The 144,179-nt window shown below is 35.5% G+C and overlaps 1 protein-coding gene and 1 non-coding gene across 3 annotated transcripts; one reads left to right on the plus strand and one right to left on the minus strand.

The window, feature by feature from the left end:
* Positions 1-33,653: 33,653 nt before the first annotated feature.
* On the minus strand, positions 33,654-33,726 carry Trnak-cuu (transfer RNA lysine (anticodon CUU)). The gene has a single exon. It is a non-coding gene; the product is annotated as a tRNA-Lys (tRNA).
* Positions 33,727-44,957: 11,231 nt separating this feature from the next.
* On the plus strand, positions 44,958-116,452 carry LOC129227453 (uncharacterized). Of its 2 annotated transcripts, XM_054862015.1 has the most exons (6): positions 44,958-45,090; positions 55,562-55,675; positions 66,262-66,375; positions 101,362-101,466; positions 112,110-112,220; positions 116,343-116,452. In XM_054862015.1, the coding sequence occupies exons 1-6, from the start codon at positions 45,046-45,048 to the stop codon at positions 116,382-116,384; spliced, it is 531 nt and encodes a 176-aa protein (XP_054717990.1). In that variant the 5' UTR covers positions 44,958-45,045; the 3' UTR covers positions 116,385-116,452. The 2 variants fall into 2 exon arrangements, 1 of the variants encoding a protein (XP_054717990.1); XR_008580840.1 differs by lacking the exons at positions 44,958-45,090; positions 55,562-55,675; positions 66,262-66,375 and adding an exon at positions 97,705-97,750.
* Positions 116,453-144,179: the final 27,727 nt, after the last annotated feature.

Genomic DNA, 144,179 nt, shown 5'->3' on the forward strand with positions numbered 1-144,179 from the left:
TGCGTAGGGGGTATGTGTATGTGTGGGTAGGCATGTGTGTTTGTGTCTGTGTGCAGGCATGAATGTGTGGGTGTTTGTGTGTATGTGTGTATGTGTTTGTGTGTATATGTGTAGGTGTCTGTATGTATGCGTGTGTGTATGTGTTTGTGTATGTGTCAGTGTGTGTCTAGCTGTGTATGTATTCGCGTGTGTGTAGGATATAGATGCAACGTAGAGACGGTTTTCGCAAGAGGAGCAGCATCGGTGATGCTGCAGAGGGTGGCGGTGAGAAAATAAAATCATAGGACATCAAAACAGTCAAATGAAAGCAATAAACAATCGTGATTGCTCAAAAAAAAAAAAAAAAAAAAAAAGAAAACTCCAAAAAAATAGTCCCTTCACAGTATAAGTATGCGCCAATGACCCTTCCCCCCTCCAATCAGCTCTAGGGTGGTGCACATTTTTTTTTTTCGTTTTGGTTTTGCCCTAAGTTTCGGGAAAAACAGAAATATTTTCCGCTTCTATAATGCAGGTGTGGCAGTTAGGGCATTCCATGTCAAATCAACCAAAAACATGTTTTTTCCTGAACGATACCATCTCTGATTCTCATGAAACTTTCCGAAATCTAACTCTTTGCAGGGATGCCCACAGGGGCGGGGGGGGGGGGGGGCGATTATGACGCAAGTTGCGCCATCAAAATTTTTTGTGTGGGGGCGGGATTTTCAATTTTTTCAATTTATTTATTTGAATTTATTTGTTTATTTGACTTTAAATTATTTATTTTATTTTATTTTATTCTGTTTATATTTTATTTCATTTATTTATTTAGTTTGTGTGTGTGTGTGTGTGTTTGTCATAGGCGTAGCACAGAACCTTTCTAATACAATAATACTAATAATAATGATAATGAAAATGAATAAATGAATAAAAATATTTAAAAAAAAATAAATGAAATAAAAAAGAGAGCTAACAAAATAAAAAATAAAAAAAAGAAAGATGATTGAAGCAAATTTTGGAAGGGAATTTGCGCCATTGTACTTGCGGGGGGGGGGGGCACCCCTGACTCTTTGACCTGCTAAATTGATACATATCTTTGCCGAGTAAGGGCAACTTTTGGGTGGTCACAGTATGTTACCATCTCTGGGTACCCTTGCTAACGGATAACCAAAATGGCTGGGCATTCTCAGACCTGCATTAATCGGATTATCAGATAAATCAGAGCTGTGTGGAAACTTCGGATGACGCAGTCTTTGCTCTGTAGTTTCTGGCGCAACTGTAAAGTTAAAGAAGCGACAGAATTCAAAAGAGTTCTTCTTTTTGAAAGAATATATAGTTTTCATTTTTTTTCTCCATAAATTGACTTTGAACTTGCTCCAACGATATAATGGTACAGATCCGGATCTAGGGGGGAGCAAACCGGGGCCCTCGCTCCGAGCGGCAAATTCTGAGTAGGGGGGGGGGGGAATTCATCCAATTTCTGTTTTTATTATTATTATTATTATTATTTTTATTATTATTATTATTATTTTTATCATTATCATTATTATTATTATTTTTATTATTATTGTTACTAGGGCTCGACCGATGGCATTTTTTGGCCGATGGGCCGATGCCAATTGTTGGCCGATTGTTCAAAGATGGCCGATGGCCGATGGCCGATTGTTTTCCTCCAAATGGCCGATTGCCGATGGCCGATGGCCGATGCCGTTGGCCGATGGCAAAAAAAAAAAAAAAAAATCAAACAGAAATAAATTGATGAGATTGTCAGGGATTTAAAGTATCATTGATTCATTTCACTTTACTTCCTTTTTACGAATAAGGAATTGTAAACACAAAAAAGAATTAGATTTCGAGTTAAATTTCTATTTTACGATTACCATATTTATACATATACTCTTGTGATGTCTTCATGCGCGTAAACTTGCGTCCCTCAAAAACGTTATGAAATAGTAAGTTGAAAACTCATACGTATGTAGGTAGTATGATCTAAAAGTTCGAGGACAAATTCTATAAAACCTTACCCTGAATAGTTCACCTTGCTGAAGCACATCTATCTACAAAATAGTCACCTTGAACGACTATGCACTTCTGCCAACGTTCGTATAGCTTTTAGAAGCACTCCTGGAAGACATTTTTCGTAACCTCCTGTAAGGCCTCTTGCGCTGCTGCTTTTAACTTCATCGTGGGGAAGAAGGCGACTTTCATGTTGAGGATGCACGTTTCGATTGGTCAATACTCTGATATGATAAACAAATAACATAACGTTTCGTCGGACTTAGTTCCGTGTGATTTTTACCTGTTCCCAGCAAAAAAAAAAAAAAAAAAAATGCGCGCCGCTTTCTTCCGTGAGGAGAAGATAAAGATGCATCATAGAAGGTAGCGAAAAATGTTTCCAGGAGTGTTTCCAAAAGTTATATGAACACTGGCAGAAGTACACAGTCACAAGACGACCTTTTGAAGGTGGATGTGCTTCGTTAATGTGAACTATTCTGGGTAAAGTTTTATACAGCTGGTCCTCGAACTTTTGGATCGTACTACGTACAATCTGTATAGGGTGTAGTTGTGCTTCTCCTTTTTTGACTGCTGTGATTAAAAAGAAAGAACAACAGCAAAAAAAAAAAAAAAAAAAAAAAAAAAAGAGACTGTTTAATAACCAATTGATTTGTCTTTTTTTTAAATTGAACATATAGCTAAGATTTCAGTAATATTGTAATAATGTATGGATTTAGGTACATTAAACATAATTAAAAAACATTAAATTATGTTGTTTAATCATTCAAAAAAAAACTAAGAATAAAACTATGAAACAGGAATATTTTTATACTTATTTAAAATTTATGAATAGAAAAGTTTGCATTTTTCAAAAAGACCTATAACAGTGACATAAATTTTGCTGGAAAAAGAAGTAGCCATGAAAAGAGCGAGATTCTTAAAATGCAACTACAATAAAAAAAAACTCAATATTTACACCAAGTTAATAACTGAATACATATACTACGTGATCTGATGTTTGCACAATATTGAGCAGTTGGATTGCTTAATCTTTTATGAAGCTTTACAAACAAGTTCAAATTAATTTTTTCAATTTAACAATAATTTTCTGAAATTTAAAAAAATTGCATAATAGAAAATCCTTGAAACTTTTAATAAAAAAACTAAAATAACTTATTCATTGATTTTATATAAATACATAAAAATAGTTACAACAGAAAAAAATCGATTGCTATTAATGATGCAAAAAAGACGGCGCATTACGAAATATAAGTGAAACAAGTATGAGAAATACGCAAAATGACACTTCTTGACCAAAATATATAATCGCTAAATATTTAAAAAATGCTTGAAACGACGAGGTAGGGTTAGGGGATCACCCTCTGATTTTAGAGTAACTCACACTTCGGCCCCAACCTCGGCCTCATTTTTTCAGTACAGAACCGCTACCCCCAACGCCTCGGAAGAGTTTCTGAATTTACTTCAGCACTTCCGAAGAAAAAATTCAGAAGTCCCTTTGATTTCCGAATTATGTCACCTTTGAAAACGTCTTTAATCAATTTCTTACATTAATGCTTTAAATTCTTTCTAAACAATAGATAAAGTTTGAAGAAAAAAAAATCTTTAATTTTATGAACGGTGTTAGTTTTAAATAACTCAGAAGTACAACTAGAGTTTAATTTCAGAAATATAGGGAGTGGAAGGAGGGGCACGCAAATGTTCTCGGAAATTCAAAAAATAGTCGTAAAAAATAGATTTCATAATAATCATAAACATTCAGCAGAAAAACCCTTTCAAAACTTGCACCCGAGTTTGTTTTGACGTGCAGTGGCGGAATTGAAATATAGCAAATGTTGCAATTGCGCGAGAGGCCCCATAACCATAGGGGCACCGTAGGAGTTACAAAAATGCTTATGATAAATGTTTTACCACTTCTGCGATAGAGAAATAGGGCCCCAAAATGTATTTCGACGGGCCCCAAACTTGTAACTCCGCCGAAGCGATACAGAAAAGACTGCATAACTGTCATTCATATAACAAATACCGAAAAATTACAAATTGCCGTCGGTTCAAAAGGACTCTAATAAAATGACACAAAAACCGGTTTCGCCATCTCATATTTGTTTCAGTGATCTGAGATGCTATATTAGTTTTGCATTGAAATAAGTAATAAATAGCCACAAAAAATGAGTAAACAGGCTTTTCAGAACACCCGAGCGAAAACAAAAAGGGAAGTGCACAACTGGAACGTACGCACACCCCACATGCGAAAATTTATCCTTCTACAGCTTACCATTTTTGAGTCATGACTTAGGAGAGATGCATACGTACATCCAGCTGCAAGAAACAACGCAATAATTAACTTGTTTGGTACCTGAATGCAGTACTAAAAACTCTTTTAGGGGTGACTAAAATAGAAATTCATACTGAAATTTAAGTAAACAATTTTATATAATAACAATAACTCCCTTTACTTTGTACTAAAAAATAAAACAGCAAAGGTCCTTTCTTTTTCAAAAACATCGGCCAATTCCATCGGCTTTTCGATGTTTTTTAAGGCCGATGGGCCGATGTTTCCTGCAAGTTAGCATCGGCCGCCGATGCCGATGCCGATGGCTAAATTGTTGAACCATCGGCGCCGATGCATCGGTCGAGTCCTAATTGTTACTATAATAATAATAATAATAATAATAATAATTATTATTATTTTTGCTATAATAATAATAATAATAATTATTATTATTATTACTATAATAATAATAATAATAATTATTATTATTATTACTATAATAATAATAATAATAATAATAATTATTATTATTATTACTATTATTATTGTTTTTATTATTATTATTATTTTTAACTTGATATAGAAACTTGAATGATGATGAGTTAGAGCGGCAGTTTCAAGTTTTTGCCCCAGCTCTGAAAAATTGGAGATCCGTCACTGTAATGGCATTAGGTGAGGCAAAATGAAATATTATTGGAACTATTTGCTGCAAACTATTGTAAGGTTTTAGCTATTAGAAATGAAATTCAGTTGACGTTGGGTGCAACTTTTGAAAGTGATAATTAACTCTCAATCATAAAAAGTGAATAATTCACTCATTTTCAAGTGATAATTCGTTCATCATAAATTTATTGTATATCAATGCATTTCATGAGATTTATGAAAATACGTAGGCATCAAGTAGAGAAACATAAGGCTATTTTAAAGTGACCCGAAAAATATGCAAGCATAGTAAATAGAATTGAAAAAAAAAAAGCTTCTTTTCTCAGGATATTTAAAAAAAAAAAAAAAAAAAAATGCTGGAATGAAAAATAAAATTCGGAAATTAAGTGTCTCAGTTACGCTCTTTTAAGGGGGAAAAAAAAGGAAATGAAAAAATTTCGAATCTGACTGTTCCTTAAAATGTTATTAAAATATACAGGGTGTTCCGATTTAACCTGCAAGACCTTTAATTTCGGAACCGTTAGCCCTAGATGTATACTTCCAATTGCAAAAATGTTGCAAAATCAGATGCGGAGTGAATATGTTTAAAGTTTGAAGCAAAAATAAAAATGAATCAAAAAATAAAAAATGTAACTTTTTATACGGGCCCTAGGTCCCCTAACTGATATTTCGAGAAATAATCTCCATTGAAAACTATTACTGACGCAAAAAACTTGACATTTGTGCGACCAAAACTCAACGAGATAGTTCAATGTTTTAAGGGACCATACAGAAGATGAGATTGAAACTTATCGCCCTTTCTGATTCATTTCTATTTTCGCTTCAAACTTTCAATGTCTTAACTCTGCATCTGATTTTGAACATTTTTGCAAACCTATAGGAAACGAGATATTTGCAAAAAAACTGATTTTTGTGACCTTTGACCTTGAACATCTAAAGACACGGACACGAAATTTTATGAGACTTTTGAGACAGCATTTAGAATGTCAAAATCAAGATATATATACGAATTTTCAGCTTCTTATCTCGCATTCCGAGGTTGAACCATTTTTTTTTGGCTAAAATGACTGGGCTAAATTGGAAGTATAGTAAAACCTGTGTAAGTTGACCACTTGCGGTGCAGCACTTGGTGGTCAACTTATAGAGGGTAGTTTTGATTTTTTTTTTTTTGTTATTTCTTGTCCTATGCATTCATTTTTAACTAATTGGAATACTTTAAACTCATACTTTCATTGTTTAACGTTACTTTAAAACAATAAGAAAAAATGTTCTTTAAATATTTTTAGAGATTATTTACCAGAATGACTCGTAAAGTATCACACAAATTTAAAATTTCTGTGAATCGATTAAAAAAAAAAAAAAAAAGCCTCATTACGAATGAAAAACAACGTACTTGATATTAACAATTCCTAAAAATTCATAAGTCAAAAGTGACTCAAATTCTCCATTTGATTTTTTCTTGAACATTTGTAACCATGGTAATCTATTTTTCAACAAAATAACTCCTTATTGAAGTTTGGCGCATTTTCTGGGACCTAACATCAGCCCAGTGTCTGTCGAAGGAAACATAAACATTCATAGGATTTTCTAAAATGTCTGGTTATTTGTTTGAGGCATAACTGATGAAACCTTTAGTACAATCTAATGCTTTTGCCTAGTGGTCAACTTACAAAGGGTTTTTTACAATACTCCAAACCAAAGCTGGTGTATATTAGTGGTCAAGATAGAGAGGTGGTCAAGTTACAGAGGTTTTCCTTCATTATATAAGATAGGACTAATTCCGTTCCTGACAAAAGCGGTCAACTTAGACAAGTGGTCAACTTACAAAGTTGGTCAACTTTACAGGTTTTACCGTATACATCTAGGACTAATGGTTGCGAAAATAAAGGTCTTGCAGATTAAAACAGAACACCCTGTAATATTAACACCCTAGTTGTAGCTTCATAAATGTTAGCCCACTTCAAAACTTCAGTTTTACGAAATTTCAAGGAATAAGAATGGCATTGGATTATTGAATGTTAGTGATGTTTTAGATTATAGCCTCTTGTCTGAAAGAATATTTTTTGCTTGGAGAAGCTTCTTAGAACGTCTGCAGATGTGATTGGCGAATATTTTAAGACAACTTGTCGTACTTAGTGACAAGTCTTCTTCAAAAGTTGGCTGCCATTTCTCCTGTCATAATCAGACGCGTTTTTCTCATTGTTTGGAACCATATTTCTCCTCTAAAACCTTTTCTAACTTTGTGACTAAGCTCTGCTATTTTTTTTTCCATCTTAGCACATGAACAAAAAATCACTAGGACACAAAACTTTGACACAAAGCATTAAAAATAATAATAATAATGTTTTAAGAAAAAAAATTAATTTGAATTTTGACATCTTGAATTCAAATTAGGTTTTTCGCAATCACGAGTGTATGTGTGTGCACATGTGTGATTAGGCGTGTATGTATGTGTGTGTGTGTTTGTGTGGGTATGTATGTGTGCATATGTGTGTATAGGCGTGTGTGTATGTATGTGTAGGTTGGCAAGTTTCTGCCGAGGTGGTTAAAACCACTGGTAGAAACTGGTTAAAACCGGCATGGCAAAAACCACTTTCTGCCACATTTGCGCCAGAAACTGGCAAAAACTCACAAAATGAAAAAAAAAAAAAAAATATTGACACGCAATAGGAAGTGCGCGGGAAAAATAATTATTAACCAAAGCACAATTTAATTACGATATTACCACAATTTAAAATCAAATACTACATTGTTTGGACCCTGCAGTTGCTTCTTAGAAAAGGTGGTTTCTAAAACCTAAGCAGTTTCTCAATCTAATATGTACAAATGAGAAACTTTAGAATATTCCTGAAACAGAAGAGCTCGCAGGCAATGCATGAAGGAACAAGCAATCTTCGTGAAACTTTCATCTATTGTTTTTTTTTTTTTTTAAACTAGTCCACCATGTAGTAACTGGGGTAGTGGGAGAAACTCAACTGGAAAAATAAGTTTCAAGAAATAGGGCCAATTTGTTTTGCAAAGCTGTGACATTAGGTACAAAATCTATGTTAATATTGGCAAGTGAAATTTTGGCACTTTCTTCTTGAAGCACATGATAATTTCGATCATAAACAATTTAGATGAATCATATAAGTGAGCAAATTAAAGTCAGAAATGCCTTTTAATTCTGTATGTCACTCCTCTTTCCTGATTTTTTTGCCCTTTGTTAGATTAATCCAAACATTACGAGCATCTGCAGTTGAAAAGTTCCTTTCTCGAACTAAATCAAGGGCATTAGCATAGGATTTTATTTTTTTAAATGATGAAATGAAGTTTAATTTTTTAGTTTACGTAAACGATTATTACTTAGCAATCACTTTAAAGTATAGTACGATAATTAAAGATGCTTTTAAGTTTTTGCCAGTTTCTGCCACTGGCACGGCAAGAACTAGTTTCTGCCGGCAGAAAGCCAACTCTGGTTTGTGGGGTATGTGTGTGTGCATATGTGTGTGTAGGCACGTGGGTATGTATGTGTAGGCGTATGTGTATGTATGTGTGTGGGCGTGTGTTTGTATGTGTGTGTGGGGTGGTGTGTATGTATGTGTGTGCAAGTGTGTGTGTATGTATGAGTGTAGGCGTGTGTGTATGTGTGTGTAGGCGTGTGTGTATTTATATGTGTGTAGGCGCGTGTGTTTGTGTCTGTGTGCAGGCATGAGTGTGTTGGTATGTGTGTAGGTGTGTATGTATGCGTGTGCATTCAGGACATCGACGCAACCTGGAGACGGGTTTCGTTCGCTAGAGGAGCAGCAATGGGACGGGCCGGTCGACGGTGGTGCTGAGAGGGAGGCGGGGGAAAATAAAATCATAGGAACGCCAAAACAGTCAAGTGAGAACAATAAGCAAAAATGATTGCTCAAAAATAAAAAAAAAAGCAAAATCAAAGTAAAAAAGAGAAAATAACCCAACATTTTTTATAAAAGAAAAATAAGAAAGAATGGAATAAGAAAAGAAAGTACAGAAACGATCCAAAAAGTTAAAAACATGTGTATTTTTAACTTTTGTTCAAAAATGCAATTGGGATAGAAATTTCAGGGATTTGATTTACAGTAAACTCCCGATTATCTGCGAGCGGATAATCCGCGATTCAATCAATCAACAATCAGGAACATACTAGCTGTGTCGTCCGGCTTTGCACGGTCTACCTCGAAAATAAAAGTTAGGTCAAGTGACGCATGTTCAACAATCACGCTTGAACAATTAAAAAAAAAAAAAATAAGTAACATTTTGCTGCAGATTCTGGAAAAGTAACCTAAAAGGAAACATTTTAAATCGCCCGATTTCAGAAAAAGCCTCAAAACAAAACTCAGAATTTTATTTGTTCATATTCGAGAAAAAAAAATGGGACCAGATCTTTCTTCTAAATGATTTTCTTCATGTTACAAATTTCAATAAAAGCAGTGTTAAGCTCAAAGAGAAGCAGGTACGTCAAGGGTGCCCACCTAGGGGGGGGGGGGCATAGCGCAGAGTGCGCTATTAAAATTTTTTAGGGGATTGTTTTGAGGGGTATTTTTTTCATTTTGGGACGGGGGTCTTGCTTTTGGGGGTCTGCGCGATATTAAGGAGGCTGCGCCCTTGCATTAGGGGGGGTGAGCATCCCTGGGTACGCGAACGACGTCACATGAACTAGAATAGCCATGCGAGTAGAGGGGATTCTGTAAGTGACTAGCTGTCTTTTGAGAGTACGCGATATCTGGGAAATGATTGGACTTAGGGAAAAAAATCATAAGGGCCATTTTTATAGAAAATTCTCAGATCTACTACTTTGGTCTGAGGTACTTCTCGATAAAACTTACCGTTTTTGAGAAAAATCCAAAAAACCTAAAATTTGGCAATTTGACTTCGGATAACTTTTTTAGCTCACATGGGAGCGATGGGGATTTTTGGCATTTTTTTTTTGTGTTGGTAAAACCTAGGTCTCTACAAAAATTTGACTTTGTCGGATTTTTTGTTTCCATTGTCTAAATTGACCAAACTATTTTAAGTAAAAGTTCATTCCCTAAACAGTATCAATTATAATTTTAAAATAAATATTCAAAGTTTGCACAAAATTATGAACAAAGTTTAAGTATCGTTAAACTGACAAATTACCAGCACTGTATTGTAATGGAAAAATTTATGCACCCTTTTTTAACTGAAGAAAAAGACATTGTTAGTAACTCTAGGCTCAATGGAATTTAGTAGTGGATATTCTCTATAGATAGTTTAGAAATTCTCTACTAGATCTAGCAGGTTAGAATCAAATCAGGGTCAAAAGACGCTACATCTAATGGACAAGTTAGGAAGATTACTTCACGTTTTATTTCGGCGGCACAGTTGCAGTTGTCCTATTCCTTCCGCCCTCTCAATTGGCTCCTACCTCCTTTTTGCATCTCACTGTTAACAAAGCAAAGATGCTACTAGAATCGATTATTTCAGAAAGGGGCATAAGTCCAACTAATGCAACTTTTCAGGAATCAATAAAAAGTGATTATTTCATTCAGAAATGAACTAAATTCTACGAAAGTTTTTATGACTAATCTAGCCACAAGTAGGATCATTACCTCACCTTAAATTACGTTTCATTTCGTCACTGAAACAAATTAAATTTTTTTGAGCAATCACGATTGCTTATTGTTCTCACTTGACGGTTTTGAATTTCTATGATTTTATTTTCCCACCACCTCCCTCTGCCAGCACCACCGTCGACGGGCTCCTCACGATGCGGCTCCTCTTGCGAAAACCGTCTACAGGTTGCATCCATATCCTACACACACGCGCATACATACACGCACCTACATACACGCACCTACATACATGCACCTACACACACACACACATACACCCACACACACACCCACACACACACACATAACCCACACACACCTACAAATACACACACACATACACCCACAAACACACACAAGCATACATACAGAGACCTACACACACACGAAATTACCCAAACACTCATGCCTGCACACATACACAAACACACATACCTACACACACATACCCCCCTCCCCTCACACAAGCACACATACACACAACTACCCACACAAACACACATTCCAGCACACTCTTACACATACCCCCACACACAAATAGACATAACCCCTCCCCCCACACACAAACTCAATCGCCTACATACACACACATACTCGTGGTTGCGAAAAACGTAATTTGAATTCAAGATGTCAAAGTTCTAATTATTTTTTTTTCTTTTTAATTTGAACTTATGCCCTTTCTGCAATAAATATCCCGAAAGACTAGTTTAGAGTGATGAAAATGAAAATCAAATGAAACAGATTTGTTTCAAACTGATTTATGATAATAAAAAATAATATTTCAAAATGACAAAAATAATTAGTGAAGTCCGTATTCATAAATTTATTATCTTAAGAAAATACATCGTGTATTTTCCCCTTTCTCTCATCTTGTTTAAGTGAAATAATAAAGCCTAGCGTAAATTCATAAAATACATCCTTCATGGAAATCTTTTTTTTCTAACCTTCTCTTGTCTAGTTTTGTGTACCAAGTTCGAAGTACATATTAGTATGACTATGTTCAAAATTGCACTGAATAATCATCTTGATATTTGTTATTTCTTTTAACAATATGGAAATTTTCCCTTTATACTCAATATTGGCAAAGGTAGTTCAGCCGACAAACGTTACTTTGCAATATTCTCTCGAAAACCGTCTGTAAAATAGTTAGCTCACACCGTTCCTTTGATGCTCTTTCGAATATTTAAGCATCATGAATGTTGATAATTGAAAACATTTGTCGCCCAGTAGAATCTTTTTCCAAAACCTCAATTTGGGATATAAGTGCTTTTAAAAAATGAAGGGCACCTCTTTCAGTAGTTACAGATTTCATTGTTTTCAACAGATTTGACGGTGAGGTGAATCTTGATGTAATTTCAGGATTTCACTTATGAGAGACTGGATTTCACATGGTTATAATCAGTCATATCTGTTGAATATTTGCTTTGCTGTCCCAAGATCACGGTCGCAAAGGACAAACGAATGTCCTCTCAGAGGAAAGTCATCAGCAATCTTATTAAATTTCTTCAGTGTTATTTCTAGAAAAAAATCTCCTGCAGTGTTGTTTTTATTTCGACCAGCGTGCATCTCACTGAAAGCATACAGTTTTTTCGTAGTTCCTAGAGTGATGTTAATAAAACCGCTGAGAACTTAGCGAATTTCATTCGTATTCCGTGATTTTGAATCCCCCCTAACCCCCCGAAGCCCGAACTGACGAACCTACCATTACCGAAATTATGTTACATCAAAGGAGTTATTTGTTTTTACTTCATTGCGCGAAAAAATCTAGTTCTCCTATGATCTTGCCATTGCGTCTTATTCTTCCTTTACGTTTAGTGCAGCAAGGGCATAAGTTCGGGACTTACGCCCTTTCTGCACTAAACGGAAAATGTGACCCCTTATAAAAATGCTTTGTTGGACAAGAATTAACTTCCCTGCTACACTAGTCGATGTCTCTACATAAAAGCATGGTTGGTAAAAACCACACAGCTAACTGTATTAAAAAAAAAAAAAAAACTTATGCCCTTTCTGCAATAATGGATTCACTTGTGGAAAAAGGGGAAAATCATTTTCAAACTTAGCTTTCTGCGTCTTGTATTTTTGACAAATCCATTTTTGTGAAAAAAAGAAAAAAGAGTGGAGGGGTGGCAGGGGAAGGTGTCTTTCTGTTGAAAACTGAAACAAAGTTTTGAAACGTATTAAAAAATCGAGTTTTTAGTATTTTGTCGTTTCCGATTTTTTGATAAAAAATTCTTTTTTTTTTTTTTTTTGTTTCGGTTAATCCCGCAAAAGGATAACTTGTTTACGCCTAAAAATGTCATTCCAGCATATATAAAATTGCCTAAACTGTAAGTGCCAGTAAAAAAATCAATATTGAACGTGATGAAAACGTAGTTGAATTGGTTGGAAACAATAGAAAATCTGTAATGGGGACGTCCCCCCCCCCCCTTCACCCTCTCTAAACTTGATTTTTATGTATTTCTTCTCACTATTGAACTGAAAATTTCATTATGTAACAAGTTGAAACGGAAGTGCTCAATGGTGTTAAAACTGCACTTAACTAAACCAGACGATTGATATACGTATTAATGAAACAATAAAAGAACAGTTCACTTCCGTTCGATTGCGAGCTCGATGGGGGGAAAAAAGAACGTAAAGAGCTTATAAAAAATGGAAGATAGGCGAAAAAGGTCAAAAGATGAGACGTTGACCTAACGAAGTTACCTATTTCAAAAAAACCTATTACTTGAAATCTCGGTGGCATCGTGTTAAAACAGACGATAAATGATGAGGCAGCATGATATAAAGTGCTTACCATTTACTCGGGCTTAACTGTAACTGCAATTGTTTTCTTACGACGAGAACTTGTTTCCGGAAGCGGAAATGAGATTTCGCGGATTTTGCGCAAAATTAGTTGGGCAATCAAGTTGAAATGGGGGATTGCAAGGATATTTCTGGTGATAATAGAATGCTCCATCATCAAAAGTCATAAAGACCATGAAAAGCGACTGCAAGATTTACTTTTAAGGGATCACAGTACCTTTCAAACTTTTTTTTTTAAATTTAAGTAAATTTTATATTTTTTTGAAACCATAATATGCATACTTATTTCTTAATCAATAATTTTTTTTCAAAATTTAAAAATATTGCCTACTTTTTTACAAATTGAAAAAATTGAAGAAAATTTCAATTTTTTGAAATCCCTAAGGCTTTTTTATTTTTGCACTAATTTAAAAAAAATTTTTTTTTTTGCTAAACGATCACTATAATTATGTCTAACAATCTGTGCATTCATTTGCTTATGAGTTTATTAGAAAATTTTCTGTGATTAATTTTGTAAAAAATCAAAGTTTTTTTGTTTTTTTTTTAATTTGGTTTTTACAGGTTTAACATGCTCTAAACATTTGAGTAATTTATAAAATGTTTATCCAATGCACAGTTTTGTCAAATATGTTATCCCAATTGCAAAAAGTATTACTTTAAAGCTGTATCTTTAATAGAAAAAAATCCTTAGGGATTCTAATGACATGAAAACACAAAAATACCATCATCGAGAAAAAGCAGTTTCAAGTTTTTCTTTTGCATAAGAACACATAGCGAGCATGGCCTAAAACCACTAATAACTTTTTAAATATTTGAACTAAAGCAATGAAACTTTTTCCCTGTGTTCAGAATAGTTTTTCGTTTTGAAATAAGCAATAAAATTTTTTTTGATCATTTCATCATTTTTGAGGTACTGTAACCCCAGTTTCAATAGAATTCTTAACGACGGCGGCAATGTGGTTGCTTCAGAAATTTTAAAAGTATTTTGTTCTGAAAGAGCATGCTTAAAAACATTGGATTTAACCATTTTTCAAATAATTTGACAAAGTTTAATATTTTTTAACAATTATTTTAATTGGTGCGCAGATTGAAATTCATTTTTACGCTTCTGCACATGACATCACAAGTGATGAAATGACATTCACTGATGCCATTAGCGTACAACGCAAATTAACATAGCCTGGCAAAGCGGTTGACAGCAAAGCGTAAACGTTTAGCGCGGAAATGGAGTAGCGAGCCAAAGTACATCAATTTTGACGTCACAATGACTACACCCAATTTCCAATATCAGACATTTGAAAAACGTAATTAAAAAATAACTGTTGGGAAAATAAAGATTTTTAAGGCTCCATATAATTGTTTTTTTTTTTTTTTTTGCTTATTCTATCTATTTCAGTCACTAAAAGTAGTACTTTTGACTGAAGGAAAAAACCCCATAGTAAATATTATTTCAAAAAGGTGTTGTTTTTTTGGGTTCTCAATATATTTTATGAAATTTCATAATTGAAGAATCATTTCAAAGTTTTTTTTAACCGCTATCGGTGAAAATTAAAGAGACATTTTACATTTTGGTTATTTTGTCGTAAAAATCGATTTATTCTGTTTTTTTTTTTTTTTTTTTTTTTTTTTTTGAGCAATCACATTGCTTATTGTTCTCACATGACTGTCCTTGGCGTTAAGCTGATTTTATTTTCCCCCCGCCTCCCTCTGCAGCACCACCGTCGATCGGCTCCTCACGATGCTGCTCCTCTAGCGAAAACAGTCTCCAGGTTGCGTCCATATCCTACACACACAAGCATGCAAACACACACCTACACACACACATACCCACACAAACACACACGCCTACATATACACACAAACACACACCCACACATTCATGCCTGTACCCAGACACAAACGCCTACACACACATACACACACGTATGCAAACACACACCTACACACACACACACACGCCTACATATACACACATACATACACACCCACACATTCATGCCTGTACACAGACACAAACGCCTACACACACACATACACACACGTATGCAAACACACACCTACACACACACGCCTACATAATACATACATACACACACCCACACACTCATGCCTCTACACAGACACAAACACACACGCCTACACACTGATCACACACCCACACACTCATGCCTGTACACAGACACAAACACACACGCCTACACACATACACACACACATACCCACACAAACACACACGCCGACATATACACACTCGTGATTGCGAAAAACATAATTTGAATTCAAAATATCAAAATTCAAATTATTATTATTATTATTTTTTTGCGCATAACTTTAATGGGGAAGATTTCGATAATTGGGAATCTGGCGTTCTTTCTTCATTGGCGCCAATATTTGGCTCCAGCGCCTGCGCGAGAGGTATTTTTCTTTGCAAATCTAAACAAAAAGAGATCAGAAACATCTATTCACATAGGGTTACTATAAACCAGCAGGGTTACCAAAATAAAATTATTTACGCCAAAAATAAGACGAACCCTCCAGATTCCCAATTATCGAAATGTCCCCCTTTAATGCATAACATCCCCAATTGAAGCAGCTAGAAGCAAAGGAATGTTAGTGCCAAAATTAAAAATTTTGAGATGAAATGTACAAACGGTCAAACGGTAGGAGACTGCGTTGGTGCAAGGGGTGGTGCTGGTATAGCTCTGATAAGATCTGCTATACAGCAAGATTTAGAAAAGAGCCTCATGTAAGTCTATTGGATCTGAACTTCAAATGCGTTTCTCTTGAAACTCAAAAAATTCCGGCGGAATTCTCTTCGCTCGGTAATTGGGTGGACTACTGTAGCGTGGTCGCCTGGCGAGTTTGGCGATAAACAATATATTTGCGGGATCATTCACATTTGAAACCTTCTGTTAATGTGATTTTATACTTTTCTTGTTTGTTTGGAGAAACATTTATTATTGTCAAAGAAAAAATATCCGCTTCACTTGCAAAAGGGCTGGCTGGGTTCCGGTAGCGTGGTCGCTTGGCGCGTTAGGCATTGAGCAGTTCAGTCTAGGATTATTGTTTTAAAGCCATCGTAAATGTAATTCAATGTTTTGGCGATTTGTTTTGAAAGAAAAGAACTTTTTGATTTGTTTTTATCCGAGTGAAATGTACGACGTTTTCTTTTCTTTTCTTTTTTTTTCTGACGATGATTTTCAAATATCGCACGGGATTTTTTTTTCTTTTGTTAGACGGAAGGGATTTCTAATTAATCGGAGTTCGTTTCGTACGCTAAAAACTGGGTTACGGTGGAGTGGTTGCTGAGTGAGCCTGGCTATAAACAATAGACTTGCGGAATTATTTTACATTTGAGGGATACTATTTGATGTCTTTTCTGTTTATTTGGCGAAGCATTTTAAATTGCAGAAGAAACCGCTGCTTCACTCGCTAAAGCGTTTTAAAGCAACTAAATCTAATTTAGTGTTTTGGCGAATAGTTTAAATTCCAAAGGAAAATAGTTTTTTTTTTTTTTTTGAAAAGGGGTGAAAGGATTTTTGTCTGTGTGTTTGGTTAAATTAACTGTACGCATTTAAGTTGAATAGCAGCTATGATTTTCTTTTTCGTTTTGTTGCATTTGCAACTTTTAATTTAGTTGAAAGTTAAGGTTTCGGAACGGTCATTTTACGTAAATTCTGTTGTGTGTTTAGCATTAGTATAACATTCTTTTTCTTTTGGGGCAGGAGAGAGCATAGTTTTCCTTTTGTTAATATAATGTGTTTTTTAATTTCGCTCTATTTTTCTGGAAGCGGGGAACGAGCGATATTTTCGTTCAAACTTTTTCGGGAAAAAATCAGATCACTAATCCATAGGAGTTTGTTTCTCTCGCTAAATCGGCTGAGTCACGATAACGTGGTCGCTTAGCGAGTTAGGCGATAAACAATTAAGTTGGTGGATTTATTTGGCGAAATATTTTTAAATGCAAATAACTTTCATATGCATTTTAGTCTTAAAAAATGATTATTTTACATCGAAGGGCAGAGGGATGGGAGATTTTCATTTATTCAAGAGTTAAGGGATTTCTTTAAATTCGTAGCACGTACTCACGTGCATCACCGAAAAGATACTGCTAATCAGCGTGTGGAATTACAAAGGTATAAGAAGAAAATGTCTCATTCATTAGAACTCTCTCCTTCTAGCTGTGTACTTGTGTGTATGAATGCGCAAAATCGTCATTAAAATAAGTTTTAAAAACTAAAAAAACACGCTTTCGTAGCAAAATGAACAAAAAAGTGAAAAATAATCTTTGGATGATAGTAGTTGACCAATCACTTAATTTTAATGCAATACAAAAAAGCGTGGGGTGCTGTCTATTTACATTTTTGCTTGGACAACAAATGGAAGAAATCCAAGACAACTGATAAGAAGCCCCCCACGCTTTTTTGTATTACATTAAAATTAAGTGATTGGTCAACTACTATCATCCAAAGATTATTTTTCACTTTTTAGTTCATTTTGCTACGAAAGCGTGTTTTTTTTAGTTTTTTTAAACTATTATTTTATTTTTCTGTTTTTTAGTCTTATGTTGGAGAATTATCAGGCGACGAAATTATTTATAAAACGAGTGCGAGGTAATATCTCAAAGTTAAGACAAGGGCACCCCGATGGGAAGCTACTGTGAGTCATCGATGTATGTTTGGGGAAATCATATTTATATTACTTTGAAAATTTGAGATGCATTTGAATAAAAGTTTTGTTCAAAAATGGTCTGATCAGCAATGAATTTCCAATTGAAGGCTCACCTAAATTTTGGCATGAAATTAGCTAAAAACAATTATATTTCATGTTCTAATTACCTTGGAACATTGGAACAAATTTTGTCTGATGCAGAAAAATAAAAGGTTTTTGTTGATATTTTTAAATAATTTTTGCGAGCATTTTTTAATGTATTTTTTAAAATTTTTCTTTTTTCACATTGTTGGATTTATGCCGAAATATTGATTAAAATTGGAGGAAACCAACAATTAAAAGAGTTAATTAATTAATTTGATTATAGAATATTGCATTGTCATCGGGTCTGAGGTCGTGTGCCAAATTTCAAAAGAAACCGATCGCAGGAAGTGGCCGAAATTTGAGCTGCAAGATTCCGTTACGAGATACATACATACATACATACATACAGGTGAAGCTAATAAAAGCATGTTAATAATTAATAATAGACCAGTATTTCCAAAACTCTTGCTCACAAGAAAATGTCTCATTCATTAGAACTCTCTCCTTCTAGCTGTGTACTTTATGAATGTGCAAAATCGTCATTAAATAGACCAGTATTTCCAAAACTCTTGCTCACAAGAAAATGTCTCATTCATTAGAACTCTCTCCTTCTAGCTGTGAACTTTATGAATGTGCAAAATCGTCATTAAATAGACCAGTATTTCCAAAACTCTTGCTCACAAGAAAATGTTTTGTTGGAAGGGGGGGAAGAGGTCGCTAATTGGCTAACTCATGGTTTGTTTCATCCTAAACATAAAATGATTGTCTTAACGAACGACCTTTTTCAAATTTTAAAGTTTTTTTTCCTTGAATTCTTCATCTTCTGACTCGTTAAAACTTAAAAATAAGTTTCAGCCATAGAAATAGAGTTAGTGAAGTGTTCAACATGAGTAATGTTAAAACAAATGTGAAATTTGTAAAAATATTTTGAAAAAAAAATTATCATCATCATCATTATAATTTTTTCCCCCTTTAATTGGGAATGAGGAATCCAGTAAAAATTTCACGTATTAAAAAAAAGAGGTTAGGGGAGGGGGGAGGATAAGAGAGAGCTGGTGATGGAAAAAAAAAAAAAAACCGCAAGTCTTACACAAAAAAAAATTGACGCAAGGACAGAAGTCAAGCAAATAAAGAAATGAAAAGAAAGAAAAATGAATGCAAAAAAAAAAAAAAAATCTGACCCAGTGTCTTGGAAGAAAAAAAAAAGGATGCGAAAAATTTTACAAAAAGGTACTTTTTCTCTCCTTTCTCATACTTTCTAATTCTGCTCGTGCTGCCATCTATCGGCAAATATAAGTCCTAAATTAAATATCTTTTAAGGAAATATGTAGTAAAAATTAAAACAAACTTTAAACTTCTGAAATATTTTCTTAAATTTGTGCTTCAAATAGTTTCTACAATTTTTATATGTCAACGGTATTGAATCTATTTTTCAGACATCGAGGTCAAGCAACGATAATCAAATTCAAGCTCTCAAGAAGGAATTTCACTATTTTCGATTTCGAAATACATTTATCATTACGGGTAAAATAACTGGGGAGAAACTGCGAATTATATTCCAGCTAAGCTGCCACAAGCCATGAAATCCTGGATATTTTCACTGGTAAATCAAGATTACATTTTTTCTGAGAGTCAGGTGTTCTCAACTTTTTCGACTCGCAGCATCCTTTTTGAAGAATGGGGTCGTTTCCAAAATTTTAAAAGTATTTTTTTCTGAAAGAGCATGCTTAAAAACATAGAATCTGACCATTTAAAAAATAATTTGACTGAGTTTAAAATAAAAAAATATATTGCGCTGTCATTGTTAACGCTTCTGCCGATGACATCACGAATGATAAAATGCCATTCACAGAACTTAATAATTATTTCGCATCTTTACTTACGTGTATTGGCAACGATATGGTTGATAGCAAGCGTAGAGGGCAAAATCTAATTCGTTTCGTGATTATCATTAAGTGGAAACGCGGTAGACCCGACGCATCAGATTAAGTTTAGCCATTTTGGATCGGATTTTTTATTGTTGCGGAGCTTGGGTTACCAGAGCAAAGTTTCGGGTTTTGCTAAATTGGCCAAAAATATTATTGCATTTAACAAACAATTCACGTGCCGCTAAATTGCTCGCAGTGATAATCACCAAACGCAATAACTTGCCAGAAAAACAACTACCCAAACACGCGCTCCGATCTAATCTAGGGGCGGATACAGAAAAAACTTTTTGAGGGTGCACGGGAAATTAAATCCCCCCCCCCCCCCCCCCCCCCCCCGCCGCTGCCTTCGATGTTTCATAAAAAAGTTTTAATGACTTTATTTTTAAATGTGCGTGGTTTTATTTTTTATTGAGCAATCACGATTGCTTATTGCTTTCATTTGACTGTTTTGATGTGCTATCATTTTATTTTAACGACAGCACCCTCTGCCAACACCACCGTCGACCGGCTCCTCACGATGCTCCTATAACGAAAACCGTCTCCAGGTTGCGTTCATATCCTACACACACGCGCATATATACACACACACACACAAACACATACACACACACAAACACATACACACATATACACAAACACATACACACATATACACAAACACATACACAAACACATACACACATACACAAACACATACACAAACACATACACAAACACATACACACACACAAACACATACACACACGCATACATACAGACACCTACACATACACACACACCAACACATACACACACCAACACATACACACACACCAACACATACACACACGCATACATACAGACACCTACACATACACACAACTACCCACATATTCATGCATGCACACAGACACAAACACATATACCCACACACACATACACATACCCCGCCCCCACGCACACAAACACTCATACACACAACTACCCGCACACTCATGCCCCCTACACACAAACACACATACCCCTCACACACAAGCACACACGCCTACATACACACACACACACACACTCGTGATTGCGAAAAACATAATTTGAACTCAAAATGTCACAATTCAAATTAATTTTTTTTTTAAATTTTTTTTAGGGATTCCTTCAGGTCAATGAATCTACTTTTAAGTACATGAATATTATGTACAAATATACTTTGAATGTGCGCGGAAAACATCTTTAACGTTTCAAGCCATTTAAATACTAAACCCAATAAAAAGTCACCGAGATGCTAGACAATGAGTGGCTTTACTTAGGAACATAATCATAATGCTTATAACACGAGGTCAAGGTTATTAAATAAACCCATACCTCACTTGAGTTTCTTTAAATTAATTTATAAGGAAAATCATAACTTCATTATATATAAGTTTTACTGAAGAATTCAGAAACTATTTCTGTGTGAATTTCAAAACAGTTGCTGATTTGTTCTTAAAGCCATGATACGACAGTTGAGATAACATATTGATACTACTTGCTGTTTCCATTAAAATCATGGTTTTTCGAAGAAACTACCATACGATTTCTTTCACTTTGCTTTTTTTATAAACTGAAAAAGAAATCTATTATTTCGCAAATAGGTTCCTGGATCAAAATGACTCTTTTAAGTGCGGCTACTCATTAAAAAAGAAAAAGTTAATTATTTATTCCATCAAAGAAGAATTATTTTACGAATCGTGATAATACGTTCCCTTGAATTCGAAACCAGTGAGTTAAATGTATTCTGCAACTCTGGTCCTCTGACTCCAGTTATATTCTTTAGCAAAAAAAAAAAAAAAATATCTTTTATTCAAAATATGCTGTGTGTGTTTTGTGTTCTTTTTAATTAACTACGTAAAAAAAAATTGCAAAAGAAAGGTCAATTAAAAAATAATAAATAAAATAGTGAAAATATCTCATCCTTTATTTGGGCGGGGGAGGGGGGGGGGGCACGGGCCTCCTGGGCCCTCCTAAAATCCGCTTTTGCTCCGATCCAAAATGGCTGAGCTTGAGCTGATGCGTTGGCTTGTGTATATCTTAGACAGATGCTCCAATGTACATCATTTTTGACGTCATTAAGATCACGCATTATTTTCAAAATCGGACATTTAAAAATATTAATTAACAATTAAGCGTTGGGAAAAGGAAAATTTTTTCTCGCTCCATGTTATTTTTCTTGCTTATTCTATCAATTTCAGTGACTAAAAGTGGTACTTTTGACTGAAGGAAACGACCCCATTAGAATTTTCACGCGGCACCCTAGTCCACCTCTATCAATTTAGGTAACTGCGTAAGAGCGCCAAATAAGGCTACCCAAGGTTTCAAAACCTAAAATCTTTCTCCTTTACGATGGAATTACTCCAGCTTTTGCATATTCATCAATTGACTCATAAAAACTAAAGAAACGAGCTGATGTGTGAATCACATGACTTCCTTTTAGTCCAAATTAATGTCATTTCCCCATTATTGGCAATTTTTAACCGACTTCAAAAAGGAGGCGGTTATCAATTCATACCGTATGTATGTTTTTTTTTTGTTTGTCCACTCATAGCGTCTCACCTAGTGAACCGATTTTGATGATTCTTTTTTTAATAGATAGGGGATGGCTCAACTTAGGTCCCATTACTTTGTTTGACCATATTTGTTCTTTAGAAAAAAAGTTATGGGCAAAAAACAGTAAATTTTATGCAATTTCCCTATTAAATGATTTTGTAGCGAAGTTCGCACGTTTCTTCCGTGGATAACGGTGGCTCAGTGGTAGAATTCTCGCCTCCCACACGAGCGACCCGAGTTCAAATCCAGACTAGGAAAAAGTGAATTTTACTAAAATTTCGTTTCTACTGTTTCCAGTATTTTCTCGAATTTTCTATTAATTTCTGTATCTTTCCAAGTCTGGAAAGTTCCAGCACTTTCTCAAGTTGTATATAAGGAGATGTAACGTTCATTCGTGGTTCTGAATAAAGATCTCGAGTTGAGACTAACGAGTATTCGCTTCATTTGGCTTTCACATTGTCTTCGCTATCTTCATCTACGCGACAATAGGAAACTCATTGTTATAAAAGTTTGGTGCCATATAACAGTAACATTAATAGTAATTGTAATGATAATTTTGAATGAAGGCTTCTCTGAAGCAAGCATCAAATTTCTTCAAGGGATATTTCGATAATGGGGAATCTGGTGCTGTCGTCTCATTTTTGGCGTAAATAATTTTATTTTAGTAACTTTGCTGATTTGTAGTAACCCTATGTGAATTATCAAAATCTTCCTTTCTTCAGTGCTATTGCTCCATAGTAGGGGTAAACCTAACCTGGAAGCGAGGTGATGCAGTGATTAGGATCTGCTTAGCCTTCACAATGCTACCATTAGGTTTGACTCAACTACTCTGTAGTATTTTTATCATTATCATCTATGCCGATAACAGATGATCGGGACTAAGTAAGAAAATACAGGATTGCATCATGAGCAACTTAGATGCTGTGGAATGTAAATTAGTTAGGAAAAACGTAATACTTAAATGGTTATAATTAAATTAACTACGCATGATTTCCAGAGAGGAACAAAGATAAGTTTTTAGTGCCAATCGCTTAAAGTTTACCGCGTGTCAATAGTTTTTTTTTTTTTTAGTATGGAGCATTTTTAAGAAAAAAATGTGAAGTTTCGTGATGGTAACTTCTTATTATTTCTGAAATACCTACATTTACACTAAAAAGAATGAAATAAAAAAATTTTGAAAAAAAAATAGAACCGACTTCAAAATTGCTCTAAAAAGTGAAAAATAATTTTATTCTTTAAACACCATCGATAATGCTTTTAAACATAATTTTTGAAGTTGGCGCAAAAACGATAGATAAAATCATTCACAGCCATAACTCAAATACAACTATAAATTTAACCAGGACCAGTTTCTTCACTATCACATACATTATGCATTGATGACGGCATATTTGAATAGCGATATAAATGTTTCGTTCGTAACTTTGGATGCTTTTCTGATAAAAAATATGAACGAAGCATGGTTACACTGGATTTTACGTTTTGTTTTTGCGCCAACTTCAAAAATTATGTTTAAAAGCATTATCGATGGTGTTTAAAGAATAAAATTATTTTTCACTTTTTAGAGCAATTTTGAAGTCGGTTCTATTTTTTTTTCAAAATTTTTTTATAATGCGATTCAATTGCTTTCTCTCTAAATATCACCAGTAGTGTCCGAATTGAAACTAAAGTAAAATTAAAAATTAATTTGAATTTTGTCATCTTGAATTCAAATTATGTTTTTCGCAATCACGAGTGTGTGTTTGTATGTGTGTGTGGGGGGGGGGGGGTATGTGTATGTGTGTGTGTGTGTAAGCATATGTGTTTGTGTCTGTGTGCAGGCATGAATGTGTGGGCAGTTGTGTGTATTTGTGTGTATGTGTAGGTGTCTGTAGGCATGCGTGTGTGTATGTGTTTGTGTATGTGTGTAGGGGTATGTGTGTGTATGGTGGTGTTTGTGTATGTGTGTGTATGTGTTTGTGTGTGCGTGTGTGTTGGTGCGTTTGTGTGTAGGATATGGACGCAACCTGGAGACGGTTTTCGCTAGAGGAGCAGCATCGTGAGGCCGGCCGCCGCGACGGGTGGTGCTGGCAGAGGGTGGCGCCGCGCCGGTGGGAAAAATGATAGCACGCCAAAAACAGTCAAATGAAAGCAATAAGCAATCGTGATTGCTCAAAAAAAAAAAAGAAAAAAATTGCCAAATTTGTCGCCAAGTTGGCGAAAAACTTGGCGACCAAAAGACTGGCGATAGATCGCCAAGTGTCCGACAAATTATAACACCACTTGAGATTACATCGAAATTAACAATGATTTCCCCCCAAAAAGGGGCAAAAGACCCCCTTAGGAATATCCGAATGCAACCAAAAGAGAAGGTGCACAACTAGGCCCCACTAGGAGTCTACGTACCAAATTTCAACTGTCTAGGACATACTGTTTTTGAGTTATGCGAGATACATACACACATACGCACATACGCACACGTACATACGGACGTCACGAGAAAATTCGTTGCAATTAACTCGGGGGTCGTCAAAAAGGATATTTTGGGTGTCTGTAGGTTCCTAGGCATATATCCACGTGTGGTAGGGTCGAAAAAAAAACTCAACATTCATTCGGGGGTGAGAAAAATGGAAATTAAGGCCGATTTTTGAGTGAAAACATTTTTGCGAATACAATACTTCCTTTTCTGTAAAATGAAGTAAAAATAAAACCAAGTGAAAATTTAAGCCTTAATTGTGTTTCTTCGCAGTTTTAGCTAAGAAAGGCGATTTAGTCTTCATAGAAACATGGGCATATAAAGAAGACTCTGAGAAAAAATAACTCAGTTTGAGAAACCTTGCTGGAAAGAGCAGATTCAAATATTTTACATTGTTAAATCAAACAGAAGACAATAAGAAATTCTGAGCTCTTGGAATTTATTGGAGAACTGGTTTTTATTTTATCCAGAATTCTTGGAAAGGAGGTTAATAATAATAATAAAAAAATTAATTTGAATTTTGACATCTTGAATTTAAATTATGTTTTTCGCAATCACGAGTGTGTGTATGTAGGCGTGTGAGTTTGTGTGTGGGGTATGTGTTTGTGTGTAGGGGGTATGTGTATGTGTGTGTAGGCATGTGTGTTTGTGTCTGTGTGCTTTCATAAGTGTGGGGGTAGTTGTGTATATGAATGTGTGTGTGTAGGCATATGTGTTTGTGTCTTTGTGCAGGCATGAATGTGTGAATAGTTGTGTGTTATGTGTTGGTGTCTGTATGTATGTATGCGTGTGTGTTTGTGTGTGTGTGTGTGTGTGTGTGTGTAGGTGTATGTGTGTGTATGAGCGTGCGTGTGTGCATAGGCGGATTTAGGCCGAAATATTTGGGGGTGCAACAATAACAGGGATCTGGGAAGGGGGGGGGGGTATTCCCGAAATAACAAGGCTGTGGCGAAATCAGAAAATAATTTTAGGGCGGGACACACTTTTAAGTCTAAACAAGAAGTTCTGTCTAGGACTAAACGAGCCTACTTTCCCGTATACCAATATCGACTTTCTAGTATCTGATAAGTATTCTCAAAATTAGCTAAAATCGTAAATTATTTCAAACATATTTTTTTAATAATTTAAGCTGATTTCGAGAAATAAAGTATGCCTCACTCATATGAAGAAGTAGATACGTAAAAAATAAATAAAAGAACAAATAAAATAGCAGCACCTTTTAAACAAAGCAGCTAAACACATTTTTTCCATCAAAAAAAAAAAATCTTCAACCGCTTTCAAAAAGGAAAAAAAAAAGAATTCAAATTAAAAGCTCATTAAAATAATCATATCAATAAAAAAAATCGTTTGTTTTTCCCCCTGTTGCCAAAAAAATTTTTAAGAATGAATTAATGTACTTTCAAAAATAAGTAAAAGCAATAAACTGTCAACTTAAAGAAATAATTTTCATTGTCAAAAAAAAAAAAAAAAAAAAAAAAAAAAAATCGTCTGTGCATATCTTTATGTAGAAACATAAAGGACTCCAAATTTCTCCGACAAAAACTGAATACATAAATTAAAATTTTAGCTTGAAAATAAAATCAAAACATATATTAAAAACAATTATTTCACAGTAAAAACCATGGCTGTGGAGTCAGAGTCGGAGTCCATCTGATTTTAGAAGTTTTAATTTGAAAGTTTTAAATTCAAAGATTCGGAGTTGAAATCGGTCATTTCCCCAAAAAGTCCGCAAGTCTGCCAATATTTGCAGAGACGGAGTAGGACTTATTATTTGATACAGGAGTTGGAGTCAGAGTCGAATATCCAAGAGTCGGAGTCAGCCATTTTTCCTCCGTGCATAAATTTTTGCCAAAGCTACGAAGTCAGATTCAAAGTCGGAGTCCGAGTAATTTTCGGGCACAGGAGTCGGAGTCAGGAGCGCCCAAATTGTCAGAGTCAGGAGTAGGTCGTCAACAGTTATTTCCAACAAAGTTTGTTTGAAGTAAATTCCGCCTTTAAGTTCGAAATCTATATTGACTTTCAGTTTCCCCTTAGGCGCTAATGTTAAGAGATTTGGAACTGTTCAAAATTGAACGAAAACTTGTTCAAATCAAAAAGATATTTTCGATACATGTTTTTCATCAAAAGCTTTTCCCTACAAAGTTTGTTTGGAGCCACTTCGCTTCTAAGTTCAAGATTTATTTTTGATTTGAATTTCCCCGTAGGCGCTAATGTTAAGATTTTTTGAACTGTTCAAAATTGAACGAAAAATTGTTCAAATCAAAAAATGAATTATGGGAATGAGATGTCCTCGCCAAGATCTTTCTAACAAAAAAAAAAAAAAATTTGTTCGAATCGGACTAGTCATTCAAAAGTTATTAGGGGGGGACAGACAAACATTTTTCCCCACCTCAATACCCTACTTTCCAATTTTTAATTTTTCAATATTTATCAAACTATCTTATTTATTTTTGACTTTTTTTTGTTTTTCGGGATATTTCTAAGATGTATTAAGCCTTCTTTCATGCTTTTTTTCTTCTTTCTCTGACTTTTACTGGGAAAGTAGGCTATAAACGCGATGTAAACCATATTTAGTAAGATTAGGGGATGGGCAATTCTTAACATTTGAAACTGCAGAAAAAGTCTTAAACGAAAGTCGATATAAAGAAGCAATGGGTGAATCCAATTGGTTTGGAATGGGATTCAAGCCCCAGAAAAAATTTGAAATAGTAGTTTTGAAAACGCAGTTTTACAGTTCTTGGTGATATTTTAGGGGCAAGAAAGGTGCGTGTGGCTCCAAGACTATTTTTAGAAATTTTATTCTTATAAATGTGATTATAGTCCATATTTATAGTTTGGGTTACGAATGAGACTCATAGACTGTCTCCAATCAATTTTTTGAAAAGCAGCTAGAAATACGTACCCCTCTCCCCTCCCCCACGCTACCTCTTTAACTTTTCATAATTGAAGTTTCAAAAATACTATGGAGGACAATTTTTAACGCTGTTACCGGACGGGGTGTTCTGGAGCTCTCCCCTGGAAAATTTTCGAAATTGTAGTCCTAAAAATGAAGTTCTTCTGCAATACTCCATGGTATTTAAAAAAAAAGGATTCTCCCACTTAAATATTTCGAAATAGTAGTTTTCAAGACCAAAATATTAACACTCTTTGATGATATTAGAGAAAGGGGGTCGGAGGCCCTTGTTCGAACTTTTTCCAAAATTAAAATCTTAAACATATGAGTGTAAGACCATATTTGGTAACGTTAGGAACACTGCAGTTTTTCAAAACTGAAGCTCCAAAAACGCAATTTTAAAGGATTTTCGATGTATGATCTTCCTTTGAAATTTTGCGAAAGTGAAGCCCAAGAAACGAAATTTGAGGTACTTTGTAATAACTTTGGCGGGAGAAAGGGCTTTGGAGAAGAAAAATTTTGAGGACTAATAGAAAAAATTAAATAGAAAATATAAAATATGAAGAAAAAAAAATAATAAGAAGAATAATGGAATGATAGAAAATATGAAAAAAAAAAGAGGCGGAGATATGAAAGAAAGAGGATTGTGCGAGGAGGGGGGAGGAGGCACACAATTCGCCGCCAATAATCTGAAGCTGCTGAAAAATTTAAATATCAATATTTCTTTTTGAAAGAGAAATGAAGATTTTTTCCCAACATTCTTTTTTTTTTCTTCGTAAAATAACTGCGTTTTCCCAAACTAAGATATTTTCTTCTCTTCAATAATAAAGAATATTTTTTTTAAAGCATCTACTCAGCATTTTGTGGGGAGGGTCACCAGTCTTATGCCCCCTCCCCCTGGATGCACCACTGCAGCAAAATGTCCGGGAGTCCTCCTTCAAAAATTTTTGAAAATTTACTTTAAAAATGTTGGTTTTCGGTTGATTTCGGTGCTGATTTTATTGATTAACTTTCTTGCAATAGCCATGTTTTTTTTTTTTTTTGGATTTTATTAGCCATTGTTGTTTTAAAATAGAAGAATTGGTATTGATATACGAATAAATACCCAATTACAGAACATGCAATTATTGCATACAATAACACAGCACTGAACAATAAATTGTTTGAGAAGTTTCTTCATTTGCATGAAATTATTTATTTGGGTTTTTTTTTCAAAGGGATAAAATTACTTTAATTCTCAATATGAGCACAGTTACGTTTTTCTTGCACTAGCGACGTGTGGTGATACACTGGATTCAAGTAAATTTACTAGTATAGCAGCTATGATTTTTTTCCCCCAACTGCGTTTCTGAGTGAAATATACTAAACTAATTTTTTTTTCAAAACCCAACCAAAAGTTTTAGGGGTGCGGCGCACCCCCTGGCACCCCCGTAAATCCGCCTATGCGTGTGTGTGTGTAGTTGTGTATGTATGCGCGTGTGTGTAGGCGTCTGTGTGCAGGCATGAATGTGTGGGTAGTTGTGTGTATGTTTTTGTGTGTGTATGTGTAGGTGTCTGTATGTATGTATGTATGCGTGTGTATGTGTTTGTGTGTGTGTGTGTATGTGTATGTGTGTGTGTGAGTGTGCGTGTGTGTGTAGGCATGAATGTGTGGGTAGTTGTGTATATGTTTTTGTGTGTATATGTGTAGGTGTCTGTATGTATGCGTGTGTGTATGTGTTTGTGTGTGTGTGTGTATGTGTATGTGTGTGTATGAGCGTGCGTGTGTGTGTGTAGTTGTGTATGTATGCGCGTGTGTGTAGGCATATGTGTTTGTGTCTGTGTGCAGGCATGAATGTGTGGGTAGTTGTGTGTATGTTTTTGTGTGTATGTGTAGGTGTCTGTATGTGTTTGTGTGTGTGTGTGTATGTGTATGCGTTTGTGTGTGTATGTGTGCGTGCGTGCGTAGTTGTGTATGTATGCGCGTGTGTGTGTAGGACATGGATGCAACCTGGAGACGGCTTTCGCTAGAGGAGCAGCATCGTGAGGAGCCGATCGACGGTGATGGTGCGGAGGGTGCTGGTGGGCAGGGACGTAACTAGGTCATTTTCAAGCAGGGGCAAGACCTCGTTTCGGCGCCCCCCCCATCCCCCATATAAAATAAATATCAAAAAACATATTATTTTTTAAATATAAATTTAAATTAGGCAGTGATAAGGAGACCGCGTGTGTTGATAAGCCTATAAATGGCGACTTTCATGTAGTTTTAAGTTTTTATGCAGTTTTATCACTGGATTGTATTTTGTAAAATTTCGATAGTGGGTAAAAAAATTAAATATTCTATTTATTATTTTACATACGAAGTTTTTCAAGTAAAACTATTTTGTATTTCCACTGGGGAGTAATTAACAACTTGTTGCATTATTTTGTTTATCAAGTGACTCTGCTCCCTGCTCGCTAACGCATACCAACCCCCGAAGATTGCTTCGCAACCTTATTTGATTCGCGAAGATTTAAATCGTCTGTCAGAAAGAAGCAGATTGAAAAACACGTTACGAGTTCCGTTTCGAACAAAGTGAAAATTCCCCTTTCCCACCCATAGAAAATAGAGTTTAAGCGAGGAGATAATTTTTTGAACACAATCCCACTCATTCCCGAAAATATAAAAATAATTTGATAGAAATATGCATAAATATAAATGAGATCATATTTCAAAAAAAAAAAAAAAAAACTTTGAACAGCATTTTCCCTTGTTCCAAACTAACTTGCACAGCTATAGGTGCTGGTACTAAAGGGGCTCCTGAGCCTTTGGTACCAAACGGCAGTTTTGTACGTTTGAAAAACTGCTTTTAAGTTCGTGGTCGGTGGTAATACATTTTGCTCTTTAGCTCTGGACTGGGCATAGGACTTTTTGCTTAAATAGAAATCCTTATACCTGCTGTTCTAATTTATTGATAAAATTGTTACAAGCTTTATTTGATGCAGAAAAAATCTTTTTGGAACAACATGAAATATTAAGGGATGTGAGAAATCTTTCATCCCTTTAAAGGCAATTTATGTGAAATTTTAGCTTAAAAAAATACAATAAAAAAAACTAATTAGAAATTTAAAGTAAACTACCCCAGGTTGAAATCCTTGGGGAACGAAGTAATTTTGTACAAAATTTTAAGATTGTAGGTGCTCTGAGGTCTCCTGGACGCAGGCCCATCACAGGCATCTTTTCAGAATTTCTTTGACGTTACTTTTTTAATAAATGTATCGAGATGCGACTTTAAAATTACCACTTCAAATAAAAACAATAAAACAGAAATGTTTTCAATTATTTATTTTTAAGTATTTATATTATACTACTATGATGAAATTTGTAAGAAAAACAACAATATTCAACAATATGTCGCAAAAACGTGTGAAATAATTTTAACTCCGATGAAAAATTTAGTGGGCTATTTGTTTTTGTTTCTCACATGAAATTAATTGAATATTGCTACTACTTAGTACATAAACTTTAATCCTACAACTTGCAATAGCTCTAATCGAACAGTTTATATTATTTAAACATTATCTTGAAAATTTTATGTTCAACACATTTTAAATTGTCGCAATCTGTATAGTTAGAAATAATTAGTAAAAAAGCTAATTTTTATCAAGGACGCACGTTCCCCAACTCTGGTATTTAGTATACATCTGAAAAACATTTTTTAGAAAAACAGATACCTAATGTGCTTGAAATCAAAACTCTTTCTACTAACCTCTTTTAAAAAACACAAATCTTAAACATATTTACATTACACGTTTTCACACACAGTATGTTTCTTTTCAGGTTATTTCCATTTAAAGTACAACCTTACTTATCTGGACTAACTTGGACCGAAGGCAATTTAAATAAACAGAAATCCGGATAGTACGGATAATAAATAAATATAATATATAATAAATATAATAATTCAGTAATAAATATAATAATGCAGTAGGATAATAAATATAATAATGCAGTAATTAATTCGCAATCTTTTATTAGCAACGAAAAACGATCTTTTGCAGCAAAATTACATAGGATTCTTATTCTATTCTCAGCTGAACTATTAACGACAAATATTTGGTCATTAATAGTTCAGCTGCAGTGGTGTCATGCTGACACTCCAAATACGTCACGTAATTCATTAGATGCTTATAATTTATTGCACGACTTATAGCAGTTGTGTATTTAATCAAAATAAGCGAATATTTGGCACATTTATAGTTTTGTTCTTACTGCAATCAGTTTAGAATTATCCTTTTAGTGAATACATTTTTTAACTCTGCAAATTTGATCCGGATAAGCCGGAGGTCTGGATAAACGGGAGCCAGATAAACAAGCTTCTACTGTAAATATAAATATGCATCAAAAGTACCAAAGCAAAATTTGAGAGGTGTAAAAAATAGTTGATTTCTAACACATTAATTAAAGTAGATGATTCAAGCATATTTTAAAATATTGTGTGGGTGGCAAAAACATGTCGAAACTAAGTCTAAAATTTCTCATTTTAACTAAATTTATCTCTAAATACCGTAGTATTTTCTAAAGAAAAATGAGCAGTCTCTCGCACTTTAATTTGAATCTCAATTATTATAGTACGAGATTTTTCACCAAGAATGAGGAAAATTGTAAATTAAACTAGGCCAATGGAACAGTGTAACGATTTTCCCTTAGGGCCAGTGAGGTAGACAAGCTTTCGTCATTGTAAATGAGAGGAAGACATCATGTTGGCAGCTTTATGACGTTTAATTGTAGAAAAATGACATTTGAGCATTTCCGCTGTTTTGTACTTCGCATAGCTTTGTTCCTATATTCCTCCTCCGAGAGGCAGGTTCTTTAAATAAGATATAACCAAAGAACAGGTACTAGTCACTCTAAGAAAATACTTTCATGCTGTTTACTGCGCCCTCCTCACTCTTTTTTGATCTATCTTTACCACTCTTTATCCACATTAAACCATGCAAGCTTTCTGCCTGCGCCCGCACTGAGTTTTTTTTTTGGACTTCTAATAATTTCTTTCTTTTTAAAAAAAAAAATTAATCTGAGCATTTACTTTGTCAGTTTAGCGCCCCTAAAATCTGGCGCCCGGGGCACAAGCCCCGTCTGCCCCCCTCTAGTTACGTCCCTGCTGGTGGGAAAATAAAATGATAGCACGCCAAAAACAGTCAAATGAAAGCAATAAGCAATTGTGATTGCTCAATAATAATGATAAAATGCTTTATTCTTTCTAGAATGCAATCAGAATGATACGTTTACAAGGGGATAGAGGAGCCGCCACATAAAAGTACTTTTGTCTTCCTGAATTTCAAATGTGGATTCTTCTTCAAAGAATACGCGAAATTAGCGAAGTATAATATTTTATTCTTAAAAAAATAGTGAAATGGAATTAGAATGCATAGATGCCGCTCACTTATTTTATTTCCGTATTAAAATATTCTAATAGGAGGGGGGGGGGATGGTATACAAGGAATGCCTTGTATTGATTAACTGTAGGCATAGGAATCTCTTATCAGTCCTGGATTTGGAACAAGTAGAATCTCTCGTAGGGTTGGAATCCTGTGATTAAGTTGCACGAATTTTAGTACTATTGAAACTAAAATTACTCTTGTTTCTAAAAATGCACAGATTCAAAACTAGAAAAGAAACTGATTGACATAAAATAAAATTGCATCTTTGAAGCATTGGAGAAATGATAGCATCTTCCTAGTGTCTATAAAAGTAAATTGACAGCCCGCTGTGCATAGTGGGAGAAAAATATTACGGCCAACGTGGGGCTCGAACCCACGACCCCGAGATTAAGAGTCTCGTGCTCTACCGACTGAGCTAGCCGGGCGGCGAATGAGGTGAGTTAGTTGTAGTACACAAGCCCGGCCACTAAGAGCGAATCTTCATATTAGCGCCACCTAGTGAATCCCATAAGTGGATATTTTTGGGAAAAGTCTTTTCTCAATGTGAAAAAGTTTTGAGCTTCGTGCTTGAGATATAGTCCAGTCAATGAAGACATTGTAGCGTGCATGGAATATGCGATAATTTTTGACTTCAGAATATTGTTAGGGGTCGTTAGTAAGTAAACATACTAAAAGTCCCCGATCCTTGGGGGTTAGCTAAAGGCTAAAGGTGGGAGGGAGGGGGGAAGAAAATTTTGGGTTTTTCGAGAAAATGTCGGAAACAGTGGAAAAAAAGCGTTTAAAATAAAAATTCAAGCTAAATAAACGAACTATGAAACCCAAAATTTTCTCCCCCCTCCCTCCCACCTTTAGCTCACGCTCCAGGGTCGGGGACTTTTAGTATGTTTACTTACTAACTGTCCCTAACAATATTCTGAAGTAAAAAATTATTGCATATTCCATGCACGCTACACCCCTGTTCTGCGCACTCATTGACTGGACTAATACTGCTACTGCAACAACAAAAGCAAGAATAGATTTTTTCAGCATGAAGTTATATTTTTCTCATGCATTACCGAATCCAGGATTTAACTATGGGGGTGGGACTGAGGTGATAAAATTTTTATAGTCTTTGTGTATCCAAATTTCATGTTTTCAACAAGGTCGTCGCGACGCAGTGGCGCAACAAGAAAAATTTTTGGGAAGAGTTTTCAAAAATGAAAATTCTTTTTTTTTCATACATTTTTAGCATGACTTTCATCATTCAATTTTGAGTAAACAATTTATTTTGCTTAATAACTATGCATTTATATCATTAGTAGCGGATTTTAGGGGGGGGGGGGGGCAGGGGGCCGTGCCCCTCCCCAAAAGGAAGAACTTATTTGACTAATTAATTCATTATTTTTTAATTGACTTCTTCAAAACACACAGAGCATATCTTACTACTATTATATAGGCGAAAGTTTGTCTGGATGTATGGATGTTTGTTACTCTTTCACGCAAAAACTACTGAACGGATTTTGATGAAACTTGACAATAATATAGCTTATGCATCAGAATAACACATAGGGTAGTTTTCGTCCCGTTATGGGGGGCAAATCCCTTTAGGGGGGCAATAAAATACAATTTTCGTGTAAATTCTCTAATATAGGGGTGAAAAAATACTTGCACATATTTACATTATATGTCCATCGAAAGCTCTGATTTTTCTGCTGAAGATGGCACCTGTTCGAAATTTCTAAGTAGAATGAAAAACGAGTTATGAGCTTTTTAGTTCCATTTTCGAAGGCTTTCCTCAACTCAATACAGTATTTAGTGTATTATCTCAACTCCCTGTCGATAGCGACAATTGTTGTATTGTGACTTTCTTTGCTTTTCGTGATTGTTCAAGGCTTTTCTCAAGTCAAATCTTGAAGTAAGATTTTTGCACAAGATTGGCAAATAATACGTGATTTGGCTGATGATTTTCCATTTAAACGGAACTTTAATGTAATTAATGGTTTTTATTATTATTTATGCTGATTGAACACTTACTCATTATCCAATCATCCAGCAGATTGCCAAAATTTTTGCTGTTTTTGAAGCCGAAGACTACGTCATAATGTTTCTCAGCTTTCACCATGTAAACAAAATATCGCCAATCAAAGAATCTTTAAAAAACTTTTTTACTGTGTTAAATAATCCAGCAACTAAATTAGGCAAATCCATAAACAGCACAAAAACTTCCATTAATTTTCCTTTTTGCACAATTTCAAACAATCTCCAAATTTTACTACTTATTTTGGAAACATTTCGGATGAAACTCTTTAGCGGCATTTTATGGTGACCAAAAGTATCTCAGCATCTGGCGATAATATCTCCCCCCAGTAACGAAAATTAATATCATATCCTTTTACAAAGTAAGGAAAGAAGGGGGGGGGGGGAGCATCATCAAAGGTATCCCAAAACGATTCCCGCAAATTCGGTAAAATCGCACCAAGAGCTCACAATGATTGAAATTTCCCAAAATAACTAAAGCAAGTATAAGGGGAGTACGAGCGCGGCTACATTTTTTTTTTTAAACTTCGTACTTCAATAACCATACAGAGAAGGTTTTAGACTCCATATTAAAAAAAAAAAGTATCAACAGATTAATCTTTTTAAACATGAGAAGATTAATTTCATGTTTTGGAAATTTATTTATGCTTAAATATAGTGCTTTCGTTTCTAAATCAATACTATTTTGTTCTTTAAACTTATTGCTATTTTAGTTTTATGGGAAAGGAAGAAACTCGATTTTTAATCACGTCAAAAAGATGTGTTTTAAATTCTTTCACTTAAAACAGAAAACAAAAGCAAGTAACGATTTTTTCTCATAATTATTACTGACCCAGGCAACACCGGGTATTTTTGCTAGTTTTAAATAAAAGCATTTTTGTTTGCTAAAGAAGTAATACTGGAGTCAGAGGCCCAGAACCGCAGAATAATACATTTAACTCGCTTGTTTCGAACTCAAGGGAACGCAATATCACGATTCCTTCATTAATTCTTCTTTGATGGAATCAATATTTAACATTCTTCAAAAAATGTGTAGGCGTACATAAGAGTTATTTCAGGAAACTATTTGCTAAGTAATAGATTTATTTTTCAGCTTATAAAAAATGCAAATTGAAAGAAATCATATTGTAGTTTTTTCGGAAAACCATGATATTAATGGAAACGGCATGCAGTATCACTATGTTTTCTCAACTGTATCATGGCTTTAAGAACAAATCAGCAACTGTTTTGAAATTCACATAGAAATAGTTTCTGAATTCTTCAGTAAAACTTATACGTTTAATAGCTATGATTTTCTTAATTAAATAATATTTTATAGTTAAAATATAAAATAGTTTATAAAAACTGAAGTGAGATATGGGTTTATTGAATAACCTTGCCCTTGTGTTGTAATCATTATGACAATGTTCCTAATGGGGTCGTTTCCAAAATTTTAAAAGTATTTTTTTTTCTGAAAGAGCATGCTTAAAAATATAGAATCTGACCATTTTTAAAATAATTTCTTTAAGTTTAATATTTTTAAAAACTTACTTAAATCGGTGCTCTTTCATCGTTTAACGCTTCTGCCGATGACATCACAAAGTGTTGCCATTCACGGTCCAAAATATTTAATTCGCATCTTTACTCACGTGTATTGGCAACGATATGGTTGATAGCAAGCGTAGAGCGCAATGGGGTCGTTTCCAAAATTTTAAAAGTATCTTTTTCTGAAAGAGTATACTTAAAAACATAGGATCTGACCATTTTTAAATAATTTGTTTAAGTTTAATATTTAAAAAAAATATTTAAATCGGCGCGCTTTCATTGTTTATGCTTCTGTCGTGTGACATCACAAACGATGAAATGTCATTCTGTGTTGCCATTTACAGAGCAAAATATTTATTTCGCGTCTTTACTCACGTGTATTGGCAACGATATGGTTGATAGCAAGCGTAGAGCGCAATTTTAAGTCGCTTCTTGATTATCATAACGTGGAATCGCGGTAGAAAGATGCGGCAAAGTGCATCATTTGTGACTTCATCAAGTCCACGCCTTGTTTCAAAAATCGGATATTTTAAAAAATTAATTAAAAAATAACTGTTGGGAAAATGAAAGTATTTTCTGGGTCCATGTTATTTCTTTTGCTTATTATATCAATTTCAGTGACAAAAAGTACTACTTTTGACTGAAGGAAACAACCCCATTGTAATTCGCTTCTTGATTATCATAACTTGGAAATGCGGTAGAAAGATGTGCCATTGTGCATCATTTGTGACGTCATAAAGATCGCACCTTGTTTGAAGAATCGGACATTAAAAAAAAAAAAACTGTTGCTGAAAATGAAAGTATTTTCTGAGTCCATGTTATTTTTTTTGCTTATTCTATCAATTTCAGTGACAAAAAGTACTACTTTTGACTGAAGGAAACAACCCCATTAAAACGGCTCACTGTATAGCATCTCGGTGACATTATATTGGGTTTAGTATTTAATTGGCTTGAAAAGTTAAAGATGTTTTCCGTCCACATTGAAAATATATTAGTGCATAATATTTATGTGCTTAGAAGTAGATCACTAGCCTGAAAAGATCCTGAAAAAAAAAATAAAAAAATAAATAAATAAATAAAAAAAAAGAAAAAAAATAAATAAAAGAAAAAAAAAAGAAAAAAAAAACCATTTAAAAATAAAGTAATGAAAACTTTGTTATGAAACATCGAATGTGGCGGGGGGGGGGGGGGGGGCGGGGTAGCGCTATTTGCTTTCCCGGTCCCCTCAAAAAGATTTTTCTGTATCCGCCCCTCTATATCATTTGTTTAAAAAATAAGGAATTATTCCTACAACAATATGACTTTAAAAGGAAGAAAAGAGGGGGAGGGGAAATAAAAATCACATTTTATTTCATTACCCTTATCTTAATTTTATATCTATTTTTCGTGGGGGTTGGGGAGGGGGGGGGTATATTGTTATGAATATACATAAAAGCTTAAACATTTCATTCGACAACGGCGAATTCAGGGGGGAGGTTATGAGGCTGCAGCCGCCTCCATACCAGAATTAAATTCCTTTTTCAGCCTTTGTCTATGTATCTTAATGTAAAAAAAAAAATATATAATTCCCTACATCCATTCTATCTTTGTCAATTAATTTCTTTTCGCTTTTTTTAAGGTTGATCCACAAATTTACGATAGTAACAAGGATGCTAGTTTTCCGAAATTTCTAAGGAAATTTCGGAAACTTTGTCTTACCTATTGCAAAAATCAATTCATTTACTCTCTGAAATCAGAAAAGGAGAGAAAAAAAGTGCAGATATCAAAACTACCTGTTTTTTCTTTCTCTTTCACTCTCTTTAATTGTCTTGTCTAGTATCAATTCTTAAAATTTTGTCTCCTTTCTCGCTGTTTTTAACTGTTAGTTTACGAATTTTCAGCTTCACTTTCCTCTATTTCGTTTGCATCACCTTGTCATGCGTAATTTTTTTGCATCCTTAGCAGGAATTGAAATTTTTGCCTTCAAACTGCTTAGCAAATGTGTCTAAACGAAGGAAAAATTTTCAAATATACATTTCAATCATAAAGTTTTAACACTGAATACCAAATTTTAGATGATTTTAGTGTAACCCAGAAAGTTTCATTTGTCTTTGACATCCCTAGCAGGGTTGCCAGATTTAAGAACAGTAAATATGGGACAGGCTTCTAGAAGTGAAAAGGGGGGGGGGGGATATTTTTGAGACTTCTGTTCATAATAAATCTGAAAAATTCAATCGCAACAAAGCATTAAACCTTACTAAATATCGCCTATCTATGTATAAATATCGTTTTCATTGCGATTGACGACGCATGCGCAGAGATATGTTTATTATTATTTTTTTATTTATATTTATTTTGAAGTTAAACAGTTTCACATACATAGAGGACTGCGTACCAAGCGCTTTGCCTCCGGACACACACAGGAAAGATTTGCAACACGAGAAGGAAATAACACCCAGGACACCGGCGGGAATCGAACCCACGACCTCCGGCATAGAAGACGAAGCTTCTACTACAGAGCCGCGGAGGCCCCGGATATATTTCCAACATTAGTAAACGAGCAAAGAAGAAGCAACTATTCGACCTCTCATGGTCTGCCGCCAAAACAAAAAATGCAAACTCAATCAAAACGAAAACAATTTTGGCATTTGCTGCCACGTAATTTTCTTATTGCTCATTATTTCACATTTTCTGTTTTACTTTATTTTGTTCCTTTAAAATGATGTCTCGTTCTGTAAAATATTGTTATCAGCTAGAATACGGGACTTTAGCCGTCCCGTATGGAAGTTCCCCGGGACGCAGGACACTTTTTCAAAATACGGGACTGTCTTTTGAAATCCTGGACGTCTGGCAACCCTGATCCCTAGAGTCCTTGATAGAAGAGGATGATAAGAAAACTTTCGTTTAACATGAATGAACTTTAGTGATGACAAGGAGACATAAAACTTCAATGACCTCAGCCACCTCCAGAAAAAAATCAAGAAAAAGAACGATCTTTAAGTTTGGTTGAAAACTTCACCAATATTTTGCAAAAAAAAAAAAAAAATAAATAAATAAAAATTGAATTTTGACCTCTAGAATTCAAGTTATGCTTTTCGCAATCACGAATGTGTATGTGTGTGTGTGTGTATGTAGGCATGTGTGTTTATGTGTGTGTGGGGGTATGTGTGTTTGTGTGTAGGGGGGTATGTGTATGAGTGTATGTGTATGAAGGCGTTTGTGTTTGTGTCTGTGTGCAGGCATGAGTGTGTGGGTATTTGTGTGTAGGTGTCTGTATGTATGTGTAGATGTCTGTGCGTGTGTGTGTGTATGTATGTGTTTTAGTCTGTGTATGTTTTGTGTATGTGTGTGTAGGTGTATGTGTGTGTATGTTTGTGTGTGTGAGTGTAGTTGTGTATGTATGCGCCTGTGTGTAGTTGTGTGTGTATGCGCCTGTAGCATATGGATGCAACCTGGAGACGGTTTTCGCTATAGGAGCAGCATCGTGAGGAGCCGATCGACGGTGATGGTGCGGAGCGTGCTGGCGGGAAAATAAAATGATAGCACATCAAAACAGTTAAGTGAGAACAATAAGCAATCATGATTGCTCAAAAAAAAAAAAAAAAAAAAATTAAAATTAAAAAAAAAATAAATAAAAATAAAAGGAAGTTTCTTTGGATCAAAGCTGACTCAGATCTTTAAAATACAAGATGAATGAGAGAATAAGTAAGTTATTTGAAGAACTGCCCTGAACACCTCTTGATTCCCTTGGAAGTTTGTGACAAAGACATGTAATATAACATAGTTTTTCCTTGATTAAAAATCCCCCCTTACTTGAAGCTCACCCTCAAGAGGAATGGCACCCCCTATATGCTACAAATAATCCCTCAGAATAAGAGCCCCCCTCTTAAATAAAAGAAAAAAAAAATCCCACACTAAGAATGTCATAGGAACAAGCAGACAAAGCCCTTACCCCCCCCCCCCCCTCTTATGTACCCCTGTATAAACCTTAGATCATTAGTTAAAATTGTTTAGTTTTATTATAGTAGAATGTCACGAAAAGTCTGCTTTTACCCATTTCTTCGTTTTTCTTTCTTTCTTTTTTCGGTAAATCTTTCCCATTTTTGGAAAGAGAAGTTGGCAATGGCAGGCATTACAGACTAGCGTCAGGTACATACTTAGAGAAAGGAAATTTTAAAGAAGATGATACGGCAATGGTATAGTAAGAAGGAGCAGAAACTGAAGCTGCAGTTATGAGATTCATCCGCCTGGAAATGGGAGGGGTTATGATAACGTGGTTGCTTCGGGAGACTGATTGACCGTAATCTCGCAATGCAACCGAAAAGAAGCAGAGGGATCGGTTCACGTTTCAATGCGATTTCAAAACGTGGTTACCAGCTAGCGTTGAGCCCAATATTTAATTTGCTTCTTAATTATCATGTACTGGCAACACGGTTCACAGCAAAGCGCAAACATTCAGCGCGCCGAAGTGCATCACTTGTGACGTCATGAAGACCACCCCTTACTTCTAAAATCGGGCATAAAAAATTAAATAAATAAATAATAATAATAAAAAAAAAAGTTGAGAAAATAGAAATTTTTTCTGACTCCATGTCACTTTTTTTTTGAGCAATCACAGTTGCTTATTGTTCTCACTTGACAGTTTTTGGCGTGCTATCATTTTATTTTCCCACCGCCACCCTCCGCACCATCACCGTCGACCGGCTCCTCACGATGCTGCTCCTATAGCGAAAGCCGTCTCCAGGTTGCATCCATGTCCTACACACACGCGCATACATACACAATTACACACACACGCATACATACGCACACAAACACATACACACACGCATACAGACACCTACTCATGCACACACACACAAACAACTACCCACACATTCATGCCTGCACAGACACAAACACATATGCCTACACACACATACACATACCCCTACACACAACACACATACCCCCACACACACGCCTACATACACACACTCGTGATTGCGAAAAACATAATTTGAATTCAAGATGTCAAAATTCAAATTATTATTATTATTATTATTATTATTATTGCGCTTTCTGTCAATTTCAGTGACTAAGAGTAGTACTTTTTATTTTAGAAAACCACTCCATCGAGATTCAATAATGCAATGTTTTGAATCAATGTATCCCAAGATCTGTAGCGTGAGGTTTATGATTTTGGGATACATCGCTTAAAACTTCCGGTTTCAATTTCCTAGTATAGCGTGTCTTTTCTCTTACTCTATGAGTGCATAGCCATGATACACAACAAATAAATTACAAACGAGATTGCAGTACAGTCTTCAAATTTATCAAATATCCAGTAAAAATTTACAAAATGAGGGAACCTTTTGGGTGACTGCAAGCTGCACGGCATTACGACCCTCAGCATTTATCAAAGCTTCGTGAACGTTAATTTTAGCTAGTGGCGGATGTACACTGTACAGGTGTGGGGCCCGTCGCAATTCATTTTTAGAGTCCTTTTTGAGCTGAAAACTGAAAACAACATTATAATATATTGTTACAAATTCTGTAAATAGTAATTATTTTTGTGATTAATTTATCGTAATCTAGCTAAATTTGGCGTTTATTAAATTATCTGTCATCTAAAATTATTGTAGTAACGTAACCTGTAAATAGTTTCCTGTAATGAATATACAGCCCCTATACATTCGGCTGAAGTATACGGGCCCCTCATTTCTGAATGATAAAATTTGTGAATGGAAAGAAATAAGATAACGGTCTACGATTTTCGAGAAGCATTTCGAATGTTGTGGAAACTTTTCGATGTTTATAAATAGTCGCCGCATGATAAAAAAAGTCGGTCTTGTCTGAACCGCAGGGCTAAGAGCATTTATTTTGCTCTGCGTATTAGCTCTGTTTATTACTAGGCATTTCACCGTTTTGTTTTGCGTATTTGAATGTGACTACGTGTGTAACCGTCGAGTTTACGGTGATGATTGATATTTGCTTAATTGCTGATGATTAATTTAGCAGTTGTTAACGATCTTTCCTGTACATAGTGTAAATAAATTTCCTGTGTTTTTCTCAAGAACTGTGTCGTCCGTTCAAGAAAGTTGGAAGTCTCGCCGGATCCGTTACAATATTTTCCACGAACCTTTTTGGGGCCAATATGTCGTTTGGCTCCTTGCAGGGCCGGCTCTAGTAGTTTTGCCGTCCTAGGCAATATTGACAAGAGTCCTCCCCCCATTTAATAATAATGATAATAATAATAATATATTAAGTAAATACAGTAAAAACTGTCTACAACGATACTGTTGGGACCTAAAAAATATCGTAATAGACAGGTTATCGCTATAGACAGTTTGATTATTCATGCTGACATTTTGCTGGGGCCAAAAAAAAAAAAAAAAGTTATAGACAGGTTATCGTTATAGACAGTATCGTAATACGCAGGTTTCACTGTATAATAAAATAAAAATAATAGTAAAGTATTTGAAATTAAAGTGAGTTTCTAGTTAAATTCAAAACTGGGTTTTGAATATCCAAGCTCTGGTACACACTTGAAATTATCTCTTTTAGCATTAAGGTAGTGCATCTTAAGGCACTGAAACATACAGGGTGATCATAATTAAAGTTCCACTTTCAAAACGCTATAAAAATACAACCACTGGTCAGAATGACGTCAAACTTCAACGGAATATTATCGAAGAAGGGGGGGGGGAACTTGATGGCAGAAGAAAAAAAATAGTTGGAATTTTTAGCAATAGATGGCGCTGTAAGCATCATATTTAATAGTGGTCGACTACAAATGACAAATAAATCAAAATATATTACCTAAGGTGTAAACTATACGTTAAAACACCGTACTACTCAGCGTGCACGAGGGTATTGGTGTGATACTGTTAGTTAAGTAAGCCCATTCAACACGGAAAGGTCATATCACATCGGATGGGAAAAATTGGTTTTTAATTGTTCTGAGGCGGAAAATCACATAAAAAGCATCAGTAAAAATCAAATCGGTCTTTAATTTTCGTGAGACTGGCGCAAAAGATGTTCAATATAATGTACCCCCGTTTTTTGTAATAATTGAAATCGAGAACAGCATGTTCCACGACTGATTGAAGTGTTTCCGGGGTCACGTTTAGAATGTGTTGCGCAATGCATACCTTCAACTCAGCAAAGTTTGCAATCGGAGCACTGAATACAACAGCTTTCAGATAGCCACATATCCAGAAGTCACACGGGTTAAGATCAGGTGATCGAGACGGCCAGGTCTTTCAGACAGTCATAGTGAACTTCTCAGATGCGAAATGAGGGAAAAAACGTGTATTTAGCGTTTTTATAACAACTTCAATGAGTCGGGCGCATGACAGGTGTTTTGATTTACATATTCTGACACTTGCAGCGCCATCTATTGCTAAAAATTCCAACTATTTATTTTTCTTTTGCCATACGTTTTCCCCCTTCTTCGATAATATTCCGTTGAAATTTGAGGTCATTCTGACCAGTGGTTTTATTTTTACAGCGTTTTGAAAGTGGAACTTTAATTATAATCACCCTATATATTAATATTTCGAAAGATTTTTAAATCGCGCAATTTGCCGCCTCTAAATTTAAGCTGATTTCTAGTTAAATACCGAACTATGTCTTGCATATCCAAGCAGTGGTACACACTCTAAATTATTGTTTTTTAGCATTAAAGCTGTGAATCCTGTAGCGCTGAAACAGATAAGTATTCATACTTTAAAAAGGATAATAATAATGTTTCAACATCGAAATTTGCAGCCCCTAAAATCTGCCGCCCTAAGCGGCCACCTAGATCGCCTACCCCAGTAGCCGGGCCTGGCTCCTCGCAATTGCAACATAGAAAATCCAACACCACAAAAATGACCAACAAATGGAAAAAAGTTTTTGCACGTAATTGCGATCTACTTATTTTCTTTAAAGAATGCATACAATTTTACGTAACATGCAAACAAAGATTATGATGTTTTCCACAGCAAGGACAGTTATGTAAGTTAAGAAAAATGTTCTAATTGATACTTATTTCGAAAATTCTGTCATAGTTACTTTGGTTCGCTCATTAGTTGCCCCCGCAGAACGGTAAACATTCTTCTTCTGCACCTGCTTTATAAAAGCATCTTGGGAAAATATCTGCTGTATTAATAGAGAAGGGAACAATGGAGTTATTTAAGAACGAAAACCAATGAATATATTGCCATCAAGAAAAATCACCATTGCACGTTACTTCAGTCGCAATGAATTGCTCAGTCATCCAAGCTCTGCTGGTTCTCACTTGTGGGGTAAGTCTGCAGATTTTTCAATTTCCTATGGAGTCAATGTTTTAAGAAATGAGCCTTAGTTTTCCATACTTGCCAACCTTCGAAAGAAAAAAAACAGGAGATTTTACTAGAGGTATATAGGTGATTCACCATCGACATATCCTCGCTACAGAATTATTAAATTATGCTTTTAAATAACATGAATTCTAAATTTAAAATGAAATGGGGATTTTTTGCAGATGTAAGCAAATTGGTAGCAGCAAGAAAAAGATACTGCAAAGGAAAAACTAAATAATAAGGAGCGAATTTGCTTAAAGTTTCGTACATTTTTCAGTCTCTACCAGAAAAGTAGCTACAAAAATCTAATTACTAAAATCCGAAAAAAAAGGAAACCAATATATAATGAAAATATAATATAAAATAAGTAGGTATAGGGTAGCACATGTTAAAATAACTTTAAACATTCAAAATAATTGAAATAATTTCAAGATGCAAAAGGATTGAAATCTGCTGCAATTTTCGGCAAAGCACGTGCTTCGTTGAACATGCAATGTGGAAAGCTTGTAAAAAATTAATTTTTACTAAATGAGTTATTAATTGAAAAAATTCTTATTCCCTAACATGGTACTATAGAAAAGGGCGCCATCTATTGAGAAGAAAGTGAAACTTTTTGATGATTGACTGGAAAAATGGCAAAAACAGGAGAAAATTGTAAAAAACGGGAAATCGGGAGATGGAGGCAAAAAACGGGACTCTCCCGTTAAAAACAGTAGAGTTGCCAAGTATGGTTTTCTATTTCTATCAGCCATTATGGCTATTTGGCACGACGTCAGTCTCTCAAAATCCATATCATCATCAACAATTCTCAAACAACGTCGGCAAATCTAAAAGTCGCGATTAGATTATTAAATAGTAAAAGTTTCCGTTAATGCTACTGAAATCTTTGATTATCTTCAACTGGCAGCACAAAAAATTTAGTAAATCGCGGTAATATAACAAAAAGGGGAAAACGATTTTAGATCTTATGATTACAGGAAAAGACTCAAAGTAAAAGCAAGAATTTTGTTTCTTCACACTCGAGAAAGAAGAAGTTTCGTCCAGAACTAAACGAGCCTACATTCCGGTATACGAACGTCGACTTTCTAGTATCTAATCAATGTTCTCTAAATTAGCTGAGACTGCAAAGTGTGTCAGACGTAACTTTTTAACATTTTGAGCTGATTTCTAGAAACAAAATATGCCTCGTTCATCTAAAAAAATAGATAAATAAAACATAAATAAACGAACAAATAAAGTAATGGCATCTTTTAAACAAAGCAGCTATTAACCCCTGACAACGTGTATTTTAAATTTCATGATGATCGTTTGGGTACTTAAGCCGTGAAAATGTAATAAACAAACAAGCAAAGTCACTTTCGAATTTATAATACAGGGTGTTTCAAAATGAATAGCGGGGTTTTAACATGTTATAATATTTATTAAACCAAATTTACAGCCACAAGTGATGTATCAAATGAAAGAGAAACTCAAACAGTTTTACATAATAGCCTACAAGTACGTGAAATACACCGCCAGCTAAGTCATTTCCAGCCGAGGACTGCAGTTTCGTGCTTATTAGCACTCATCAGCCCGGCATAGGAAAGTGACTGAGCTGGAGATGGAAAACCTCTTAAGGAAGCCAAATTTACTGAATATACCTTGCCTCGCGTTCAATCTTCGGGTTGAACCGAACCATTGCTTCGCTCTTTCGTCTGGTCTGCTAATTCTATATTAGCTACCAGTTTGTTTCGCCCTCTTGGCTTCCTTAAGAGGTTTTCCATCTCCAGCTCAGTCACTTTCCTATGCCGGGCTGATGAGTGCTAATAAGCACGAAACTGCAGTCCTCGGCTGGAAATGACTGAGCTGGCGGTGTATTTCACGTACGTTCGGTAATTTACTGAATATAGCCTACAAGTGTTCAATGTGAGCACCATTCGTCACTCGGCACACGTCAAGACGATATGCGAGTTCTTCCCAAACTTTGATGAGTGTCTCAATAGTCATTGCTGCAAACAGCTGTTTCAATCCTGTTCTTTAATTCGGGAAGGTCGGCTGGCAGTGGAGGCACATACACCCGGTCCTTAATAAACCCCCAAAGATAGAAATCACACGGCGTTAGGTCGGGTGACCGTGGAGGCCATGGGAAACAAGCCCTGTCATTAGGCCCCTTACGGCCAATCCAGCGGTCGGGTACAGTTAGGTTAAGCCAATCGCGTATCTCATTATGCCAGTGAGGCGGCGCACCATCTAGCTGAAAGATTAAACACAAAACGCTTTCTGTTCTTTAGTCGCCATCTTTGCTACAAGCGCTTTCTAGCGGATTGCAGCAGAAACATTCCACGCGCATGCGCACTGATGCCAACAAACAAAACTGTTTGAGTTTCTCTTTCATTTGATATATCACTTTTGGCTGTAAGTTTGGTGTAATAAATATTATAACATGTTAAAACCCCGCTATTCATTTTGAAACACCCTGTATTAGTAAGAATTAGCTGTGTCGCCCGGCTTTGCACAGTCAAGTTATGTCAAGTAAGACGTGTTCCACAATTAGCCTTAAATAATAGAAAATACTACTGCAAAATGTCCCTTCAAAATAATAACCCCTGTCCCTGAAAATCTCCATTAAAGCTTAGACATTTGTCCCCAAAAATCTCCGACAGAATAAGGGCATAGTTTTTCCAATAACGTCAAGTCTAAAAATATTTATCTGCATAGGTGAAATAGCTCCAAACATCCTTTTCAGAATGATAAAAAAAAAATCCAAATTCCATCCTTATTCTTTTTGGATGGAAATTTTTTCTTCTAAATTGGATGGGATTTTACCCATCCAATTTAGAAGAATAGCATCGAAAAAGTCTCTTTTATAAAAAAAATGGAACGCAACCCTCCATTAATACAACCAAAAACCTTGGTTCTGGGCAGTTCAAAAAACGAAAAGAAAAGAAAAGAAAAAAGGATAAATAGCAATAAAATAATCAAAAGGTTAAAATTTTAAATCCTCCGAGAATCAAAAACACATCAAAACAAAAGCGCGAATTTTATTTGTTTCCAGTCGACAAAAAAAAAAAAAAAAAAAAAAAAAAAAGAAGAAGAAGGCAACATTTTTCTTTTCAGTGATCTTATTTTTGCTGATTAAAACTGATCTCGCGGCAAAAGATAAAATTCAGATAAAAAATTGATATTACCAAACTTTAAAAAGTTTATAACTTTTCTCCTGGTGATTTTACAGCCTTGGTGGTTTTAAAATCCGGATGAAGTAAATGTACTTCACGGTTATTTTTCACGGGCTTTCGAACGAGACTGAAATCAAAACACTCGGAAAATTATTTTGAGTAGAAAGAGATATTTAATGCCATTTTTTGGATCCTAAAATTAAAATTTGAACGGTTCGGTATTTTTTTGGCTTTCGAACCCCCCCCCCCCCCCCCCCCCACGTTCCTTCTCTGCCAAATTTGGTCGAGATCCGACGTAAACTGTGGATTTGTATAGGGATCACACACGCACATATATTTTTAGTTTTGTTTATATAGATTTAAGTGCCTTAATTTTTTTCGTTGTCGAGCCTCAACTTTTACAAATAGTAAAAAAAAAAACTGCATGACAAAAAAAAAATAATGGGCCGTGGTAGCCTGATCGGTAGGGCATTGGACTCGGGGCCGGAGGGGCTCGGGTTCGATCCCCGCTGGTCGAAGACCCACCGTCGTCATTAAAGGGGACTGGGCGACGTTAAATATGCTCGTGGTCTCAATGTCCTCCAAGTGAAACGATACCTCTGGGGGTGCTAGTACCAGGTAGCTATTAGCTCTTGGACTAGTTCTAAATTCACATTAACTGTTCGATCCGGTGATGGTGCTGCCATCTATCGGTATATAAAATAATGGAGGCAAGGCACTAGTATGCAGACCTCGACATAAAATACAGTTGAAGTCAGTTGTGACTCTTGAATAGAAATAGAAATAGAAAAAAAATAATCTTGTATTTTCACACAATTATTAATAGAAAATCGCCCGTCAAGATACAACGGATGAAAATTGCTTCTACATTAGAACGAAGCAATTGCTTGTTTGGTGGTATTTTGATTGTTGACATTTTAACTCTAACTCCAGTGGATGAACCCTAAACTCCAGCAGGTAGCATTCATTGTTGACCACTTTTTCGTTTCTTTGTTCTCCTGAAATGACACAATTTTAACCAGTAAAGCAGTTAATTTACCGGATCCAGTTCAGTGAAGCAGCGCACCCCAAATTGCCAGTCTGGCTGGCACACGACAACAACAACAACACATGTATTTTCTGCAAACCAAACTTTATTCTTTTCATTTCAAACCAACAAAAAACTCCCGTCTAATTTTTCCTACCTAGCAAAAAAATGATTTAAAAATGCTTCAAAAAGATTTTGGTGCATATCATAGTCGGTATTACAAAGACATGACTTATTTAATCCTTGAATCATAAAAGCATAAAAACTGACTTAGATAAGGAGTGGAACACCCAACTATTCACAGAATACTTTCTGTTGTTTACACTGAAAGAGAAAAGAACTACTAGCTTGAAATCGATACCAAATTCAGCTTGATTGTTTTATAAATAAGGAAATTAGAGAGATTTTTCTAAATTTATGCCAAAACGGTGACTCCAAGAAATGATTAAAAAAAAAAATGAATGAGAAAATTTTCCAAAGCGCAATTTTTATTCAAAAAACCTAAAAAAAACTAGTATGTTGTGGCCATCACGAAACTTTCTTCTATATCTTTCCTATAATTCTGATCCCTCCCCGTCCCCATGCCTAACGAGGAAGCAATATTCCCAACGAAAACAAAATTACACATGCCAAAACTTGTTGACCATCCCAAATCCTGATTTATCTCAAAAGCAAAGCAAAGAATGAAAATTGAAAATTATTTTTAAAGCCTTGCTGAAAATAATTACAAACATTTATCTGTTAGCAGACTCAAGATGGCAACAGTTAAAAATTTTAAATCATTGAGATAATATTTCGGATCATTTCCATGCAATTAAAGGCACGAGCTGAACGCAGACGACAGTCTGTTACGATTTATCTTTCTTATTGTTGCAATTAAAAAGCTATTTTTATTCACACAAATAAAAAAAAAATCAGCCCCCCCCCCTGGAGCGATTGGCGCCAAAATTAAACCAACGCCTGTTTACATATGGATTCATATTTATTCCAAATTTCATCCAGAACGTAGCATTACTTCTTGAGATATGGCACTCACAATGGAAAAAAAAGAACGTTCGATTGCGCCACCCCCTTTTTAGCTGTTGACATCAAAATAGAATCATTTCTTATACCCTCTAAGGGCTACTTGTCGATAAATTTTTGTTAGATTACGTTCATTATTTATTGAGATACAGCAGTCACAATTGACGGCAAAAAACGTTCTATAGCTCAACCCCCGTTTGAGCTATTGACACCAAAATTGAATCAGGATCTGTACCTGTTAGGGACAACATATGGACCAAATTTTGTCTGATTCCGCCAGTTACTTCCTGGGGAATAGCAATCGAGCAAAACTCAAAAAACGTCCCATTGCTCCACCCCCCTTGGAGGAATTCGCGCCAAAAACCAATGGGCACAAGTTCACATAGGGACACATATGTGTACCAAATTTCGTTCGATTTCATGCGGTAGTTTTTGCTGCAGAGCGGCCACAAAAAACTGGTCACACACAGACGTGACACACATACACACACACATACACACAGACAGACAGACATTTTCCAAAAATAGTCGAAATGGACTCAGCACACCTCAAAACGTTCGAATCCGTCAACATTCGAAATTCGAAAATTTGCACGAATCCAATACTTTCTTCTATATATTAGGTATAGAAGAAAGTAAAAATTAATTTAAGCTTATCTCATTCTGAGCATCTATTCGTAACAAAATAACGGTCAAAATTGAAGACATGACAGCACTGCCGATAATTCAATGTAGGCGATTTGACGTGGAATGATCCAGATTTGATTCATTTTTAAATTTTTTGTTTACGTTTTAACATGAAATATTATTTGTCTCAGCAGAGCTTCATCAGTACAACCTTTTTTAGTTACAGTATTTGCTTTACAGTATTTTAGTTACAGTAGTTTTGCAACTTGATTGCATAAATTAAACAAAAATATTAGGTATGTCTCATGCACCAACTGTGCATTTTCTATTACAAAAAAACCTGGTTTTAAGCTAAGTTAAATTATACCTTTAAATGTAACTTAAGATTGATAATTATTTTGTAAACTCAAATTTCACGTAACTGACCCTCCAAGTTTGAAGAATAAAAACAATCTGAGGTAAATGCTTTCCAAGATATATCTGCAGGCGTTGTAGTGATTAGTTAATTATTCTTGGAACACAGTATTTATATAAGACAATATATATCAATTCGTCGCAACAATATATTATCATACGCATAAAAATCACTTTTAATCTTGTAATGCAAATTCGTCAGAAATCAATTTGTCGTGATCTTAATTCATCATTTTCTCCCCTTCTTACTATGTTCAACATCTGTGAGTTTTTGAATATGTTTTAAGTTTTCCTTTCTGGTTCATGAAAATGAGTGCCAATTTAGAAAACCCTTAAATCCCAAACCAAATTAAAATGAAAGGGAAGTACTTTACATTTATTGTAAAAATTATGACGAAGAATTTGTGCAATAAACTGAAGATTCAAAGAGTTGATGCGAACGGATTTGTTGCCACGTAAATTACGTGATGAATTCGTGCGGCACCCACGCGACCATTCAAGACCCATTTTATAAAAAAATAAATGAATAAGCAAAAAAATGAAAGAAAGAAAGAAACAAATAAAAAAAAATTGAATAAACAAGAAATAAATAAATAAACAACAAAAGAATCGTCACATATTCATGAGCACATTTTTCTAACTATTAGGGGGTTCCGCCCTCTGCTCAGTGACGCTTACCAACCCCCCGAAGATTGCTTCTTAAAATTATTTGATTCGCTAAGATTTAAATCTTCTCTTAAGAAGAATCTGATTAAAAGAACAAAATAAAAATCTCCGACCCCCTCCAGTAGAAAATAGAATTTAAGTAAAGAGCTCACTACAATTTAAACAATATTAAAATCTCACTCCCATCTGAAGACAAAACGAACTTGATGGAAATGCTGCTAAAACCGAGTCAAACAGTTAACAGAAAAAAAAGAAAGAAAGACCGAAAGAAAGAAAAAAAATTGATTTGAATTTTGCCGTCTTGAATTCAAATTGTTTTTCGCAATCATGAGTGTGTGTGTAGGCATGTGTGTATATATGAATGTGGGTGTGTGTTTATGTGTGTGTGGGGGTGTGTGTGTGTTTGTGTGTAGGGGGTATCTGTATGTGTGTGTAGGCACGTGTGTTTGTGTCTGTGTGCAGGTATGAGTGTGTGGGTAGTTGTGTGTATGTGTGTGTAGGCATATGTGTTTGTGTCTGTGTGTAGGCATGAGTGTGTGGGTAGTTGTGTGTAGGTGTGTGTGCATGTGCAGGTGTCTGTATGTATGTGTAGGTGTCTGTATGTATGCGTATGTGTATATGTATGTGTTTGAGTGTGTGTTTGTGTTTGTGTATGTGTTTGTGTATGTGTGTGTAGCTGTATGTATTTGTGTAGGCATGAGTGTGATGAGTGTGTGGGTAGTTGTGTGTAGGTGTGTGTGTATGTGTAGTGTCTGTATGTATGCGTGTGTGTGTATGTATGTGTTTGAGTGTGTGTTTGTGTATATGTGTGTAGGTGTATGCATTTGTGTGTGCGCGTGTGTGTGTGTGTGTAGTTGTGTATGTATGCGCGTGTGTGTAGCATATGGATGCAACCTGGAGACGGCTTTCGCTATGTGTATGTGTGTGTCTGTGTGCAGGCATGAGTGTTTGGGTAATTGTGTGTATGTGTGTACGTCTGTGTATGTATTTGTGTGTGTATGTGTATGTATGCGTGTACGTGTACGCAAGTAAGTGACGCAAACTGGAGACGGTTTTCGCTAGAGGAGCAGTATCGTGAGGCGGCCGGCCGACGGTGGTGCTGGCAGAGGGTGCTGGCGGGAAAATAAAATCATAGGAACGCCAAAACAGTGAAGTGAGAACAATAAGCAATCGTGATTGCTCAAAAACCGTTTTGAAGAACATCTTTTTCTCGGATTCCAAACTAACTTGTTATTGTGCTGAAAAGTAAAGTAAGAAACAACAACGTCAAAAGCACAAATTGCAGACACAATTTCGGCACTTTTTGCATTGATAAAGGCGTTCCTTGTAGAGCCGCTATTTAGACAGGCCGACGCATCAGCTTAAGTTTAGCCATTTTGGATCGAATTTTTCATTGTTGCACTGTTAGGGTTACCACAGCAGTTTCGGATTTCGCCAGATTTGCCAAAAATAATATTTTATTTTATAAGCAATTCACGTGCCGCTAATAATTGCTCACAGTGAACAATCACCAAAAGCGATAACTCGCCAGAAAGACAGCCACTCAAACACGCGCTCCGATCCAAAATGGCTAATCTTAAGCTGATGCGTCGGCTCGTATATATATAGGCTCCTTAAATAGTTCCTTGTAACGCCGAAACACGTGTCTGCAGTAATCTGCAATTTGTGCTTTTTGACGTTGTTATTCCTTACTTTAAGGGGTTACAGTACCTCAAAAATGATCAAACGAGCAAAAAATATTTTATTGTTTATTTCAAAACTACAAATTATTCCAAACACAGGGGAAAAGTTTCATCGCTTTAGTTCAAATATTTAAAAAGTTATGAGTAGTTTTAGGTCATGCTCGCTATGTGTTCTTATGCAAAAGAAAAATTTTAAATTGCTTTTTCTCGGTCATCGTTTTTTTGAGTTTTCATGTCATTAGAATCCCTAAGGATTTTTTTCTATTAAAGATACAGCTTTAAAGTAATACTTTTTGTGCAGTCAGGATAATATATTTAACAAAACTGTGCATTGGATAAGCATTTTATAAATTACTCAAATGTTTAGAGCATGTTATACCTTTGAAAACAAAATTAAAAAAAAAAAAAAAAAATACGATTTGCTGCATAATTAATCACAGAAAATGTTCCAATATATATATATAAACAAATAAATGCACAGATTTTAGAGATGAATATTGTGATTGCTTTACAAAAAACTTTTTTTAAATAAGTGCAAAAACAAAAAAGTCTTAGGGATTTTAAAAAATTGAAATTTTCCTAAATTTTTTGAATTTTTAAAAAATGTGGGCAATATTTTAAGATTTTGAAAATAAATTATTGGTTGCAAAATGAGTATGTATGTTATGGTTTCAAAGAAAAACACAATATTCAATAAAAAAAAATGTTCAAAAGGTACTATAGGTGCGCCTGAACACTATGAAAAAAGGTTATGTACGTTTGATAAGTAAATTTATGGACTCTAGTAACATTTTACGCTTTAGTTCTGTCCTTGAATTGAATTTAGCTCCGGACTTTCGTTGAAATAGAAACCTTTACGGCTGCTGTTCTAATCAAGTGAGAATATTGGGGTAAAAGCTTAATCTCTAATGAAAGCAAAAAGCTCTTCCTAGCAACGTAGAATGTAAAGGTATATGAGAAATCTTTCTCCCCTTAGTAGGCTAATTATGTGAAGTTTTAGCTTAATTAATTAGAAAAAAATCAAATTTGAAGTTAGGGGAGGAAAAAAAAAAAAAATTTGAACTTTGACATCTTGAATTCAAATTATGTTTTTCGCAATCACGAGTGTGTGTGTGTGTTTTTGTGTATGTGTGTGGGGGGGGGGGTATGTGTATGTGTGTGGGTAGTTGTGTGTATGTGTGTTTGTGTGTGGGGGGAGGGTATGTGTATGTGTGTGTCTGTGTGCAGGCATGAGTGTTTGGGTAATTGTGTGTATGTGTGTACGTCTGTGTATGTATTCGTGTGTGTGTGTGTGTATGTGTATGTATGCGTGTATGTGTACGCAAGTAAGTGACGCAACTTGGAGACGGTTTTCGCTAGAGGAGGAGCATCGTGAGGCGGCCGGCCGACGGTGGTGCTGGCAGAGGGTGCTGGTGGGAAAATAAAAGGATAGGAATTTAAAACCGTCAAGTGAGAAAAAAAAAAGCAATCGTGATTGCTCAAAAAAAAAAAAAAAAAAAAAAAAAAAAAAAAAACCGCGTCAAGGTGCAAACGTTTGGGCTCGAAGTCCTTGTGTGCCAAATTTCAAGCTGTAGGTGCTATGGCTTTACTCTGAACCCAGGCCCGCCACTAACATCCTTTTACGCTTTCTTTGACGTTACTTTTTTAATGCATTGAGAAAATTGATTTTCTGACTGAAATTTTGATATTGCTCTTTTTAACCGAAAGCACACAGCTTCTTCTTTTCAATTCACTTCTTTACGCACTGTGAGATTTTAAAGTCTTTTTCTGTCGCATTCATTTTGTAGAAGTTAATTAGTTTTATTTTCTTTCGTTACTTATTTATTCATTTTTTTTAATAGTTGTGTATTTTGGCGGTTGATAAAAATGAGCTGAGTGGTGTTCTGCCGACCGACGGAGAACGCGAGGTCTGCGAAAGAAACGCAGGAGAAAGAGCAGTGGAAGACGTCAAAAAGGTAACCCTAACCTCTGCACATTTTACAACTCATGACACTAACATGGGTCATTTTCGCGAAAATAGTACCAGCATGTCCGGCACTTAGAAATTGTTTTAAAACAAATTCAATAATTTCCACCACTTAATCGTATTTTTACTTCCTTTTCCATAGTAACAGAAGTATTGTACTGTCTGACCACGGATTGTATGGAAGGACAGACATCCGTTTTACAGCCGGAAATGGACGAATCTATTATTTTTTACCGATATCAGCTTTTGCAGAAGCAGAGTCTCATTCAAATAAGCGGAATACGCGCATCAAATTTTATTCCCCCCCCCCCCCCTTATTCACATAGATTCGTCTTATCTGGACCCATGCAATCCGTGGTTGGACAGTACTCTTATTCCTATTCAGAGTCACTACTGACTACAACTGTATTTATGTCGAGGACTGCATACTAAGTGCCTTGCCTCCATTATTTTATATACCGATAGATGGCAGCAGAATCACCGGATCGAACAGTTAATGAGAATTTAGAACTAGTCCAAGAGCTAATAGCTACCTGGTGCTAGCACCCCCAGAGGTATCGTTTCACTTGGAGGACATTGAGACCACGAGCATATTTAACGTCGCCCAGTCCCCTTTAATGACGACGGTGGGTCTTCGACCAGCGAGGATCGAACCCGAGACCCTCCGGCCCCGAGTCCAATGCCTTACCGATCAGGCTACCACGGCCTTGGTTGGACAGTAATAGCGAACATTTTTCCTCTCAGATTTCGGCCTAAATTTCCATGAAGAATGTTGAGTTCCTTTTTTCGACCAGTCCTCTCGTGCATATGTACCTAAAAACGCGTGGACAGCCAAAATATTCATTTTGACGATCTTCGAGTCCTTATTAAGGTAGTGTTCGATGAGCGACTGGCAGCTTACCGGTCTGTTGATCACATGACAAATAATGACGTCATCTCTAATGCTTCACCGTTGGCTGACGTCATTAGCTGTAAAGTGATTAATCGACTGGTCGCTACCGGTTGAGCTCGTCGAACGCAAGCTGTTTTCTCGAGACGTCTGTACGTTTGTACCTCGCATTATTCTTAAACGGTAGGCTGTAGAAGGGTGAAATTTCGTATGTAGACCCTGAGTGGGGGCTAGTTATGCGCCTGCTAATTTGGTTGCATTCGAATACTCCAAAAGGGGTATTTTAAACGTTTTTTAGGGCAAATCGGTGTTAATCTCAATGCAGACTGAATTAATGGTAAAATTTGGCGACCACTTGGCGATATATCGCGTAGGTTATGGTCGCCAGGTTTTATCGCCATCGCTTGGCCGGCAAGGGAATAACGATTGGCGATGTTCCCTTTACGAAATATCATAATCAGATTCTTAATCCACGAGGTCTTAATCCAGGGGTTCATCTAAGTTCCATCGAGCATGAATGGAACTTTCTAGGGAGACGCTTGGTAACAGTTAAATTGAGACTAGGAACGATTTCCGAGCTGCGATTGGCGTTACAAGAGGAATAAGCAGCAATGGCGCAACATTTTATTGACATTTTACCGTATTACCCCGCATTATTCGGCATACCGGAAAACAGCGAGGTTGACCAGCATGCCGGGAAATTCGAATTTTCCGGCATGCCGGGAAATTCGAATTTTCCGGCATGCCGGATAATTCGAGTATTATTTTGCAACAAAACAAAAGTAATGTAACGGATTCGGTGCGACTTCCACTTTCTTGAAATGAAGACACAGTTCTTGATAAAAACACAGGAGCTTTATTTACACTATGTACAGGAGAAATCGTTAACAACTGCTAAAATAATCATCAGCAATTAAGCAAATATCACTCAACACCGTAAACTCAACGGTTACACACGTATTTACTTCCAAATACGAAAACAACACAGCAAAATGCCTCGCTATAAACAGAGCTAATACACACTCTCAGTACAAATTCTCAATCGAAACTCCCCTCTTTATCACGCGGGACCCTTTTATAAACATCGAAAGAAATCTCTCAAATATTCCAAACGCTTCTGGAAAATAGTAGACCGTTATCAAATTTTATCAATGAACAAAAAAAGAAATAGGGGGATGGTATACTTTAGCCATATGTTAAGGGGTTGTATATTCATTACGGGAAACTATTTACAGGTTACGTTACTACAATAATTACTATTTACAGGATTTGTAACATTGCTCCCTTCCTAAGGACTGCACGTCCCGGGCAGTACAATCCCCAGAAAGGGTGCAAAACTTCTATCACAAGTTTACAAATATACACATTAATTAATAACTATCAGATACAGAAAACACAATAAATAACAAGAAATATTACTAAACATTAAAAGCAAAAATTATCTACAACTTTTATGTTATCAACCATGGTTGTTTACGTAATACTCATGAACTATGGCCATAGTATGGGGCTAACCGATCATAATGTACAACCCTAGGTTTTGCATTAGGTGATTTTTGGATCCTCACTACGACGTCATTCAGTCGGTTAAGGACTTGGTAGGGTCCATCCCAATGCGACTGCAATTTGGGTGAAAGACCTTTCCGTCGGATGGGATTCCATAACCAAACCTTGTCGCCTTCGTTGAATTCATGTCCAGTAGACCTTGTGTCGTATCGGGTCTTCATCTTCTCCGCCGCGATGTTGATTCGCTCTCGTGCGAAGTTATGAACGTCTTCCAACCGGGCCTGGAGATCCTGGATGTACTCCTCAGGCGATGAAGGCGCATCTGGAGGACGACCGAAGACGAGATCACAAGGTAGCCCAAACTCTCGACCGAAGAGCATCTGATATGGGGCAAATCCGGTAGTCTCGTGGACAGCACTGCGGTAAGCCAGCAGGAATAAAGGTAGCTTCTTTTCCCAATCCTGTTGATTTCTGGATACCATAAGCGAGAGATTATTCAGGATTGTGTGGTTAAATCTCTCCACCATGCCGTCCGATTGTGGGTGTAGTGGTGTTGTCCTAGTTTTCTCAATTCCGAAAATTTGACATAGGCCCTTAAACACAGCAGAGATGAAATTCCTCCCTTGATCGGAATGAATCTGCAAAGGTGTTCCGTATCTCGAGATCCAGTGTTGGACTAGAGTCTCTGCTACGGTGGTAGCCTCTTGATCTGGAATGGGATATGCTTCCGGCCATTTGGTGAAGTAGTCGATGGAAACAAGAATGTATTTGTTCCCATCAGCAGTTCTTGGTAGAGGACCCAGGATGTCGATCCCAATTCGTTCGAAAGGAGCTCCAACGTTGTACAGATGTAGCTTCCCTCTGCTTCTCTTCTTTGGTCCTTTACGAGCAGCACAGGCGTCACAAGAATGGCACCACTTCTCCACGTCATCCTTCGCCTTGCTCCAGAAGAAGCGCTCCTGAACTTTATTGAGGGTTTTCAAGACACCAATATGTCCTCCAGTCGCACTACTATGTATTTCTTTCAGAACATCTGAAATCCTTGATCGGGGAAGTAGTAACTGCCACCTAGATGTTTTGCCGTCATCAGATTCCCATTTTCGGTACAGTACGCCGTTCCGTAAATGGAGTGAGTTCTATAAAGGCCCAGTATCTTTTTGTTGCGGGGCTGAAGATGGAAACGTCCTGCCAGCTAGGGCGCCGACTGTCACTTTCCATGAACTCCAAAATTGGTTTTATCTCGGGGTGTTCAAAGTTGATCTTTTCGAACTTGGTCATCACTCCATGGATCAGGTTCTGATGATATTGGAGTCGCTGTCACCTGATAGGCGGTAGGGCTAGTCGTTCCATACTGTTTCTCGATTCGGGAACAATAATTGCAGTTCTCAGGACAGGGTCTCCTTGATAAAGCGTCTGCATTACCGTGAGACAACCCTTTTCGGTGCTTGATCTCCATGTCATATTCCTGGAGCCGCTGTATCCACCTGGCTATCTGGCCTTCTGGATTCTTGAAGTTCAAAAGCCAAGTTAACGAGGCATGATCTGTCCGAAGCAGAAATTTTCGGCCGTAGAGGTAACGATGGAAGTGTTCTACAGCTTTCACTATGGCCAGTAACTCCTTTCTGGTGACGCAGTAATTTCGCTCTGACTTTGATAAGCATTTGCTCCAGTAAGCGATGACATGTTCATTTCCGTCAATTTCATGGGATGAAACAGCTCCGATGCCCTCGTTGCTCGCATCAGTGTCCAGGATGAAGGATTTTTGAGGCTGAGGATAGGCGAGGATAGGCGTTAATGGAATTTAATAGGAATTAATGTTAAAGCCTTCTTCAGTCGTAGAAATGCATCTTCGCATTCTTTGGACCATTCAAACTTTTGCTTGCTCTCCGTCAGCTTATGCAAAGGTCGTGCAATGTTGGAAAAACCCTTTACAAACTTCCTGTAGTACGTGCAGAGCCCCAGGAAACTTCGCAGCTGATGGATGTTTTCGGGACGACTCCAACTCTTGACAGCAGATACCTTTTCTGGATCGGTTTGTACACCTTCAGAAGAGATGATGTGACCAAGGTAGTTCACTTCCCGGCGGAACAAATTACATTTGGTCGGGCTTAACTTCAGATTGGCTTCCTTAAGCTTTTGCAGCACCTTCCTAAGATTTGCCAGATGTTCTTCGAAACTGCGTCCCACGATGATGATATCGTCTAAGTAGACCAGACAGGATTCGTAGGAAAGTCCTCTTAACACTGTCTCCATAAGACGCTCGAACGTAGCTGGTGCATTGCAGAGGCCGAAGGGCATCACTTTAAACTGCCATAAGCCTTGTCCAGTTGTAAGCGCTGTCTTCTCTCGGTCATCAGGGTGTATCTCAACCTGCCAGTAGCCGCTCTTCAAGTCCAGGGTCGAAAACCACTTGTGTCCGGAAAGAGTGTCCAAGGTGTCGTCTATCCGTGGAAGAGGGTAACTGTCTTTCCTTGGTGATTTCATTCAGTCGTCGGTAATCGACACAAAATCTGGTGGAGCCATCTTTCTTTCGGACCAAGACGATGGGAGAGGCCCAAGGACTGGATGACGGTTCGATTACATCATTCTCCTTCATCTCTTTCAGGAGGGTCTCAACCTCTTCCTTCTTGGCGAACGGTAGTCGTCTTGGATGCTGTTTAATAGGGGGGTGTTCTCCAGTGTAGATCCTATGCTGCGTTAAATTCGTCCGGCCCACATCCTCCGATGTAGATGAAAACAGATGCTTGAAGTCGTCCACCAATTGTTCCGCAGCAGTTCTTTGATCTTTCGTTAATGGTGCACTCCCAATTAACTTCGATGTCAAGGACTCAGAAGACACAGTCTCGGGGGAATTGATTCTTCTAATGATGCAGTTTACTGGAGTACAAGTTGCTAACACTTCACCTTTCCGGATATTCCTTGGCCTTTCACTCACGTTGGCGACTCTCACAGGGTTACATCCTTAGAAAGGTCCACAAGCGTAGATGCTACCAGCACTCCTTTTAGGTTATTGCTTAGGTTAGGGTATTCAATGAGTCCAAATCGAAAACTATTGCTTTCTTCAAGGGAGCCAGGTATTAATGATTCTGACCTTGAGGGAATCGATAAATCTGTTTGGGCTATTATTTGATGGGCGGATTTTACATCATTTTCTGCGGGGAAAAGGGCTATGTCTTCTCTCATCGAGTGCAGCTCATTAGTCTTGAAGTCGAGGTTGAAGTCATACTTCTTTAAAAAGTCCAATCCGAGAATGAAGGGGTCCGTGATATCAGCAACGAATGCCGTATGATGGTAGGTGGCATTCCCAAACACTATTTCCAAGTCTACTTTACCCTCAATCTCAATTTTGTCACCTGTCACAGTCTGGAGACTTACGCGTGGAGATGTCCATAACAGTTTCAATCCAAATTCACGAGCCACATCTGTCCTAACGATTGTCACATTGGCTCCAGTGTCGACAATCAGTTTGCAAGGATTCCCATTTACATGTGCGTAAATGAAAAGTCCATCACTGCCACTACTAGTAGAGGAAATCTGCAGAGCTCTGGTGGAGGTGATTTCTTTCCCTCGCGTAGCTTGGCGAGCCGGACAACTCCTTCGCAGGTGTCCTTCACTACCGCATTTCCAGCTTTTCTGCTCTTGTTTCTTTTGGGCTGTTATGCTGCTCAGATGTCTTGCCAAGTCACCGAGTTGTCTCTCAAGTTCAGCGAGGTGGGACGACCTGGAATCAGACTCATCAGCTTCCTGCGTCCGGATTAGATGGCGATCCACACGGGTTGCTTCTTGGGCGGCCTCGTATCTCATCGCATACACAACAGCAGAATTCAGGTCTTTGACATCCGCCATCCGTAGAGCTTTCTGGATTTCCGGATCTCGAACCCCGTCGATGTAGTAGTTGAGTGCCAGGTTGTCTCGAACATCCGCAGGGCAGTCGCAAAAAGCAAGATGAGACAGTCTCTCGACGTCAGCCGCTAGCTCTTGCAGGGTTTCCCCGGTTTTCTGGAAACGGGACTTCAACTGGAGTCGGCTGAAATCTTTCTGGCACTTCTCACCGAAGCGAAGCTCCAACGCAGATGTGAGGGCGGCGAAATCCAGGCGCTGGCTGTCCGGAAGGGTCTGAAGAATGTCCGCTGCGTCACCTCTCAGGGATGCTGCAAGATGGCAGGCCTTGGTAGCAGAGTCCCATCCGTTCGCTTCCGCCACTATCATGAATTGGGTCTTATACACCTGCCACGAACTTTTCCCATCAAATGTGGCCAGTTTAATGGACGGTCGAGCAACAGATGTGGGAGCGCAAAACTGCACAGAGCTGCTTTCCGCGGTCGCCAATCTCCTTTCCATATCTTTAAAGATCTCTTCTTTGAGCAGATGAAATTTTCTAAATTCTTCTTCAAATTTATTTTCTACAGCATTAAATCGGCTTTCAACGGTATCAAATTTTTCTTCAATAGCATCAACTTGATGCTCTATGTCATTAAATTTATTTTCCATCAGTCTTTACCGAAATAAGGTCGTTTTTAATTTCTTCTTGGTTAGACGTTAAGTCCTTTTTCAGCACCGTTAAATCGCTTTTTAACTGGTCTTGATTAGCCGCCATATCATTCTTCACAGAGTTGATTGCATCAAGCAATTGTTTTAATTGTTCATCCATTACGCGAGTAATCACCATAAAAATAAAGTCCAAATTTAAAAAGTCTTTATGAAAAAATGTCCAAAGTCACACTTACTGCAAGAAAGTCCTGAAGTAGCCCCACGTTGGGCGCCAATTGTAACGGATTCGGTGCGACTTCCACTTTCTTGAAATGAAGACACAGTTCTTGATAAAAACACAGGAGCTTTATTTACACTATGTACAAGAGAAATCGTTAACAACTGCTAAAATAATCATCAGCAATTAAGCAAATATCACTCAACACCGTAAACTCAACGGTTACACACGTATTTACTTCCAAATACGAAAACAACACAGCAAAATGCCTCGCTATAAACAGAGCTAATACACTCTCAGTACAAATTCTCAATCGAAACTCCCCTCTTTATCACGCGGGACCCTTTTATAAACATCGAAAGAAATCTCTCAAATATTCCAAACGCTTCTAGAAAATAGTAGACCGTTATCAAATTTTATCAATGAACAAAAAAAGAAATAGGGGGCTCGTATACTTTAGCCATATGTTAAGGGGTTGTATATTCATTACGGGAAACTATTTACAGGTTACGTTACTACAATAATTACTATTTACAGGATTTGTAACAGTAAATTTCCCCATTCAGTTCCAATCAGAAAGCGAACTATTGTTCGCAAAAAATAAATAAATCCGAAGGTAACCTTCTTTCAACAAATATTTGTATTGAATATAATATGTATATGTGCTTGATATTTATGTAAGGTCATTATTAATGGATTTAATTATAAGCCAATAAAGTAATCAGTTCAAAAGCAATAATCGTTACAGCGATTTTTTCATATATTTTTTTAAATAAATTATTTTATATTCCTTTTAGAGAGGTAAATTTAATTTTTATTTATTGAATAGCTACACTGTTATAACCAGGGGTTCCAGACGAGGGAAAATATTCCCTCTACGGTGAAAGCATAGTGCCTGAAGGTGCAATGCAAGCTAGAAAATAGAGCAGAGGAGCCGAAACAGCATGCAATCACAAAAAAGACTCATTGCGCATGCGCTTTTGCCTTAGACATACATTCAACCACCTCAATATGGCGGACAAATGATGATTGCGTTTGTGTGTCTTTCACATTGAATGAAGTACACTATTGGATTTAAACACAATTTTTCTTGGATTAATTATCCGAAATTACAAGTAAGTACAGCTTTTGATCACTTTGTAGCTTTTAGGGCTTTCAAACATAGTTAAGTGGTTAAAAGTGCATTTATTGCTTTTCAGTTACTGTTACCTACTGTCTTTTAATTTCCGTTAACCGTTACTATCGTGAAATTTCCATCATTAAAAACGCTACTAAAAATATCTGTCATTATTTTCTTGAGTACTCGATAAGCAGCTTTTATTAATCACCGAAAAAAAAAAAAAATATATAAGATATCAATAATCAACAAGTGAGAATCTTATTAAAAATGATTCTTGTGCTACGTAGATTATAACAGAAAGCTAGCGAAAAAAAAAAATCTCTCTCAGTCTAGCTTTTTTTTTTTTTTTTTGGCTTTTTCATTCAAATGTTAGAATCATTTCCTGTTAGCGGTTAATGTGTGGATAGCGTTATAAATTTCTTTTGGTTTTTTAACTATCGAAAAACTTCATGTGCATTTTATTTTGTTACTCTTGATTAACGTTTATGAAACGATTTTGTTTTTCCGTAACTGTAATATCCCTGAATATTTTTGGCTCTACATGTAAATAATCCATAAGTACAGCTATGCTTCATTTTCGGAATGCGTTAAGGTTTTAGTAAATGTATAATTTCTCACATTATTTAAATAATTACTCGTGCTTAAATTATAACAATTTGTGACAGATCTTTGATACCAAGTAAAGGGGTAGATATTTATTGTTTTATTAATTCTTAACATTACTTTTTGTAAAAAAAAAAAAACTCGTCAGAACTCTGAATTTTTCACATGTTTTTAACGGCCCCAGAGTTATTATTAATATTATTAATTTTATGAATTTTTAAGAAAACGATAAAGATTTCACTGGTTCGCAAAGTTTTTCATTTGCTTTTACCGCGCCCCGTGAGTCAAAAGAGGTTGAGAAACACTGAGTTAGAGCAATGAGCACTTCTTAACTATGTTGAAAACTCTGAAATATGATCAAATGCTGTAATTACATGTTTTAATCATTTCCAGCATCGAGTTCAATGTGAAAAATGTCCAAAACGAAGAATATCATAAATCAAAACAAAACTTTAAAAAAAACCACAGCTGTATTCAAAAACGCACACAATACGGGGGAGGGGGGGGAGGAGGATCTATAGTAAGGGGTGCCATTTCTCTCTCCGAAGGTTCCTTTTTTTCACTCCGGCTGTCTATTTTTTTAAAAGGTGCCTGTTTTTCACCCTATTTAGAGGTGCGATTTCGGCTCCGTATTGGGTGTCGCTGGTGAACAAGCGTTTCTCCCCTGAAAGGTGCCGAATGCATCCTGTAGTTTTAACAGTGTATGGTAAATTCTTTAACACTGGTTTAGGGGCGGTAACTTTATTGCTTACATGTTTGTTTACTTAGTTTTAATTTAATTTTTATAAAAATTTTCGTTATTAAACAATATTTTTCGTAGTAAATAACAAATGACATTATTAGTAAATATTTTTACAAAATTAAACTGTTTATTAATGCTAATAAGATATGTATAGAACTTATACTCGTTTTTAAACTGACTAAGTTGCTATTTCATTGCTTACGCTTCTGCCGATGACATCACAAATGATGAAATGCCATTCACAGAGCACAATACTTAATTCGCTTCTTTACTCACATGTGTTGGCAACGATATGGTTCATAGCTAGTGTAGAGCACAATATTTAATTCGTTTCTTGATTATCATAACGTGGAAACCGGGAGGCATGTAAACAACTTTTACTTTGCAAGAGACCATGTAAAAATTTGAAGACTGCTGATTGGCTACCACGAAAAAACGTCATCCATATTCTTTAATGCTTACTTTGCGTTGTCTAATTCTAATTCGAGGGAAGAGAGGTATCAAAAACATTCAAACTTGTGTGAATTCAGAATTTCTGAGGAACGAAATTTGTTCACGTGCGCTGGATGTGGGGAAAAAAACATGGCCGGCGCATCTTCGTCTGCTGGCCAATCAGGAGTACCCAAAACATTACAAGGTCCCTAGCTAAGTAAATGTTGTTTATATGCAACCGGGAGACAGATGTGCCTAAGTACATCATTTTTGACGTCATAAAAAAAGACCACGCCTTATTTTTAAAATCTGACATTTTAAAAAATGAATTAAAATCAAGCGTCGGAAAAAATACAGGTTGTTTCTCGCTCCATGGTATTTTTTTTGCTTATTCTATCAATTTCAGTGACTTAAAGTAGTACTTTTGACTGAAGGAAACAACCCCATTGTGTTACTTCCCTTGCCGGAGTGCGAAATGGTCAATTTAGTTAACATAAACTTGAGCCCACTTTTAGGTATGTGAATAATCAGTTTAAGACCGCTAAAAATAACGCCAATATCATCATTTCTACTAGGACAGACCACGTTCCTGTCATGTCGTCTGCAGTTATGAAGATGGATCAGAAAACACGTACGCCTCTCCCAACGGACAGCTGTGTTGTGACATGGTCGGCGTGGGACCCACCGGGGTAAGGAAATAACAGTGTCTCAAGTTTTGTAAATAGATTATTGAGCAATCACGATTGCTTATTGTTCTCACTTGACTGTTTTGAATTCCTATCATTTTATTTTCCCGCCAGCACCACCGTCGCGCAGTGTGGCATAGTAGGCAAAAATCCACCGAACTCGCGGGTTTTGAGCTAGGATCTTCTATTATCGCTTAAAATGCGGCAAAATTCTTCGACTATTTCGTAGTGGTGCTACAATTTTGAATTTCTTAACCCCCTAAGCCCCGCAGAGCTCAGAATGGACCCAAGTCGCGATTTTGAAAACTAAAAAGTATGACCATATTTTTTTCCTGATATGTTGCTCAATGCTTAGTAAAACTCGAGGAATCGGATGATAAAACACAACTTTTTATCGCTGCCGGGTGTTTAGAAATGCTTTTTTCCACCGTATAAGTCATTAAAAACATTATTTTTCAGGTTTTTCCGTTGAAAAAATGGGTTTTAACGGTCTTCACACATTTCCCGCGCAAGAACAAATATATTTTAATTCCAATCTACAAGTTTTCAATCATTTTCCAAAGTTCAAAAGGCAAAAACCTCCCTAAAACACCGAAAAATTGCCCAAAGTCCGAATTTCAGCGCGAGATCCTACCGTTGTCCACGGGAATGCATCTGTGCAATAGCGGCAAACAGCTTATTTTATATGTATACATTTATATGTATACATTTTGAGAATAAATCGTCTGCGTTCGAATAAATATACATTTAAAATTTCCGAATGCTTTTGATGTTTTTAAGAAAATTTAATATATTAAAGTAACAGTTGAGCAAATGTGTAGACGCAAAATTAGTATGTTTGTCTGTTTCCTCGGAATAATCGTATTGAATTGTAACTCTATGTTCACTCTTTTATGTAAGCGTTTTTGTTAGAATTCTAACTTTAAATGTAAAAACACATGTTAAAATTTTAATGTGTTTTAAACTAAACAATTAATGCTCAGATGAACCCTTTTAGCCCAGTTTTGTTCCTAACAACATCATTTATAGGTTATAATACAGCTAAATTTAAGGTAGGGATGAAAGGATTAATGAACTTATATGATTTTACTGCACTCTATTTAATTTAAAAAACAAATTTTCACAAATATATGTCCATTAGCTTTCACTTTCTGTATGAAAAACAGTAAAGACATGTTATTTTAACTTTATTGTAAAGTTTTATTGAATTTATATTAAAATTTATGTTGTTTTGTTGGTCTTACACGCTGAAACTAATTTAAAAAAAATGTAATTTACATAATTTGTTTAAATACTTATTTATGTAACAGAGTACAAAGTTTTCTATTTTGTGTACTTATGTAAAATAGTGAACATACCTGTTACAATTCAAATATTACGATTAATCCAAGGAAATAGACAAACATACTAATATTGCGTCTACACATTTGCTCAACTGTTACTTAAATACATTAAATTTTCTTAAAAACATCAAAAGCATTAGGAAATTTTAAATGTAAAGGTCTTTATTCGAACGCAGACAATTTATTCTCAAAATGTATACATATAAATGTATACATATAAAATAAGCTGTTTGCCGCTATTGCACAGATGTATTTCCGTGGACTGGTAGAATCTGGAGCTGAAATTCGGACTTTGAGCAATTTTTCGGTGTTTTAGGGAGGTTTTTGCCTTTTGAACTTTGGAAAATGATTGAAAACTTGTAGATTAGAATTAAAATATACATTTGTTCTTGCGCGGGAGATGTGTGAAAACCGTTAAAACCCATTTTTTCAACGGAAAAACCTGAAAAATAATGTTTTTAATGACTTATACGATGGAAAAAAGTATTTCTAAACACCCGGCCGCGACCAAAAGTTGTGTTTTATCATCCGATTCCTCGATTTATACTAAGCATTGAATCACATATCAGGGAAAAAATATGGTCATACTTTTTAGTTTTCAAAATCGCGACTTGGGTCCATTCTGAGCTCTGCGGGGCTTAGGGGGTTAAGAAATTCAAAATTGTAGCACCACTACAAAATAGTCGAAGAATTTTGCCGCATTTTGAGCCATAATAGAAAATCCTAGCTCAAAACCCGCGAGTTCGGTGGATTTTTGCCCACTATGCCACACTGTGCGTCGCGTCGACCGGCCTCCCGACGCTGCTCCTCTTGCGAAAACCGTCTCCAGGTTGCGTCCATATTCCCCCCCCCCCCCCACACACACGCACGCATACACACATACACACACTCGTGCCTGCACACAGACACAAACACATATGCCTACATACACACACACACGAACGCCTACACAGACGCGCGCGCGTACACACACAGCACTGCATACACAACACGCAAACACATGCGTACATACACACGCACCCACATGCGCCTACACAAACACACACATGCGCCTATAAAAACACACACGCGCATTCATACACACACACGCTCGTGATTGCGAAAAACATGATTTGAATTCAAGATGCCAAAAATTCAAATTAATATTTTTATTTTCATGTGCTCAGTTTGCTGTCATCTTACTAAGTTTGGAGCTTATTTCATCAATTTTCGCTCAAAATTACCTTAATTCTCGAAAATTTACCTTCACGTTGACTTTGCCTGCTGTGCACGATTTAACATTGCGATTTGCATCTCGAAATTAAATATCTACTCATCTCTTACAGCTAAACTAGAAATAAAATCACCTTTTTAAGGGTAATTTTATGCTTTTTAAATTTACTAATGCATGATTTTACTACAGGGCGGGCTCTAATAGTTCTGCCGCCCTACGCGATATTGTCAAGTGCCCCCCCTCCATTGAATAATAATAATAACATATTAACACATATAATAATAACACATAAATAAAATAAAAATGTTAAGTATTGTATCATGATTTTATTACCAACAATTCTGAGCAGTACAATTTTAAAATTAATCATTTCCAATATCAAGTTACGTGGTTTGTTTTCTCGATGTTGCCAATCTGTTAAAACTTAAAACATAAATACTTGACTTGCCCTTTTTAAGGGAAATAAAAAGGATTAAAATATTTTCTACAGAAATAAATAAATAATTAAATTCAGTCCAAATGTATCCATATCGCTGAGGCTTGACAATAGTTCTTGATGATCTTCTTACCGGGTTTTCCGCGGATGCTTGCTGGACATTTGTTTTGTGAACCATTTGTTCTGGCATGCTTGAATGTTCTTTATTTATTTCTTGATTTGATTCCTTAGACAAAGTCGAGGGATAAAAATCTGCCACTGATCTTGTTTGTGAAGAACTATATTGTTCTGATTTGTCTGGACGAGTTTAAAATTTATTTCTGCGATAAACTCCACCATCCTTCCCTTTAATAACATAAGACCAAAGAGTTCTATAATAGGGTAGAGGAACGACTCGTATACTGCTTCCATTGGCCGCCATGACCAAGCACGGAGACCGGTAGGAGAGAGATTAGAGTGGCAAGAACGGTAGTTTCGTTATGAAACGAAAAAAATATGCATGCGTTTTATAAGATAAGAATTCTAAAAAACAGTCTTTTTTTCAGTCCTTGATCAGTTTTATTAAAATATTTAAAATACAAGAAGCATAAGGTTTCCTTTTTTTCTTCGTCCATTTTATTTCAGGTGTTAGTTATTTTCCCAAAAAGGAAAAAAAAAAAGGAAAATAATTCACTGTTCTACGCTGTTTTTATTCTTTCAACAGTTTATGTAATTCCATATTATTTCCTTTTTTTTCCTTAGAAAAAATTCAAGCGGCGAGATAAATGTTTTTTACTGCGTCAAATTGCTGATATTTTTTCTCAAATGCAATTTCAAATGGAAATAACATTGGAATCTGCTGGGAATTTTTGTCAAATAATTTGAGGTTAAACTGTATAAAAAGTTTTAATGAATGATGTATAAAAACATAATACGCTGACAAAATACAGTGATTTTCAACAGATAAATCGGGAAATTTTTAATCAGTACTCAAGAACAACAAGAAACTCTACATATTTTGTTAAACAGATTATGAAATATTGTTTAAAGTGTTGGATCTTACTTCATAACAGGGTTGATAAAAATAAGGATTTTTAAATATATATATATAAACGCGGATTTTTTTTTATTTAAATCGGATTTTTTTGATTTAAATAGAATTTTTAAAATTTAAATTTATTTAAATATAGTATTTGATATTAACAAGTTAAAATGCGCAAGTTAGATGATAAATTAGATAATTCTTTTCCTATATATGGTTAAAAATTCATAAAATCTAAGTTTGAGTTATTCAGAAATCAGTAAAAAAATAATTACACATCAGAGCTTGATAAAATCTTGCTACAATACAAAGTCCCATATCCATATGGGTGTATTTCCCAGACATTTTTTAACAATCAAAATAAATAACACCTTTCTTTTTTCTAAGGAAAAAAAAGGAAATAATATGGAATTACATAAACTGAGAAAGAATAAAAATAGCGTAGAACATTGAATTATTTTCCTTTTTTTTTCCTTTTTGGGAAAATAACTAACACCTGAAATAAAATGGACGAAGAAAAAAAGGAAACCTTATGCTTCTTGTATTTTAAATATTTTAATAAAACTCATCAAGGACTGAAAAGAAGACTGTTTTTTAGAATTCTTATCTTATGAAACGCATGCATATATATATATATTTTTTTTTTCACTGTTTTGACTTACTGTAAGTTGAGGAGGATTGTATGTTTATTTTTTAGTGAATAAGTAAATAGTTTAACTAGGGTGGTTCAAAAATACATGTAAAAAAAAAAAGTTTCTTCTAGATAACAGGACACCCCTCAATATTTTTAGACTTGTGCATAGTAATATACCGGAAGAATTTTAACTTCTTATTTCAACTGAAAGAGGGTGCTCAACTCCCTCCCCCAAACATCGTAAATATGGGGAGAGGCGTTCAAAATTACATTGAACTGAAATAACAATGTTACATATTATAATATACAAATAATATGCATATACATAATATGCATATACATTGCAAAAAAAATTTATTTACAAAAACACAGCTGGGGAAATTTAATGTTTTCAAACTTGTGACATTTTCCATGCTACGACTAATGTTGAATTGAGCACTCTCTTAAAATTTGAGTAAGAAACTAAAACTTTTACAGCATATTACTATTAGTAAGTCTAAAAAATAAATTAAAACTAGTATGTTGTGGCCATCACGAAACTTTCTTCTATATTTTTCTTTTTTTTTTCTGATCCCTCCCCATGCTTGACGAGGAAGCAATATTCCCAACAAAAACAAAATGACACATGCAAAAACTTGACGACCATCCCAATGTCTGAATTATTGCAAAAGCAAAGCAAAGAGCGAAAATTGAAAGTTATTTTAAAAGCCTTGCTTGAATGAATTACAAATATTTTATTTGTTAACAAACATAAGATGGCAACAGTTCAAAATTTTAAATCATTGAGATAATATTTCCTATCATTTCCATACAATTAAAATCACGAGAAATACGCAGACGACAATCTATTACGATTTATCTTTCTTATTGTTGCATTAATAAAAATATTTTTATTCGCAAAAAAAAAAAAAAAAAAAAAATCAACACCTCTTGGAGTGATCGGCGTCAAAATAGAACCAAAGCCTGTTTACATATGGATTCACATATATTCCAAATTTCAACCGGAACGTAGCATTACTTCTTGAGATAGGGCACTCAAAATGGAAAAAAAGAACGGGTGATTGCGCTACCCCCCTTTTAGCTGTTGACACAAAAATAAAATCAGTTCTTATACCCACTAAGGGCTACTTGCCGATAAATTTTTCTTTCATTCCGTTCATTATTTCTTGAGATACAGCAGTCACAATTGACGACAAAAAACGTTCTACAGCTCAACCCCCGTTTGAGTTATTGACACCAAAATTGAATCAGCACCTGTTCCTGTTAATACCAACATATGGACCAAATTTTGTTTGATTCCGCCAGTAACTTCCTGAGGAATAGCAAGCACGCGTAACTCGAAAAACGTCCCATTGCTCCACCCCCCTTGGAGGAATTCGCGCCAAAAACTAATGGGCACAAGTTCACATAGTGGCACATACGTGTACTAAATTTCGTTCGATTTCATGCGGTAGTTTTTGTTGTAGAGCGGCCACAAAAAACTGGTCACACACAGACGTGACACACATACACACACACATACACACACACATACACACACACATACACACACACATACAGACAGACAGACATTTTCCAAAAATGGTCGAAATGGACTCAGCACACCTCAAAACGTTCGAATCCGTCAAAATTCGAAATTCGAAAATTTGCACGAATCCAATACTTTCTTCTATATATTAGATATAGAAGAAAGTAAAAAAAGGGTGTGTCCTGGACTCCAGCTAAAAAAAGGTTTTTTTTTTTTTTTGAACCACTCTAAGCTTAACTCTTAATAGGTACATATCCAATTTAATTTATTACTTTTAATTTCATTGAAAGGTAATCTCGTTTCATATATATATATACTTTGCAAGTTCTTTCTCTTTTAATGTTAATTGCTACTATGATTTTTTTTTATATTTTTCTTCGATTTCAATTAAATTTATTTAATAACAATTTTTTTGTTTCTTTTAGTAAGATTACTTATAAGTAATACTTGTTCGTTCATTGTTTTTCTAATAAAAATAGTCTGAACTTCATGTCCATCAAACTCAGCCTTTTAAACTTTTAAAAATTTTATCTTTAAAAATCATGATTTTTGATAATTAATAAATTATTTTTAAATCAACTGGATTTAAATCACTCAACCCTGCTTCATAAGAAAAAATAAATAAAACTTTTATGCATCATTTTTTATTTACAATGTCACATTTATTTTTAACAAAACAAACAGTCTGTAAGATGATCCTCTAATTTTAATAACATGAAACAAATTTATTTGCACTATTTATTACTTCTGTATGTTGTATCCAAGAAGAATACTGTGTTGCCTTTAAGTAAACTTCGGACAGATTTACTAAATCACATCACCAATAAAAAGTTAATTGTACATATTTCACAAGCCATCTGTTATCATAGAGTTCGATAATAGTTTGAAACATATTTTTATCAAATGCAAAATTATTCATTTTTGGAAACACTAACACAAGCATGAATAAAGTTTTTTTTTAATTACTCATCTAAAAATTTTTAAACTTTGATTGAGTGCAGCTGCTCTGTTTGTGCAACCATATGATGAACAAGATTTCACCATTTTAAAAACATAAACAAAGGCGAAAAGCAGAATTAAAATCTTTTAGTCGACTCGAACTCAATTCGATGTTCTGTATTCTGCCACTCTATTTTTTCACTCGACGTTAAATACCGGTTATCACAAATTTGCCATTTCAACTGCGCTTGCGCGCGGACTTAGCTGATTTCAAAAATCTTGCTAAAATTAATTACAAACATTTTAAATTTGGTAATAAATATGAGATAGCAACAGATAAAAATTAGAAATCACAAAGTTTTCTCTGATTTAGTTTTTAGGCCTCGGTAAAAATTGAATTTTGCGTCTTAATTATTAATGGATTCGGTGTCTGATTTGTATGTCCTTTCTCAGGACCATTTTTAACCTCAGAAGAGCGTACTAGAATTGCAGCATCACTTCAACTACAAAGCCGAACTCTCAACCTAAATAAAAATGTATAATATTAAGTTGTTTACGCCTAATGTAAAATATCCGCAAAAAGCGGATTTCTGTACTAATATTCCAATCATTTTTGAAGTACACAACGTGTTTTACATTAATGTTAAATGAATATTTCCAAACTAATAAATACTGAAGTGTCATTTTTCTCTTAAGATTATCAGTTATTCATATCCGTAGTTTCGTATAATATATCACTAATATATCACGAAATCGCTGTGAAAATATTCTAATCGCATTCATTAATTTGGTGGGACTCTCGCTCAGCCTAAATATAAACAAGCAACACGAAATCTTAAAACATAAAGCCCAAAAAGCTTAGTCCGCGCGCAAGCGCAGTTGAAATGGCAAATTTGTGATAACCGGGATTTAACGTCTAGTTATTTTTTCCCCTTACTGGAACATGGAACTGTTGCCAGATTCAGTCTCTACCCTATTATAGAACTCTTTGCATAAGACCGAGAATTATGATTAGATTGAATGACAGTTCCTTGCTTCCACGGCTCGTTCGGCATTTTACGAAACCATACCTTTGCCTGATCATGAAGAATTGGCAACTCTTTTCCATGTATGTTTGCATATTTATTTAGTGCTTTCTGTCGCATCTTTAAAGATTCTTGTGCTTTCTTTAATGGGAAGTTTGGTCGCATTTTCTCTGGATGCGATGGCAAAAGGGATCTAAGTCGTCTACCCATCAACAACTCAGCGGGAGAAGGAAGATCAGAAGATGGTTGGGTTCTGTAGTCCATCAAGACCGTATATAAGTCTTTTCCATCTTGTGCTGCTTTTGTCTGTGACTTTTTTTATTGTCTGAATTGCTCTTTCAACCTGTCCATTTGCCCTAGGAAAGTATGGTGACGTGATCTGATGATTTATGCTCCATTTCACGCAAAAACTTTTTACACATTCTGAGTCAAATGGCGGTCCCCCATCACTCACGAACTCCTCCGGAATGCCATGTCTGGAGAAAATAGATTTAAAGATAGTAGTTGCGTTTTGTGCACTATTATGCTTCACTGACTGAACTTTCACATATTTTGAAAAATAATCGATCAATAAAATATATTGTTGACCTTGCAAATGAAAAAATTCACAGCCCACTTTTTGCCATGGCCTTTCAGGTACTTCTTGTTCAATCAGAGTTTCTCTTTGATTGTTACGTTGGTGCTCCTGACAACTTTTACATCTGTTAATAAGGCTTTCTACATCAATATTCATGGAAGGCCAGTAAAAGTATTCTTTTGCCTTCTTTTTTCAAGATACTACACCTCTGTGAGTTAAGTGCAACTTATATATATATATTATATATATATTTAGTATTTCTGATCTTGAAGCTTGTGGCACAACTAACCGTTGACCACGACAAATAATTCCTTCTTCTGTAGAGTATAACTCATCTCTACAATGCTAGTAAGGTTGGGCGAGTTTCTTAGTACTTCGTTTATCATCCCACCCATTTTTTATCTTTACTAATATTATAAAGAGAGAGGGCGGATTTTTGTGTGTTTATATGTTCGAGGTAATCTCCGGAACCACTGCACCTATTTTAAAAATTCTTTCACTATATGAAAGGTGCTTTTTTACTGAGTAACATAGGCTATAATTCGAAAAAATCCGATAAATAGTTCTTTTTTTATTCAAATTTAGGCCCAAATTTCATGTAAATTGCCTATTATTGGCTATTAATGGGGTGAAAAATTACTTGCACATATTAATATTATATATCGTTAAAAAGGGTAGAATTTTCTGAGTTCTAAACAATTTATTTCAATGCTCTAACTTAATTACGGCGGGAGTAATTTGCGTTTTTAGCTCGAACGTTTTTAGGCTTAACTGAAATTTAGGCAATACTTTCTTCATTAAATCTATCAATAAAAAGTGAAGGAATTGTCCCACAGTTTTCTTTTGACAGCATTGGAAAAAGCGAGATTTTTTACTCCAGATCTCTCTCGACGGTCTCTATTCAACGGACTTCCATCAAATTTTTAACACGGGCATCGCTGTGCAGGTACTGCTAGTATGATATAAAACATCTTGTAATTCTTCATCATTTAAAGTAATTGTTGCAATATCTTTCTACTTGCTTGGTGAAGCCTGAGTTAGAATATTCATTTTTACACTTGCTTCTGTCTCTTCTTCATTTTAAAACTTTTCTTCTTTTAATTGAGCTCTGGAAAGTGTATCAGCAATGAATAATAGTTTTCCTGGGATGTACTCAAGCTTGACATCATATCTGTTAAGTCTTCATTCGTTGCAGCCCAAGTGATATAGTATCATACTGCTTCTCTTTTAACCCACTCAATGGTTTGTGATCAGTCTGGACGATCACTGGTCTTCCATAAGTATAGTAGTTAAAATGTTCTAAACCATAGATTACGGCAAGCAACTCTTTTTCAATCTGGGCATATCGTTGCTGTGTCTCACTTAGTGATGCAGATCCATATGCTACAGGTCTGTTGTCTTGCAGCAGAACGGCTCCAAGTCCACAGCGACTTGCATCTACAGATACTGTCACAGCTTTATTTTCATTAAAATATTGTAAGCATGGAGCTAATACTAGAGCTTTCTTGATTTTCGCAAAATCTCGTTGAATATTTGCGTCCCATAACCACTATCTTTCTTCAACAGTTCTCTTAAAGAATGGGTTAAACTCGAGAGGTGAGAAGTAAATTTAGATAAATATGTCACCATACCAAGGAATCTTTGCAACTCTTCACGGCTCTGTGGTGCTGGAACGCAACAATGGCTTTTACTTTCTTAATATCTGGTTCTATTCCTTTGTCAGATAAAGTATGACCTAAATAATTAACTGCCGACTTTGCAGGTTGGGTCTTACTGATATTGAACTTCAAATTGGCTTCCGTAGCTCGCATTAAAACTTTATGCAATAATTTGCAGTGCTTTTCAATGGACGATGAACCTAGAGCAATGTCATCAAAATATGAGTTTACTACCGGCATATCATCAAAAGTTTCTTCCATAGCTCTCTGAAATTCCTCTGCAGCGTTATTAAGGCCAAATGGCAGAACTAAATACCTATATCTTCCCCGTGGGGTTGTAAATGTAGTTAAGAATGACGATTCTGTATCCAGTGGTGGTTGCAAAAAGCCATTCTTTGCATCTAAAATCGTAAATATTTTACTTCCTTGAAGTCGTGTGATAAGGCTGTCATTTGTTGGTATCGGGTAGTGAGGTCGTATGATAACTTCATTTAGTGGTCTTGGGTCCAGACAGTTGCGTAACTTTTTGTCGGTATTAACAACAACAATGCTGTTCACCCCACTCTGTTGGTTCATCCACTTTTGTAATAATTCCCGAATCCATCATATTTTTCAGTTCTTCTTTAACTCTATCATGCAAAGCAAGAGGTATTTTGCGGGGTGCTGCTATGTGAGGAGTGTAGTGATCATTCAGTTTTATTTTTACTGAACGGTTTAAACGACCAACCCCTCTAAATACGTCAGAAAATTGGTTCAAAAGTTCCCCAGGAGTTTCACCTAAGTAGCTCACAGGTCTCAGTACATTATAAAGTCTTTGAATAAGACCTAATTCCTCACAAGCTTTGAGGCCTAATATTGGACTTGAATCCAAAGAGGTAACTAAAAATTTGAGAATTTTATTCATTTTCGCTGTTTTACATCTAAGCATACATTCACCAAGAATCGGCACAATATTATCGCTGTAATCAAGTACAAGTATTTGATCTTCTTCACCAATGGCTTTTCAACCCATTTTAATATCTCGCAATTTGGAATGACATTAACTTGAGCTCCCGTGCCCAGTTTAAATGTGACTTCATTTCCATTTAAGTCTAATTTGTGAAGCCAAACATTTCTTGATTTTCCTTCTTCCAGATGATTTACATATTTCAACTCTTTTAAGTATACCCATTTTCTGAATCAGAGCCACTAGTTTGCTCTACAGTATTAACACTTGGCAAACGTTGTCTATTATTTAATTTTATTCGGCACACTTTGGACCAGTGATTATTTCCGCCACAGTTTCGGCACTTATCGTCAAATGCAGGACATCTTCTTGGCGCATGACTTTTTCCACAATTTTCACACAGCAATTCGCGTCTTTGCGAATACGTGCGATTTTCCTTGTATTTTATTTACATCATCTAAATTAATTTTCTCAACTTTCTCACCCATTTCTGCCGCTTGCAGTTTACTTGGCTCGGCTGTTTTACATTCAGCCACGATTTCATACAAAGTTTTCTTATTTTTGTAAGTTTCCCGAATCAATCGCTCTTGTAACGATTTATCATCAAGTCCTTGAATTATTTTATCACGAAGCATTCGATCTGAAAGTACACCGTAGTTGCATTCCACTACTGCGCAGCGTAAACGTGAATAGTAATCCTCGAATTTTTCTTCACTTTTCTGGCTTATTTCCAGGAATTTGAAAGAGGCGTAAACTGCATTCCAATAACCTTCTTTACCATATTTTAATGCTTCTACATAATCGTTAAAATCTTCTCGCCAATGGTGCCAAGCCTCAGATGGATTTGAGAAGGGATGAAAAGCTGCTATTGTTGGAAGATTTGCAGCCTTTTTTTTTTTTAACTCCCGGACTCAGATTTTACAAATAAAAGGACTAATGAAGAGCACTTTTTGCTTCTAGTACTGGCTACGTGAGCACATTATACTCTGACACCATGTTAAGTATTGTATCAAGATTTTATTACCAACAATTCTGATCAGTAGGGTCTGGTGGGGGAAAGTGGTCAATGGGGTAAAGTGGTCATTTGTCAAATAAATGGCTATAGCTCGGAAATAAATGTTCGAATGAATGTGAAAATTTTATTATGGAGTAGGGCAGTTAGAAACTACATTTTGAGTACAAAATTTTACAACTGGCAAAATTTTATTTGGTAAAAAAAATATTTTGTGTAAATATGAAAAGTTTTAAAATCTAAACACCTCTTTTAACTTCCTTAGAAAATTTTGTTTGTTAGAGTTATGAACAGATTGACTGCATGGGAAGCTTCCTACATGTCTCAAGAACTCTTACTCATTAGCAGTTAGCTGAATCTATTTTAGATAATTTTTTAGAACACTTTAAGTAAGATGGGGTAAAGTGGTCATAATATTAGGCTTAACAAGTATTGTTCTTCTAATGTCACTTAATCGTTAAGTATAAGGCAGATATAAATTAAATATTAATTTCACTTAATATATATTGTTTTTACAGTAAATGGGGTGAAATATACGAGTATATGCGTATGCATAAGCATATACTCGTGTAGGCACGTATATAGACATATTCACATTAATTCACCAATAAATACGTATATGGTTATCTGCAAGTATTTTTAATCCATACAGATATACATTCGACTATACACGTAAATACTCGCTTATACGCGAATAAACACTGATATACTCAGGTAGACACATATATACTCGTACGTACTCGAGTAGACATTTACATACAAGCATATGATATACAAGTATACAGGGTGAGTTTAAACTTTTGGGCAAATTTTTAAAAAGTGTTAGAGTGGAGGATAAGAAGCAAGAATCACACATAAGGTCACAAACACAATATTGACGCGCTACATGCACGCAAATCCAGAAACTGATGGATGCAAAACTGGTTAAAAATTTATTACACAAAGACAATTTTACACAACATTTTAGGTCTCAAGAAAATTTTAAGGAAGAATGATGAAATTTGTGGGCTGCAGCTGGGATACTTGTGCGTCGCAATCACAAAGCACGCTCTGTTGCAATAACAAGACTTTTGAAAAACTTTCATCAGCTGCTGCGCCTTTGTTCCGATGCTTGTATTAGAGCTACTACAGGCCGTAACTTTTAACAACTGCTCTAAATATTTCTTAAAAACTAAAATGTTGGGTAAAATCATCTTTGTGTAACATATTTGTGATTTGTTTTGCATCCATCAGTTTCTGGCTTTGTGTGCATGTAGCGTGTCAGCGAACGTAAGTTACTTATAATTCTTTGCTTCTTATCCTTCCCTCTCACACCCCTTAGATTTTTGCCCAAGTGCTTGGATTCACTCTGTAGGCACACACGTATATACGTCTATACAGGTATATAATCGTGTTTGTACGTATACATACGTATACTCGTGCTTCACAATGTGAGTAGACACATACAAACACGCACTGAATGTATCCACGAGTTAAGTCGGGTATACCCGTATATGTGTGTATGTACATTTACACATCCGTGTTTACGTCTACTGTACGCGTATATACCCATGTATGCACGTATATACTCGAGATACAAGTGCATACACTCATATGATGTTCATTTACACGCGTATATACCCGTACATACACGTGACACGTATATACTCGTGTAGACACGTATACACTCCTGTAGGTAATCACGTATACATGCTTATATACTCGTGTATACCTACATGTAGTGGTGTATACACGTAAGTGTACGTATATACGTCTATACAGGTATATAATCGTGTTTGTACGTATACATACGTATAGCTCGTGCTTCACAATGTGAGTAGACACATACAAACACGCACTGAATGTATCCACGAGTTAAGTCGGGTATACCCGTATATGTGTGCATGTACATTTACACATCCGTGTTTACGTCTACTGTACACGTATATACCCATGTATGCATGTATATACTCGAGATACAAGTGCATACACTCATATGATGTTCATTTACACGCATATATACCCGTACATACACGTGACACGTATATACTCGTGTAGACACGTATACACTCCTGTAGGTAATCACGTATACATGCTTATATACTCGTGTATACTCGTATATACTTGAGTAGGCACGTGCATGAATGTATCTGATGCATACATGTATCTACTCATATATGAACGTATTTACTAATGTTTACACGACATGTATACTATACTCGTGTATACACACATATGCTTGTGCATATACTTGTAACTATAAAAATAACCGAAAAATACAAATATTAGGGTTGTTTATAATGATTTTGCATCTACTTTTAACTATGACCACTTTACCCCATGCTATGACCACTTTCCCCCACCCCATGGGGTATAGTAGTCATAAATACAAAGGGAAAAGAAAGTGCTATAACACTACTTAAATCAATATTTATTTTCATAAAACTCAATGTACCGTGTTCTTTATTAATGCAATATAAAATAAAAACAAAAAAAGTTTAAGTGTTTAAAGAATTTATTGTATTTATTATTCACCTAATTTGAAAACCTACGATTTTATGACCACTTTACCCCACCAGACCCTACAATTTTAAAATTAATCATTTCCAATATCAAGTTACGTGGTTTGTTTTCTCGATGTTGCCAATCTGCTAAAACTTAAAACATAAATACATGACAAAAAATAGCAAAAAGTGCTTAAAATAAAAGTGAGTTTCTAGACAGGATTTTGCACATCCAAGCGCTGGTACACACATTAAATTATCTTTTTTAACATCAAAGTAGTACACCTTATAGCACTGGAACAAATATTAATATTTTTAAAAGACTTTTAAATCACGCAATTTGCCGCCTCTAAAATTAAATTGGATTTCTAGTTAAATTCCAAACTATGTTTTGCACATCCAAGCACTGGTACACACACTAAATTATTTTTTTTAGCATTGAAGCAGTGAATCTTATGGCGCTGAAACAGGTATTCATACTTTAAAATTTTTTTTTCGATTTCGCAATTTGCCGCCCCTAAAATCTGCTGCCCTAGGCGGCCGCCTACCCTAGGAGCCGGGCCTGTTTTACTAGCAAATAAATAGTATTTGAGATATGAAGCGAAAACGGAAAGAACGCACCTAAATTCCAAGATGGCGGAGCGAGTTCTCCCTACTTCCGGCCATATTTTGATAGGAAACCCCGCAGAAATATATTCCTCTAATCATAATTATGTATAAAATCGTACTTTGATTAAAAAAGATGGGGGTGGGAAATTTTTATATGGGATCTTTTCGTTGTTCGAGCTTCGGTTCGGTGAAAAGTACCAGATACACTTCTGCCGACTCCAATTCAACTTATTCAACTATTTTTAACCGTGTACTTTATATGATTAAAAACTGAGCTTATCTATGTATGTATCTATGTATCTATGTCCAAGTACTTAAGGGATGCGTTGTCCTATCGGATTCTCAAGCGGCTATTGAGGCGATAGCATCGATAAAGAGCTGCAAATCGCAGGAAATTTCTGAATGTCGCAGTTTCATTAACGATCTGGTGCAGCAGAATATAAAAGTGGTGTTGCAGTGGATCCCTGCACACTGTGGGATTAGAGGAAATGAGCTTGCTGATGCTCTGGCCAAGAGGGGGTCTGCTATTATTCAACTACCAAATGAGCCAGTCCCATTCAATGCAATAAAGTTATATATATAAGGAAAAAATCAAGAGTTTTTTTTTGGCAAGACCTAAAAGCTAGAAGCAACCACAAAGTTTGGTTTATAAACCGTGATTTTGTCCCTTCAGCACCAAGAGCAGAGTCAGTAGCTTTGTTTCGACTTTTAACTGGCCATGACTGTTTACCAAAAAACCTTCACCACTTGAGGATTGTCAAGAGTCCCAATTGTCCCCTTTGCAATTCAAACGATGAAATGGACATTCGTCATCTGCACACTTGCACCCAGCTTTCCAGACGCAGCCTGTGTGACTGTTATTGGGAAGCAAGAGAGCGTATCGGCAGCTAAATATTTCACTCTATTGTTCCTGTATTGTTCCTTGTTCTGTGTTTGTTTTTGCTATTTTGTTCTTTGTAACCTTTTCTTGCTGCCAGCCATTGGAAATAAAAAAATGTCCAAGCTTCTTCTCCCTAACGATAGTGAACTGACCATCGAACCAGGTATCGATGGATTCGTAATCTTCCCGTCTCTATGTTCGGCTATTTAACATAATCCTCTGATAATAATTAGCGGAAATATCAATTAAAAACTATTAGTTATGACACTCAGATTTCGACATAAAATCCCTATTTTTGGAAGGCTTTCCTCCATTCAAATTATTATTCAGTGCTTCATCTCAACTTTCCGCAACAATGCTTTTATTAAAATTTGTAGCGTGAGGAAAATCATTGTGAAGAAAGATCTGTTGCCATTTTTTTTCTCGAATATGAACAAATAAAATTCTGGCTTTTCTTTTAAAGGCTTTTCCTGTAACTGGGGGGATTTAAAATGTTTACTTTTTGATTTTTTTTCCGGAATCTGCAGCAAAATTTTACTGTTTTTTTTTTTGTTTAAGCGTGATTGTTGAACACGCGTCATTTGACCTAACTTTTATTTTCGAGGTAGACCATGCAAAGCCGGGCGACGCAGCTAGTTTAGTTATAAATGAGGAAATCAACGCATTAAAAGCACAAAGAGCAATAAAACTGCTGGAGTGCGCTTCAGAGTTATCAACAAGGAACAGTGCAAAATAGTTCTGTTTTTCAGAGTATAAGAAATCGGAAAAAAGAATAATGTATTCGAAACATCAGAAATTCATATTTTTTTCCCCCGGATTTCTTCGTATGCCATTTTTTTGTAGATGAAGGGGTTTCTTTTTTATTCCGAAATTAGTCTTGCCATTTTTTTTTTTGCTGTTCGTGTGCTTATTACGCACATTGATTCTCGCATTCATTATCTCTACTTAAATTAGGTATTTATTCCTCTCATTTCTGGTTTTGTAGCGGAAATGTTGAGATAAATTGAAGCTAACTTCAAAAAGGGCCTATCTCGAGGATTTTCAAAAAATTGACCTACTGCTTTTCATACATCAACTCATGCACTGTAGAACGTCCAAAATCCGAAAGTCAAAAATCCGAATGCACATTTCAGAACTTTTCTCAGCCGGAAATCAGCGATTTTTAAAAATGAGTTCAAGTAAGTTTTTCCTAATAGAAATTAGCTCGCATTTCTTTGTGTGAAATCGTGTAATTTCGAGAAGTTCATTCGACTTTCTTTGTTCTAATTACAGTGTAATAGTTCCTCACTAAGTACTGTAATAGTACTATAAATAGTTTTCATCTTTCTTTTATGTAAAGTAAACAGTAAGAGTTACTTTACGTTAAATTTCATTAAAAATTATAAGAATTCATTGTAGCGTTATCTAGTGTGTTGTGTGCTATGACCAAAAGTATTGGGACACTTTCAAAAACACACATCTTTAAGGATTTCTCGGTAAATAAGAGACCAATTGCTTTGTAACTTTTGTCACACAAAAGGTATGTTTCAGCTGTCATTTTCCTTTAAAAGTTATATCACCCAAGCATTTAGGGGATCAGCAACAAATTGAAGAAAACAAAAACGTTTTCTAATTATCGTTCATCGTAAATAGCTGAGAATAAGCAGAAAATTTGAGAAATTACTTACCTTACTATGTACAATCATTTTACGCACTTTCGAGAAAATACCACTGATATTCATGAAGATATAAGCATTTCTCTCAGAACAACGAATTTTATTGGAAGATTTTTTGCTCATAATACGCAAGGTTTTCCATCAAAACTTACCAAACTTTCAGAAAACTTGACAGCATACAAGTGAAGTATAATACTAAAATTTAAAATTAAAATGTTGAAAATTTGATAAAATATGAATGTTTAAAGCAATTACTTTTTCTCTGCGCATGCGAGAAAGATTGCAATTTATAACTTTCATAACCTAAATCCCAACTACACTGCTCAAAACAATTAGGGGAGCACATGCTTTTAACAAAATTACGCAAAGATGTATACTAATAAGTAACATAACATGAACAATTCATAATTTAAAACCTACCACGAAAAAGAAAAAGTTATGTGCAAATCTGTGTTCATGACGTCAAAAACCAGAAAAAGGAGATAAGGGCAGAAATCGGGATGTTCCAGAAACGTCTGTTTTATTGCCGTAACTGTAAAATTCGATTGCACAGTATTTTTCTTGAGACAAGGTTACTTGAGAATGTCACAACAATGTGATTTACCGGAATCCATGACATGGCGTGTTATAGGCAGACTGGAATCCGGGCAAACATAATGTAGTGTCGCGGACGTTGTTGGAGTCTCTAGAAGTGTTGTTGCAAGGCTGTGGAATCTGTTCCAAGAGACAGGAAATGTTAGACGTCGATCAGGGCAAGGTCGGCCACACGCCACTACAGCAACTGATGACCGGTATGCACTGTTAACAGCCCGTCGAAACAGAACAGAGAATGCTACGCAGCTGCAAAGACAGTTGCTCTTGGCAATAGGACGAAGGATGTCCATTGTCCAGCCAAACAGTACGTACTCGGCTTCATGAGGGAGGGCTCTATGCACGTAGGCCAATGATCTGCATTCCGTTGACCCCACGACACCCTGCGGTCCGAAGAAGATGGGCTGCGGAACATCGAGATTGAGAGCAACATGATTGGAGCCAAGTGCTGTTTACAGATGAGTCCCAAATCAGTCTGGAGTGTGACATCCGACGTGTTCTGGTATGGAGGGACAGGGGCACTCGAAATAACTCCGCATTTATTATTGAAAGGTCACAATACAGGTGAGTTGGTTGGATGGTATGGGGTGGAATCAGCATAGGCGGACGTACGGACCTGCATATCATTCGGAATGGCACTTTGACGGGCCGAAGGTATGCAGACGAGATACTGCGACCTCATGTCCTCCCTTACGCTGGAGCCATTAGAGATTCCTTTGTTTTCAAGGATGATATTGCCCGACCGCATTGAGCTCGTTTGGTGGAGAACATGCTTGAAGCTGAAACAATACAGCGTATGGAATGAACAACGTGCTCTCCTGACCTGAATCCAGTCGAGCATGTTTGGGACATGCTCGGACGACGCATTGCTGCGCGACCAAGGCCGCCTGTTACTGTTCGAGACTTGGAGATTGCACTTCTTGAGGAGTGAAACAGTATTCCCCAAAATCAGATCGATAACCTCATCGCATCCATGGCAAACAGGTGAGCAGCAGTCTTAGCTGTTCGAAGAGACCAAACACCCTACTATAACTTATGCATCATGTCTAAACGGTACCTTTTTTTATAGTTTACATGTAACCAAATTAGTGCCATAAATCATCTTTTTATGTTTTTTCCATATTTTCAAAGAATTAAAGCTTAATTCCAAATTTTTTTACGTCTTTTTTCTGTACTGCTTATTGATACGCGTGTACTATCCATTGTATGCAAATACGTGGCTGTCACGCTCGGTTTTGAGCTCCCCCAATTGTTTTGAGCAGTGTAGATTATCCGACTCATAATAAAATTCCAGTTCAATATCTTAAAAGTTGAGAAAGTTATCAGAGATAAACTTCAACGAAAAGAAATGATATTAAGCGAAATCAATCTTTTTTATGGTCTAAAAATTAAATTTTTTTTAAAGATGTACCATGAAACTTGAATCTTTTTTTTTCATTATGATTTAATTTTGATTTAAAACTTTGAACATATTAAGTTTCACTCAACGCTAAATGCTGTCTCTTTGCGCCTTGTATGCTGTCTCACTGTGTCCATGCGTGGGGTACAGTAAGACGAAATTTGACGTTTCCTTTTTACTTCCTTTTACAAAAAAAGGAAGTATTGTATTCGCGAAAAAAATTTCACTCAAAAATCGACCTTAATTTCCATTTTACTCACCCCCGAATGAATGTTGAGTTTTTTTTTTCGACTCGACCACACGTGGATAAGTGCCCAAGAACGTATAGACACGTGAAATATCCATTTTGACGATTCACGAGTTAATTACAACGAATTTTCCCGTGACGTCTGTATGTACGTATGTGCGTATGTGCGTATGTATGTCGCATAACTCAAGAACGGTATGTCCTCGAAAGCTGAAATTTGGATCGTAGACTCCTAGTGGGGTCTCTAGTTGTGCACCTCCCCTTTTGGTTGCATTCGGGTGTTTCTAAAGGGGTCTTTTGCCCCTTTTTGGGGGCAAATCATTGTTAATTTCGATATAAACTCAAGTGGTGTTATAATTTGACGGACACTTGGCGATATATCGCCAGTCTTCTGGTCGCCAAGTTTTGTTGTCAACTAGGCGACAAATTTGGCGATTTTTTTAAAAAAAATTTGCTTCAATTTGCCCACTGTTGGTGATATTTAGAGAGTAAACTATTGAATCACATTAAAAATGCCAATAATGAGGAAATGACATTAAATTGGAGTAAAAGGAAGTCATGTGATGCACACATCAGCTCGTTTTTTATATTATCTCAAAAACTTGAAACCATAGACTAATAATAAGAATATACCGAGCTATGGCAATCCTTTTGCTGCTCTTAAACCAAACCATGTGACTGGTGGATATCCTAGCAACAGCGGGCGTTGATCGTAGCAGACGATCAACGCCAGCGAGAAATAAAATAAATAGAATTGATGGAACACGGAAGAATGATCTTTTATGGAGTCCGATTTGTAAATTTGTTATTCTAAGTTGTAAATATTTTGTTAATATAGTTAGTTTTTCGTTTAGACAGTATTGTGCATTTTCTTTAGTCAATTTCAATAACTCTCTAAGCATTAAAAGATGCAAGCGACCAAGAAGAATTGGCAAACGGTAAGATTTTTACCTACAATTTCAGTTTAAGATGCCGATTAGTACATTTTTGCGTTAACGCAAAACGTTTACGCTATTTCGTTCACGCCAACGCTGACAGCTCCAAATGAAATCAAAGTTACTGAAAATTGATCAAAAACTATTACTAATGTCAAAATAATGCATAACTAAAAGAAAAACAGTTCAATCTCTGCACCTGGAATTTTTTTTAAATGAAAACACATTGTCTTAAAATACATGTCGAGTGCCAAACTATAGATAATGCTGCCATCTAGCAACCATGCTGCCAAAGTCTTCGCCAAGCCCTTCCACCAGTCACATGATACATCTATGAACCAATTTTCTTCATCAGCAAGAATGAGAAAGCTCTGTCTACTCTTATTATTAGTCTATGCTTGAAACAGTAATGAAATGTTTTGTGTCTCAAAAATTTTTATACTTAAGCTGCATTACAAATCCACCTTAAAGTTTTTCTTATAGAATGAAAGTTTACCAAATTTCTTGAATTTTATACTTTTCGTCTCTCTGCTCACCACCCTCCCCTAACTGGTTTTGATAGTAATAAAACCTTTTCATTCAAATAGAAGCAACTTTTATTGATACTAAAACATTTTTTCTCTCTTTCACAGACATGCAAAGATGGAAAATGTGACTTAGGCAAACTATGAGAGGTCTTCTGCTCCACAAGACACCGCACGATAACTATTTCACAATTTGGGGAAAAAAATAAATCAAATTTCAAAATTGCATTCTTAATATCTTTTTTTTTAAAATAAGTCTCCTAGCCTAGGTACTACAAATTTCACAAATATTAATTTCCTGTAACAAAATGTAATTGTACGAATTATTTATGCAAATAATCTCTGCGATTGCGAATTTGTTTTACAGTGGCCGCCGCTTAATGAATCACATTTGTTCTAAGCAATTTTGATTCCATAAAGCGGCTGATTCAATAAAGCTAGATTTTATTATGTTTTTGACAATTTGATTCATTTAAAGCGGCTGACTCAATTAACCACTGATTCAACTAATCGGCGTCCACAGTATAACCATACCCGCTCTTGATGCCGTGCTTTTGCATTCTTTTCCAATGTGTTGAAGTCAGTTGAAACCATGAGTAGTGCTACAACAGAATGTTTATGTTAAAAAGTAAAGAATGTCAAATTTGAATCATCCTTTGTTCTTAGTTGATTGGAAGTGTTGTCACATCATTGCAATGCCACTGAATTAACCACTGATTCAACTAATCGGCGTCCACAGTATAACCATAACCGCTCTTGATGCCGTGCTTTTGCATTCTTTTCCAATGTGTTGAAGTCAGTTGAAACGATGAGTAGTGCTACAACAGAATGTTTATGTTAAAAAGTAAAGAATGTCAAATTTGAATCATCCTTTGTTCTTAGTTGATTGGAAGTGTTGTCACATCATTGCGATGCCACTGAATTAACCACTGATTCAACTAATCGGCGTCCACAGTATAACCATAACCGCTCTTGATGCCGTGCTTTTGCATTCTTTTCCAATGTGTTGAAGTCAGTTGAAACCATGAGCAGTGCTACAACAGAATGTTTATGTTAAAAAGTAAAGAATGTCAAATTTGAATCATCCTTTGTTCTTAGTTGATTGGAAGTGTTGTCACATCATTGCGATGCCACTGAATTAACCACTGATTCAACTAATCGGCGTCCACAGTATAACCATAACCGCTCTTGATGCCGTGCTTTTGCATTCTTTTCCAATGTGTTGAAGTCAGTTGAAACCATGAGTAGTGCTACAACAGAATGTTTATGTTAAAAAGTAAAGAATGTCAAATTTGAATCATCCTTTGTTCTTAGTTGATTGGAAGTGTTGTCACATCATTGCGATGCCACTGAATTAACCACTGATTCAACTAATCGGCGTCCACAGTATAACCATAACCGCTCTTGATGCCGTGCTTTTGCATTCTTTTCCAATGTGTTGCAGTCAGTTGAAACGATGAGTAGTGCTACAACAGAATGTTTATGTTAAAAAGTAAAGAATGTCAAATTTGAATCATCCTTTGTTCTTAGTTGATTGGAAGTGTTGTCACATCATTGCGATGCCACTGAATTAACCACTGATTCAACTAATCGGCGTCCACAGTATAACCATAACCGCTCTTGATGCCGTGCTTTTGCATTCTTTTCCAATGTGTTGAAGTCAGTTGAAACCATGAGTAGTGCTACAACAGAATGTTTATGTTAAAAAGTAAAGAATGTCAAATTTGAATCATCCTTTGTTCTTAGTTGATTGGAAGTGTTGTCACATCATTGCGATGCCACTGATTCAACTAATCGGCGTCCACAGTATAACCATAACCGCTCTTGATGCCGTGCTTTTGCATTCTTTTCCAATGTGTTGCAGTCAGTTGAAACGATGAGTAGTGCTACAACAGAATGTTTATGTTAAAAAGTAAAGAATGTCAAATTTGAATCATCCTTTGTTCTTAGTTGATTGGAAGTGTTGTCACATCATTGCGATGCCACTGAATTAACCACTGATTCAACTAATCGGCGTCCACAGTATAACCATAACCGCTCTTGATGCCGTGCTTTTGCATTCTTTTCCAATGTGTTGAAGTCAGTTGAAACCATGAGTAGTGCTACAACAGAATGAGTAGTGCTACAACTCACAAATGATGCTCTTTGGCCTTTGGCGCATCTTTCTACTGCGTTTCCACTTTATGATAAGCAAGAAGCTAATTAAAATTGCGCTCTACGCTTGCTATCAACCATATCGTTGCCAATACACGTGAGTAGAGTTGCGAATTAAATATTTTGCTCTGTGAATGGCAACACTGAATGGCATTTCATCATTTGTGATGTCATCGGCAATAAGCGTAAACAATGAAAGCGCACCGATTTAAGTAATTTTTAAGAAATATTAAACTTAAAAGTAAATTATTTAAAAAATGGCCAGATCCTATGTTTTAAAGCATGCTTTTTCATAAAAAAATTCTTTTAAAAATTTTGGAAACGACCCCATTATGAAAATCACAGTTTTGAAAACAAAATTTCGAGCGAAGAAAAAAAAAACACTCAAGAAGCCTTTAAGGGTTTATTTTAAGTATTTTCAAGCAGCAGAGAAACGAGAACTAAAAACACCTGGTCAAATAATCCCTACGGAAGTTCTGTGACTATTGATGAATGATACTCTATTTTGTTCACTTCTTCCAGAATATTTTGTTTAAAAACTAAAGCTATGGAGCGATTCCATGTCAGATCAGTCACCTTCTTGACCTCACCATTTCCGATTTTAACAAAATTTGGTGTGAGGGACACATGTGAGAAGATAAATAATCCTGCAAAATTTTAGAATTCTACTTAAAAAATTTTACGAAGTACACCGTTGTTAAAAAACTGAAAAAGACGAAAAGTTGTGTCATACAAATGACTGTAACCTCTCACCTAATTATAGTAGAATAAAAATTCAAAAACCATTGTAAAGCTAAAGAATAGAGCTTTCTATTGATATAAAACATAACTTTCTTACGACAGGTTTAAGTTTCAAGGTCGTTCACCGTGACTTTTGACCTTGAATGTTTCAAAACATGCCCCCTTAAAATTTCTGCAAAAATTACATTTCATAGCTCTGTCACTGTTCTTCCACTACACCAAAACTTAGACCGGGATTGCCATGGCAAGGTACTGAAAAAAAATCAGGGAGGTTCACATGTTTTACATTGTGGAATTCAATATGTCAGATCAGTCACCTTCTTGATCTCCTCACCATTTCCGATTTTAATGAAATTTCGTGTGAAGGACACATTAGACAACATAAGTAATCTTGCCAATTTTCAGATTTCTACTTCAAAAATTTTACGATATACAGAGCTGTTAAAAACAATGAGTTAAAAAGTTTGCAGTTGTGACATGCAAATGACTGTAACTTCTACCCTAATTATAGTAGAACAAAAATTTAAAAACCATTGTAAAGTTAAAGAATAGAGCTTTCTATTGGTATAAAACATGGCTTTCTATCGCGACAGGTTTAAGTTTCAAGGTTCACCGTATGTCAACGGTGTGAACGTTTTCAAGTGTTCCCCATGGTTCAATTTACCGTGAATTTTAACCTTGAATGTCTTAAAACACGCCCCCTTAGACTCTTTAAAAATGTACATATTATAGCTCTAACACTTGTCTTCTTAAACTTAGGCTCGGGCCGCAATGTCAAGGTACTGCAAAAGAAATGAGAAATATTTGCGTACTACTTTCCGTAACTCGAACTATTGATAATTCGAAGCGGCTGGCCGGTCGCATGGGACTTCAAGTTTTCGAGAGTCAACTGTATTTTCGTTAAATGTTTCACAATATTTCTGTCCTAATATTATTGTTTTAATTTTTGGCCGCATTATTATCATGAAGTACAAACAAAACTCTGCAATTATACGGGAAGCTTTGTCATAGGCTAAAACTTGCTGTTTTTATTTCCAAGATCTGTTGCTAATTACAGATAAAAACTACGGTTATCAAATAAAAGTTCTGTCACATTCTAGCTCTTATTTAAGAAACCTGTCGATTCGTCAAAATATGCATACTTTATGAAGGATACGCCCAAATAATTAAAACAATAATATTAGGAGAAAAATAATGAAAAGCATCTAACAAAAATTTGTAAACATTACTGATTTTTTTGCAGTCCCTTGCCATTGTGGTCCCTGCATACGTTTTGGTGTAGTGGAAGAACAGCGTTAGAGCTACAAAATACATTTTTTTTGAAGAAATTCCAAGGGGGGGGGGGGCGTGTTTTGAGATATTCAAGATCAAAAGTCATGGTCAATAACCTTGAAACTTAAACCTGAGGTGAAAAAGTCATGTTTTATATCAAGAGAAAGCTCTATTTTTTTGACTTTTCAATGGTTTTTGAATTTTTGTTCTATTATCATTAGGATAGAAGTTACAGATACAACATGTCACAACTTTCCGTTTATTTCTCACTTTTTAAGTTTTTAACAGCCCAGTATTTCGTAAAATTCTTGAAGTAGAATTCTGAAAATTGACAAGATTACTTATCTTGTCATATGTCCTTTACACGAAATTTCATTGAAATCGGAAATAGTGAGGAGGTCAAGGAGGTGACTGACCTGACATTAGGAATTCCACAATGTAGAACATGTGAACATTCCAGATTTTTTTTCAGTACCTTGACATGGCGATCCCACTCTACGTTTTGCTGTAGTGGAAGAATAGTGTTAGAGCTATAAAATATGTTTTTTTGAAGAAATTCTCAGGGAGCATAATTTGAGATATTCAAGGTCAAAAGTCACGGTTAACGACCTTGAAACTTAAACCTGTCGCAAGAAAGTCATGTTTTATATCAGTAGAAAGCTCTATTTTTAGCTTTTCAATGGTTTTTGAATTTTTATTCTACTATAACTAGGAGAGAAGTTACAGCCATTTGTATGTCAAAACGTTTTGTTTTTTCGTCCTTTTTCAGTTTTAATTCTAAAAATTGGCAGGATTACTTATCTTATCATATGTGTCCCTCACACGAATTGTCGTTAAAATCGGAAATGGTGAGGTCAAAAACTTATTATTTTTTTCATTGATTTGACGTTTAATTGTCCTATGAGCAGTGAGCCATGGTTAGGTTTTACTAAGATATCTTTACAATGGAATGCAGATATCAGGGTCATTGGGCTGAGTTAATGCTCACCAAATGCTGCTGAACTATTACAAGAAATGGTCCTTTTTTGACGTACAAAAAGCAATCGAAAATGAAGCGTTTACAGCAATAAGCCAAAAGCAACCTCGGTTTTCTGAAAAATAAGCATTGTTTCATAAAACAGGACCTATTTAATAACATTTACTGCACAGTATTTTTTTTTTTTCCTTTTTAATATTACCTTAAAATCAATGTGTGGTTGCTGTGCATCTTTCTCCGGTAGTTCTTTTATGTATCTTGAAAACAAGAGCCAATAAAAAAATCCACTACCATATTCGCTTCTCTCGACCCGAAATTAGTCGGAATTGACTATTTAAAACCAGGATGCAGACCAAAAGTTCTTTTTTGTTGACTAGTGCAACTGGTTTTTAGCGAAGTCTTATTCATAGGCGTGCGCAAAGTTTCAGAACTGGAGGCAAGGCCGTAGTCAGGATATTTTTTCGGGGAGGAACATGGTCGAGGCAAAGATGGTTCCAGGACATGTAATCAAGTGGGAAAATAGCATTTAAAAATTATGTTTAAGTTGCTTGCAAAAATTAAACTACAATGTATTTAAAAAATTCGTATCAAATAATTATTTTAATTAATTATTTCACTAATATTTGATAACTAATTTTATATTTCATCGGAACTATTTATTAGGGAGTTCACAAAATAAGAGGACTGCGTACGCTTTTACGGTCTATAACACTTGATACAGTGTTTATTACATGTTTGCAATTACAAATGCATGAGTCGGGGGCATTTAGAATAATTTTCAGGCAAATAAGTGAAAATAGACACAGTTGAAAAGTAATCTACACTCATCACCCCAAAGAAAAAATCAATATTCTTAAAGACTCACTTTATTAAAATCTACAAAATTAAGCATGTAATCAAAAGTATGATAGCATTAGAAATGATAGTTTTGCTCATGTAAATCTGTTATGTCTCTTGTTGAAGTGTACATCAAAGAATGTTTTTAAATTGTTATCCGTTAAGAAGAGTCTTTAGCAATCAGTAATAGACCAAGGTGTGAAAAAATAAGGACTTTTTGATTTTTTTTTTTTTTTTTAAAATTGTATGGTGGTGTGGAGGGAGTGGCGAAAAGAAGAAGGGGTCTGAATGAAAGAGGATTTGTATAACAAGGCCAAGTGATAATGAAGGAGGAATCGAAGGAAGAGTTTTGATTAGATTGTCTTCGTTTCTTTATTTTTTGAAGAGAATTGAAAATTTCGGGGGAGGATTTGTCCCGACGGTCCCCGCCCTGTCTACGGCCCTGACTGGAGGTACCACTATACCAGAGGTTTGGATAACCACTGGAAGAGGGGGGTAGGATCGTCGTGAAGACAACAAACTAGGAGAGGGGGAAATCGGTGGCATCCTGTCATCTGAAATTTTTCAAAAGAATCTTAAATGAGAGAGAGGAGATAGCTTCTGGATTAAAAGGGAATCATTACCACATCTCAGCATTAGAGAAAATGAACCTAATCGTAAACAGAATATTCACTCTGAAGAGAGGGTCTAGCCCACTAGAGAGGTCTGTGGGTACCTACTCCACCGGAGATTTTTCGAAACTACAGTTTTAAAACTGCATTTCAGAGTTCAGACTGTCTTTGATTTTGCTTGGAAAACAAGGTTCAGGGACGCTCCACCGTTCATTTTTCGAAACTTTTAAAGTTTTTAAAAACGCAACTGTTGTCTCCGACGATTATGTTTGGTGGGTGGAGGGTGGGCGGGGAGGGAGGGATCATGGACTTTCGCCACAAGTTACAGTTGTCATAATTGGAAAATCGTTAATGACGTGGGGAGAAGAGATTCGGGACCCACTCCTGAAAAAATTTCGAAATTGAACTCTTAAAACATTATTTTAGACCATCTTTGTTAACGTTAAGTACTGGAATTTTTTTGAAATTGAAGCTCCAGAAACGTAATTTTAATCTACTTTAAATGATTTTAGGAAGGGAGGGAGGAAGAGAGGGAGGGGGGGGGGGGCAGACTTCGAGGGTTCTCCCTTGTAAAATTTTCGACATTGATCTAAGATCCTGAAAGGAAATTTAAGACGATCTCCAACGGTATCTACGTTGATTTTATATGATTTGAAAAGCATTCAGCAAAGGGATTCTAAAAATAGGACTTATCGACAAAACAGAGTTACATTTTTTCACGAAAAATTCGTCCTGAAGAGATCGAGAGCCTACTTTGCTGTGTGCTAACGTCGGTACTGGTATTAGCTCTCTCCCGCTCTCGTTTGACTCAGGTTCAAATTAAGTCAAACTTTTTTATAATTTAAAGAATTCTCTGAAATCATATTAATATTTTTATTTGAAAAGAAAACATTAATTGCTATAAAAATGAACTCGAAGAGATTCTCTGAAAATGTTAGTTGCCGAATTTCCCCAATTTCAAAAGATTAATGTCTAAAGTCACAAATATTTTAAGTCAGGCACATATTTTCAATACGTGGATGCTTGAAAAGAATAGTGATACAACTTAAAAAATACCGAAATGAGATTTTTAATTGATAGTTCTTAAAAAAATTGATATTTTTTATGAAATAAAGACACACAAGAGTCGTAGATATATCAAAAGTGCCGGTAGATGGCAACTTTGATTAAAACCTAATTTGAACAAAATTTAATTATTATTGCTAGGGTCCTTAAAAGGCTAACTCCAAAACTGCAGGAAACAAACAAAAATAATAGTATTTTTTAAGGGGCATTGCAATAATTAGATATTGTTATGACTGAAACAAATATAAATTATAAATTGAAACAATTTATAAAATTCTCTCCTGAAAAAGTTACTTTTTTGGTTGTGTCACTATTTTTTTTCCAGCTGCGTGTTAGCATGAAACACAGGCAAAATAAAATGCAAAGCTAGATTACAAAATTTCACCTGAAAGTATAAATCTTGAAATTTCGAAATGGACGAAGCATAATTTAATAAAATAGCTATTAAACTCTCATAATTTTAAGAAGATTATATTGAAATTAACTAGACTAGTAAAGGGACTTTCAGATTTAGATTAGGATACCAGACTTAATAGGCTTAATATGTATAGCCTGGAGCAAAGGAGGATCAGAGGGGACATGATTCAGTTGTTTAAATTTATCAAAATGAATGATGTTGATGGATTAAATTTTTGCACCGAAAGCAGAACGAGGAGTCATTGTTTTAAGCTATTCAAATTTCAAGCTAACCTGGAAATTAGGAAAAACTACTATTTCAGTAGAGTTGTGGGCACTTGGTACAGCTTACCGGAAGAGGTGGTAATGAGCAAGGGTGTGGATAGCTTTAAGAGGGCCATTGATCTTCATTGGGGACTAATAAATTGACTAGGACCAGCCTAGCTGGGTCAAGATCCTGTTGCTGGTCGTCACATTTGTATTTGTATATATTGAAACTAAAAAAAAAAAGTTTAATTCATGAGTAACGAAAAGTCTCATTTTTCCATCATTGTTAAACAAACCAAGCGAAAAATTAAGGAACTGAATAAAAAAATATTATCTCTAAAAACATCATTTGCATCAATATTAAAATCGTTTGAAGCTCTTTCTTTTGCACGCAAACTTATGCACTTCACAGTTTCAGAACTAGTTGAATCAAAACGTTCAATCTATCAATGACCTTCATTAATGTTCCATCTGCGTACATTTTTTTTACATTTTGGCCATAATATTTTTCTCATTCTTAGGGGAAACCCCCCCCCCCCCCAAAATGTATTAAAATTTTTACTGTGTTTTCGGTTTGGTTAAAATTAAGGGGATATTTTACTCATGTTAAAGATTTTAACTAGTTTTAAAAAAATTAACTGTGATCCCCTTCGCAAGTTTCATGTCTCTCTCATTTTCATATTTTTCCCCGTAGCCCCCAAAATTTTTCTATAGCCCCCGTTGAGAAACGCTGCTCTAGATCAGGAAATGCAGAGAATCAATTTGTTTTAAAATCTCATAAAAACGAAACAAAAAATGTGGTATAATATCAAGTTTTAAAATAAATAATACCTACGTAATATCTTTATAGTCTTTTTCTTAACTTTTCAACATGGAAAGTGTCAGGGTGAGCCAATAGTGTATTTAGTAAATTTCAAGGATTAACGAAAATCCACTTTTATTATAATTGTTATTATTATTATTATTATTATTATTATTTTGAAATTCTCTTATTAATACGTTGGTTAACATATTAGTTATTCTAGCACGAAAGTAAAGGTTCTGCTTCTTGCTATACACCTGTTTTATAATCAATGTTAGATAAACAGCTGCAATAACGAATGATGAAACAAGCTATTTATTTAAAAGCGAAAAACAACGTATGTCGCCATCAAGTAAAATACAGTGTCACACAGAAAGCTATTTCATTTAGTTCAACAGCAATGAATTCACCTGTCTTCCAAGTTCTACTGATTCTGACTTTTGGGGTAAGATAGAAAATTTTTCAAAAAAATTTAAGAAATGAATTCGCCTGTCTTTCAAGTTCTACTAATTATGATCTCTAGGGTAAGATAGCAAATTATTCAAAAAATTTAAGAACTGAATTCGCCTGTCTTTCAAATTCTACTGATTCTGACTTCTGGGGTAAGATAGCAAATTATTCAAACACTTTAAGAAATGGATTCACATGTCTTTCAAGTTCTACTGATTCTGACCTCTGGGGTAAGATAACAAATTATTCAAGAAATTGAAGAAGGTTTACCTTTGAGAAATGAAAACTTTGCCGATGTGCAAAATAATGAAAATGAGAGAACATTATAAACGCATTTATAGCAATAAAATTAGACACGTGTTTGGGTAATTATGATGAACTTTTTTATCAGTCAAAAGGGATGGACTAGGAGTAGTACTGCAACATTCGATGTCGATGTTTTTTCCCGACTGCGCGTGTGCGACGCAAAGGCGGGTAATGGGTTTATAAGTCTATGTATGTATGTATGTCTGTTCCTATGTGGCGTTCTAGGGGCTAAACGCCTTGGCCAATTTTGGTAATTCTTACGTCAATCGATTTGTCTTAACCTTGGGAGTGTCACTAAACACATGACCGTAATCAAAATTCACCATATCAACAACCAGTTGCCATATTTTGTCAGTTCGGGATCGGCGCACGTTGGGTGTTGCACACTGTGTCGCACGCTAGGAAAATCATCAGTCTCACAGTAGGAAAATGTTTATTTGCTTTGAATTTGTTTGGAGATTGACGATTGAATATCTTATAGCCCAGTCAATAAAGGTTTCGTGTCGCAACTAATTTAGGGAAAGCTGAGTTTTTGCAGGATGTTAGCACATAAAGTAAACACTAAAAAGACACAAAGTCCCGACCCCCATCCCTCTTGCTTCCCCCCACCCCCTCCGAAACATTTCCAGAGCAGTACTAAGATTATACGCTTTTCGTGTTGCAACTACTTAAGAGAAAGCTGAGTTTTGGCAGGATGTTAGTACATAATGTATTCTTTAAAAAAGTACAAAGTCCCGACTCCCACCACTCTTGTTTTATTACATTGTTGATCCATTTCAAGAAAATGACTATTATCATATTATTATCTATAAATTTTGGTCAAACATTTCTTTCCAAGACGTAATGATAAAAAGCTATTAATTTCTTGAAGTTACTTTTGGTTGTTTTTGTTGTGAGATTTCTGGCATATGATTAAGTTGGTAAATGGTGAAACTGAGCTATCTACATAAAAAGTGTATGTTTCATAATTTGTATGTAACAGTGGTCTCCAACAATGTTTTCAGAAACCAATTTCTAAATATTTGGCTTACAATTTGTAACATTGTCATTAATCGTGCTCTTCGAGTTGTAACATTTCATAAAACAACGGGCAACACGGATCAGCCTCGCAGGCCGGATACGGCACCTGGGTCTTAGGTTGCCACCACTAGTTTACAATATTGTTAGGAGTGAAATAAAAAAGGAACAACCCGGTAACATCATAAATTTTCAAGCTGTACGCGCATAATCATAGTACTGAACTGATCAGTGTGCAATGTTTCGGAAGGAGGGGGGGGGGGGGAGCAGCAAGAGGAGTTGGGGTCGGGGGTTTTTACGCAGTCGGGTTTTTTCTTTTTATTTAATAATTTTTTATTAAACACCGGTGTTTTTGTTAAAACATCGATATTTTTGAGCAATCACGATTCCTTATTGTTCTCATTTGACTGTTTTTGGCGTTACGCTGATTTTTCCCACCGCCACCCTCCGCACCATCACCGTGGACCGGCTGGCTCCTCACGATGCTGCTCCTGTAGCGAAAGCCGTCTCCAGGTTGCATCCATGTCCTACACACACGCGCATACATACACAACTACACACACACACGCGCACACACACACAAACACATACACACAAACACATACACACACAAACACATACACACACATACACACATACAAACACACACACGCATACATACAGACACCCACACATACACACACATACACATACCCCCTACACACATTCATACACACATACACATAACCCGTACACACAAACACACATGCCTACATACACACACTCGTGATTGCGAAAAATATAATTTGAATTCAAGATGACAAAATTCAAATTAATTTTTTTTATAAATTTGATTAAAAAAAAAAAACACATTAAATGTGTAATAGAGAAGCGACATTGGGTTGGAAAACATCGATGCATCGGGTACTTATTCTTTTACATTGCTTAAAGTATCCCTCTCTCTCTCACTTAAAAAAGAAAAATGTGGGAACTCTTCATACACTGTGGTGTGTTCGTTCGTGAACTGATGAGATTAACCAATGTGGCTTCACTCACTGTAAAAACGATTCAGAAACGTTCCCGGGAAATAATGGGCAGCTGATGTGCCCAATTTCTACCAGTAACATATCTTGCAAAAACCAGGAACGCTTTCCGCTAAAAGTCAGTAACCTCTCTGAAATTAACCTCGAAACTTTATGAAGACGTGCGAAATCTGCCCTATTAAAGCCAGTCATGTCTCTATAACCTTCTAAAAAAATTATATAGGTTTAGTGTAATTGATTAGCACCTTCCTAATTTACCAAGAAGGCTCCATAAAAATCAGAGCGACCACGGCCAAAGCTATGCAAGAAGGAACCAAGCATATCTCTTGCCTGCAATTCTTGCCTCGCAAAGCTGTAGCTATCCATTGACTTTTTCGCTCTCATTGGGAGCTTAGTCAATCTGGACAGGCCGTAAGCAGCCTTAAGCCGATACACTTAATAAACACGTTCATTCAATCTTTAAACTGTTTGCTAAAAATACTTTCCACAACAGTGAAAAGTCTGCACGCGGGCAACTTGTAGCGATTCAGGAAACTTTTTTGTGAAGATACTTGTTTTTACGGGGAAATAGGTGAAAACGTGTGAAATCCCGAGACGTTCCACGGAAATAACCAGTAACGTTTCGGAATTTTTTTACAGTGCTCTTCGTTTCCATTATGTCATTAAAAGCGTTTAAATTTTCAACAGCGAGTACCTTATGAAGATAGTATTTTTACAGATGGTGCTACTTCAAATAAGGTTGAAATATAGCAGTACTATTTTTAAAACAGAAATAACTAAAAGAAAACCATCATCATAAACGAAAAAAATTCTGCACGCACCTTTTTCTGCAATTAGCTGTGGGAAAAGCGTCCATATTTCTTGCGCTCCGAACTAGTGATACGACATCGATAGCAAAAAAACATCGATGCTATTAATTAAAAGATCGATCTTTTTTATAAACATATAACGTACATTTTTCCATATATTAAAGACTTACACAAATGATAATCTCTAACAAATGTTTTAAACTGGGTCAATGAATTCTTTTGGCAGTGTCTTAATGCGCTAAACTCATAGCTAAAATTACAAAGACAAAATCTGTCAAAGTAAAATCCGTAATAGTTGTACAGAGAGAGAGAGAGAGAGAGAGATAGAGATGTTTCGATGTTAATCGATAGCAAATAACATCGATGTCTGCTTCAAAACAACGAGAACTTTTTAAACAACCCAATAGATAAAATTTATTTTCTGACTGAAATTTTATCATATTGCTCGTTAATCGAGTATACATATGTATTTCTTACGATTACTTATTATACAATATTTTTTTTTCATAAGGACTATGTTTTTTTTTTTTTTTTTTTTTTTTTTTTTTTTTTTTATCGTCACTGCTTTGAAGAAGTTAGTCTTCCCATGTGCTTTCCTTTTCCCAACAGATGTATATCCTCGCGGCGAATCAAGACCATTTTCCGGCTCATGAAGACGAAGTCCGGATCTGTGAAGACGAAGCTAAAGGAAGAGAATTTGTTAGCGCCAGAAAGGTAATTCTGACGCATGCGCAGCTCTTAACACGAAGCCTTGTTAATAGACGAATATCCCAACTTTGTAGGGCTCTCAAAAGAAAACAGAAATGCTCATCTGAAACAAAAGTTGAAATTTTAAACTCGGCCTCGTCTCGATGCTGGATGAGGTGAAGCGATAACCCTTTTCTTCTTATTTCTTATTATTTACATTTTTTTTTATATCACTATCAAATCATTAATAGAGCAATAAAGATTATTTTCACAAATATATTCTTATTGCATATCTTTGCGTTTAGTGATTTCACTTTCGCCATTGCAATATTATTTTTGCGCATCCCCTTGACGCTCTTCGCTAGGGGTTCTCGCACCACGAGAAACAATGTACAGTGAAACCTCAATAAGTAGTCGACCGGTTAAGTGGTCACTCCGTTTAAGTGGTCGTTTTTCTTTGGTCCCAAAAAGGTCTCATTCACAGTAATGTAAAATGATCCTCCTTTACTGGTCACCAAATTTAATTTTACCCGGTTAACTAGGCACTCAAAAATTGTTTTCTAAAATTCCTTTTCCTTATCGGATCTTCGAAAATAGTGTCAGATTTAGTGGAAAGGCTGTTTAATAGTCATTTTTCCATGAAATCTCTATCCTCCGTTCTGGTCGTTCAAAGCATACTTCTTGCTGTGACTCTGCCGAGTGCCAAGAGTATGAATCAAACTCTTTTCAGCAAGACATACAAAATCTAATACCTGGAGAAAGTTAGTCAGTATTTAACATCCGTTCAAGGAACTACAAACACAGAATTTAAAGCTTGATGTATGTTAGAAGAGATCATTCTTTTCCGTAAGCAGCAACTTCATGAGTCAACATTGAAGGATTGTATTAATATACTGTAACTACATTAACATAAGTTGTTGTTATTTAGTAATGTATAAGTGAGAGAAAATGAAACAAAGTAACTATCATTAGTATTTTTCCCCCTTTTTAATATTTCCACTAATTTATAGACATTGATTACATAAGCTATGGTTTTTCTCACTGAATTCTACTGCTATTCATGAATATATGCAAGGCTTTTTTTTCTTCCTTAATTTCCCACTCCACATAAGTAGTCACTCCGCATAAGTGGTCAAAAATTTTTGGTCCCTTGAGTGACGACTTAACGAGGTTTTACTGTATTAGATTCAAGTACCCCCAAAATCAAAAAAAAAAAAAAAAAAACGGAGCGCCTCAGGTGACACGCTGAACTCTCCTTCTACTACTGGGTGAAAGATGGCAGAGAAACTTTTTTCGCTGTGCCAACGTCTTGGTTGGTGGCAAAAATGAAACGCCGTTCCTGGGCGAAGATTATGAGTGTTCTAGTTTCGGATTTGGACTTGGGCATTTTTTCCCGCACATTTTGGTCTTTATCGTTTTTTTCCGATTTAGCTTATTTAGGCAAATTTTGGACTTCGACTATTTGCTGCCTTTTTGGACTTTGATCATTTTCACACATTTCGGACATTGACATTTTTTCACGAATTTTCGAACTTTGATGTTTTTTCACGCATTTTAGAACTTAGCAATTTTTTCACAATCAGTGATAAGAATCGAACCTTACTCTCTTTCAACCATATTTTTTATTTTCCTACCTATTCCTCCCATGCTACGTCTTCAAATGCCACGATTTAATTAATTTTAAAGCTTACAATCAATTTACCCTTTAGTATTAAGACTTATCATTAAAGAATTTTCAATATATATTTGAAACTATTACTATTATTTTACGCAGTAACAAAGTTTTTTTTTTTTTTTTTAAACTCCAGTTAGGATTTGTTAAAACATATAGTTTTCACAAGTTAGATTTAATTCGCCGATTTTGTCAATTCAAAGTAATTAATTCTGTTTAGTATTTTTCATCTATATTTTACTTATTCATTTTATCACGCTCTTTTTTATTTTCGCGCATTTATTAAACTTGTTAACTAATTCACATTAATGTATATGAAATATTTTTTTTCTTTGCGCAAGAGACTTTACCATTTTACTTTACCATCTACAAACACTAGTAACCGAATTTCATCGAATTTTAAAAAAATCATATTACAATTATTCTTCACAGTAATAACGTTTTACAATTAACTTAGAATTTATTAAAACATATACATTCTCACTCTAGTTAGAATTTATTTAAATATCGATCATTCAAGAGTTAGATTTAATAAAAGTAATTCACCGATTTAATCATTAACTTAGTCAATTCAACGCATTTAATTCAGATTATTTTTTTTTTTCATATTCAGTGTAATCACACTTCATATTCAGTGTAATTTTTTTTCATATTCAGTGTTTCATATTCAGTTTTCATATTCAGTGTTGTTCATATTCAGTGAAGCTGGCTAACATAACGCCACTCTTCAAGAAGGGGTCTAAAGGTATTGCTGGGAATTATAGACCTGTAAGTTTGACTTCGGTGATTTGTAAGATTTTCGAAACTTTGATCAAAATTAAGATCATGATGTTCTTAGAGACTAATAGTCTGTTGACTAGTTTGCAGTATGGTTTCAGGAAAGGTAAATCCTGTACTACTAATTTATTGCATTTCTACGACAAGGTTACCTCAGCTTTAGATAACAAACTAGTATGTTGTGGCCATCACGAAACTTTCTTCTATATTTTTCTCTTTTTTTTTTTTTCTGATCCCTCCCCATGCTTGACGAGGAAGCAATATTCCCAACAAAAACAAAATGACACATGCAAAAACTTGACGACTATCCCAATGTCTGAATTATTGCAAAAGCAAAGCAAAGAGCGAAAATTGAAAGTTATTTTAAAAGCCTTGCTTGAATGAATTACAAATATTTTATTTGTTAACAAACATAAGATGGCAACAGTTCAAAATTTTAAATCATTGAGATAATATTTCCGATCATTTCCATACAATTAAAATCACGAGAAATACGCAGACGACAATCTATTACGATTTATCTTTCTTATTGTTGCATTAATAAAAATATTTTTATTCGCAAAAAAAAAAAAAAAAAAAAAAATCAACACCTCTTGGAGCGATCGGCGTCAAAATAGAACCAAAGCCTGTTTACATATGGATTCACATATATTCCAAATTTCAACCAGAACGTAGCATTACTTCTTGAGATAGGGCACTCAAAATGGAAAAAAAGAACGGGTGATGGCGCTACCCCCCTTTTAGCTGTTGACACAAAAATAAAATCAGTTCTTATACCCACTAAGGGCTACTTGCCGATAAATTTTTCTTTCATTCCGTTCATTATTTCTTGAGATACAGCAGTCACAATTGACGACAAAAAACGTTCTACAGCTCAACCCCCGTTTGAATTATTGACACCAAAATTGAATCAGCACCTGTTCCTGTTAATACCAACATATGGACCAAATTTTGTTTGATTCCGCCAGTAACTTCCTGAGGAATAGCAAGCACGCGTAACTCGAAAAACGTCCCATTGCTCCACCCCCCTTGGGGGAATTCGCGCCAAAAACTAATGGGCACAAGTTCACATAGGGGCACATATGTGTACTAAATTTCGTTCGATTTCATGCGGTAGTTTTTGTTGTAGAGCGGCCACAAAAAACTGGTCACACACAGACGTGACACACATACATACACACACACACACATACATACATACACACACACACACACACAGACAGACAGACATTTTCCAAAAATGGTCGAAATGGACTCAGCACACCTCAAAACATTCGAATCCGTCAAAATTCGAAATTCGAAAATTTGCACGAATCCAATACTTTCTTCTATATATTAGATATAGAAGAAAGTAAAAATGTGTGGATGTTGTTTATAGTGATTTTCAAAAAGCTTTTGACAAGGTACCGCATGTTGCTCTTCTCAGCAAGTTAGCTGACATTGGAATAGGAGGAAAAACTTTACTTTGGATTAGAAATTGGCTTACTGGTAGGAAGCAAAGAGTAGTTGTGAGAGGAAATCATTCTAATTGGAGTGATGTTTTAAGTGGGGTTCCTCAGGGATCAGTTTTAGGGCCTCTTTTGTTTATTATATTTATGAATGACATCAATGAAAATATTTCTGGAAGCATGAATTGTTTTGCTGACGATGTAAAAGTTATGGGGATTGTCGAAAATGAAGAACAAGTAAAACAGCTGCAAGAGGATTTAGATCATATTACTAAGTGGGCAGATAAATGGGGTATGGCAGTTAATGTAGGGAAATGTCAAGTGCTACACTTAGGTCATGGAAATAAGCGTATGAGATATCGTTTACAGGGTTCAGTCATAAATCAGGCAGAAAATGTTATGGATCTGGGTGTCTTTATAAATCAGGACTTCAAGTTTAGTCAACAGTGCAGTATTGCTAGTAACAAAGCCAACAAAATGCTTGGGTTCATCAATAGATCTATTTCAAACAAATCTAAGAAAGTTCTTCTGCCTTTATATAGGAGTTTAGTAAGACCTCATTTGGAGTATGCTGTTCAGTTTTGGTCGCCTTATCTGAAGAAAGATATTTTTGTATTGGAAAGGGTTCAAAGAAGGGTAACTAAATTAGTAAGGGGACTCTCAGATTTAGATTATGATACCAGACTTAATAGGCTTAACATGTACAGCCTGGAGCAAAGGAGAGTCAGAGGGGACATGATTCAGTTATTTAAATTTATCAAAATGAACGATGTAAAGGGATTAAATTTTTGCGGGGAAAGCAGGACAAGGGGTCATTGTTTTAAGCTATTTAAATCTCAGGCTAACTTGGAAATCAGGAAAAACTACTACTTTAGCAGGGTCGTGGGCACTTGGAATAGCTTACCGGAAGAGGCGGTAATGAGCAAAAGAGTGGATAGCTTTAAGAGGGCCATTGATCGTCATTGGGGACTAATTAATTGACTAGGACCAGCCTAGCTGGGCCCAGAGCCTGTTGCTGGTCGTCACATTTGTATTTGTATTTGTAATAGCTCACTTAACTGAATCATTTTTTTCTCATACGTTTCACTATTTTCGTGCATTTATTAAACTTGTAAAATACTTTACACACACTACAATATTAGAAAATCTTATTGTTTTTTAATACGAGAAACATTTTTCCGAATTTTACTTTACAATCTACTAACACAATTTACCGCATTTCTCACTTAGAAAATCTCATTGTTAATATTCTCTAACTTGTATTTTTACTTTATTTTAATTGTTTTTCTCACACTACCAAAGATTTTTCAATAATGTTAGGATTTATTAAAACAGTCAAAGTTACTTTCATCATTTTCAATGTATCGTTTTATTTAACTTAACCATTTTTCCCAAGGCCGTAGCCAGGATATTTTTTCGGGGAGGGACATGGTCGAGGCAAAGGTGGTTCCAGGACATGTAATCAAGTGGGAAAATAGCATTTAAAAATTATGTTTATTATGTTTTTTTAAAAAATTAAACAACAATGTATTTAAAAAATTCGTATCAAATAATTATTTTAATTAATTACTTCCTTAATATTGGATAACTAATTTATATTCCTTCGGAATTATTTATTAATGAGTTCACAAAATAAGAGAACTGCGTACGCTTTTACGATCTATAACACTTGATACAGTGTTTATTACATGTTTGCGATTACAAATGCATGCGTCGGGGGCATTTGGAAGAACTTTCACGCAAATAAGTGAAAATAGTCACAGTTGAAAAGTAATCTACACTCACCAGCTCAAAAAATAAATTAATGTTCTTAAAGGCTTACTTTATTAAAATCTACAAAATTAAGCATGTAATCAAAAGTATGATAGGATTAAAAATGATAGTTTTGATTATGTAAATCTGTTACGTCTCTTGTTGAAGTATATATCAAAGAATGCTTTTAAAATGTTATCTGTAACAAGAGTCATTAGCAATCAGTAATGGACCAAGGTGTGAAAAAATGAGGACTTTTTGAATTTTTTTTTTAAAAAATTTATATGGTAGTGTGGAGGGAGGGGCGAAAAGAAAAAGAGGTCTGAATGAAAGAAGATTTGTATAACCAGGCCAAATGATAGTGAAGGAGGAATCGAAGGAAGAGTTTTGATTAGATAGTCTTCGTTTCTTTATTTTTTGGAGATAATTTAAAATTTCGGGGGAGGATTTGTCCCGACGGTCCCTGCCCTGTCTACGGCCCTGATTTTTCCACATACGTTTTATTATTTTTATACAATTCTTAGACTTGTAAAATAAATTACACTTTAATATATTCAAAATTACATCAGCATAGTGCTTTTTGAAGACAGGAGACTTTACCATTTTACTTTTCCATCTACAAAGTTAAAACACAATTTGCCGAATTTCCCTTAAAAAATCTTATTATTAATGTTTTCGAACTTGTATTTTTCACAGTAGCAAAGGTTTTCACTCAAAGTTAGAATTTATTAAAATAGTAACCATTCAAGAGTTAGATTTAATTCATTTTTATTAACTCATACATTTTAATTAACTCATATAATTTTTTTTTTCACATTCACAATTATTTTATTTAACTTAATCATTTGCTTACCCATTTTATTATTTTCACGCATTTATTAAACTTGTAAACTAATTCACATTAGTACATTCGACATAGTTAATTTTCTTAACGCAAGAGCTTTACAATCTACAAACACAATTTCCCGAATTTTACTTAGAAAATCTTATTACTAACTTGTATTTTTCACAGTAGCAAAGTTTCCCCCCTTTTATTAGTATTTATTGAAATAGCAACTGTTCAAGAGTTAGGTTTAATTCGATTTAATTCATATTAATTAATGACTATTATTTTCTTCATATTCACGATTATCTTATTTAACTTAATCATCTTAATCATTTTCTTGCCCATTTTATTATTTTCACGCATTTATTAAACTTGTAAACTAATTCACATTGAACATATTCGCCCTAGTTATTTTTCTTAGCGCAGGAAACTTTACAATCTACAAACACAATTTACAGAATTTCACTTAGGAAATCTCATTACTAATGTTTTCAAACTTGTATTTTTACTTTATTTATTTATTTATTTTTCACACCACCAAAGTTTTTTCAATAATGTTAGATTAGGGAAATTGCAGCTTTTCAAGAGTTTATTCAATTCTTTTCAGCCAAATTTACTTTCTTCATTTTCAATATAATTCTTTCATCATTTTCAATGTATCATTTTATTTAACTTAACCATTTTTCTTCATACGTTTTATTATTTTCATGCGATTCTTAGACTTGTAAAATAAATTACGCTTTAATGTATTCAAAAATACATCAGCATAGTGCTTTTTGAAGACAGGAGACTTTACCATTTTACTTTACTATCTACAAAGCCAAACCACAATTTGACGATTTTAACTTAAAAAATCTTATTATTAATATTTTCGAACTTGTATTTTTCACAGTAGCAATGTTTCTTCGATCTAGTTAGGATTTTAACAACTATTCAAAAGTTAGGTTTAATTCGATTTAATTAACTCAGATTATTATTTTTTTCATATTCACAATAATTTTATTTAACTTAATCATATTCTCACCCATTTTATTATTGCCATACAATTACTGAACTCATAAAGTTCATTACGCTTCAATATATTCAACAATACTTCATCATAGTTCTTTTTTATCAGACATATCATTTTCCAGAACACAATTTATCGAATTTCACTTAGAAAATCGTATTATTAATCTTGTATTTTTACTTTATTTATTCATTTATTTCTTTTTCATTCACACTAGCAAAGTTTTTTTCAATCAAGTTCGGCTAGGGAATTTGCAACTTTCAAGAGTTTCACTCAATTCGATTTAATTCATTGAATTGACATAGATATTTTTTTTTCTTATTCACAATTATTATTTTTAACTTAATCGTTTTCTTGTTCGTTTTACTACTTTCACGCATTTATTGAACTTACAATGTAATTTATGTTAACTACAATGTTAACTTTAATATTCACTACAATGTTATATTCAAAATACTTCATTATTACTACTATTACCATTACTTTTTTTATGGACACCATTAGCAGAATTTTACTACAATATTCGAAAATCTTAGTAAACCTAATGTTTTCTGAACTCACATTTTTACTTTATGTATTTTCCACACTACCAAGACTATTCTTTTCAATTATTCGAATCAATTTAACTCATTTAACTAACGCAGATTTTCAAAGCAACTACAGAGATAATTTACGAATTTCAAATCAGAACAAATACTCAGAAACGATATTTTTACGAAACTTAAGTAAGTAAGCAATTTCAAATGCTTCCAAAGCGTTTTCAGAATATACTTAAACATAGAAAATCCAAGAGAAAGGATATTAAAGTTTGTTCAACACAATTTTGAACTTATTACAATTATTATTTCCATAATCACTTTCAAGAATTTTTCCATTGAACATTGAAAATATTTGACACAAGTTTAACTTAAAGCACTTAAGCATAAAAATTCCAAAAATTAGGAATAGAAATATAAATCTTCAAGACTTGAATATTTACGATTAAGCAAAACTCAAACATAAAAATTTAGAAACAGAAACATACAATCTTTATAATTTGAACATTGGGAAAGAAGGAAAAAAAACCTTAAACATAATCCTAAAAATTTACTTCACATACAATTAACTAATTAAAAGTAAAAATCTTTGAAACATACCCCAAGTTTGCTGAAATGATGTTTTTTTTTATAAAAGTACTGAAAGAAGTTACAAACTGTGAGTATATATATATATATATATATATATATATATATATATATATATATATATATATATATATATATATATATATATATATATATATATATATATTTTTTTTTTTTTTTTTTTTTTTTTTTTTGTTGTTGTTTTAATGGTAGAATATATTGGGAAAAGTCTTAAATTGTGATAAAATAAATCTTAAAATTTGTAAAAACTTTCGTTTTGGGTGATATGAGTATATGGACATAGCATTTGAACTTTTTCCACGTTCACAATTTCGGAACATTTGATTCAAAATTTGTAATGTTGCCAGTAATTATGCTTTTTGATTTATAACTTTTAACTAAACATCTGGTTACATGAATTAATTTTGCTAGTCTTAGATTGCACACCTTAATAGTGTATAACTAAACTCATCGGGGTTGTAAATAATAACAATAGCAGAGATAATGAAATTAATTAATAGCTGTATCAATGCAGTAACGAGCGAGAAAACTCGTATCTAAGGTTAAATAATGCATGTTTAAATCAACCAAGTCTTAAAATATTGTTGTAGTTGCAATTACTATTAAGTTTCCCGTCATCATACATAAGCTAAATTTGAATATTTCGTTCGCTGAAACGAGAAAATACTCTTCAAAATTTCAAAGTATTGAAAATAAACACTGTTAAATACGATCAAAGTCCTATCATTCGATGGAAAATCGTTGAAATAATTGCAAATGCAAACATCGTTGTGTTTTTGAAAAAATAATTAAATGTAACGCATAAAAGCGTTGAAAATATTAAAAATACTCTCGTTGAATGACTATGAATTGGAAAAATCAAGTCTGTGCGTGAGAAACGAATGGGATTAACCAACTTTTGAAAACTGTTAAGTTCGGGTAAAAATATTTTGATTGTTAGCCAGTACAAATATATTTAGAAAAAATTATAATAGAACAACTGATAAGTGAATAGAAAAAATTCATAATTTGAATATTTCGTTCATTGAAGCGTGAAGAAAATACTTTTGAAAATTACAAAGTATTGAAAATAAACACTGTTAAATATGATCAAAGTCCTATTATTAGATCGGAAATCGTTAAAATAGTTGGAAATGCGAAAACAATTATGTATCGAAACTGGTGTTTGTAGATGGTAAAGTAAAATGGTAAAATCTCTTGCGCAAAGAAAAAAAATATTTCATATACATTAATGTGAATTAGTTAACAAGTTTAATAAATGCGCGAAAATAAAAAAGGGCGTGATAAAATGAATAAGTAAAATATTGATTGAAAAAAATGAATAAATAAAATATAGATGGAAAATACTAAACAGAATTAATTACTTTGAATTGACAAAATCGGCGAATTAAATCTAACTTGTGAAAACTATATGTTTTGACAAATAGTAACTGGAGTAAAAAAAAAAAACTTTGTTACTGCGTAAAATAATAGTGATAGTTTCAAATATATATTGAAAATTCTTTAATGATAAGTCTTAATAAATACTAAAGGGTAAATTGATTGTAAGCTTTAAAATTAATTAAATCGTGGCATTTGAAGACGTAGCATGGGAGGAATAGGTAGGAAAATAAAAAATATGGTTGAAAGAGAGTAAGGTTCGATTCTTATCACTGATTGTGGAAGAATTGCTAAGTTCTAAAATGCGTGAAAAAACATCAAAGTTCGAAAATTCGTGAAAAAATGTCAATGTCCGAAATGTGTGAAAATGATCAAAGTCCAAAAAGGCAGCAAATAATCGAAGTCCAAAATTTGCAAAAATAAGCTTAATCGAAAAAAACGATAAGTCCAAAATGTGCGAAAAAAACGCCCAAGTCCAAATTCGAAACTAAAACACTCATAATAATCAAGACGTTGCCACAGCGAAAAAAGTTTCTCCGCCATCATTCACCAGTAGTAAAAGGAGAGTTCAGCGTCTCACCTGAGGCGCTCCGTCTATTACTAGTACATTCAGAAGTTTTATTTCTGCTCAAAATACCTCTGTTTTTTTCAATTTTTCTAGACCAGACCAGCCAACTGCCAGTTTTTTTGCACATATAGAAGCGGGTCAGAAGAAAAGCACGACTCTCCCGACGACCAGCTGTGCGCCAACAGGGACCAGGTCGTCACTGGGGTGAGACAATAATACATTTCATATTTATTTAGTTACTAGTGGTACCCGCACGGCTTTGCCCGTAATAGAAAAATTAAAGGGTCTTTTGGTTCGCCTGTATATTTACAAATAATGTATGGTGAATTTTCTCGCCAATTAGCTTGTACCCTTGTTACGGTTCCACGTCATGATAATTTCCTATCTCGCCAACTGGCTTGTGCCCATGTTACGGCTCCACGTTATGATAATTCCGTAATTTACTCGTCCATCTTATGACAGTTTTGTTCTTAATATTGGAATAGAAAAAGAACCACATCGAATTTTCGAAAAATCGCTTCGAGGTACAGACCCCCATGCTACAAACTAACTTTGTGCCACATTTCATGAAAATCGGCCGAACGGTCTAGGCGCTATGCGCGTCACGGAGATCCTGACATCCAGACATCCTCCGGACAGAGAGACTTTCAGCTTTATTATTAGTAAAGATTAGTTTCATTAAAAGATATAAGCGAAATACGGTGAAGTGAGGTAAGGGGTCACACCCACGAATGATGTCATTCTTTGAGGGGGGGGGGGAGTTCGGTTTCGTGAAGTTGTGGCAATTGGTGGGTAACAAGAAGTATGACGTCATGCATTTTTTAATAAAAACATGTTCATATGAAATGACGTGACATGTGGCAAAAGAGGGGAGAGGACTCAAATATGTCGAAAGAAAAGGGACATCATTTATAGACATCTCCTAAGTGAGAAAGCTACGACATATAGTTCCACTTTGAAGCTATATTTTGCTTAATTTGTAGATTTGAATGAAAATTGAAGACCTCGGTGAATGAAGGGGACCATCCACATTTCAAAAACTTTCAGTAATCACTATTTAAATATAAAATTTATTTTCAAACATTTTGTCATGTTGTTCAATATTCTGTTAGAATTTGCATCTGTGAAGCTAATTTCAATGCCATTTTAATGAAATATTACTGTTACTTTCGGTAATCAATTGTAATGTATTGGAGCTGTCCCGTTCTTGTTTCGAATACGTGTAGTAATCCAAATACATTTCGGATTGCTCTGTCACAAAAGAATATATGCACCCGAAAGGAAACGAAGTACTCTCATGAAACTTAATACGAATGTAGTGTATGAAGAGATGAGTAACTGATTACAAAGGTTAAGGGAAGCGGGACGTTTCATACGTGCAAAAAATCGATTTTTCAATTTTAGCTGCATATAAATTACTTTTAAATAAAAAAAAACCGCCTTCAAAAAATACCCAGGAACTAAAAAGCAAAAAATAACTGATTACACTTACATTCTATTTCCTACCCAAACATAGAAATGAAATTTATTTTGCAATTCCAGTACAAAAATCAACTAAACTAAACACCGAATTATAAAATAAACATTGATTTAAATTACTATGCGATGAATTATTTTAAATATCTAACTAATTATATACGATCTCTTAATTTTTAATAACCTTTTGAAGTCGGGGCCTCCTTTAAACAACTACATAACGTAACTGACAACCCACCAGATCCTGAATTAAACACTAATTTAACTATACGCGAAATTAGTCTTAAAAACTAAACCTACTCAGTTACATTAGATAGTAGTTTATAGGAGGCCCCGACTTCAAAAGGTTATTAAAAATTAAGAAATCGTATATAATTAGTTAGGTATTTAAAATAATTCATCGTACAATAATTTAAATCAGTGTTTATTTTATAACTCGGTGTTTAGTTTAGTTGATTTTTGTACTGGAATTGTAAAATAAATTTCATTTCTATGTTTGGGTATTAAATAGAATGTAAGTGTAATCAGTTATTTTTTGCTTTTTAGTTTCCGGGTATTTTTTGAAGGCGGTTTTGTTTTTATTTAAAAGTTATTTTTTTTTTGCTTTTTAGTGGTGTAAATAACACGGCGAGCGTTTCGGAGACTTCCGACAACTGTGAAGAAAGACTTTTTCAAATGCGTAACTAATGTACAAAAAAAATTATCTTCATCATTTGTTCAACTTTATCAAAGTTTGCTTTCCGAAAGCAAATGCACGAGTCAATACAAAAAATCGCTTTAAGTTTAAATTTGTAAAATTGTAAATTTTAGAATTGTAATATTGTAAATTGTAATTTATGTTTCGCAATACGTGTCATGTAACTCGTGATAAAAGTCGCATGTTTCTTCACATGGCCTCACTATAGATGAAGATTAAAAATTCCACTAGAATGAGTTTTATGTTTGCTTCAGAGAATCCTTAGTTCAAAATTTTCATTATCATTAGTCTTAATAATATATTTCTTTAGTACTTTCTTTAACTATAGGTAAAGAAAGTATAAACCTTTGTTTTATGGCCTTTGTTTATCAATGGGTTTTATATTTAATCGTTTGTGAGGGAAATTGCATAAAATTTATTGTTTTTACCCTTAACGTTTCCCTAAAGAACAAATAGGGTAAATCAAAGATTTGTAACCTAAGTTAGACCACCCCTAAACAAAACCACACTTAACAAAAAAAAAAGCATAAAAACCGGTTCACAAAGTGAGTCGATGTACAAAGTTATTAAAGTCCAATGGATTTCTGTAGGACTTACGCCCTTTCTGATATAGTCGATTCATTATGACCCAGCAGTGATGAACGAATTGAAAACAGAAATATCCGTTTTGTTCATCCCCTACTCAATTAGCAGCAGTTTTGTTTCGCGACGCGGCGTCCAGTTGTGCGTACGCATCAGGCCCGTGTCTAGGTTTTCATAAAGGGAGGGGTTTTAAAGCTTACATCCTTTCCCATGGAGGGGAGAGTTTAACGGTACTCCCCCCCCCAGAAGAATAATTCTGGCTGCGCAAATAGCAGCAGTATTCCTGCATACATTTTTTTAAATCAAACCTTGTTTGTTTCTCTTTTAATCAAGTCTGTTTACTATGCAGTTTTTTGCAATTAGTATTAAAAACCGCCCACAGATTCTTTTATAATGCATCGTGTATATTAGGTTTCATATTCTGAAACGCTGCTTAATAAAACAAACAAGAAAAAGCTTATTGTAGAAGCAAATTACATTTCCAAACACAATCAATGCATATTCATAGCTGCAACATATACTGAATTCCTCATAACCTCCTTAAGCAATATTAACGCAGTTGATGCTTTGTGTTGATAAATCATTCAGCAATTCCCCCCCCCCCCCCACTCCCATAGCTTTTCCAAAATGTTATTCCAGTTGGTAAAGCTCCAACAGTCTTAAATTGCAGAAAAACTTCAGAGAATTTTTTTTTTAAAGCACTCTTCATACAAACTTTTACATTAAATTTATAAAAGTCAACTATGCATTTTTTTTTTTTTTTTGCTTATTATATTTTCTCCAATGGGAGGGGTTTAACCCCTAAAACCCTCCCCTTGGACACGGCTCTGGTACGCATGTATGTTAGTAATTTCGTATTGTAGAGTCTATCTGGGGCATACTTTTGACTAACCCTTTTTGTTTTATCCGTCGTTTCAAACGGGATGATCTTTACAGGTTTTTGTGGCAGATCAATGTTAATTTCAATGAAGATTGAAGTAATATCGTAATTTTAAGGAGCTTAAGAAATCTGGAGAAAAAATACCCTGTAATCCAGAGCGTAAGAAATTAAGAACAACTTTCAGATTTCTCCCCCGAACTTCCCATTGTTCTGCAGGTGAAATGCTTCCTAGTCATCTGCATTGGAAAGATATAAATGGAGGGAGTAAAGCAAAGATCCCACGTCACGTGATAGATGATAAAGCGAAGCATTAGAAGAAATCAGGTCTCTTTTGCTAGTCTTATGCACAACACGTGGCCACCATTCGTCGTTGTTGCATCACGTGACTTGGCGTCTTTGCCTAATCTTTTGCTAAGCTAATAATTAGATTTGCTCCCCTCCATTTACTAATTCCTGATCTTAGCCTGCCTCCAACTTTTGCTGTTCGTGCTCTTTCTGTGTTGATTTTTTTCCCCATTTATTATCTCTGCATATAATGGAATATGTAATTCTTGCATCTAGCTGTATTACGGACCTTTTTTGTTAAATTAAACATGTTGGTGGTCTTGTGTGCATAATACTAAATATTAGTTTTATTCAAGTTAAAGCAGCTTCTACCTTACAATCAAATTATTATTTTTCTTTTTTACAGACATGCAAAGATGGAATATGTCGAATTGGCAGATTTGTGTGATCGCCTGCCCCTCAAGACAGCAGATGAAAGCAATATTTCTTACGAAAAAAAATAAAATTTAAAAATTACACTCTGTATTTCCTTTTTTTAACCCTCTCACTGCCTATCCTGCGCTATTCATGGGCGACGTAGTAGTATCGAAATCTCCTCTACCCCCCCCCCCCCCACGATTTCCACGTGAATGGCTTATTTTCAAAACGGTATTCCGCTATTTCAACGCTTACATGTCGGTAATGCATTTTCGGAAGTATTTAGATTGAATGTTCGTTCATTTTGCGAGTTACATACCACCTAATAGGGTCTGCCCAATGGCTATCGAGTGGAACAGTGAGTAGGCAATGGGCACCACCGGAGTCAGGTCCGTACCTGGGTCCACGGTGTCTAGAGTCGTAAGTGGTTTAGATCTCGTTCCCTTATGGGTAAGGGGGCCCCGGCCGAAAGGTCAGTTCTCTGGAAGCCCCAGATGGCATAGCAGAGCGGGGTTCCCTGTTCCGTACCACCTAATAGGGAAGTTTTATATTTTTCAATTTTATTTTTATATGATAGAGTAACATGTATGAACATCATAGGTGAAAAAAATTTTGCGATACGATTAGTTGTTTTTTTAAATTAATTTTAAAGTTCAAGCTTTTGTGACGTCAAATGGCATAGGAAGTGACGTCATGCCCTCTTCCGATAGGGGAGAAGCCGAAGGTCACGCATTCGACTTCGAAGACGAAACGTAAAAGGCTCATCTCCTCGCATTTAACTCCTCGCGTTTCTGGAACATTAAACCTCTCATCCTCTCGGAAATATTCGAATATCGTCATTGATGTTACATGAGGAAGATTATTTAGATTGTGCTTTAACGAATCCGGCCTCCATAGTGTGTTCAAAAGGATTATTGAATTTCTAAAAAATAAAAATATCAGCGCGCTCAAAATGTCTGTAGCGAAAACAAGGGGTCTTCGGCGGAAGGCTGTGCCCTGTGACGTAAGCTCGCGACGTTTCAGAAGAGCGCACTTTTGCGCGTGGATTTTTAAAAATTCATTAAAAATCAACCACGGTGTTTTAAAATGCGGCGATGGTGAATTTTTTAGTTTTGAGGGTCAATGAACAATATCCAATAGCCAAAATATGAACATTTAATAGGTTGCAACTTCCCTATTCAAGCCCAGCTGTAGATGAGCGAGGCTTTGGGTGACCAGGCCCGTCCCTACACCGGTCCCAAGCCAGGGTAAATGGGGAGGGTTTTGCGATGGCGTAGCATTCACGCATGTAAAACGACCAGTCTTCACTTACGTGTGAGCAGATCTGTATCTGTTCAGTCAGGTGTGTCCTAACAGGCTTTGGCCGCACAAGGGCGGCCAAAGCAAGGTCGCATCATATAATTCTTATAATCTAGCAAAATTCCTCAAGAATTTCTCACAAGATAACTTATAATAAGTCGAATAAATACAGGGTCCATTATGAAAGTAATGAGCATTTACTGGCAAAATTTGTTTATTGATCGTAATTTGTACAAATGTTCAATATTCTTCAAAATACATTCCTCCTGCATCAATACACTTGCGGAGACGTGTTAGCCACGCCTGAAAGGCACCCTGAAACTCCTTGAAGGGAATGCCTCTCAGGAACGTTGTAACATAGTGTTGGATGTTTTCCACGGTTTCCCAATGTTTTCCTTTCATCTTTCTCTTGAGTCGCAGAAACAAAAAGAAGTCACATGGAGCTAAGTCGGGACTGTAAGGGGGTGAGGGATCACCGGGGTGTTGCTCCGGGCCAGGAAATTGGTAATGAGGAAGGCTTTGTGACTTGAAATGCAATCGTCCTTGAAGGCTTCTTGCAACATCTGGAATGTTTCGGTTGCATTTTTTCCAAGCCTCACGCAAAACTTTACGGCGTTTCGTTGTTTAAGCGAACGCTCCATCGTGTCATGTTACAAAAGTTGAAAACACACTTCAAGCGGAGGCCCGTATCTCCTCTCACACTGCTCAAACTCAACTGACGACCGGATGCATTGAAAGGGCATGTTCCCCACCACATTTTCCAGCCAGTTTTACCGTGCTGCCATCTATCGTCGCGTCACAATAACATTATGCTCATTACTTTCATAATGGACCCTGTATGTTGAATTTTAAATGTTCAATTATCAAAGTAAGTGTCGATTTCCCGACAGCATAGCATAGTTCAAGAAAAATAGAATGTTAGGGAACATTTTGTTGGTTCATTGCCCATTATTATCTACCCCTTACACACTTGCTTCATTTGGTTGCAAAATTTGTGACAGAACCGGTAATCAGGCATGGATACAGGGGAGGGGAAATGAAGGAAATGGCCCCCTCTCCTGAAGCAGGAAAGGGTGCCTTCTAAAAGGAGCACTGAGGGCGGCCACTAATGTTTATCCCCTAAACTTTTACAGACCTAAACAATGATGACATATTTTATTTATTAAACAAGAAGTTCCGTCTAGAACTAGACGAGCCTACTTTCCCGTATACCCATACTACTTTCTAGTACCTGATCAATATTCTCAAAAATAGCTAAAATCGCAAATTTTTTCAAACATATTTTTTTTAATATTTTAAGCTGATTTCTAGGAATAAAATATTCCTTACTTTTCTTCAAAAAAACGAACAAATAAAATAGCAGCACCTTTTAAACAAAGCAGCTAATACACTTCTTTCCATTAAAAAATTTTTTTTAACAGCTTTCAAAACGAAAAAATAATAATAAGTTCATTAAAATAAATACATCATATAAAAAAAATCGTTTCTTTTTCCCCTGTTGCCGAAAATAATTTTTTAAACGAATTAATGCACTTACCAAAATAAAAAAAAAACAATAAAATGTCAACTTAAAGAAATAATTTTCATTGTCAAAAAAAAAAAAAAAAATCGTCTGCGCATATTTTTCGAGTTTATTCACCGAAAACTAAATACCTAAATTAAAACTTTAGCGTGAAAATAAAAACAAATCATATCAACAATAATTATTTCAAAGTTAAAACCACAGCAGCGGAGTCGGAGTCGGAGTCAATCTCATTTTGGGATAAAAGAGTCGGAGTCAAATATCCAAGAATCGGAGTCAGTCATTTGTCCTCCGTGTATAAATGTTTGCCAAAGCTACGAAGTCAGAGTCGAAGCCGGGGAGTCGGAGTCCGATTAATTGTCGGGAACAGGAGTCAGAGTCAGTGTCAGGTCCCCCTAAATTCTCGGAGTCGGAGTCGGGAGTTGGTCGTCAAGAGCTATTTCCAACAAAGTTTGTTTGAAGTAAATCCGCCTTCAAGTACGGAATCTACATTGACTTTCAGTTTCCCCGTAGGCGCTAATGTTAAGGGATTTGAACTGTTCAAAATTGAACGGAAAATTGTTCAAATCAAAAAGATATCTTATATACAAGTTTTTTATCAAAAGCTTTTTCCTACAAAGTTTGTTTGAAGCAAATTCGCCTCACAGTTCGGAATTGCTTTGAATTTCCCCGTAGGCGCTAATGTTAAGTTTTTTTGAACTGTTCAAAATTGAACAAAAAATAGTTCAAATCAAAAAGTGAAATATGGGAATGAGGTGTCCTCGCCGAGATCTTTCGAACAAAAAAAAGTTTGTTCGAATCGGACTATTCATTCAAAAGTTATTAGGGGGGGACAGACAGACAGACCGACAGACAGACAGACAGACAGACCGACAGACAGACAGACAGACAGACCGACAGACAGACCGACAGACATTTTTCCCCATCTCAATACCCTACTTTCCAATTTTTAATTTTTAAATATTCATTTAATTATTTTATTTATTTTTGACTTTTTTTTGTTTTTCACGATATTTTTAAGATGCATTAAGCCTTCTTTCATGCTTTTTTCTTCCTTTTCTGACTTTTACTGGGAAAGTAGGCTAAAAAAAGCTATACTGATTAGATACTCTCGCAAGCATTTCAAACAACAAATTCTGTGTTCAACAATTGTGGATGCATGGAGAGAAAGTGGAAAACTGCGACTCCCCTGAAAGTCAAACATATTTGAATGACGAACTAAGATTTTGTAATTTTCCCCTTTTACGTCAATTTTTTCTAGTTAAAATCTCGAATGAACTGCCCGGTTTCAGATCAGGTAAGAGGACAGGGCTCTTGCAGCGGAAGCAAATTTAAATGTAGCTCTAAAACGAAGACCCAAAAGGATGCCATGACCTCCTTGACGAGACTAAAGCAGGCTTAAAATTGCGTTTCTAAGACTTAAATTTCGGAAAATTTTGCTGGTTGAACCACCGATCTTAAGGACCCAATTAAGTCTCTGATTCACCCCTTCCACCTTAACTTAATCAAACATACACTGGTGTGCAAAAATTAAGGACGAAGTCGAAAAATTAGCATATCAGCTGAACGAAGAGGCAGAGCGGACAGAAAGACCAATCAGGAGATTAAGTAAGGTGATGTACGGTAGCACATGCGCAGATATGCAGGCAGACGTAATGGGGGAGTGTCTGAGTAGTATAAAGAATGTTGTCGGTGTAAGATCAGTATTTCTGGCAAAGAGATTGCACGCCGTATAGCAGTTACAATCACACCGAGTTGCTGCCTCAGCGAGAAATGGCGAATAATCAATCTGTTAGACGACATCTGGATGCTTTTACCCGAGGTCGAATCATTGGGAAGTTGGAGGAAGGCCGCAGTGTGACAAGTGTGGCTGCAGAGTTCGGAATTGCTCACAGCATCGTTTCACGACTTTGGAGAAAATTTCAAACTACAGGAACAGCTATCCGGGGGTCCAGTAGTGGTCGTCCACGAGGAACCACACCCGCAGATGACCGGTATATTGTCTTACAGGCCAGAAGAAACAGGCGGCAGACAGCGGGAGAAATCGCTAGACACACGACACAGGCGACTGGACGACCGATATCGCGTTTTACCGTGGCCAGAAGACTGCACGGTGGTGGTCTGTTTGCACGACGCCCTGTACGGTGTGTACCTCTAACGCCTGCCCATCGGAGAAGGCGTTCTCTGTGGTGCCGGGAACACCGGAATTGGAGAGACAATGAATGGGGACGAGTACTCTTTACAGATGAGAGCAGATTCAGTCTGAGTAGCGATTCTCATCGCATACTCATGTGGAGAGAGCGGGGAAGCCGCAATCATCACTCGAACATCATTGAAAGGGACAGCTATGGAAGTCGCGGTGTTCTCGTTTGGGGCGGTATCATGCTTGGTAGTCGTACAGACCTTCACATCTTCGACGCAGGTTCAGTCAATGGGACCCGTTATTGTAACGAGATTCATCTTTCATATGCGCGTCTTTTTAGAGGCGCTATGGGTCCGCAGTTCCTTTTCATGGACGACAATGCACCATGTCATCGCACAGTAGCTGCCGAACAGCTCTTAGAGAGTGAGGATATTGAACGTATTGATTGGCCGGCACGATCTCCGGATCTAAATCCCATCGAGCATGTATGGGATTTTCTAGGCAGACGCTTGGCAGCTCGTACCTTACCACCAGTAACGATTCGGGAACTTCGATTGGCGCTGCAAGACGAATGGGCAGCAATGCCTCAACCACTCATTGACACCCTCATTCTCAGCATGGGCAGACGCTGCGAAACCTGCCTAGCAGTCGGGGGAGATCATATCCCCTACTAAAGACCGGATGTTTCTTGCTGGACACCCATCACAGGGATGTTTCGGCCTTCAGTCGCATTGCGCTCCATGCCACTTTTTCAATAAAGCTTCTTTTTATCCCTCTGATTTCTCTTTTAGTAAGTGTTGCTTACATTACTCATGTCCTTACGTGTTGGGGATCTTACGGTATTAAATGTGTTGATTTGGAAAGCTTTTGTACAAAGTTATATTGAAAAAACCGTCCTCGTCCTAAATTTTTGCACACTAGTGTAGCCTAAAAATGTTGGCTCTAAAATCCAAAATGTGTTTTCAGAGGACAGTCTTTCCTAATGTCATCAAAAATTGCTTATTGACATTTTTCGGACTTCTTTTTCGAAATTTTTGCGATGGAGGGCCCCGAAATCCATTCCCAAACATTACTACCAAAGACAGTCGCAATTAGCGTCTTTAGAGAGGCCCCTAATCCCACTCCCCTCTCACTTAACGTATTGAAAAACAAACTAAAATTGCGTTTTTCAAACATCAGTTTCAAGAACTTTTGTAGAAGGACCCCGGATCCCCCTTTACTCCAACGCAATCACTATACCTCAAAATTTCATTTTTAGACGGTTCCGTGGAGCCACAGAACCCTTCCTGCCTAAACTAGCCTGAAATTGACTACAGTTTCAAAAAACAGTTCGTGAGGGCACACTGAACCCCCGCCCGCTCTTAGTTCCATCGCTATCAAACAATGCCTAAAATACGATTTCGGGACTTCAATTTCTAAAAAATTCCGGATTAGAACTGCCTGGTTTATGTAACTTTTCACGGCGCTAGGGCATACTCATCAATCGTCGAGGTGAGGTGGACAAAAGTCAATAGTTGTATTTTTTAGATATTAATATCGAAAAATATCCGAAAGATCCACCGAAGCTTCCCAGTTTTCGTCACCAAAGATAGTATAAAATTGCGCTTTTAGAAATATCCGCTTGGGAGCCCCAAAACCCTTCCTTCCCAAAAATAGCCTATAATGGATTTTAGTTCCGAAAAATATTTCGGTTTAGAACATTTACCCCTATCGTTTTCAAATATAGCCAAAAATGGGTTTTCGAAACAAAAGTGCCGAGAAACTCCTGGAGAAAGGCCGAAAGATCTCTTGCCGTAAGTAAACACAGCCTAAATTTGCGTTTTAAACTTCAATTTTGAAAACTTTCGATAACGTCAACAAAAGTAACCTAAAATTGCGTGTTTAAAACTTCAGTTTCGGAAAATTTTCGGGAAGAGTGTCGATCCTTCCTAAGCTACGCACACCAAAAATAGCTGCAAATTGATTTCAATTTTGAAAGAATTTTAGGAAAGAACTCCAATATTACTTTCCCCTGAAGTCTCGAAAAAGTTCCTAAAATTGCGATATTTGACAACAATTTTGAAAATTTCTTCATGCACCTTGAATATATCCGACTCTTTTGTCCTTGCAACCGAACACAACTAAAGATGAACTAAAACTATTTTTCATACGCCAATTTCGTTAATTTTCTCGGAGCAATCCCCCCTCCTACGTCCTTCCTCTGATGTCACCGAAGACAGACTATAAAATGCGTTTTTACGACTAGTAAATGTTGGCATTTATTACTTTCTTCAAAGATATAAATTGTACCTAAGGGGTTTCTTACTATAAAACTTTCCCCCCTTTTTATAAGTTCATCATTCATCTGTTTTTTTTTATAATGAGAACTTGCGATAGAAATTTGAAGAAAGATTTATATGGACGTTAAAGATTAGTCAAAATATGCAAATTACTCTTGAGGGGCGGCTCATTAGGTCTTTGCGCACGGGCGGCCGACACCTTAGGATCGGCCCTGCACTGTTAAAACCAGGGGTTCCAGACGAGTGAATATATTCCCTTTAAGGTGAAAGCATAGTGCCTGAAGGTGCAATACAAGCCAGGAAATAGAGCAGAGGAGCCGAAACAGCATTAAATCACGGAAAGACTCATTGCGCATGCGCTTTTGCCTAAGACATACATTCAAACACCTCAATATGGCGGACACATGATGATTGCGTTTATGTGTCTTTCACGTTGAATGAAGTACACTATTGGATTAAAACACAACTTTTCCAGGATTAATTATCCGGAATTACAAGTAAGTACAGCTTTTGATCACTTTGTAGCTTTTAGGGCTTTCAAACATAGTTAAAGTGTTTAAAAGTGCATTTATTGCTTTTCAGTTACCGTTACTGTCTATTGTGAAATTTCCATCATTCAAAACGCTACTAAAAATATCTTTCATTATTTTCTTGAGTACTCGACAAGCAGCTTTTATTAATTACCAAAAAAAAAAAAAAAAAAAACCCACCTGAAAAAGGTTATCAGTTTATCAACAAGTGAGAACCTTAATTAAAATTATTCTTGTTGCTTCGTAGATTATAACAGAAAGCTAGTGAAAAAAAAATCTCTCTCAGTCTAGCTCTTTTTTTTTTTTTTTTTGCTCTTTCATTCAAGTGTCAGAATCATTTCCTGTTAGCGGTTAATGTCTGGATAGCGTTAGAAATTTCTTTTTCTTTTTTTTTTTTTACTGTCGAAAAATTTATTGTGCATTTCATTTTGTTACTCTTGATTGACGTTTATGAAACGATTTTGTTTTTCCGTAACTGTAATATCTCTGAATATTTTTGGCTCTTCATGTAAACAATCCATAAGTACAGCTATGCTTCATTTTCGGAATGCGTCATGTTTTAGTAAACGTATAATTTCTCATATTATTTAAATAATTACTCGTCTTTAAATTATAACGTATTTGTGACAGATCTTTGATACCAAGTATAAAGGGGCAGATATTTATTGTTTTATTAATTTTCAACATTACTTTTTGTAAATAAAAAAAAAACTCATCAGAACTCTGAATTTTTTCACATGTTTTTAACGGCCCCAGAGTTATTATTATTAATATTATATATTTTATGAATTTTTAATAAAACGATAAAGATTTCACTGGTCCGCAAAGTTTTTCATTTGCTTTTACCGCGCCCGTGGGTCAAAAGATGTTGAGAAACACTGAGTTAGAGCACGATCAGATGAATTAATGCAATGAGCACTTCTTAACTATGTTGAAAACTCTGAAATATGATCAAATGCTGTAATAACATGTTTTAATCATTTCCAGTACCGAGTTCAATGTGAAAAATGTCCAAAACGTAGAATATCATAAATAATAATAATAATAAAAAAAACACACAACTGTATTCAAAAACGCACACGATGCGGGGGAGGGGGGAGGAGGATCTGTAGTAAGGGTGCCATTTCTCCCACCGAAGGTTCCTTTTTTTCACTCCGGCTGTCTAGTTTTTAAAAGGTGCCTGTTTTTCACCCTATTTAGAGGTGCGATTTCGGCTCCGTATTGGGTGTCGTTGGTGAACAAGCGTTTCTTCCTTAAAAGGTGCCGATTGCATCCTGTAGTTTTAACAGTGTGTGTTCAGTGACTAATTGAGTGGGACAGTGAGTAGGCGATGGGTGCTACCGGAGTCAGGTCTGTACCTGGGCCCACGGTGCCTAGAGTCGCAAGTGGTTTTGAGCTGTTCCCTAGCACGAGAGGGACCCTGGCGTAACGGTAGGTCCTTGAGAAACCGAAAAGGTCGTGCAGAGCGGGGTCCCTCATTGTGTTCCTCCCAATTCAATTAAGGAAGTGTTTAGCGGAGAGTTTGTTGTATATTTCTCATAAAATTGTTTAAAACATTTGCAAAGAAATCTATTTCCAACAAAAAATTTTTGAAGCAAATCCGCCTTTAAGTTCAGAAACTGTATTGACCTTTAGTTTCCCCGTAGGTGCTAATGTTAAAGGATTTGTATTGTTCAAAATTGAACGGAAAATTATTCAAATCAAAAAGATATTTTCTATACATGGTTCTTCATCAAGATCTTTTTCTAACAAAATTTGTTTGAAGTAAATTCACCTCTTCGTGTGGGATTTATTTGCCTTGAATTTCCCCGTAGGCGCTAATGTTAAGTTTTTTTGAACTGTTCAAAATTGTACGAAACTTTTATCGAATCAAAAATTGAAATATGGGAACGAAGTGTCCTTGCCGAGATCTTTCGAACAAAAAAAAGTTTGTTTGAATCGGACCATTCATTCAAAAGTTATTAGGTGGGGGGGGGGGGGGGGAGGGGGGTGACAGACCGAAAAACATTTTTACCTTTATCAATAACCTGCTTTTTAATTTTTCGATATTTTTTGAATTATTTTATTTAATTTTGAATTTTTTTTGTTTTTGTTTTTGTTTTCCGCGGTATTTTCAAGATGCATTAAAAGCCTTCTTTCATGCTTTTTTCTTCTTTCTCTGACATTTACAGGGAATGTAGGCTAAAAGACATCATTTGCGTTCAAGCCGTCTAAATTCAAACGAATGCTAGATGCTGGATTCTTAATTTCACAAGTGATGAATTAAAAAAACAAACCTTTTTTTTATTAAAAAACTGTTCGCCATTTCCGTTTGATGAAGCTACATTGAAATGCTTATGCGGATGCAAATGAGCAAAAGATGTTCTGACAACGCCATTACGTTGAAAATAATTTTACGTTGTGCCGACACGCAGTAATACATTGAAATTCAATTATTGCTGTGGGTTTTCCCTATTAATGTAAGTACGCACTAACCTTTTTGGCTAAAAGTACATAAATTAGAACTTAAGGTAATTAAGTAGAAACGTGATGAGGAGTATACCTGGAAATTAATGTAGTAATCAAATTTATCCATTCTTATAGAACGCATTAAGAACATGGCTGCGTGGGCAAGTAAAGGGCAGGAATGGGGTCGTTTCCAAAAATTTAAAAGTATTTTTTTTTCTGAAAGAACATGCTTAAAAACATAGGACCTAATCATTTTTTAAATACTTTATTTAAGTTTAATATTTTTAAAAAATTACTTAAATCTTTGCGCTTTCATTGTTTACATTTCTTGCCGATGACATCACAAATGATGAAATGCCATTCAGTAATGCCATTTTCACAGAGCAAAATATTTAATTCGCATCTTTACTCACGCGTATTGGCAACGATATGGTTGATGTAAGCGTAGAGCGCAATTTTAATTCGCTTCTTGATTATCATAACGTGGAATCGCGGTAGAAAGATGCGGCAAAGTGCATCATTTGTGACGTCATCAAGGCCACGCCTTGTTTGCAAAATCGGACATTTTAAAAAACTAATTAAAAAATAACTGTTGGGAAAATGAAAGAATGTTCTGGGTTCATGTTATTTCTTTTGCTTATTCTATCAATTTCAGTGACTAGAAGTACTACTTTTGACTGAAGGAAACAACCCCATTGAAAATTTTCCACTAATTAACATTTCTTTCTCTGTTGTACGTTAGCTTTAATGTTCAAGCTTGCTTATTTGGTCTCCGATGAAATAATAGCACGAGAAAAACGTCTAATTCCAACATTGCTGTTGTTAATTTTGAATCCAAAATGGATTTCTTCAAATATCTCGAAATCTCATTTATGCAGATACTGCCGTTTACCTGCACACGGCAGATTACCCTCACAAATAGAAACTGGGCGAAAAATATTACTGTAATTATGCTAAATAGCAGTTATTTGATTTTATATTTTATACACTTTTATGAAGTTTATATTGTTAGTATTAGCAAAAAGCTGCTTCTCCAATGTGTACCACTTGTCTAACTCATTTCAGTTTAGTAAGATTTTTGAAAAACTTCTGTTAAAATATTCGTAAGAACTTAAAATTATTTAACTTGAAAAATATTGTATTGCATCCTACCTAGTTGAGCAATACCAAATAGCTTATTATCCTCACTTGATCAAAGTTGATGTTGCTCTGACTTTTTTAGATTACCATTTAAACGGTTGTTTTTAATGTTTATTTAGAGAGCAAAATTTCCCCCCACATAGTTGCAGATCGTCTGCGCCTTGACATTAAAATGAAAAAAAAAAAATTGAATTTTTACCTCTTGAATCAAAATGTTTTTCGCAATCACGAGTGTGTGTGTGTACGTAGGCGTATGTGTTTATGTGTGTGGGGGGGGGGGGGTATGTGTGTTTGTGTGTATGGGGTATGTGTATGTGTGTGTAGACATGTGTGTTTATGTCTGTCTGCAGGTATGAGTGTGTGGGTAGTTGTTCGTATGAGTGCTTGTGTGCGTGGGGAGGGGGGAATGTGTATGTGTGTAGGCATATGTGTTTGCGTCTGTGAGCAGGCATGAGTGTGTAGGTAGTTGTGTGTAGGTGTGTGTATGTGTAGGTGTCTGTATGTATGCGTGTGTGTATGTGTTTGTGTATGTGTTTGTGTATGTGTGTGTAGGCGTATGTATGTGTGTGTATGTGTTTGTGTGTACGTGCGTATATGCATGCGTGTAAGTGTAGGATATTGACGCAACCTGGAGACGGTTTTCGCTAGAGGAGCAGCATCGTGAGGCGGCCGGTCGACGGTGATGCTGCAGAGGGTGCTGGCGGGAAAATAAAAGGATAGGACCTCAAAACAGTCAAGTAACAACAATGAGCAATCGTGATTGCTCAAAAAAAAAAAAAAAAAAAGAAAAAAAATGTAAAATTACGTTTTTTTCAAGAGAAAACACTTATATAGATGAACCTAAACAGCAAACTTCATCTAAATACAAAATTTCCAGATTACTAATTCCCATTAATTGAGGTTGAAAACAAACAAAAATACATCACGCTCTACGCTGCAAAAAATCTTTATGATAAGTGAACTGGTGGATACCGGCCATAAAATCTTTAACCCTATTATTACCGCATCCTAATCACCGTTTCTTTTTTATGAATATGCCTCGTATTACCTATTCTAGAAAATCACCAGTCATAACATGACGGTTGCAAAATTTCGTTTCCATTTCCATTACATTCCATTAGTAGAAACAAGAAACCCAACGAGTAGGGTGCTATCGTATTTCGTGATTTCGAAAAACATAATTCGAATTCAAGGCGACAAATTTCAAATGAACGCTGGATGTTTTTTATAAATATACTTAATGTCTACGCAGAGTAAAATGTGCATATAAACAGGGCTGCGGAGTCGGAAGGAAAATGGCCGACTCCGACCCCGACTCCGACTCCTGGATTTTGAAACGCCCAACTCCGGATTTTTTAAAATTTTATTTTAACTGTATTTTTTCAACTCCCTCTCTCCCTTCAGGGTAAGGGGGAAAACCTCTAAACAGAGATTGAAATATTAACTCCTTTTTATGAAAATTTCGCATTTTGTTTTTTATTGTAAACCCAAGACGCATACAACGTTAGAAATTCAATTTAAAAATCAAATTTTCCAATAGTTATGACTTAAAAAGTGAGATGACTTAAAAATCCCTTTTTAAAAAATTTGAAAAAGATTATCTGTAATTTGCCCCCCTTTAATGTTTAACAAATAGATATTGATCAAATCGTATGCTTTCAATTTTTGAAAGCTGTAACTTGAGAGAAAAAAAGCTTTTTTTCTAAATTCAAGCTCTTGAGAGGGGGTGGTTTGCTCCAGGTGACACCCATCTGCTAGATGACACCCAAAGTTAATTTCAGAGTTTATAAGAAATATAAGTACTTTAATTCTGAAAATTTTCGCGAATATATTTTAAATTATATTTCATCAATAAAATTTCAACGAAAATAGGGCATATATACGTCAGGAGCTAATTTTACACGAAATGCGGCGGTATACAAATTTGTACGAGTAGCTTTTACTATACCTATATTTCTTCTTCGCTAAATTTTTTATCTAAATTTTATTGGCTGCTTTAGAATTAACCTTAATATGAAGATTTTAAGATTAACTGCAATTATTGAGTGTTGTAATCAAGAAATCATTTACACTTATTTTGTTCCATATTTTTAGTGAGAACCAAGCTTATAGAAATAGTCTTAATAAAAAAAAAAAAACATTCGATTATTTCATCGAATCTTTTGGATTCGTGCTTTCGCCCCAGAACGTCTTTGAATTTGCCGATCTCCCTTAAACGTTTCAACCTTAGCTACGGGCCTCGACTTACTAATTTGTTACGTTTCTTTTACTATTTTATATAACTGAAATCGAATAAAACACTATATTTCTATTTTTATTTGAAAGTGATTACTTGAAAATGGTAGGCAACAAAACCGTTTGCTGACAGTTGCTATTAGTTAAGTTGAAAAGCAAGCAAACTAGGGGATGGCTCCAAAAAGTTCGGTAAGCACTCAAGCTAGCTGATTGCCATAATGGCAGTTATTTTCTCATTAGATCTTTTTATACATGTAATCGAACCAATTGGTAGTCAGTTTTTAAAAAATGCAAGGAGAGTCAGTGAAAAGGAAAGAAAAAAAGAAGCCCGGAGTCGGAGTCGACATGTTTTTTAACGACTCCGACTCCTTTACCCCCAAAATCAGTCCGACTCCGACTCTTCGACTCCGACTCCACAGCCCTGGTTTCAACCAGGGCTGTGGAGTCGGAGTCGGAGTCGGAGTCGAAGAGTCGGAGTCGGACTGATTTTGGGGTAAAGGAGTCGGAGTCGGAGTTGTTAGAAAACTTGCCGACTCCGACTCCGACTCCGGGTTTCTTTTTTTCTTTCCTTTTCACTGACTCTCCTTGCATTTTTTAAAAACTGACTACCAATTGGTTCAATTACATGTATAAAAAGATACTAATGAGAAAATAACTGCCATTATGGCAATCAGCTAGCCTGAATGCTTACCGAACTTACTGTAGCCGTCCTCTAGTTTGCTTGCTTTTTAACTTAACTAATAGCGACTGTCAGCAAACGGTTTTGTTGCCTATCATTTTCAAGTAATCACTTTCAAATAAAAATAGAAATATAGTGTTTTGTTCGATCTTAGTTATATAATAGCGAAAGAAACGTAACAAATTAATAAATCGAGGCCCGTAGCTAAGGTTGAAACGTTTAAGGGTGATCGACAAATTCAAAAACGTTCTGGCGCGAAAGCACGAATCCAAAAGATCCGATGAAAAATAATCTAATGTTTTTTTCTTTATTAAGACTATTTCTATAAGCTTGGTTCTCACTAAAAAGTATGGAACAAAATAAGTGTTAATGATTTCTTGATTGCAACACTCAATAATTGCAGCTAATCTTAAAATCTTAATATTAAGGTTAATTCTAAAGCAGACAATAAAATTTAAATTAAAAATTTAGCGAAGAAGAAATATAGGTATAGTAAAAGCTATTCGTACAAATTTGTATACCGGCCGCATTTTATGTAAAATTAGCTCCTGATGTATATGTGCCCTATTTTCGTTGAAATTTGATTGATGAAATATAATTTAAAATATATTCGCGAAAATTTTCAGAATTAAAGTATTTATAAACTCTGAAATTAACTTTGGGTGTCATCTTCCTGATGGGTGTCACCCAGGCAAAACCACCCCCTCTCAAGAACTTGGATTTAGAAAAAAAAAAAAAAAGCTTTTTTTCTCTCAAGTTACAGCTTTTAAAAATTGAAAGCACACGATTTGATCAATATCTATTTGTTAAACATTAAAGGGGGGCAAATTGCAGATAATCCTTTTCAAATTTTTTAAAAGGGATTTTTAAGTCATCTCACTTCTTAACTCGTAACTGTTGGAAAATTTGATTTTTAAATTGAATTTCTAACGTTGTATGCGTCTTGGGTTTACAATAAAAAACAAAATGCGAAATTTTCATGAAAAGGAATCAATATTTCAATCTCTGTTTAGGGGTTTTCCCCCTTTCCCTGAAGGGAGAGAGGGAGTTGAAAAAATACAATTGAAAAAATCAAAAACATCCGGAGTCGGAGTCGGAGTTGGAGTCGGAGTCGGGCGTTTCAAAATCCAGGAGTCGGAGTCGGGGTCGGAGTCGGCCATTTTCCTTCCGACTCCGCAGCCCTGGTTTCAACACACTCAGTGGCGGCCTGACCTCCTAACCATGATGTTTGTTAGATTAACACGTAATTCCTTCTACACTCTATGCAGTAGCTGTATATTTAATCAAAGAAGAAAAAATAAATAAAATGTTTGGCGTGCGAGTGTAATTCATGCTATCTTAATTTTAAATACTTATTATGTAATTATAAAATTTTACAAAAAAACCAAAAATTTGATTCGAAGATCCGGACAAAATAGGGTTGATGGCGGATGCCCTCAATGTAATTCTTACACTTAATCAAGTCATAATATTCATTTCCTTACCATTTAATCAAATGAAAAATGACGATTAAAGAATTCATACTTTTTGTGTATCACCTGAAATACACGCAGGTTTCTCTTTCATGCGCATGGATATCAATGGCAACTTTTATTTCGGAGAACAATTGCCTTTTCTTATATTTATAGCTTTCCGAATCCCGAATCAGTCCGACTCCGACTCTTCAACTCCGACTCCACAGCCCTGTATATAAAAGTATAGGGGGAAAAAACAGATAACACCCGATACAGATTTAAGATAAAAGTGAATCGAAAAGACACAATGTTTCGTATTGATTTTCGCGCGGAAAGGACAACAGGCTCTTTTCAATTTCAGAGACAGCCCACGAGTTATCACACAGTCGACCACACCATTCAAAAAGGCTCATTTGACCCAAGGAATCGATCGCAGCGAGTGCTTTCGAAAACAAGCGCATGCGCACCTGGCAGCTGAGACTGAATCTTCCGAGTCTCTACACAGACGTAGTAAACGCTCGTATCTTTTTATGCAGAGCTTCTGTGAGTTACAGCTACGCGCTGTGGAGGAGGATTGTTTGTTGTTGGATTGTGAGTGTTGTCTCAAATTTCAAAAGTAAGCGTGTTTCATTTTCTGGTGGTATGAGTTGGTACTTGGAAGTTTTGGAAGAATTCCACTGCTACACACTCGGAAAGAATAAATGGATAAAGAAAGCCTTTAGAATTTTGTGAAGTAATTTTGGAAGCTTGTGCTACTGAAGTAAAAGTTCAAATCACGCCACGCCTGTGTTCATCTTGTTCAATAACAGCTGTTTCGGAGTAATTATGTGTTAAATACGCTCTCGTACTTTATAATTCATGATTGAAAAACTGGAGAATATATTTTAAAGTGTGAAATTTAGTTGGACAGTAGCACACTTTTGAAAAAATGATTCAAAGTGTGAGATATATTTAAGTATTACTTTATACACTCCTTAGTTACATTTCAAAGTAACAACTGCATCATCAAATGTTTTATAGAATTAGTTTATACGAAGAGAAATTATATATCAATTCGGCGGTGAGTTTCTAAAAAAAAAAGGATGGAATTTGTACCAACCAATGTGAAATTACAATAAATGCCTTAATATTTCACGTAATCATATCAGATACTTATATATCAAAATACTAAGTTTTGTAACATTCGTCAATGAGTTTTAAAAATATTTTTTGAAAAAATACTTTTTTCGAATTTTCGAAACATTTACAACTGCGCTATTTATTTGAGTTCAAAAAACGTAATTGTGAAACATATCTTTGACATAAAAGCCTAATCATGACCGATTAATTACTTTAAGAATGCCTTTAAAGTACAAAGAATAGTTTTCTTGTGATATGAAATGATCAATTTCAATAGTTGTATTAGTTGAAATTCTGATTTCCCCGTTTTAGAAGATTTTCTACAATTTTTATTCATCAATAAGTCAAATAATTTCAACAATTTTCATGTTTCAAGCAGTCGCAGCAGAATTCAAACAGAATTAAAAATAGGAGTTGAATAAAAATAAAACAAGTGTTTTTTGTTTCAAATATCTGCAGACGATTTTTCAAAAACTATTTATGAGAAAAGTGGAGTTGGAATCGAATGAGATTTAGCGCTCTGAGAACGGAAATTCGAGATTCAATTACAGCTGGACTTGATGGGAAAAGAGCGGTTTACCATTCTCAGTGGAAAAGTGGTATTCTAAACGCAATCAGCTGATCGTTGAGTATCCAATATGGCAGCCGACTACGAGACAGATCAAACATTATTGACCCTGAGGGGAACAAGAGATGCTCTTAGAGCTTCCAGTCGATCTTTAAACGAGTACTACGAACCGGAAGTAGAGGAAACAATTCACAAGGTAAGATTAGAAATTATATTGTTGAACAATCACTTGCTCCATTTTTGGATTGTGTCAAATGACATGCGATTGTTTAGATGCTTCACCGCAGCGTTTAAAATTTTGTAATTACCAGCTAATATTATGGAGACATACGTGTACATGCATTTTGCAGGAATACATGTTCAAAATAAGTTACTCAATTCTCAGGTAGTATATAAAGAGCTATATATAGTCGGAGTGATAATCGCGTGGCACATTGCCAAAGGCGTGGAATTCCGTGACATTTTCATTTTTACTTCCTTTTACAAAAAAGGAAGTATTGTATTCGCGAAAAAATTTTTACTCAAAAATCGGCCTTAATTTCCATTTTGCTCGCCCCCGAATGAATATTGATTTTTTTTTCAACCCGACCACACGTGGATTTATGCCTAAGAACGTATAGACACCTGAAGAATCCATTTTAACGATCCCCGAGTTAATTACAACGAGTTTTCTCGTGACGTCCGTATGTATGTGCGTATGTTTGTATGGGTATATGTGTGTATGTATTTCGCATAACTCAAGAATGGTATGCCCTAGAAAGCTGAAATTTGGTACATAGACTCCAAGTGAGATCTAGTTGTGCACCTTCTCTTTTGGTTGCGTTCGATGTTCCAAAGGGGGTCTTTTACACCTTTTTGGGGTAAAATTATTGTTAATTTCAATGTAAACTCAAGCGGTGCTATAATTTGGCAAACACTTGGCAATATATCGACAAGCTTTGGATCGTCAAGTTTTGTCGCCAACTTAGCGACGAAATTAGAGTTCTTTTTTTAAAATCTGGTTCCAATTTGGCCATATTTAGAGAGTTAACCATTGAATCACATTAAAACTGCCAATGTTGCGAAAAGCTATCTGTATAAAAGTTCTCTTTGCTTCGGTTCGCAACAAACTTGGGGGGAAAATATTTAAAGTGTTTCTTTGCGTACTCGGAGGCACTATTGGAGTAAAAGGAAGTCATGTGATGCACACATCGGCTTGTTCATTTTCTTTTCCCGTTAATAGCCCGGTCAAAATAGACATTCGAGTTCGGAAAAATTCCCATAAAGCTGAAAATTGGTACAGACCTTAAGAACATTATTATAAGTGAAATGTCAAAAGTCCCCATCGATTCGAGTGGAGCTAAAAATTTTATGCAAGGTCAAAGGTCAAAATTGAAATTTAAAAAAAAAATTGAAAACATTCGTACAGTGCTGAAAATTGGTACAGACTTTAAATGCATCATTGTGAATGACATATGAAAAATTCCCATTGATTCTACTTGAACTAAAAATTTTATGGAAGGTCAAAGGTCAAAATAAACAAAAAAAAACTTAAAAAATCGGAAAAATTCGCATAGAGCTGAAAATTGGCAGAGACACAAAATACACAATTATAAATGAAATATAAAAAATCCCCATCGATCCCACTTAATATAAACATTTTATGCACGGTCAAAGGTCAAAAAATGTTTTTTTTTTTAATTTGCAATTATTTCAAAAACATAACTGTTATTATAAAAAGCGCATATTAATTTGTAAATGATACAATATGTTGAAAAGACGTTTTTATATGAAGTTCAACTCTTTCTGGTTCAAATTATGTGAAAATGGTGAAACAAGTACAGCTTTATCCCTTGTTTAACGGATATAAGATGCCTCTCAGTACCTATTATCTCTAATCAGATTCTTCAGGTGCAGCAGCAACAATTTCTCTAGCCTTTGCATACAAAGGTTGATCAAAAGTAACAAGTAATGCTTTGTATTCTCCAAAGCACAAAGTAAAGTAGTGTATATACTATTGTAGTCATTTGCAGGTTGGTGAAAAAATGGTAAGAACAAAATTCTAGACATTGAAAAATCCATATTATTCTTTGTTAAACCTTCAATATAACCGTTCCAACCTGGTAGCGATAAAATATTCCATTTCCCATGCAACCATAACAAATCTATTTTCCGGAGTAAGAAAGAAGTTGTATCACTTTCATAAGCAAAATTCTGAGCAGTTATTTTACTATATCCTACTACACCATTATTGTGGTACTCTTGTGTTGGCACATGAGCTTTTTCTGCAAAATCTTTTGCTGAAATAATTTGTTTCATTCGCGATAAAGGATCTTCTGCTAAAACTGAACTTCTAGGAGTAATAATTTGGATTATGCCCATTATGTGTAGAGTGTTAGGGACATCTAAAGTGTGTACGTTAATACCAGTATTGTCTGCTGCGTATTGAATAAATGTCCCGGTTTCTGGTGGTAAAATATGTGGCTGATGGTTAAAAACTGTAGCCGCCTCATGCGCCATAGTATCATTATACGAAGCACTAAACCAAAAGACGAGAAAATTTGTATCACACGTTTAGCTCCAAATCGTCGATGAAAAAAAACTGAGAGACCCGATTGTAATCTCGAGATTAAAGATCTAGGACGAACAGCAGCCATAATACAGTGGCTGACACTAGTACATATTAATTTCAAATGTTCCAATTTAGATCGTTTTCTTTTTAAGATAATTTGCTCCAAAAAATAAGTCAGTGACAGCGGAATGTCACTATTAATATTTTCAAACATTTGGCATGGCGGGGGATAATTGTTACTGTCGCACACGACAGATTGAATATCTTCTTGAATAATTTCTGCCGCAGTCTTTAGTATCCTAAATCTTTCCTCTTTTGCTGTTTTTTTTTTTTTTATTTTCGTACCAAGCTTTGTTCAGTATATCGTGCTGAGTGTAAACAAATCATTGCTAAACTTCCACGTTTCTCGGTTATAATCATTCTATTGCCATACCTTAACTTAATCTGTTTTTGATTGTTTTATCATCTGGGATTTCAGTTTTACAAATATTTTTTAGTTCTTACAGTGAAAACTGACAATCATCATTATTTTCAATACAATCAAATATTTCTGTCATTGCCGTAGTAACAGCGGGATTTTCAGGACGACCTGCTTTAAGACCTACAGAACGCTTTAGAAATGAAGTGTAGCAACAAGAATGGTACTCCGCTTCAGCAGCAACTAAATCGTATTCATATTGTATGCGTGCAATAACAATTTTTGCTACGTCATCTGAACGATTATGTGCAATCTTTAGAATATTATCTTTAAAGGAAAGAGTAGCAACTTGACAAATTCTACGCCGTATATTCTGCTGTTTTTTCTTTTCAGTCTCTTCATTTGCTTCATCACCACAAAATAAGCAATTTTTTAAAACAAAATGTTGTCTCACCTGATAGGACTCTAGTACGAGGTGGACTACTCAGAGATGTACTGGCCTCTGTCTTTTGTTGTCTTTAAGCTGCCGCAATGCCCACTTTCGGGTGTACATTTTGCGACACTGCATGAACTGATCCACCGACTGTTTGTCTTTCAAGTATTCAACAAACCCATCGTTCCTTGCACTACTTGAATCAATTAAAGATTTTTGTCCGTGTTCAACAGTAACAATTTCGCCGTCAGTCAAAGATTTATTGCAAATGAAGCAATCTTGCGGTATCTTTGAAGAATTATTTGTTAAGGGTACGTATTCATATCAAAAATAGTATCAATAAACCCGACTTTTCACAACAAAGAATCACTCCCTGTTAATAGGAGCACTTGTGCGACTGACTTTGCTCATACAAAGGAATCTAAGCGCATCCACTCTCCCCTGAATGTAATTTGATCTTTTCAATTTGAAGGGGGGGGGGGGGGTGAATCGTAAGAGGGAATAGGCATAGCGGTCAAGTGTAGTTTCTCTAGGTCACTCGAAAGAAAGAAAAGGAGCTTCAGTACTATTTCCAAGTTTCAAAAACTGCGATACCTTATAAATGTTATCATTTATTGGGGGGGGGGGGCACAAATATTGAGCTTTTTTAACACCTAGGTCAGATCCAGCTTCTGGTTTTGGAAGTACTCGTTATCAGAAAGGGATCAAAGTAATTTTCGGGCACAAATAGGGGGTTTAAGGTCAACGAAATATGTCATCAAAATGCAGCTTTAATTTTGTCGCTTACGGGGGGGAGGGCTGGGGGTTAAGACCACCAAGGCACAGCCTCTAAATCTCCGCTTTTATGTACATAAATGCATAGTTTTAAACCTTTGTATCCTCTATTTTAAGACACTTTCCGTTTAAGAGATATTTGTGAAAAGTTGATTTTCTGAGCTTCGACCTTGAATAAAACGTTTAGCTCCACTGGGATTCGTTGGGAACGTTTGAAATTTCGTTTATAATGATGTCTCTAATTATTTCTATGGTAATTTCATAGTCAAAGTGCAATATTTGGACAAAAATTGGGATTTTAGGGTGAATTTTTAGAAATTTGAGTCCCTGAACTGCAGTTTTAGACTTTATTTTATCGCTTTAGGGAGAGGGGGGTATGACCCCTTGACCCATCCACTGAATCCCCTCCCGTTTGTGCATAATTATCTATTAATTATCTATTAATTTTCAATCTTTGTATCCCCTATTTTTACACTAACACTTACCGTTTAAGAGATAGTTGCGAAAAATCGGTTTTTGACCTTTGACCTTGAATAAAATTTTTAGCTCCATCGGGATCGATGGGGACTTCTGACACTTCACTTTAGTGTTGTCCTTAACTATATTTCTGTTAATTTCATAGTCAAAGTACCAAATAGGGGTTACAAATAAGGGGTCTAAGGGAAATTTTTTTAAAAAATATGTCTCCAATGCCATTTTAACTTACATTTAGTAGCTTTAGGGTGGAAGGTATGACCCCCATGACCCATCCTCGGAATCCCCACTTGTTTGTACACAATTGTATACCTTTCAAACTTTGTAACCTCCATTTTTTCGCTAACAATTATCGTTTAAGAGATATATATGAAAAATTGATTTTTTGACCTTTGACCTTGCATAAAATTTTTAGCTCCACTCGGATCGATGAGGACTTTTGACATTTCATGTATAATGATGTTCTTAAGGTCTGTACCAATTTTCAGCTTTATGGGAATTTTTCCGAACTTTCGCTTTTTTTTCGTCTATTTTGACCGGGCTATAAGTATTTTTGCTTATAAATCTATTTAGATGTTTGTGGCATTTTTAGCAGTTTTAGATCTTATTTTCACAACTTCACAAGTTTTGTCATCTTAAATAATTTCCCATTGCAGTCTCACTTTTTAATACGGCAAGAAAACAAATTCAAAACCGGATAGTGTGAATCTAAAACTTTTTTTGAGTTTTATAAACATTCGCTTCCACATGATTTTATCACACTTCATATGTCTTTGATCTTGCTTGATGAAAAAATATGACTTTAACTAAACCGTCGTAAAAATCATCATTAAATATTTGCTGCACGTGTGATATCAGGGTTTTTTTTTTCGGGAATTTTATGTTTCATATTTCAAATGATATTATTAAACACGTTTCGAAGAAGTTATTATAGCGTAGTTATAAAATATTATACACTATGGATTGGAATTTTTTTGTATGAACAATATATTTGGGCATTTCAGTTCTTAAGATCATGTAAACATTTAATATTTACATTACATTAAGAAATTATGAGCGTCGAGAGCATTAAAAACATGAATTGATAGTGGTAAATACAAACATCTATTATTATCAATCTATAAGATTTAAAATGAAGGATCGCTTTATCAAAAAATAACACTTCTTGAAAAAATAACGCAAAATAATCTTCAAATATTGCTGAATGTTTATTCTATACGATTATCTGTAGATTTCTAACAAGTTTTTTCTTACGTTAGGTACGAGTATTTTAAAAATATTGCATTAGGACGACGGTATTATCATCTTCCACTGAGATACTATTAAAATATTTGTAACGCACTAGTTTCTGAATTCGTACCGAATAATTTTTTATCCGGAATATTTAGCAAAACAGGCACTGGTCCTTTTATTACGAAATTATGAGTTCAAATGTACACCACCAAGATATGTCCGACTTGAAAAAAAATCTGGGATGGCTGTTAAAGTATGAAATCCGTTATTTCATGAAATTTGGTACTTCATCAAACAGCTAATCAGTTCTTTCATGAAATGACTAGGTATTTCATTAAATAACTATTTGTATAGACAATATCTTGTTATTTTCCACAAAAACAGAAGATTCTGTGACGGTAAAATCCGAAACATGTAATTTTTACATCTTGAAATGACTCCTACATGTAGCCAATAAACTAGATTGCATATGCTATGATTAACCATGGCCTCACTAATTCTTATAGGCCGTGACAATCGCTGAAACTCATGGCAACAAAGAGGGTGCTCCAGAGATCCCCTGTTTCCATTACGTTGCCATTGATTGATGGATGCAGGGGTTCCCCGTAGCGCCTTTTGCGGTCAAAATGGGCGACGTCTAACCAATAATAAAAAACTTTGAAACGTTGACATTGATTGGTGGATGCAGGGGTTCCCCGTAGCGCCTTTTGCGGTCAAAATGGGTGACGTCTAACCAATAATAAAAAACTTTGAAACGTTGACATTGATTGGTGGACGCATGAGCTGCATCGGTTTAACACAGAAAAGTCAAAAATTGTCAAGGCCTGTTAAGCGCCAGCGCCATCTAGTGGGGGTAACTTATTCATTTATCAGCTACGACTTTAAAAAATATATTTGTTACTAGACCAATGATTAGTATCATGTTATGACCTTTTTACTTTTTAAATCCAAAAAAAAAAAAAAATGAATTTGAATTTTGACATCTTAAATTCAAATTATATTTTTCGCAATCACGACTGTGTGTATGTGTGTAGGGGGTATTTGTATGTGTGTGTAGGCATATGTGTTTGTGTCTGTGTGCAGGCATTAATGTGTGGGGTAGTTGTATGTATGTGTGTGTAGGTGTGTATGTGTGTTTGTGTGTGTGCGTGTGCAGTTGTGTATGTATGCGCGTGTGTGTAGGATATGGACGCAACCTGGAGACGGTTTTCGCTATAGGAGCAGCATCGTGAGGAGCCGGTCGACGGGTGATGCTGCAGAGGGTGCTGGCGGGAAAATAAAATGATAGCACATCAAAACCGTAAAACAGTCAAGTGAGAACAATAAGCAATCGTGATTGCTCAAAAAAAAAAAAAAAAAAAAAAAAAAAAATCAGGCACAGAATTGTACCTTTGTTGCATTACTTGCTTTGGGCATCCCAGATACGAGGCCACTTAGTTGAATCCACTTTCAATCGTGTGGTTATCAGGAAATGTATCCTGGTAGAAATGTGAAGGAATCGCACCGTATCCTTCCCACGCTAGTCAACTCATCAGGCACATGTGCCGCTACCATCCTCATCCCGATCAGGTGAATCAACTTTTTAGTTGATTCAACTCATCGGGACATGCCAAGCGTTTGCTTTACCCACGAGTTAACGAGTTAACTAGTTGAGTCGACTTGGTTCAGTTTTAACAGCGCAGGTGGAGCCACAAAGACCATCGTGGTGCACCCGAAAGTGATGACTCACCCCAAAATGTATCTGAGCAACCCTCCTCAACTTAAAAACAAGAAAACTGATAAAATGAGACCAAGACCCATTAAAATATTTGACCTGGATTTCCCATTTCTGCAGGTTTTTTTCGCATGCAGTTCAATTTTTCGTTATTAAATATTGATTTTGGTCCCCATTAATATCGATTTTTATCGTTATGCATTGAGCACGGTTTTAACTATTCTGAATTTTTATTTTATTGCCTACTAGTGGTACCCGCACGGCTTTGTCCGTAATAGAACAAGAAGTTCCGTCTAGAACTAGACGAGCCTACTTTCCCGTATACCCATACTACTTTCTAGTACCTGATAAATATTCTCAAAAATAGCTAAAATCGCAAATTTTTTCAAACATATTTTTTAAATATTTTAAGCCGATTTCTAGGAATAAAATATTCCTTACTTTTCTTCAAAAAAACGAACAAATAAAAAAGCAGCACCTTTTAAACAAAGCAGCTAATACACTTCTTTCCATTAAAAAAAAATTTTAACAGCTTTCAAAACGAAAAAATAATAATAAGTTCATTAAAATAAAGACATCATATTAAAAAAAATCGTTTCTTTTTCCCCTGTTGCCGAAAATAATTTTTTAAACGAATTAATGCACTTACCAAAATAAAAAAAAAAACAATAAAATGTCAACTTAAAGAAATAATTTTCATTGTCAAAAAAAAAAAAAAAATCGTCTGCGCATATTTTTCGAGTTTATTCACCAAAACTAAATACCTAAATTAAAACTTTAGCGTGAAAATAAAAACAAATCATATCAACAATAATTATTTCACAGTTAAAACCACAGCAGCGGAGTCGGAGTCGGAGTCAATCTCATTTTGGGATAAAAGAGTCGGAGTGGAATATCCAAGAATCGGAGTCAGTCATTTGTCCTCCGTGTATAAATGTTTGCCAAAGCTACGAAGTCAGAGTCGAAGTCGGGGAGTCGGAGTCCAATTAATTGTCGGGAACAGGAGTCAGAGTCGGTGTCAGGTCCCCCTAAATTCTCGGAGTCGGAGTCGGGAGTAGGTCGTCAAGAGCTATTTCCAACAAAGTTTGTTTGAAGTAAATCCGCCTTCAAGTACGGAATCTACATTGACTTTCAGTTTCCCCGTAGGCGCTAATGTTAAGGGATTTGAACTGTTCAAAATTGAACGGAAAATTGTTCAAATCAAAAAGATATCTTATATACAAGTTTTTTTATCAAAAGCTTTTTCCTACAAAGTTTTTTTGAAGCAAATTCGCCTCACAGTTCGGAATCGCTTTGAATTTCCCCGTAGGCGCTAATGTTAAGTTTTTTTGAACTGTTCAAAATTGAACAAAAAATAGTTCAAATCAAAAAGTGAAATATGGGAATGAGGTGTCCTCGCCGAGATCTTTCGAACAAAAAAAAGTTTGTTCGAATCGGACTATTCATTCAAAAGTTATTAGGGGGGGGGACAGACAGACCGACAGACAGACAGACAGACCGACAGACAGACAGACAGACAGACCGACAGACAGACAGACAGACAGACCGACAGACATTTTTCCCCATCTCAATACCCTACTTTCCAATTTTTAATTTTTCAATATTTATTTAATTATTTTATTTATTTTTGACTTTTTTTTTGTTTTTCACGATATTTTTAAGATGCATTAAGCCTTCTTTCATGCTTTTTTCTTCTTTTTCTGACTTTTACTGGGAAAGTAGGCTAAAAACTAAAAGGTCTTTTGGTTAGTCTATGTATTTACAAGTAATGTATGGTGAATTTTCTCGCCAATTGACTTGTGCCCATTTTACGGTTCCACCTTATGATAATTTCGCAATTTACTCGTCCATCTTATGATAACTTCGTTCTTAAAATTGGAATAGAAAAAGAACCACATCGAATTTTCGAAAAATCGCTTCGATGTGCATATCCCTATGCTACAAACTAACTTAGTGCCAAATTCCATGAAAATCGGCCGAACGGTCTAGGCGCTATGCGCGTCACAGAGATCCAGACATCCTACAGACATCCCACAGACATCCTCCGGACAGAGAGACTTTCAGCGTTATTATTAGTAAAGATAAAGATAAAGATTGGTCCCATTGTCATAGAAGGAAAATATATCATTATTTCTGATTGGTCTACGTCCCAATTAATCTCGAATTTCCTTGCCATATCGTATTTTACCTAATTAACCCGAATTTGCGTTCTTTTAGATTAAGTACATGTCACAGTGAATTTGTTTTCCACTATTAAAGTAATGCTTCCTTTTTGTGCGCTCGAGAAGGTCATGTCAACATACAACGGAAGCGTTGATTGGGGCAATGTCATACGTTTTGTAATCAAAGTATATGGCTGGTTTATATAGATGTAGCGGTTCGCGCTTCGACTTTCGCGGCTTCACTACATTGCGGTTTTTTTCCCTTTTTTTTTTCAAATATAGTAATTAGCTTTTTTTTATGTGCAAGTGTAAACTTTTTCCTACAAAAGAATAACAGAGTATGTCTTCTAAGTAAGATAAGCTCTTCTGAGGGGCTGTAGGTTGAGGGAGTGAAGGTATAAAATCTCCGAAGACAGTATAGGGAATCGCTATTTAATTTTAACTTTTAAACACTAACTGGGAAGTAAAAATCACTGTACTATTACTAGAGGATAAACACATCTGTTCAGTGGTGTTTAACAATGTACTAGCTTTTTAAGTTGTATACGTATGACGGAGGTACACACGGTCATTAACTGGCCATTAATTCCCCATCGAACAAGTTAAACTATTTTCGTAGATTAGTAGTGTGTAAGAACTGCATGTGTAGTT

This window comes from Uloborus diversus, chromosome 8 (assembly GCF_026930045.1).
Source record: "Uloborus diversus isolate 005 chromosome 8, Udiv.v.3.1, whole genome shotgun sequence".
NCBI classification, from domain to species: Eukaryota; Metazoa; Arthropoda; class Arachnida; order Araneae; family Uloboridae; genus Uloborus; species Uloborus diversus.

What these genes read in the sequence shown, in the direction of transcription:
- LOC129227453 (XM_054862015.1), top strand. Translation starts at nt 45,046, where the DNA reads ATGAATTGCTCAGTCATCCAAGCTCTGCTGGTTCTCACTTGTGGG. An exon ending in TCGGCGTGGGACCCACCGGG is followed by an intron (nt 66,376 to 101,361) that starts GTAAGGAAATAA and finishes TTTTCCCAACAG; the next exon opens with ATGTATATCCTCGCGGCGAA. An exon ending in GGGACCAGGTCGTCACTGGG is followed by an intron (nt 112,221 to 116,342) that starts GTGAGACAATAA and finishes TCTTTTTTACAG; the next exon opens with ACATGCAAAGATGGAATATG.